Source organism: Daucus carota, chromosome 7, assembly GCF_001625215.2.
Source record: "Daucus carota subsp. sativus chromosome 7, DH1 v3.0, whole genome shotgun sequence".
In the NCBI taxonomy this organism is placed as follows: Eukaryota; Viridiplantae; Streptophyta; class Magnoliopsida; order Apiales; family Apiaceae; genus Daucus; species Daucus carota.
The window spans coordinates 7811659-7955421 of record NC_030387.2 but is presented as its reverse complement, the minus strand read 5'-3'; the positions used below and the strand labels follow the sequence as shown (position 1 = coordinate 7955421).

Genomic DNA, 143763 nt, shown 5'->3' with positions numbered 1-143763 from the left:
TTTGTGTTACCAAAGGCTGGCACTTGCGAATCTGGAGAATTTTGGATATTGATAGGTTATTGTCGGGTTTCAAATTGTGAATTTGAAAATGGAGGAAATGAGAATGGATAAGGAGAATTTTGAGGATACATAAAATGGAAATTGAGAAACTTGAGAATGTGAAAATGGGGGTTGAGAATTTGGGCTTTGAGTAGTAAAATTAAAATTTTGTGGATTTAGAAAATAAGAATTTTGATATGGATATGGAAAATGAGGGTTGGGATTTTGAGAATTCGGAGGAGGGGGATTATTTGGATTCATTTTTTCAGAGAGAAAAATAAAAATCTTTGTGAAGTTAAAAATATGAATAATGAGGTGATTATATATAAGAGTAAAAATATAGGTGTTAAAAATATATACATTACCTTTCTATAAGTAACGTTAGAATAATTAACGTTCATATGACCGTTCATATAGCGCAGGCAGCAGTGAAAAGAAATAAAAAGTAATAATAAATTAATCAAAGTAGAGCAATTGGTCGTGACCAGCTTACAGGGCATGCCCACTTCCTTTATTTTGTTCCAGCGCTTAGTTTTGAATATGGCCACTGGCCAGGCCATCTTTGCTTTCTCGTGGACCGAGCCATTCAAATGGGCAGCGTTGAAGCTGCTCTTAGGCCCATTACTAGTTATCCTGATTTATAGCTACCAGTACGTTAGTTCCTTTCTATATATATTTTATCACTTATTAATGAAAAAGCAGATCTTTTGGAGTGAAAATCTGTGTGTGAGAGTTGTGTTGTATCATGTGAGAAGTAATACAATTTTTGCATTTTCAGTTATCTCTTCTGATATATATGATCTTTATATAAAGTATTGTGTTTGATCTGTTGGAATAATCATAAATTTAGTTATTATTATTATTTGCTTAGTTATTTATTTTGAGGCTTAGTTTTAGATTGAAATATTTGGATGTTTGTTGGACTCCTAGAGAATTTGTAGGAAGTATTGAGTCTATCTTGTTTTAGGAGATTTATTAGAAGTAGTAGAATATTATTAGGAGTCAAGTATGTTTGTATTTAAATATGGCATGTAATCTATTTTTTAGAGGTAAAAAAACAAAAATTAATAAAAATCAATTTTATATTGTACATGATCAAGTTTAATCTAGTTTTTTAAATCCTTCAATAATTGTGGATACATCAAACTGTCCATATTTGAGGTTTAGTTCAACTAGAACCCTGCTACAAGCCGTTGAAAACAGTTCGGATTGCTACAAATAGCTGCAAATCAATGATTAGATGATGTTTAAGGATGACAAACTTGGTGGGTATTCAATATCTTAATTTCCCAGTCCATTAGAAACTCCATTGGACTTGATTTCATACGAGTATGGGGAATATACTCATCGATTTCTCAAGTAAAACGAGGGATCAAAATATTTGAGAGAAACACTTTTTCTACGATGTAGGATGCATCACCTAATTATTTCACCGAAAAACTCAATAAATTCAACTCAAACATATGTTACGCAGCATCAAGTATATTGTTTAACATCAGCTATAAGCCTATATGGACAGTTGAGATGAAGCGACTCTTAATACATTTTTATGGGGTGTTAGATACAATTCTTTCGGAATAATAACATTTCGTTTTCTTATATTGGACTAAATTGTACAAAAATATCTAAAAAGACAAGACAAAGCTATATCTTGCCAAATGTTCACTTGGTTTCAAAATAATTTTTCATTAAAAACGCATATTCTAGAATTTGAATATTTAAAATAATTAAATATATAAGAGCATCTTCAATGGCGTTGCCTATAATCGTTGGCTAAATTGGACATGTAAGACATCATGTAAAATTTGCTGAACCCGTAAGACATTGTGCTTCAATGATATTGGCTATATTGGTTGGCTATAGTTTAAAAATAATATGTTATTAATATTTAGATTGTTATAAATAGAATATATCAGTTTAATATGATAATAAATAATATGTAATCAACGGGAAAGAGGAAAATAAATTGCTGGAGATGACGTGGAATTCGCTACAGATCTGTAGCGGATCGACAAATATAGCCATCCATAGGAGGATGGCTATAATTACACACAAGGGCTTGTTGTGGTTGGAGTTACATTTTTTGTGAACATTGGCTATAAGATTTAATTTTGAAAAGCCACCTAGATTTTTAGCTAAGGGCATGGGGGAGGGTTGGAGATGCTCTAATCGATAAATAAATATTTATAATGTCTAAAAACTAAATAAATGTACGTGGTGTAAGCTAATTTGTGAAATGCAATTAAAAAATATTCCTTAAAATATAAGGGACAGCTATTTTAAAACATTATTTTCTCAAAAACTAAGAAATAGTTTGAAGTAACGGATACGTTAAATAATGAAAGTCAAATGGGTGCATTGAACATGTCTCCCCGTAGACCTCCTAAAAGTCAATAACAGTGAATATAAATTTATAAAAAATTATAGTTGAAAACTTGAAATACAATAAATTTTAGTGGTTATTAGGTAGTAATACTTGTAATACGTTTATGGTTTGGGGAGAAACCGATTGGAGGTGATGAGAGAATCAAACAACCTCAAGGCATATCACAAATTATGCGCACGTAAATATACGAAGTCAGCGGATTGCAGTATATTGCAGACCGTTTGAGTTAAATTAAAAGAAGTTAATGCATCTTCAACCATGAACTCCCCTTAGCTAAAATTTGAGTTTATATCAAAAATAAAAAATTTAGCCAACCTCTCAAAAAACTCACGCTCCAACCATACCTAACTGTTAGTCTATAATTTTATCCAACCTCTTATGGATGATTAAATTTGTCGAACCTCTACAGATATGTAAGAAATCTATAGAAAAATTACACATCATTTATTATTATATTGAACTGATATATTCTATTTTAACAATCTAAAATATTAATAACATACTATTTTTAAATTATAGTCAACCAATATAGCCAATACCATTGAAATACAATGTTTTACAGGTTCAGCAAATTTAACATAATAGGTCCAATTTAGCCAACGATTATAACCAACCTCATTAGAGATGCTCTTACTTCTTCTTTAAAGTAAAAAATTGAGTACAAGTGAGAAATATATTAAAAACTATAAAATATTAAAATATTTGGAAAAGAAGTTGAATGTAAAGAAAATCTAGTATTTTCTATTTCTAACTTCTTTGTCACAACTTCTTAAAAATACTTCTTAATTTTTTACACAAACGAGTCAACAAACGAATCAAGAAAAGCAGAAGTAAAATGTAGCTAGTACTTCCGTTGCCCAAACAGGTGTACATGAGAATTAGTTGATCAAGGTGGCAACTAATAAATTGAATGGAGCGGTAAGGGCAGCATAACCAAAACTAATAAAGCAGGCTAATTGAATGTATTGTAGGCGATTGATAATACACTTTCCAACCAACTTAAACCCTCCTCTCCACAACTGTCATTGTTTATTCACTCACAATTAATATCTAATACAACGTAAAATCTGCTACTATCTCTTTTACTTGTGCTCTCCCCATCTCTCAACCACAAATACATCTCACGTTGACATTCTTACGCCCTTTTTTTCAACCATCTGCACTTACATGCCCACCCTCCACCCCCCTCGTTAATTCCCCCCTTCCTTTTTAAACCCCCTCTCCCCCTCGTTAACCAAATCATAGCATTACATTTCTTTTCTTTTTCTGGAAACAAAACTCTCTCTACTCTTTTTTTCTTATTATGGGTGCTCTTCGGAAATTTGAGCCTATCAAAAAATGTGACACCGCCAATAGGTCGAATCAGACCGTGGCATCGGACCTCGATGGCACGCTGCTCGTGTCGCGAAGCGCGTTCCCGTACTACATGCTGCTAGCTTTAGAAGCTGGCAGCATTTTTCGTGCCTTGTTGTTGCTGATATCGGTTCCTTTGGTATATTCCATCTACTTGTTTGTTTCCGAGGAACTGGCGATCAAGACACTGATATTTATCTCTGTTTCGGGGATTAAAATCCGCGATATAGAGCTGGTGTCACGATCCGTGTTGCCCAAGTTCTATGCGGAGGATGTGCATCCGGATACGTGGAGGGTGTTCAACGCGTGTGGGAAGAGGTATGTGATTACAGCGAGTCCTAGAGTGATGGTCGAGCATTTCGCTAAGAGTTTTCTTGGGGCGGATAAGGTTATTGGCACGGAATTACAAGTTTCTAAATCGGGACGAGCTACTGGATTTGTGAAACAGCCCGGTGTTCTTGTCGGAGATCATAAAAAGGCGGCGGTTGTTAAAGAATTCAGCAACAATTTACCGGATTTGGGACTCGGGGATCGGGAATCGGACCATCAGTTCATGTCCCTCTGCAAGGTGATCAGTCTTTCACTCAGTTTAATCTACTCTTTAAATTATCGGATTTTCTAGTACACACTAACAACCACATTTTAGTTAGGTGGTGCAGATTGTATTCGCTCTCATCACATTAATAATGATTGCTCCGTGCATGCATAAATTTTTTTAGCAATTCAAATCTTCCACCTAACTAAAACGTTGTTGTCATGGGCACATACTAGAAAAACCCTTCATGTATATGATTAATTATAATCTGATGCGATATCTGTGATAAATTATATATGCGTATGTGCAAGAGGAAGGTGTTAAATCAATTGCTTTCTTGTTGCATATATAACATGTATACGTACGAGAAAAACAATTATTTATAAGTGTAAATATATTGTGAACGTTTGGTGAGGGCTTTTATGTTTTGTAATGTACAACCAGTGTTTCTCATGAATGATCCTCTTTTCTCTCTGTTTGTCCACTTTGCATGTGGAGAGGTCCTTGCAAGTTACACATATACTCGATTAAAACTCTTTATTGTTTTCCACCGGTATGTCTTAAATACTCATTTACATAATCTCCTTAATATATAGAAGGACCAATTTATAGCTGGAAGGTGGCTGGGACAAACGGCCAATCTGTCCAGCAAGTCAAGTCAACCATGCATATCTGTTGCTATGCTAACAATCATCATCAAGTCAAACCATGCATATCAAGTCAATTCATTATTTTATTTTTAAGAAAAATCTGATTAAACATGTATGAAATTACTATTTTCCTATGTTCTAAAAGCGGGTGATTAATCACCGATTAATCTCTGTTATGTAACTCGCCAAACTGATTAAAATCTCGGATGAATTCGACAGATGTCCGATCAATTCAATTAATCTCCGATTGATCCGTGTTCAGTAACTTCACCGATTAAGTTCGATTCCCGCTTTTTACACCACTGCTGTTTTCTTGTTATTAAATCATCTCCAAAAATTTGTAATGCAGGAGGGATACATGGTGCCAAAATCAAACTGCGAGCCATTGCCAAGAAACAAGCTTTTAAGTCCAATAATCTTTCATGAGGGGCGTTTGGTTCAAAGACCTACCCCTCTGGTTGCACTACTGACATTTTTGTGGATGCCGATAGGAATTATTTTGTCTATTCTCCGAGTTTATCTCAATATTCCCTTGCCTGAAAAAATCGTCCGATACAACTATAAAATCCTCGGAATCAACCTGATTGTAAAAGGCACCCCTCCTCCGCCTCCCAAACAAGGCCATAGCGGTGTCCTCTTCGTGTGCAACCACCGGACTGTGTTGGACCCCGTGGTCACAGCAGTCGCACTGGGACGCAAAATAAGTTGCGTGACATACAGCATAAGTAAATTCTCGGAAATGATTTCTCCGATCAAAGCAGTTGCATTGTCACGAGAACGCGACAAAGACGCTGCAAACATCAAAAAATTGCTGGAGGAAGGCGATTTAGTTATTTGCCCCGAAGGAACCACCTGCAGAGAACCGTTTTTACTGCGATTCAGTGCCTTATTTGCCGAATTGACAGACCGAATCGTGCCCGTGGCAATCAACACCAAGCAGAGTGTGTTTTATGGCACGACCGCGAGAGGTCACAAGTTTCTGGACCCTTATTTCGCATTCATGAACCCGAGGCCAACGTACGAGATCACGTTCCTGAATCAGCTGCCTCCGGAGCTGACAGTGAAAGCCGGGAAGTCTCCTATCGAAGTTGCAAATTACATTCAGAAAGTGCTGGCCGGGACACTGGGATTCGAATGCACTAATTTGACGAGGAAAGACAAGTATGCCATGATGGCTGGAACTGATGGCATTGTTCGAGCCAACTCCAAGAAAGGAGATTAATTGATTGCGTTGATATTATCATCATAAATTATCTGTATTGTTCTTTACCATAAATTATTTTAATCCGTTTTTTTGTAAAATGAAAATAACAGATTTCATTAAGAATCAAACATGCATGTTCTGATCGAAATACAATTATACAAATAAGAAAATCATTTGTGCAAGTTCATATGTTTGTTGAGGGGAAGTCAATTCAACAAATATGGTGATGGTGATTGATAATAGAAGCTTTGTAGTTTTCTGTCTATATTAAAATTAAAATTTGTGAGTTGGTGTATCTGTTTATTACGCTATTTTTGGGCAGTCCTTTTCGTAGGTCTTGCGTGCTGTGACATAATTGAAAATTGTTATAAATGAATGGTTGGGGGATCGGTGAACTGGTAATTAGTTCCGGTAAAAAGCTGGTCCAGGAGAGTACTAGCATCTATGAGCTGATATATAATGATGGACTATATTGGTCCGTTATATCGATCACGTAAAATATTTGCTAGAAAATCAATAATTATTCTAATGACATTGTCAATATTTATACTTGTATAAAATTATATTTAGGAATTCTCTTGATTCGAAAAAAAATAACAAATAGAATATGATTGGTTATATTTTTTATTAAGCGAGAAGGATTGGACTTGTAAATTATCTTTTCTTTTAATAATATCTAAGAGTGTTAATTGAATGCAAATAAATACCACATTCGTAATTTCAATTAGGGACTTTCGATATACTCTGACCAGTGATATCTCCGTGTAATAGTTAAGGTCGTAAAAATTGGAAATCGGATCGATTTGGTTTTGTTCCCAAGAAAATGAGTGTTTGGAAATCGGTGAGTAATCAGACCAGCTATTCGAATATTAACATTTTTTTCATTTTCTAAATTCATTTTCAATCAAATAAATTACAAGTATTTAAACTTGAAACTTAAGTATAAGAATTTTTTGTTATTAATATATAAGAATATGTTTGATATTAATAATAATTATATATTATTATCCATAATTTATTAATAAATAAATAATATAATTGACAACACATTAATAATAATTGAGTTCGCACTTCAAGTATATATTATCCTCTTGATATTGTCTCACATTATAATGCAAATAATTTTTAATAATTGTTTATCGTCCAAACTTTACGAAAAAAGTCAAACCCAAATTTGACTCAGAGTACTCAAAGTCAAATCGAGTTTTGATTAAATTTTACAAAATCATTTTTAGATTCGAATACTCGCATCTGACGAGGCTGATACCTGATTTTTAGAACACTTCTTATAACTAATGAGCATGTGTAATCGAGCCGAGTCGAACACTATAAACTCAGCACGAACTTGATTAAAAAATTCTGGGCTCGGCTCGAGTTTGACCGAACTTTTAGTTTAAAATTCAAAGCATGGCTCGGAAACAGTTTGATAGGCTCAAATTTGGTTCGAAAGCTCGAATCGAGTCATCAAAAATAGACAAAGACTTAAAATATGATTGGTTCGGCTCGAGTTCAATTCGATTAAATATATAAAATATAAATAAGATATTAAATATCGTTTAAAAAATATATTTATAATAAAAAATCAATCTTCTATTATATTAATAATAGCCCAATATGGGGATGTGAGCAAGTTTATTATGAGACTTTTTATTCGTGTGAAAAGACTAATTTATCCCTCTGTCTAATATTTGTTAAAAAAATTTGTGGTTTCAAGGAATCGAATTTAAGTGCAGTCACTAACATCCACTTCTTTCATACCACTGTGCTAACTTGACATTTATGTTTTACTATCATACATATAATATGTATGCGTCGTGTGAACAAAAGAATATTTAATATTTTATTTTGAGAAACTTAATAAGTTGAAAGAGTTGATAGAACTTAAATAAGTTAATACTTAAAATTATTTCAATTCATAAATTTAAGTTGTCTAGACATCTAAAACGTTTCAACATGATTATTTTTGAGCTAATTATATTGACATCAAAATCATCTAATTTTAAATTATTCATACCTTATGAGACCGATTAAAATTTCAAAATACAAGTATGTCTAATATATTCATATTTAAAATACTCATGAAATACTAAGAAAATTATTCGCGCACGCGCGCACACACTAAATTAAACTAATAATTTAAATCGCGAGACATTTAATTCATTTGAAAAGACTAATTTATTCTTGTAATTTGATAAAATTGAACTTCATGAATCCACTAACCTTTACTTCTTTTTTACCACTATGTCAAATGATATTCGTATTCTAATATAATACATATAATATGTATATGTCATGTGAACAAAACAATATTTGATATTTTATTTAGACAGACTTAACCATCAATTTTCAATAACGATTTTGTTTTTTTATATTTATTAATATATAATATATCATCTAATAATATAAATTTATAATATATGATTTGTAGTCTATTTTTTATTTATAGAGATAATTTCTGTATCATAAAAGTGACTGGATTAAAAATCGTAAATTCTGAAAATATATTATTTAAGAATAATTTGTCTCAGTCCGAGATAACGTTGTCTTTAAAAGAAACAGTTGCGGAAATGCTACATGAATTTAGGGGTGGCAATATTAGACACAACCCGAAACCCGACACGAACCCGACCCAACCCGAAACCCGATTTACTGAGACAGAAACCCGAAAGTGACCCGAAAATCACCCGATTGACCCGAAATGGATCCGAAATAACCCGAAATTAGAATTTCATTTCTAATAACTTCAATTTTCAGTTTTATTTAATTTTGAGTGATTTTAACTTAACTCGAAATCGACCCGATTGCTGACACGAACACGACCCATTACCCGAAATTGCTACCCCTGCATGAATTCGACCCGATATGTGCTAATATATCATTTTATATTTATATGATGGTTACTTTTGAAAAGGATGCGTTCTCGAATGCAGCATATGGCCAATAACGTTACATTCACCCGCATTTCACCTATATAAAGCACTATAATTGAATATTAATTAGTATTTTATCATGTACGTGTACGTAGGTATGATAATATTTATATATTTAGTAATTAAAACTTCAATCATGAATAGATGATTAATCAGATTCATAGACAAATTATGTTTGACTGAAATTTTTCCAATAGGTGAAAAATCAAGTAAAATCATCTATAGAATGGAAAACGAAAATTGGTATTATTGTTATGATTGAAAATACAGAAATGATATATACATACTGAACTAGCTTATAAGATTAAAATAACAAAAATCAATTTTGTGTGTCAAGATTTATGAAAAAAATATATAAAGAAATGGTCATTCTTTCCCCATATCATATAATTAAGTAGTCGTAACTTATCTTTAAATTAGTTTTTATTTAAATTATACATCTTTTTTAGTCTAATAATTTGATTATGTTTCGTTTTAAATATATTATATGATTATTAAAATTAACAAACAAACTAAATGAATTAAAACATGAATTTGTGTTTATACAAGATAAAATTTAAGAATAATGTAGATGATTCGACTGTACATAAATGTATGAGTTGTACAGATCATTTGCACTATTGATCAAATATGTCGAAAGTACAAATCGTCCGTCTTAGATTTGATTAGAATAATGAGCGTATATTTGTTTTTCTAGCTTTTGGTGGTATAATCTTTATAGGAATCATTTTTGTCAAGTTAATTTTCATAATTTAGATGATATACTTAAATATTGTATTTGACATGTAGTAGGTCATTGCGAATACAGTATCTTATATCACTTAAATACATGTAAAACCGTGTAAAACATACTTTTCATACTCTACTTTATAGCGGAATATAATTTGACTATAACTATATATATTATATTGTCGATTACGATATACTAACTTATAACTCGTATGATATATACACGTGTGTATTTAAATTGCTAATAATTTTCTTATATGTGTTAAAATAAATAATTTATTTGGATATGTTGTTGACCGGATTCGAACCCTTAACCTTTAGTGGCATAGATGTAGAAATATAGAAAATTAAATCTAACAATTGTGGTCAATTTAATCAAGTGATTTAACAGTTACAACTCACCATACTGACTACAAACCGACGATCAAATTTTTCATATTTAGCTTTGATAATATACTGGCTAATAACCCGTGAGATGCAGGTGTGTATTACAATAGTTAATAATTTTCTTATATGTGTTTGAATTAATAATTTATTATGATATGTTGTTGACGAGATTCGAAACTTGAAGCTGTTGTAGCATGGATGGAGAAATACGGAAATTTAAGTCAAATAAAATTGTTCAAACAAGTAAAATTCTTAAAATTGATGTAAAAAAGTAGCATACATTTTATGGTTAATCACGATAATATTAGAAAGTTAGAGCGATAGTCAAGACCATAAAATAACTAAATGTTCATAAAATATATATATCAACAATCATCTTAAATTTTAAAATATTAAACTGGTCGCATCAAATTATTCAAAAACAGAAACTAATCTTTATAAAAATCAAATTACTAGATACTGTTCCCGTGCCTTGCACAGGTTTTAGGGCTAGTTAAAAATAATAGAGACTCGCAAACCTTACGAGCCTTTGAAACTCGAGTTCTTCTCGGTAAACTATTCAAATAACTCAAACTCGTGTTTGGGGCAATTAAATCGAGTCAAATCGAATATCTTACGAGCCGAACTCGAGTAACTCATCAATAATTTGACTCATTTACACCGTGCCTGGGACGAATACGGGGTCATTTCATACTTTTGCTGCCGATCTTCAAGTGCTCAGTACTGATATTTTACACCCGGATCCCCGCGTCCTGATGAGAGGGGATATATTTTTTATATTAGAATAACATCAGAAGCTTAGAATATAAATTTCAGAAAATAATTACCATTCCTCTATTACCAGCACAAAATCTCTTGTAAAAAAACAAAAAAACCTACGATCTCTAACAAAAAGACTTTATATATGTATCATACTACATGCGATCTATACTACATTATGCAATGTATTTAATCAATAACTGTATCACAAGTGGTTGCCATATAGTATGCCAAATTAGTTGAAAATTGATGATCGACCCCCTTACAATCATTTAATAGTGATGCTTAACCGAATATTTATTGTATTTTCCCTGTATAAATGCACTAGTAGTAGCCATAGTGATTCTTTACTTTTGTGGTACATTTTTAATTATCTCGACATGCCCACACAAAGTGGCATTTTAAGCACGAGTCGTTGCGTTGCTGGCTCCTTTTAATTCTTATCTCCTACACCTGTATCTTTATTCTTGTAACCACATACAGAAAATCCCAAATAAATTCCACCTCCCGCTTCCGGTGTACATTTTATTGTCGATTTTGTGTGGGCGATCTATCATCTTGTATGTTGGGTTGCGTTAGCCTGTAATAGGCTTGTTAATAAAGATCTGAATTTCCATCTCAACGGGGACTTAATATGTGTGATGAGTATGAGTTATATAAAAATAGTTTTATTTTAGATGAATCGGAGTGCAATATGATAAAAAAAAATTGGAATAAATATATAGAGTCCTACTTCAATACAAACCAAACTAGCCAAAAAACTAAAAATCAGTTTCCGGTCAGTTTTTTATCACAATTTTTAACCATAGAAAACACTAGTTTGTACATAGCATATTGCTAATTTATATATAACATATTTCGCGAATATAAATATACACATACAAATATATGCAACCATTGTCTACCATCACCAATAGTCACATACACTTTCCATCATAACTTATCAACGACTACTTACCACCATTATACAACTTCTTTTGCGGCTTCCTACCGCCAAGAACCTTCCTACGACTGAAATTGATCATCTATAATCGATTATTAATAGTTTAGGTAAATAGATTTTCTCAATTTTGATAATAAAAATCGCTGTTTATATACTGTATAAAAACAGTGATTAGTGCAGTGTAAATTAGTGATACCCGTAGTTATAAATAGTGGTAGGAAAACTAGTTTTTAGTTTGTATTTAAGAGTTAATTTGTATTTGATCACTTGTCCAAATATAGGGGTGGGTTTCGGTACAAACTTACAAACTTTATGCGTTCAACACATATATAATTTGAGTTCAACATTTTTTTTAAACATATTTTTGTTGAACATCGATTAAAATTGTGTTGGAGAAATACATAAACTAATTTTTCAATGTAAGAACTAAGTTAAACGTATTATATAAGTAATATTAATGTTTCTAGATCTTAGCCAAACCCCAGAGGTATAGTATATTCAACAGAATGATAATTAGTGTTCTACACCTGACGTTGAACCCCGGTTATAAATGTGTTGAATGCACTATTTATTTATGTGTTATTTTTTAAAAACTGTGAGGTTTTTTGAAGAATTTTCAACATGGATACTTTCTATAACTAAGGATTAACACGATGAGAGAATAAAAAAAGTTTGTAAGTTTGTGACTTAAAAAAAAATTTATTTGATCCTATCCCTATATATATAAATATATACATAATATATAACTAGCTTAGATTTATAACATTTGTAATTTTATTGTCTATATCTTAAATTTAATTGAAATACAAACTGGTCATACCGACCAAATTTTTAAATATTTCGGCCTAAATGATAATAAAAAAGTTTACCAGAACACATTATTTATTAAGGAAACCTGAAAAATAATACCGACCGACTGATGAAACTCGACCGACCAATAATGGATTTTCAAATGACAAGATTTGAGTTGTTTCGAATTCTCGGATTTATACTAATATTTGAATGTGTGGATTTCAAATGAAATCAAAATCCAAATTCCCAAATAAGTTATTTGATCAAATCCAAAATTTCAAATGAAATCCATGTTCCCGAATAGTCCATTAATGTATTTAGTTGAAACATATTATCGGTTATATATTAGTAATAATTATATTATAATAATATTATATATATATATATATATATATATATATATTAATGTATGTGTTATTTTTTTTTAAAAATCTATTTTTTAGTTAGGAATCTGAAAAAGATTATGTGTTTTAGTTAAAAAAAACATAGTTGCTATGTTATCCAATGTTATTTTTAGAAAATTAAATTTTTTTCCTGTTATAAAAAGATAATTATTTTAATTTAAAATGATAATTGATTATATAAATAGTCCCGTGATAATGCAATGTGATTAGAGGCATCAGAGGGAGACATGACACACACTCATGTGAACTGTAGTTGCAGTTATATAACGGGATAAATATCAAGTAGGTCACTCGTTTCGTCCGAATGTATCAATTGAGTCACTGATTCCCAAATCGACTCAAATTAGACACTCATTAGAAAATTTTGTATCAAAAATATTACTTTATCGCTAGTCGAAATTTTAAAAGTATTATATATTGAGTTTCACACATTTTTTATGAATGGTATTACATCCAAATGAAAGATTCCGAATGCTACTATTTTTCGCTAATATTTTTAGATTTTTAAAAATTTATCTCCTATCTATTTTTATTTAAATCAAATAAAACAATCAAAAAATTAAAAATAAATAGTTGATAAAATTTTAAAAATCTAAAAATATTAGCGAAAATAGTAGAACTCGGAATCTTTCATTTGGATGTAATACCATTCATAAAAAATGTGTGAAACTCAATATATAATACTTTCAAAATTTCGACTAGCGATAGAGTGATATTTTTGATACAAATTTTTCTAACGAGTGTCTAATTTCAGTCAATTTGGGAATCAGTGACCCAATTGATACATTTGGACGAAACGAGTGACCTACTTGATATTTATCCCGTTATATAACATTGTTGTTTGCGAATTTTATTTTCCGTTTAGATATTTTATTTATTTAAAAATATTTGAATTCAGTTTTATATTTTATGTGACGTTAACTTTATAAAACAATATATGTGTTCATTAATTTTTTTATGACGTGTATTTTTGTGATCAATATTTCATAATTAACTTTATTCTTTGTTATATATAATATATATTTTTTTTCTTTATATTTTAGTATGTACTTTTGTTAGTTTACACCAACTAACTAAGATTGATTATAGAAGGAGGGTTGAATACAATCCTAGATTTTTCAAGCTTCTTTGATGATCAAAATAAACAACTTTAAACAATCGTGTAAAAGCACAAGATATTTAAAATTACGGGTGGATTGTTTTTCCATCCAAGATAATTATATTGAAAAAAATATAATTTGTGATATTTTTATAAATACACAACTACAGATTTTTCAACACTTGTGTGTTCAAAAACTCTCAATTGCTAGTGTTTTGTCACACTACAAACTATTGCTACTACTAAGTTATATATCCCAAGTTTACAAGGCAAACTAGAATACAAAAATGACGCTCTATTCTATACGTTGTTTCTTCACTCTTGTCCTATGCAGGTTTTCTAGATAATCTTCATCTTTGAATGGAATGTTTGTCTTAAACCAGTTCACTTACATGAATTTAGAATGTTTCTGTATCTTCTTTAGTTTCCTAAACAAGCTTCCATGTCTAAGTGTGTGTAATCAACCCATGTGATACGTCTGAATACATGATAAGTCATTTTCAACGGATATTAAACTATCTTTTGAAATTTTGTTCATCCGTTGATTGATTTACACTCTTTATCAGTTGAAACTTTATATGCTAGCTCTTCATCCGTTGATCATCCTTCACTTATATAAGATTAAATGGAATAAAATATTTACAAATCCTTCTCTGGGAATTTTATATAGAGGCCAAGTATGGTCACTAGCATTTCTATACACAAAGATTAACTTTTCAAGTAATTTGACAGTTCCTGGTAGAACTCTAACTTCAACTAAATCATTCAAGTATACATTGATATATATTTAAGAGTTGTTGGATGATAACAAGAGGTTATATTTTAGATAAATTTTCAAATAATATCCTATAATTGATAGAAATATCTAAATTATATTTATGTATTATTCATATAGTACGATTCTTTTAAACAATATATCATCACTTCTGAAAATATTAGTCAGACTATCAAAATAAAATTGATTGAAAATACATTTTCTTGTCATTCACACATGTTAATCATTTAAAAATATATTTCAAATTTAACAAATGGCGGGGAATTCTAGACCGTTTGGCTTACTTTAAAGAAGTGCTTATTGATTACAATTAAAAAGTTATGATCAGTGTAAAGCAACATTTTATTTTTTTTTGTTTGGATAAAATTTTTTATATTTACAACTCATCGGTATAAAAATTAATAATAAAATAAATAAATTATTATAAATTATCTTTTAATTTGGTCTTCTGCTTTTTTATAAAATAAAAATTTTAAAAATAAAAAATAAATCACTTAAAAAGTAATAATTTTTTAATTTCTATAACTTATAATCCAAAATCTGACTTAGCAAAAACAAACAGTTGCGGCAAGTTAATTCTAATTTATAAAACTGGAAAACTGAGCTTAAAACCCACTCAAAACGGCCCCCTTCAAATGACGAATAAGCCGAGGCCTCATCGTGTATCTCTCTAGGGATGGCAACGGGTCGGATCGGTTCGGATCCAAACCCGAACCCGATCCAAACCCGAACAGATTTGAAAAACTAAAACCGAACCCGATCCAACGGATTTCGGATCGGGTTCGGGTTTTATCCAAACCCGAAATTTTGCAAATTCGGAGTCGTACGATCTGGTAATGCAGGTGAAGCAGCTGGTGGCGACGCCGTCGGACGCGGCGCTGATGATGCAGATGGGGTGTGACAGCGTGTTTGTGGGGTCGGGGGTTTTTAAGAGCGGCAATCTGGTGAAGAGGCGGCGCACGATTGTGTAGGCGGTAATATACCAGCGACTCGAAACTGATACGGAGTGGATTGGAAGAGGCTATAATGGATCTGAACTTGGATAAGAAAGTGGAGAAGTATGCGAATCGGTGGAAATGAAGGATGGGGGTTGAAGCGGCGACTTGCAGTTGAAGGAGGTGATACGTGAAATTAGGTATTCATGACTTCATCTGAGGCACAGAGGCTAATAATTGAAATGTTTACACCTTGCAAGTTGCGACTAGTACTACTTAATATATTAATATATTATTATAATTATAATTATTATAATATATATTATATTAAATAATATATTAATCATGGCCAAAAATTATAAATAATATATACAATATATAATATATATTATTCGGATTTTTTTTCGGGTTTCGGGTTTGGATCGGGTTCGGATCGGATTTGGATTTCGGGTCGGGTTTCGATACGGAATACCTAATATCCAAATCCAAATCCAAACTCGTTCGGGTTTAAAAATCAAATCCAAATCCAAATCCAAATCCAAAATATCGGGTTCGGTAAAATCCATTTGGGTCGAAACGGTCGGATATCTATTCGGATCGGTCTTTTCTGCCATCCCTATATATCTCTATCCATCAAGTACTTACACGACTATAATTCTACCAAGTGACCCAAGAATCACGTTACTAGTAGGTTTTGAATTATTATTATATCCAACAATGGGCCAAAATCTAGCTCACGGAGGATTTGGGCAGATTGACATCAATAATGTACAAATGTCATAGTAATACAAACCCTGCATAACCCGTTCTAATATAAGTGCCGGTTACAAGTTTAAAAACGGAAAATTGTTATCCGAACGGACTAGTCCTTTGAAAATCCAGGACCGACTCGAGCACGCATGAACCGGCACAACTTGCACGAACCAACGGCAGAAAAACAACGGACGACAACTGATAGTTAGCAAAAAAAAAAAAAAATTCGTTCTCTTTCAAGAAAAGTTCGTCCTCCTTTAAACAAGAAAATTTCGTCCAATATTGAACATAAATAATTCAAAAGGGAAAAGAATTTTAAATAACTAAATTCGTCAAATTTAGATAAAAATAAATCAGAAGAAGTTATTTTAAACGAAAAAGAATAGAAAAAACCCGCCCAAACCGATCGGTCCACCACGTACAAACCCTGTAACGGTGCCAATCCGACCGACACTCATAATCCGGCCCGCCACAATTCGTTTGAATTAAGCGCTTGTTCGGTGCTATACTTTTCAATGCCCAACCGGCCTCGTGCGCCGCACGTATGGCCAGCAGCAGGGGCGGATCTAGCACACAAACATTAGGGGGCACAAAGTAAATTTTTGAAAAACATCTATATGTTTTTAAATTTTATAGGGGCACATTTATAATTTTACAAAATTTAGAATGGTGTCCCGCATGTCTCTTCTTAGATCCGCCCCGGCCAGCAGAGATTAAGGTTTTACATGTTACGTCTTTTGCATGAGTACATGACAGATTGAAGCAGAGGACGCTAAGGACGAGACAAAATGTATATAGACGCTAAGGACGAGACAAAATGTATATATCATTTCTGGCTCATGGAGGCCTCCATACTTGTGACTCTACTCACTCTTATCCTTTTACTACAGGTACGTGCTGCATACTGCTCTCAGCAAAGCATGGATCCTTTACAGAGACCATTAACTCCACCTTATAAAAGAGCTCAAGAAATGAAACGAAGAAAGCTTTGAAACAGCCTAGATCTTATGAAACTTACTCTCAGTCCTTGATTATAACAATTTGAATGTTTCATTTTGACATGCAACTGATTGTGTACTATATTTTGGTGGACCATTAAGTTGTTTAAGCTTTGGTCATGCCTGGCTGAATTGAAATTGTTCAAATACGTGTCTTATACTATATTATATTATCCGAGGCCATTATCATGTGATTGACTTTTCTGGATTAGATGACTGCTTTGCACCTGAAACAGATTTATAGAATGTTCCCCCCGAACTCTTTTCATGAATATCAGAATCGGTTTGATTAAAATGTTGAAAACATGGTATTAATGCTTTCCACTTGTTAGCTGGTGTTCTTTGAAAATTGGTTTCAATGATAGAAAAGCATCTTTTAGGATAGACTTGTTTAATTTGATAACTGTCTCTCCAATATGAAATGGTAAACCTCATACTGTATATGGCTGCAGTCCAAATGTGAGTTTTGTTATCTTCACAAAATAGATGGTGTGCTATTATATCGGTTTAACATCAATAATCTTAGTTTTTGTTCGCTTGTATGGAATGGGACAAGGAGACAAATGAATGAAAAATTTACGAGAAAATAGTTACTTAATATGAGTGAGTCTAAAATTTTCAAATATAATGATTATCGGAAAATATGATGCTTAAGTGGAATGAGCATTCTTTCCAAAAATATGTGATTAGATATCTAGTTCAAATAGTTGGAGTGTAATGATCTAAAAAGTAAAACTATAAACCTAATCACCACCAATTTAGAGCACAAATTTCATTTGATTCTCCTCACGTACCATTCTATCAAAGTGAATGTAGCCTTAATTTCTGACGAGAAGAAATGTCAGATAATGATCACAGTTACTCTTCAAGGTTGGATGAGCTATAAAAGAAACAACACAAACAAGTCACTTAAATCCATTGTTGTATGTTTAATCACCTACCTTGATGTATTACAATCTCTATTTAGATTACACCCGGGGAAAAAAAAGTTTAGCTAAAGAACAAATTTGCTAAACTTGTAAGGTTTAATTATGAACAGAAAATCATTACACACTTTTTTCTTTGCCATGTACATTTAAATTCTTGTGAGTAGCAGCGCTAGCAATAAATATAGAAGGTAGTAGCAGCGAAATAAACAAAGAAGACGACGTTTTATGAAACAGAATTGGATTTCCTCAAACAAGAAGAAGAATTCAAGAACTGAATACAATCTTCAATAGCAGCTGCTCTATGAGAATCCAGAGGCTCCGCATATGATCTTGACCTTGGCAAAGCAGACGAAGAAACTTTGCGTGATGATCTTTTAATTGATACGAAACTTAGAGCTTTAGCCATCTTCTCCCCTATTCTTCTTAGAAATTTCTCAGTGGAAAATGCATTGGAGCTCCTTGAAGGATCAGATGAAACTCTTATGCTCCAAAGACCAATTACGAACCGGTTCTTGTTTCTACGAGCAGCCGCTTGTTTCACAGTTGCTGGCTGCTTATGATCACTGCCATCGGAACCAAAGCTTACCCTTCTACTCATATATTGTGTGTGTGAGAGAGAGGGAGAGAGAGAGAGGTGATTTATAAGAAATGAAAGGTATTTATAATTGCTGAATGATGAGAGAGTGATATAATATATACTGGTACATGTATAGAGAGTGACTGAAATGAAATATTGAGGATGAATGGAGAGTAGGACTAGGCTAAACTGTTTGGCATTGCTCCAGCAGACAACAACTTTTTGCTTAAAAAACAGGTGAAAAACTGTTTGATAAATCTTAAAACAATTTTTTTGAACTACATTTTTTAACTCAAAAGCATCTTTCAAAAAATCACGTCCTCCCATGCTTTTACAAAAAAACTGTTTTTCAGCTTTTGTTGGGGGGAGTCATATATTTCACTATCAAACTTCATAAAATCATTATTTTTCATATGCTATAACTAAAAATATACAAATACTAAAAAAAAAATTATCAAACAGCTGTCTGATTTCTACAACACTTATTTCATTAGCACCTTTTCTGAAAGTACAACAATTTTTAAAAGCATTCCCAAACTGAAGCTAAGTTTTACTGGATGACATCAATTCCTTCCACACTAGTATCTCCCATTGTCACAGTACTCACATATTAATTTGTTCAATATAATCATCTCTACTGATTAATTTCAGTCCTACTCTAAGATAACATAAGTTCCAGATATTGATTTCTAATTTTTTACTGTTATATCTCAGGTCTTACAAGTAAGTACGGTTAGTAGCTGTGCATATGTTTACTGAACGATATTGTAACTTGGTAAGGGCGCATTATATATGAACCAAACAACGTAATGATTTAGTTGTTGGTCTATTGTAATTAGTGCAGTTGATCCTGAGTTCAACTCGATCGGCAATTTACGGGTGTTAGGATCTCATTAATAAAATTTCAAGAATTAATTCTAAGAATATCACGATCCAAAAAAAGGCCTCCAATGTTTAAAGGGAAAAATTCTAGCGTTCTGCTGGGATAAAAAAAGAAGAACGCTACTTCGTGTAACATTTTGCTGGGATTAGACGAGCAAAACGCTACACAATCCGGTGTTTTCGATCCAAAATTGAATGCTAGATTATCCGATGTTAATAAATGCTATTTGGAGACCTCTTCCTCAACTCTGCTGTTTAGGACATTATTTTGATTTATGATATCAGGGGACTTTTTTCACAGTCTACTTGCATCAGCATATGTATTTAAAATGTCTGTTTAGTACAATAGTCATAAGTCGGCTGATAACTGAATAATTACATAACTGAGTATTAGCTGTCGTATCCATAGTTTCACTCGGCCCTTAATTTACTAGTTTTGGCACCAACATGATACATGGTCGCAGTGATTGACATTAGCACACTAATATTGAAAGTGAAGCATTAGTGAGGATTAATCTAGTGAAAAAGTTGGGGCAGGGGAATAATATGATGAATATGAATAATAAGAAACAGTTGGTAGAAGGAGAGTGGTGGTGGAGCCATTGAAAGGCAGTTATATTGGTTTGGTTGAAATTGTTGTTGATCAGGTTTGGAGGGTGGCATAAGAATGAAACAAAGAGACAGGATTTGATTTCGCCATAATACATAGCTTTTCTTATAATGCTAAAGCTAGTTTCACACTTAATTTCTTTTCTCATATGTATGATATACGGTTATTTACGCTATCCTCAAATAGTTCTAGCCTCGAAGTACGCTATCCTCGAATGGTTATGTTTGTATAGCTGTTTAGAGCAACTTCAATAGCTTAACTATTTGAAGTTTTAAACCAAAATATAAAAAAATTATAAGGAAAAAACTCACTCCAACATTGTTCTAATGATCCCTAAGTCACTGTGATATTTTTCTCGGTCTTTGTTTTTAGCTAACCTCTCTCCTCTTCTAACTCTTATTTTATAATAGAGTAGTGCTACATGCACAAAATTGGGTATAGAATTTTGCACAAAATGAGGTTAGACCAACTTCAATAGCTTAACTATTTGAAGTTTTAAACCAAAATAAATAAAAATTATAAGGAAAAAACTCACTCCAACATTGTCCTAATAATCCCTAAATCACTATGATATTTTTGTCGGTCCTTATTTTTAGCTAACCTCTCTCCTCTTCTAACTCTTATTTTATAATAGAGTAGTGCTACATGTACAAAATTGAGTACAGAATTTTGCACAAAATGAGGTGGTAACTGAGGTGGAAATTTTTAATTGGTGCCATTAATGAATATACAGAAGGCCCATTCCAATCAAAAGTTAACACATGCTCGTTATGTGAATGTTTTTTTACCTAATTTTGTGCATCTAGCATTTTTCTTTATAATAAATATAGAAAACAAACACTTTTTCTCTCTTCACTTTTTATAATGATAATATATTTTAACGACAAAATATTATATAAAGAATGAATATAAGATACCTATTGCATATTAGAATAGTTATTGATGTCTTAAATTATTAAATTCTAATATTTTGTATTAAATTTGAGGAATAGACTAAAATATTGTTAAAGTTGCTCTTATACATGTTTCTGGTAGTCTTGGCCCAAGTCCTAGCATTACATACTGCATGCACCTGAATCAACTTGCAATCTGTTGTTTTGCGTGGCTTCTATGTTTTGTAGTTTTAGCAAGACTATGAATCGAATAGGTTGGGTTATCGTTATCCCCATACTCGAAGAGCCGGAAAATCAGCGATGCGTGGACCTGTCATATGTTGGTATCGCTAAGTGGGTGTTTGGCCCCCATTTTAAGTCGGACTTCTCGACTTATAAGTTAGAAGCACTTATTCGTATTGTTTGTGTAAGAAGTCAAGAAGCACTTAAAAAAAGTTAAGAATGCTAGTTTTTGTTTCAGACTTTCTATTTATTTTTCAAACACTTTAATCACTTATAAGTCTTATCTTGTTTCTAACTTTTTCTACTCCACTTATTTATTTTAAGCAAGAAGCATTTATTTTAAATTCACTCAAACGGCCCCTTAAATATGAAAAACTATGAGCAAAATCCTCTTCCATTCTTACCGACCACAACTTCTTGGTGATAGAGTCCATCCAGGATAAGTCAAATAGTCCAAATCCAAATAATACACCCCCGTTCTGCAAAGTCCAACGTGGGAAGGCACAATTGTCATGCCCCAGTTTTGCTCCCAAACCTCTTTCCTACTCTCTCTTCCTCTCTTATGTTCTATTTGGTTGTGATGAATAAAAATTGAGAAAATAGAAAAAAAAATTTAAATTATAATATATTTGAATGTTTAGTAATTTTATTACTTTCCCGTTTCATTTTTATCATCCTCAAGTATAATATAAAACTATACATTTTGTGAAGAAATGCTTCATTCATTATTATTATTATTATTATTATTTTGAATCCGAATCTCATTATAAAAAATTTGCATTCACTCAATTTTCATCAAGTCCTTCTGAATTTAGTAACTTTTGAATATATTTTATTAATTTGTTAACATACAATTTAAGTGTTGTGACCTATAGCAAGAAATTTTTTAAAATACTTACTGATATAATGTTCTTAGAAAAAAATTCAAAAATAATATTTTTAATTATATATTTAAAATATTTTGACATGTATATCAAAAATATTAAATTACAGATATTTAAAAATAATATATATATATATATATATATATATATATTAATTATATCACTAGAAATCCCAACAAACCCCACTAAAATTTACACCCAAAAAAATTACGGCAACTCACAACTCATTAGTTAACATAACTAGCACACATTTAATAAAGTGGACATATCAAATAATTTTTAACATCAAATAAAATAAGATAAGACAAGTAGACAACTACAAAAAGTATATATAACAACCATCCATCAATTTTATCAAAAAATTTGTATGTAGGACCTCTACTTTCATTTGGACATGTATACAAACACCAAAATTTATGTGGTCTCTGTTGATTCTTTAATATATGAAAGTAATTAATTTAGAATTCAAATTTTAAATTATGACATTAATTCCTTCTTATAGAAATTGATGATTGAAAACTTTTAGTTAAAGCTCATTCAAAAAAGATATTCATTAACTATATATATTTATATCACAAAATTGTAACCTACATCATTTATACTCATTAAAAGAAAATTGACTTGTAAGCTTACCAAATCAATCCCTATTTCAAATAAATAAATTCGTATCCAAAATTACAAAGATAAAAAATATTAATATATTAAAATAAAGTAGACAATATCAATTCAAAAGAGTTTGAGTCACGATGCATCCAGTTTGTTACAGGTTGTGAGAGCTATCAGTTAGTCTAAACTTTTTTGCATATTTTTAATTCTTATTTAAATATATTGAGCACAATCAAATGTCAATCTATACTTTATTATAGCGTTTTTAATAATGATAATAGCACTATTTCAAACATACTAAAATAATACACTCTCTTTCTATCATTTAATTCCATACATTCACTATTCCACACGCACTCTAGTATTTCTATAAAATATAATTCAATATAGTATTTCTAAAATCTTCTTTTTTTTAAAAAATTTAATATTAAATTTTTATTCGGAATTTTTTATATATATAAAATTATATTTTAAAGAAGTGCATGTCGGCGCCGAGGGCATGACAATCAAAAAATCATACTTGCTATTTCTACAGATACCACCTTTCCTCCACATATTCTTCACATGCTTCTTTGTACAATGGGACCCAAGTGTGAGCCAATTCTTTGTTTTAAATTGCTTTAGGGAGAAATATTTGTTAGTTTTTGAACATAAAGATTCAAGCTCTCCTGTCTAAAAACAGCCTCCTCTAGTACTCAAGTGTTGGATTAAAGTACAATACTTAGGCACATTTGTCTGAGAAGCACAATGGCCATTTCAGAATTAAGTTGGGAGCAATGCCAAGCTGAGAAGCTTCCTCTGTTTGCCGAAACGCAGATGAGTTCAAAGCCACTGCGCATAGCTCTGTTTATCGAGCCCTCTCCCTTTGCGTGAGTGCAAATATATATATATGGATGATTATATGTTTATATGATTAGTATAATTGCTTAATCTCTAATGCATATAGTGGAGTAGTTTGGTTTAGTTTATGTTTTTGAGATAAACGTCATTATAGCTCACCATGTTTTCGGATATCATGACAATGACGTTTCTGGTTGTTCTAGACCTCTGAAACTTTTGTACTATGATGACATGTGGTAGCTAGGTAGTCAACATTACACAGCTTGTTCTTTTTAACATAACAAAAACATTTTTTTAATTAGTATTCTTATAATGAACAACTCTACTTATTAGTATGCTTATCCTCTACTCTGCTTTGTGGTTTAGATGGCCAGTCAGGTTAAAACAGATTCTATAACTTCTGAGATTTGAATCCTTGGTCATGGGAAGATATAGAAATTTGTTATTAGGCTGTTCCTTAATTCTGGTGTTATTTGGGACTGATGAGCAGAACTTAGATATCTGACTAAAATTGCAAACAATTCAAACAATTACCGTTTTTTCTGTGAAACTACAAATAATCTTATTTGGTTACCAATGTCTTGCAATCGAAAACCAAGATACTCCTGATTTTATATGAGTTAAGTTGAGAGGGTTTGTTATATTATGTCTGACGAAGAACATTCTCTTAAACATCACTTAAATTGCATAAAAATTATCACAACTTTTTGGGAAACATATATTATGACTTTAATCATTCTGTTACTTTCACTGGTTATGTTGCCGTCTTATTGTGTTCACTTGTCTATTGAGACTTTTTAAATGGACTTTTCTTATGTGGCATTTGCAGCTATGTGTCTGGTTATAAAACCAGGTTCCAAAACTTTATCAAATATCTACGCGAAATGGGGGATGAGGTACAACTTTTTAATTTTGAACATATTCAACTCAAGAACAGCTTTTGCTGTACTACTAGTTCCTAGTCGTATTTTCTGGACCAAACCTTTTAATCTGAACAATAATAAACTAGAGCTTGACTGAATTACAAGCTTTCGTAAGTAGTTTTTATAAGGAAGAACGATATTATTTGCTGTTCGCTATTGAGGGGCTGGGGAAGTGGAGATTGGTGATGGAACTCTTTGTTTGTTACACACTTGAGTTGCTGATCATCAAATGGCGTACTTGTTTTTAATTTAGTCACCGATGTTAAATATATAAATTGGTAAAAGTTGAAATCATTAAGTTCTATTTTGCATTAGTTTATTTGATTGAACAATAATCCCAATATGAGATGGTATAGGTGATGGTTGTGACCACTCATGGTGGAATTCCAGACGAATTTCATGGAGCACAACTTGTAGGATCACTCAGGTTATGATGTTAAAACATTTACAGTAATTGTACCCAATCATTAGTTATCTTACTAGGATTAAGATGTGCCAGCTAATGGTTCTCGATTCTACTTTGCAGCTTCCCCTGTCCTCGTTATGAAAAGGTACCACTTTCCCTTGCGCTTAGCCCTAGAATAATTTCAAAGGTTTCAGAATTTAAGCCTGACATAATCCATGCAACATCCCCTGGTTTTATGGTAAGTTTTTAATCACTTTTTTTGCTTTGTGCACTGCCCATCATGATAAATCTTCTTGTTTGGTTTGCATAATGACAACTTAATTTCTGAGTTCTAGGTTTTCGGTGCTCTTACCATTGCAAAACTGTTGTCTGTTCCCATACTGATGTCTTATCATACACATCTTCCAGCGTAAGTTCACTTGTTGGTAATTTTCTTGAAGGCTTTGATTGTAAGCATATTACAAGTACCCTCCTCAGAGATACAGCATAGATTGAACTCTGACTAATTTAGATTGAGCCTAATGCTTATTCTTGTCTCCAGCTACATACCAAGATACACCTTCAGTTGGCTGGTCCCACCAATGTGGTGGATCATAAGTATGCGAATCTTTCTTGTAGTAGAAATGTAATATACCCAAAATGTGCATCTCCAACGATAATATAACAAGGTGGGATTGCTGTACAGGGTTCTTACATAGAGCAGCTGATCTTACATTGGTTCCATCAGCTGCCATTGCCGAGGAGTTGGAAAAAGCTAGGGTGACAGCAGGTAAGGATATGGCATTCTACTATTCTAGTCCGTTTATGTAGTCTGTTAAGCTAGTAAGTCTCTGCAGACTGCAAGTGACATCACTGGGAAGATAGGGTGAACATCAGAGCTCACTCAACAATATGTGCTAGTTAATAGTTATTTCCTTCCATATAAATGTTAATTTAAGAAGTCTGTGATTATGTTTGTTGTAATTTGGTTGTTTTTGTTTCAGCCAACAAGATACGTCTCTGGAACAAGGGTGTTGACTCTATAACCTTCAACCCAAAACATCGTTCTCATAAGATGAGATCACGGTTAAGGTGAAATAATAATAATACCTTGATCAATTCCATCTCTATGATATTGGCGGTTTTATGAAGACCTTAGCCTTTGTTTTTTATCAGCAATGGTGAAGTAGATAGGCCTTTGATTGTTCATGTTGGGCGCCTAGGAGTGGAGAAGAATTTGGAATTCCTCAAAAGGTATTTATCTTCTAAAAAGATAAATAGTTTTTTTTCAGTTTCCAATTGCAAACACAATGAGAAAGAGAAAACATAAACATGTTATATGATTTTATAGGGTAATGGATAGGCTTCCAGAAGCCCGGATCGCTTTTATTGGAGATGGACCGTATAGGTAAGCAGTAAGCTCATATTCATGTCTTTTAGAGCAGACTCATCTTTTTATTTCTCAGTCCACATTTCTCACGTCTGCATCAAATTTATTTGGTCTCTTTACTAGGGCCGAGCTGGAAAAATTATTTTCTGGCATGCCTGCTGTATTTACAGGAATCTTACAAGGAGAGGAACTCTCTCAGGCATACGCTAGTGGAGACGTTTTCATAATGCCTTCAGAATCCGAGACATTGGGGAATGTGGTCCTCGAGGCAATGTCCTCTGGACTCCCTGTCGTGGCTGCTCGGGCAGGAGGTATTCCCGAGATCATTCCCTCTGATCAGCAAGATAAGACTGGCTATCTCTTCAATCCGGGAGACATCGATGACTGCTTAAGCAAATTGGAACCTCTTCTGAAAAACTCAGTGTTAAGACAAACTATTGGAAAAGCTGCACGGGAGGAAATGGAGAAGTGCGACTGGAAGGCAGCCACAGCAAAAATACGAAATGAAGATTATGACGATGCCATTGGATTCTGGAGAAAGAAAAGAGCGCAGCCTTTGAGTACCATGCAGTGGTTTACAAGTATTTTCCGGTCACGCACAGTTGATATATGTAAATATCTCTAGCTATCCAGGATGTCCTGGAAGTGGCCTTAGGTTTGATTTGTCAATTTGTGCGGACTGCAGTAGTTTCTCTGCAGACATTTAGCAGTGTATTCGATTGAGATTTTAAAGATTTTTTTCTTCATGAAATATGAGGGTATTCAATTGGGATGGTTTAAATTCATTCAAATCATGGGGTATTCAATTTGGATTTTAAATTATGCTACAAAATATGGTGATATTCAATCAAGATTTTAAATTGTGCTTTAAAATCCGGTGATATTCAGTTGAGATTGTTTAGATAAAAAACAATCCATTAAAATCTCAACCGAATAGATGATGACACTATGAACTGTTATTTCGTCTCCTGCTGAACAATAGCATGCATATTAATAGAGGGGAAACGAAAACAACTTCACTTCCCGGCTCTTCTTTTCTAAACAACAAAAGTTAGATGTTGTACAAGTGCAAACTGAACAATTTATGAAGCACTACTAAATTTACAAGCAGAACCACTAGGCTGTAAGACGGGCATGAATACACAAAATTTTCCTAGTGTGCCAATTAAAGTCGGAAATTTTTAAAGAAACATGTATACAACAGTAACAAAGTAGATAAATTTCATACTTAACAGACCTTATCATAATTCATGCCATTAAGAAGATATATTTTTTGACAATTAAGTGATCGCGCAACTTCTTCCTCTTGCGCAAAATGTTCCCCCTGTGAAAATGATTGTAACCAGCTTGCTAAATGAGAAATTTGAGTATTACTGTTAGGAAGTTCTGTGGTCAATTCTAGGATCATTCGTATAACGGTACCAAGTCATTTGCCAGTACTGCCTAGATATTTGCTCCTTATTGGAGGCTTGGGGAAGGGGAAACATTAGTCTGGAAAAATACTGTCATTTTGTATTTTCTCTTTTCCAGCAATAGCTACTTTTTCACTTCCTAGTTTACAGGACCTTCAATATATTATCAGCTTCCCTGTCATTTCCATTTTGTTATTATTGTCTTTATGATTTTCAGTCCATTTTATTATTATATTGGTTACGAGTGGTTTCAGCGCCATTCCTCCCTTGGCCTACGCTTGAAGAGTTTGGATGAACGTTAAGGTGTTGTCGAAGGGCGTCTTGCGGAGTTCACATCGGAGTTTGGTAAGGACAAGGGTGATCGTACCAAACAGCTTAATGACATGACGAAGCACATTGAACGTCTGGTATTCAAGTTGAGAAGATGAGGACAAACTTTAATGGGATAAAACTGTAGTTGGAGGGTATTTATAGGAAGGAGAGTGTTTCTCTTAGAGCCACAGATGACTTGACCTCTAAGTCCACCCTCGATTCGAGATCTATCGTTATTGATATTGTCTCGCCTCCTACCTACATCAGGTGAGCTTGTTCATCCATTATCTGGTATTACCTCTGCTGCTGCTACTACTTCTGTGCCACACATACCTGTTTAGACATCTGTACATAGCTCACTGGTTACTCCTCAACACACATTTACGCCGATCTCATTCAATCCTCCTTTCTTTTGTTACAAAGGAAAGATCAGGATCTTGCTAATGCTTTAAGTTTAATTAGTAAAGGTAGCAAAGGAAATGTTACAAATATTTAGAGATGATGGGTGGAATGATTTACTCGCTGATGTTTCTAAGTTCTGTGAAAGGTTCAAGATCGATGTCTTGGATATGGATGCAATCTTTATGCCTCGTGGAAGGTCAAGACGTAAACTTCAAAAAATTTCTAATTAACACTACTTCAAGGTTAGTTTATTGAATATTGTGATTGATTATCAACTACAAGAAATGAATGAGCGTTTTGACAAAGATAATAGGGTTAATTATCTAATTGGGCACTCACTTCACACCAATATATCATCCGGGACACTTTCGAATTTTCGGTCTCATTTGAAACACCGTTTTCAGAAATTGTATCAATCTTAAAAATAAAACGATAAATTTGAAAACAAATCGACAGTATGAGAAGTGTTACTCATGGGGCTTTAACACAATAGGCTATAGAGATTATGTAGGCACGATTAATTGAATTTTCGCGTCCAAAAAATGGCTATATATGGATTATTAGGGTTTTTCATAACCTATCTCTTCCACCATCAATTTTACCCATTTTTTGAACTTCAAAATTCAATTAATCGTACCTACATAATCTCCACAGCCTATTCTGTTAAAGCCCCATGAGTAACACTTCTCAAACTGTCGATTTGTTTTTGAATTTAATGTTTTATTTTAAGACTGATACAATTTCTGAAAACGGTGTTTCAAATGAGATCGAAAATTTGAGAGTGTCCCGGATGATATATTAGTGTGAAGTGAGTGCCCAATTTGATAATTAACCCAAAGATAATATGGAGTTGCTTTCGTGTATATATGCCTTGATCCACGAAAATCTTTCTCAGCTTTTGACAAACAAAAATTGATCCAGCTAGCTTGATTTTATCCTTCAGAATTTGATGATATTCGTCTTATAGTAGTTGAAGATCAACTTTCAAATTATATAATTGAAATGAGAAGCAATGTTGATTTTCAAAATATTAAAGGAATTGCTGATCTTGCTCAGAAGATGGTTAAAAAGCAAAAGGATATTTGATTTCCTTGGGTTTACATGTTGGTAAAATTGGCATTGGTTCTACCGGTCGCCACGGCAACTATTGAGAGGGAATTTTCTGCTTAGAAACTTGTTAAAACTACGCCTCGAAATAGAATGGGAGATACTTGGTTGAATGATTGTTTGATTACATATATTGAGAGAGATGTATTCAAAAAAATTGAAAATGAAGCACTTATGAATAGATTTCAGAATATGAAAGATAGGCTGATGATCTTGTAAAAATGACATTATTATAATATATGGGTATTGTGCTATGTATTTTCTTGCTTGAAATTGTCAAATTAATTAGTATTCGACCACCCTTAACTTTGTAATCAGATCCGCCACTGTATGAATGTGGCACCTAATCCTCACCAACTTGTCATATATCCTCTTGCTTCCTTTGGTTATCAAGGTCAGATGCTCTTCTATACTCACCCCAGCCACAATCCTCTACCTTTTACTACACCACCTTCTCCTAGTCCTCACACGCATTTCAACCTACTACTAAAAATTGAGTTCCCTAAATTTGATGGCACAATCCGAAAGGGTGGGTTGTTCGGGCTGCACAATATTTTGAGTTTATCAATATTGGTGATATAAAGAGGGTGAAATTAGATGGGTTACACTTTAGAGCAAGTATCTGGTATCGGTTGTATCAGAGTGACCGGTCTAATGTTCTTTGCAAGATTCATTTAATAAGCTCAGTCAAGTCGGTAGTGTTAATGATTAATAAGATAAATTCGAAGAGTTGAGAGCTATGGTGCTTGCTCGGAACAAACACCTTACAGAGGACTACTTCGTCTCCAGTTTTATTAGTGGCCTGCAAGAACATATTAAAAGGGGCTGTTAAAATGTTTAGACCACAGTCATCGGGGGATGCGGTATTCTTGGCTAAACAGGAAGAATCAAAGTCAAAGAGACCCTTTGTTTCGGTTGTCGAACCATTTACAAAGCCTGCCTCAACTGTTGGTATTGATGTGAAGAAGATTCCACCCACTCCTTACACTGTTGGCACACAGAAATTTCAACCGAGTCCAAAGAAGATTTTAGAGGAGATCCAAAGAATTGTGCTTCCATTGTGATGAAGCTTATCACCCATGCAAGGATTGCAAGGCAAAGTTGTATTCTATGATGTGAGAAACAGAAGACTCTATGGTCGAATTTTTTTTTTAGATTATAAAAAATCTTTCATCGAAAAAATTTATTCCGATTATATAACAAATTATTTTAAGTTCAAATTAAAATATTATAAGAAGTTATATAAATGTAGTATCATATTATATTATTGTTTATAGTGGTAATTATAATTTATATTAATTTATAATTGTTAATTATATTTATTATATTAATAAAACATATAATATATCGATAAATAATATTAATTATCTTTAGTAACTAGACATTTTGTAGCAACATCACTCTCATCGCCCCTCAAAGGGGCGTTTAGTTTTTTCTTAGGGGCTGGTATTGTATCATAACTTTTAATGACAAATTTTGGGAGGATGACTTTGATGGATTTTATAGACTTTTAATGACTCTCGTTGACTTCTTAAAGATTCCAAAAACAATTCATGACTCCCGAGACAATGACTTTTAAAAACTTTAACAGACTTTTTTTTACAAATTCATGACTTTGAAATACTTTAGTAGACTTTTTTTAAAAAATCATAAATAGCCTATCTGAAACCCTCTCGATCTTCTGCTATACCCTCTCGATCTTCTGCTATACCCAAGTTGGGTGTATGTTCACAAATCTGGCGACTACAAAATCGAGTACAAGGTATTATTGCTGTATTATATATACAATGATATTGTAATACTATTTACTGAATCATATTTATAAACATAAATGTTAATTGTGACCTTGTATCAGATTTTTGTATTCACTTTTGATACCATAAATTTACGGATTTTAGGGTTCGAGAATTATGTGTTTTTCACTCTTCATATTTAATAATGATGCAGAGCTATAAGAGCTATATCAGTAACCACTATTGTTATCATGCTATGTTTACATAATCTCTCTCTGTTTTGCAGCCCTTCCATTACTATAATATCTTATGTGTTTTTTATTTCACTTTGTGTTTTTTGATCTAGCTTTATTAGTTTGTAGAAGATCAGCTACCCTCACCAAAGTTACTTATTAAAATGAACATAAATATGGATATGGAAAACCAAGAAGAGGAAGAAAAAGAGATAGCTGAAGAGGAAGAAAGGAAAGAACAACGACAGGAAATTTTAAAAACTTCGTTGACAGTACATGAAGAAGTGCTTCGTGTGCTCAATAAGCACACGGTAACCTTGTCTAATCAAAGCATCCCACGTTCACTAACTAGGCGACCTGTCAATTCAAGAGGATATGAATATATTCATGGTGTTTTAAATGAGGATCCTGAACACTTTCGAAAACTCAATTTTTAATAAATTAATAAATAAATAAATAACCTTAAAATACTCCTCCCAAACTTCATCTGGAGCAGTAAATTTTTTTGTTATAGGATCTCATCCAAATCCAGAATTAAACAGCATCAATTTTGAATAGTTGGTGTATCTAGCTTTAAACCACTTCAAACGACTAACATATTGGGGATGAGTTCTTTGACAACCAAGCTTTTCATTCAGAACAGGAAGAATCTTTTTCCCCACGGTAACCTTCGTGAATAAACCATTACTATCTCGCCAACCACGTTTTGCGGCATCAACCATGAGATTCAATAACTCATTACTTTCCTCAATTGTCCAAGTCTTATACCCAGCAGTTTTTCCTTTCGGATTGTCGTTCTCTTGACATGCATCGCCCATTTTTCTGTGCATATTGATACATATATGTGTATATGCAGAAAAAATAAAAAACAAATGATAATAGAGAATCATAATAGAGAAGAAAAGGAACCTTTTTCACAGAGGATGAATTGGGGAGACTTTTCGCAGAGGTTGAACCCTAGGTTGGAGCGACCGGTTAATTGAGGGAAGAAAAAGTCATCTCAAATCTTTTCAAGAATGGCCTGACAATTTTCTGAAAAAATATATGCAATTTTCTATAGAAAGTCATTAAAAGTCTATCAATTATATTTTTCCACCGAAGTCATTGATATATTGAATAACAACTGACTTTTAATAACTCTTTAAAAGTTGTAATTCAATACCTCAAACTTTGAAAGACTTTTTAAAAATCCTGATACAATACCTCTTTACTTTTAAGGAGTATTTAAAAGTCTTAATTGAATACACCAAGATTTTAAAAATCAATAAAAGTCATTAAAAATCCTGATACAATACCAGCCCCTTAGTGTCTCAGCCTCTTCCAGGGACGAAGACTATAAAGATTTTACGAATTTCTCTTGAAATCTCCATTTACCATTCTTTCACCAGTTACATGTATTCATCGTCCTTGCATGTGTCGAATTTATAACATGTTTTTGTCTTCGCCCTTAACTGGGACGATAACCCCCTCATATTCATCACAATGTCACCAAACTGTCGCATTTAGGGTTGTCCAAAAAAATTAAGGATATCCACTTTGGTCTAAAACAAGTTGGGACGGGGGTGCTGTTGAGTAGTAAGAACTTAAAGTGTTTATGCACAAGAAAACAGAGACAACTTCATATTGAAACTAGAAAATTACAGAATGAGCTGTGCAGTTAGCTATGAGCTGTTTATATAGAGATTAGAGACCACTAACTCTAACAGAAACGGTTACAGCCATAGAGCAGTGTTTGGTATGCTAGACTAACTTTATGACTTATACTACTAACTTGACATTCCTCATTAGAATGGAAGGAGCCCAACCAAGGTCCTCTTTTCAACCTTCATTCCTAACACCTCTCTCGTTACATCAGAAGCTCTCTTTTCAGCTCTCAGTGACTCTTTTACTAAATCTCCCACTTCGGGCGTACATCCGTGAATTCTTCAAACTTGATTAGGATTCTTGATAGTGACTCTGTACATTGAACCCCTTCCTCCGAATCCTCAAGCGATTGAATTTCAACTGTCTGTCCACTATTAAATCATTAGGTTTAGTTACATCTCGTTATGACATACGTTTGGCCAAATGTGAGTCCCACGACACAAGCTCAAGAGCTCGACCATATGAAGTGTCTACAATCTTAAACCGGTCTGGATGTTCATTACAGAGACGAGACCGAAAATCAACAGGAAGACCAATGTCAGAGGCAAGGTGAACCAGCTTTGCTAAGAGAAGTCGGTGATGCGACGAAAGCATTAAAAGTTTCTGTAATTTCATAGCGAAAGAAACAGTCATATCAGACTTAGTTTCTCTCTTGGCAAGTTTTGTTGCCTCTCAGGTCAAACGTACGAAAAATTGAGTAAGTGGTTTTGTAGCATTAGGTGGCTTCGAAGGCATTGGAATCTAGAAAAGTTCAAAAAATAGTTGGGTACCGATGAATCATGGAAATAATGAATTTCAGCTTAGATTAGGCTAAATAAGATCTACATTTACATGGATTATTGAGACGCATATAGCGCTTACGCCCTGCTCTCGAGTTATAATTAGGGAGGAAAGCAAGTGAAAAAGAAGTCGAGTTATAATTAGGAAGGAAAGCAAGTGAAAAAGAAGTAAGGTTATGTAACTTTCACTCCTGTTTGTGCTCTCGACTCTCGAGTTTTTTAAAAGGAGGAAAACAAGTGAAAGTGGATGCAAATATAGCAAATTTTCACTCCAAAAGTGGGATGAAAGTGGAAGCATATTTGTTTTCACTCGCATTCACTTGCTTTCTCTCCTAAAACAACTCGGGAGCAGGGCCTTAGATTTAGAAAGCAATAGTGTTTTTTAAGTTTTTGTACAAACCTAAGCTTGTTTTGCTTCACTACATTTTTCATTGATGGTGTCTAGCTAATATTCAACTCTTGTCTCTAATTAGAATAAAGAAGTGAGAACCTCCTCAGAGGACCTTTTTCTTACTGTAAACAATTGATGGGTGCAGGGTGCTCTATACCTTTACTTCGTTGAATGGTTTCTTGACAAACATACTGTATTCGGCTCAAGTGAACAAAACATTTGCACTCAGTCATATATGCTATGAAGATTTTAGTCTGCAGCTATGAGCTTAGACACATTTCATGTTGCCTTCAATATTGTAATTTTTTTATAACACAACTCATTCGCATGTAAGGGGTATATAACTTATCTTGGAAGTATATTTGTCATGCTCTGAAAGCTATTCAACTGGTTTGAACTTACGGAAAGATCCCTGTGCTGCTTGCCCTTGATTACCAGGGAAGATGACTTACCACCACCTGATCTTTGAGAGCTGTAATGCCTATATACACCAGGTTCGGTCAATAATTTTTCATTTAGGTTGACCTCTTTTGAAAGCATATCCAGTACTTGCTTCATGGTAGGTCTTTGCTTTGAAGCTGCTTGAGTACAAAAGAGTCCTACCTTAATGAACCGCAACATTTCATTTGCTGGATATTCAGTAAGTTCAGGGTCGACCAAATCTAGAAGCCTTTCTTGTTCTTTAAGCTGCCATGCCTGCAATTAGATAGTATTATTACATGAATCAGCACTTGAACTTCGAACTCATGAAGTTTTGTGTTTTCTTCAGTAATAGATTACCCATTCCACCAGAACCAACAGATCCTCTCCAAATGCAGCCATGCTACTACTTTTCCCACTAATAATCTCAAGTAAAAGCACACCAAAACTATATACATCTGCCTTCTTTGTAAGTTGACCTAACAATGCATATTCAGGAGCCAGGTATCCCCTGGAGAAGCAAAGAAAAAAATGAGTTATAAATTGGTGATTTACAGACCCGTAGCGGTCCTTGGCATATTATTCCCACAGATGACGGATCTGTTAAATAATACACTGGTTCCTGGCAATATCCATTGGCTAGGATTATAACAAAGTTTTAATACATACAACACTTTTTAACCGGGGACTCATCCAGCGCTTAAAAAGCACTATATATATTAAAACTTTGTTATAATCCTAGCTGCTGGATATTCATCAGGAACCGTTACCCTTTACAGAATGGGAAAGAAACAAGAACAAAGTACAAATTGAGAAAAATAAAAATAAAAGGAGAATAACACAAATGATTCTTGCTTACACAGTTCCAGCGACTCTAGTGCTAATATGAGTGACATTGTCGGGAAAAAGTTTTGCCAGCCCAAAATCTCCTATCTTAGGATGAAAATTTTCATCCAGAAGTATATTGCTGGCTTTAATATCTCGGTGAACAATATGTGGTTTAGCTTCTTCATGAAGATATGCTAGACCAGAAGCTGTACCGATACAGATAACAACCCTCTTAGGCCAATCCAGGTGAACTCCTTTACTTTTTGAACCTAAAAATAAACGCAGATTTGTTCTTTATTACTTCCATGATTTTCAATCATGATGTATGCACGGAGAATTCTAAACTTACGTAGTAAAACGCTGGCAAGGCTGTTGTTCTCCAGATATTCATACAACAAGATCCGCTTTCTATCCTCTACACAACAACCAATCAGTTGGACAAGGTTTGAATGTCTGGCGGTTGATATCATATTAATCTCTGTCAAGAATTCTTTGGTGCCTTGTTTTGATTCAGAAGAAAGTAACTTGATAGCAACACGAGTGCCATCTCTCAAAATGCCCTGCACTGAGCAGAGTGTAGCTGGTTAGTACCATACAATTCAAGATATTTGAACTCTTGAGCATGTTTAAGAACATTGATCATACCCTGTAGACAACTCCAAAACCACCCCCGCCTATTTTGTTTGATGGATGGAAGTGACTTGTTGCTGATCTTAACGAATTATGGGAGAAAAGCTTGACACTGTTGGTACCAATTTCTAACCATGACCAAAAAACATAAAGACGAGATCAACTTAGCTTCACAGAAAAGATGCAAAAGCAAGAATTCCTGATGATAACCATACAGTATGAGAGACAACTACAAACAAATTTTAGTCCCAACATCTTGAGGTTTTCGTAGAGTTGCCAACTCAACATGTTAAAATAGCTCTTTTGACCTAGCGGTATGGCCTTTCTAGTGAAGGCATTGACGGATCCAGGGGGGTATGGGGTTGCCTTGGCCTCCCCAAAACCTTCCCCAGGCCTTATATATAATCAATATATTTGATTGAAATTCATAATTTGTAGTATTTAGTCCACCCACAATTCATAACTTTTGTTTAAATATCGATAATATTCACTATTATTATAAAAGTTTCATAATTTAGTCATGTTTCATAAACTTCGTCCTTCAAAATTTTTTAGTAAATTTTCGACCCCTAAAAAAATTTCTGGTTCCGTCCCTGAGTGAAAGGGCACACAAACATATAGCATGATGTTTGCATTTAGGCCAGCTTCTAAGTTTTTTGGAGAGTTAAAACTGAAAAGTGACAAATCGAACATTCGGAATTCAGCATCCAAACAGAAAACAACTTTGGCTATCAACGGCGTGGAAAACTAGCTTGTCATCTAATCAAACCTGTTACTTTGTCAGCAATTACATTGTTTTATCTCAGTAGTATTTAATTGTTGAATAAAGAAAAGATTTAAACCATTCTAACATGCCTAAGAGTGGAAAGATTCCATATGAAAGAATGATAAAACATTAGATAAAATACAAGATTAGAACAGCTTGATACCTTCTTCTTGCTCTCTGCTCTTTGCTTTTTGCGAATAAAATGCACCAAAACAACTGAAACTCATGGTCTGATCCCTCTTTAAATTAGCAAACTCTAAGCACGGTTCGTTACCCCCAACACAAGAAACTAAAACATCGATATTATCATCCAAACTACACAAAAATTCGATGAAAAACTCATATCAGCCTACCCCAGATGAAGTGGGGGGAAAACATAGCTCAATCATAAACAGAGAAGTGGGTGTGTGTGTGTGAGAGAGAGGGAGAGAGAGAGAGAGAGAGAGATGAGAGAGATATAAATTTATTGTTGTGCTGGTGAAGGTGGCCCAACATGTATTGGCTGGATGACAAATAAAGAGAGGGAGCGACAATGAGTTGTACTCCCTCCGTCCCTTTTTACATGTCCCTTTTGAAAAAAAAATTTGTCCCAAATTACTTGTCCACTTCTCTTTTCAAAGCAACTTTTTGTATGTTTTTTCAAAATGTAACAACTTCTAATGTTTGATTAGCATATATATATACACAACTCTATCTAATTCATTACATTTATTAGGGATAGGTATGAAAACAAGATATCCACCTAACATTTTCTTAAGATGCGTTATTTTTTCAAAAGGGACAAGTAAAAAGGGACGGAGGGAGTAGTGTTTTCCCTCTTTCATGGGACTTCTCAACTCTTTCACAATACTTAACAAAAAGTCCTTTAGTCTTTCCTGCCCACAAAAGATTTCATTTTTTTATATATTTTATTATGGCACAGTGTAACAATGGTCTTAATCTGATACGAATTCTATTCATAAACAGATGTAAATAATTAAATATTTAAGCTGGTGTCTTGTCCATATAACCCCTTTTTCAAGTATAGCAGATAGCGACCCTCCCAGTTTGATTGGCTTCTGCTCTTGCTCATTAGGGAAAAATGAAAAATCTTTCTCAGCTACTTTATCTACTCGTATTTGCAACCATAATTGTTTGAATCAATAAGTTAGTTACAGGTTTGGTCCTTTTCTTAACAACACCACACCCACTCTCCAATCTTAATTCTTCAAATACAGACGAGAGTAATCATAAGTTTTTCCTGGGTTTTATATCAAAATGCTGATTCTCGCCAAAAACTATCAGATTGATTATTCCATCTCCACAGGACTTATTTTAACCACTAAAATCACTATGTTTAATCATTATGTCAAATCTTTAAAAATAATTAATAGAAAACTTAACACATTATGTGTTTATTAATATTTTTGTAAGATTTATATATATAGTGATTATAGCAGTTTAAATGAGTTCTAACGAAGGCCCTGCTTCCGGTTTTACTCAGGAATTGTCACTCTTACCTGATTACTGATCAGTTAACTTAATCATTTTGCATATGTATAATGTACTGCATTTTAGTATGTTAGACAAGCCTGTCTGCAGCTCAGAATCATACAAAATTTATTCACATGCAACTCAGTAACATATAACTGTGATTCAACAGACCAAAAGAGTCTTTCCAGCTTACATCAGTCAGATGGCCTCGCCCCTTTGTTCATGTTAAGGTTAATTCGAGTGGTGAAAATGATTCTAAATCTTTAGCAGGTTTTCGTGTTGGCTCTTGGAAGATGAATTTTAATTGCTCACTGTCAGAACCAATGACTTCCACTTCACTACCATCTAACAATGAAAATTGATGTTGAAGCCGAGGATTATCCACCACCATTAAGAGGTAATCCAAAGATCGCTCAATTGAGAGCACATGAAGATTAAAGACTCAAAGAAAGACAATGCGATCACTTGCCCTCATTCAGCATTTGCAGATCGAATTTTCACTAAAATTATGATAGTATTTGCAAACACCAAAACAGTATGGGAGAAGCTCCAAGGTGGATATGAGGGCAGTTGTAGAATCAAAGCTATTAGTAGTAGTGTAGTAGTAGTTAGATAAGATAAAAAGAAATGAACAAATTTAATATGTAAGTTTTTTTACTTGTATAATTTAACATTTTTATAATTAACTTTATACATTTTGTTTAGGATAGCTAAACTCACTTTATTGGATTAATTCATTTTATATGTGTGAATTATTAGGGTTGGACTTGTATACAATAAACTTTTCTTCAAAATATTAAAATATATCATACTGCATTTTACACAAACAAATTCATTTTTTTATATGAAATAAATCAGCCGCCATAACAGAATTATTTTTATACGATTTTTCAACTTGCACAGTGCTATAGCGCCCCGTTTTGTTTGGGCCAATCCCAAATGGACATGAAACAGAACAAGAATTTATCTTTACTTTTTAGTTTAATCTAATACATTTCTTTTTTCTTATCTTTACTTTTTAGTTTAATCTAATACATTTCTTTTTTCTTTTTGATAAAATGCAATACACTTCTTTAAAAAAAAGATGATTTAATGTAATACTCCCTGCTACTAAAAACAAGTAGTAAGATTTCAGTAATCACTTCTGCTCCTTCCGTTATCACTACATTTTTGGTATTCCAAATATACACCTGCATTCTTAGATGTAACAAAAAACTTGAAAGACTTGAAATAGGATTTTTAACCGGAAAATTCTACAATCCTGCAACATTGACTTTTAATTGCAGGTGTGAACAAGAACAAGATATTCGGGAGGATTGACAAATTCACATTTGTGTACAAGACAAGAAATTTAAAGAATTTACAGTTAGGTTTGGTTAATTCATTTACACTAATTTGTCAAACCTAAATGGAGAAGGCAGACCAAGTACCATCATTCATCACCATCGCTTCCAGCAAGTTGAGCATCGGGAACTACTGGATAGCCACTTCCGTCAGGACCCAAGACCTTAAACCTGAGTAACTCAATGTATAACTTCATTCAACATGTATACATTTGAAACAAATGGTCTGAGTCCAAAATCTATAGTTTATTGGTTTTGCATACCTTTCAAGTATATATTTCCCCTCCTTGTACTTTTGGCTCTTCTCATATGCAGACTCCTACAAAAAATTTACAAACAGAAATTATCCTGTAGTAAGTCGGAAGGAAGAACTTGTTCAATTAAATATGAAAATAAAAGGGTATCCAGTGTACATCCAAAAATCAGTTGATTAGGACTTACATATTTCCACCCCACAATTGAGCCACAAGTAACACAGAAAATGTCAACCACAATATGCATTCCAGTCATCATCATCCTTTGTTCTTTTTCTCCCACAGTGACATTCTCTCTGTGGAAAATTAAACATGTGGCATTCATTTTATTATTCACTATTATAAATGTGAAAATACAAGTTTCAAGCTAATTATATATATATAAGCTACGTAAGTGCATCAAGTAAGAGTGATATTTAAGGAGCAGTTGTAGATGGCTGAACCCAACAACACAACATATGTGCAAGCGAATGAAACAAATGAGTTACCCGGTATAGCAAATGCATTTTGTCTTATTAAAACTACCAGGCATTAGTTTACAAAAACAATATGCATATACCATAATATCTAGTTTTAGAATGATCTTACACCTTACAGTAGTAAGTGGTACTAACTTACAACAACAGTGACAGATAACTTACACTTTATCAAAGAGATAAGCTTTCCCATGCCTGCAATGGAAAGACTGCCAAAATGGCAAAAGAAAGGTTAGAAATAGGTATCTCAGGTACAATTAAATGCATGCAATATATATAACCTAGAAAGCCTAATAACAGAGCCACACAACGAAAGTAACTTCAAAAATCACATTTTATTTAATCACATTAAGTAAATCATAAGATATTCATATGATGCCTACAGCCTATCTAAAATTTATATAAAACATGTACTTCTAACATTGAGTTTCAGTTATTTATACTGAAATATTTTCTGGTAACCAACTTTTTCACTGGTACTTTTAACAAACTAACAGTGACTTTTGCATAACATTGTTTGGAATTTTCTCCAGCATTCTCCTATTGTATAAATCCACTTCTTCCACTTTCAAACATGTACAATGCCTCTCCAACACTCATTAATTAATGTGAATTTTTTAATGCCAGATATGCATAGTTGTTATTTTAATTACAACTACAAGAACAGTGATGAGTTAAGGGGGAAGAAAAAGACTATAACAAGATTAATTGACAAAATGGGAAAACATACTTTAAAGCTAGCTTGCAGGAAGTTGAGAGTATAACTACTAGTATATTGTTCTTTACAGTGATGAGTATACATAATAAGGTGCAAAATTCATTGCCTGAATGCAAGACTCCTTCCATCACCTCCCCTGACCAAGGGCTTAGGTTGGAGTCCTTGATCCCGCTCCGCATGTACTTAAAAATTCAAATATTGATAAATATTACATGTGTAATTGTGAATATATAAAAAGGTAGTAAGATTCATATATAATGTCACATATCCAATTTATTAGTGATTTTATATAGAAGGTTCCTATCAGAACTGGAAATTACAATAACGACTTTGCAATCCCTGGATAATCTAACTTTTGATACGTTTTTGTACTGCTATAGTAAGTCAAGAGGACACTTGCCTTGCTTAGACCCTTTTATTTTATGTGTAGCTTTCCTCACCATTGGACTGAAAAAAGTTAAGAACATAATAAGCAAGAACTATTTACATGATTTTACTTTAGTTGGGAACTACATTCTTTCACTTTATTTTGTGCATTGCGTGTCCGGCGGCACATCAGGATGAGGGAGCTTAAATACTACTGTTTATACACTAGTAAATATGAAAACTGTTTAACTTAATCGGCATACTACTAAATTTTAATCAAGAATAGTAAGTTATAAATTTGGGTGATCAACAATCGTTTTTATCCTAACTTCAATGTCAATTACTTGGACTTCTTTTTTACCCTATAATTTCTTATCTAGAGAACAGTTTGATCACTATAATAGATTACATACAGTGCTCAGTAACTTAAAAGTCTTAAAACCTATATTACGTTAAATGAAACATTAAAACCTAATACAAATAAGACACAGGGGGTATGGAAGCCTTGGCCAAATCCCAATTTCTGGAACTATCAAATAGCTAAGCAAATAATTTAATTTGATCAAGCATAAGAAGCGAGAACTACAATAATCTGATTAATATGAAATTCCTAATTGGCATTACCATCAAGGAGCAGATAATGAATTTTCAATAGAAATGTCTCGATATCCATAGGTGTACTTATGATACATGACATGACAAAGCAATAAGTAATCAATAGCATCATCAAGAAACAACTGTAACAGCATTACTCAATCACCCATCTATATCACGACCAATCATATTATGAACATAAAAATGCAAACTCAAAGTACGAAACACAGTAAACTCTTCATAAAATCAAAAATGCCTCCTACATTTGGCAGCAAACAAAGATTATCTCAGACAGCAACATTATCAATGAGATACACACAAATCCACACATACATTCTTACGTAAGTACACGCGAAGAGAAACTAATAGAGACCTTGGAGATGATATCATCACAAACAGCCAAATGGGTCTTGCAATGCTTGCAAGAATAGACATTCCCTTCAAGGGTAACCATAAAAATTCTGCCCATTTTCCCCCCAACAATTTTGTGTTTCGAAAGGCGATCACCTTTGCCAAGAAAAACATACCCCATTTGGGTGTTAGCAAAACTAATTGAGCATGCATTGAACAGAAACAAAATGAATTGAACTTGAGAATCATACACACAAATATAATAATGATACAATGCAAGAAAATGAAAGATAATAAAGAAATGTGAAGGAAAGAACATGGGGGATTGAGATGATACCAGGCTGATTGAATTAAGCGAAAAACAAAACCCCTTTGTTATTATTTAAGCAGCAGCAGCAGGAGCAGGAAGAAAGAAAGAGGAGTTTATAGAAATACGAGAAGACGAAGAAGAAGAAAGTGGAAAAAGCAAACAGAAAATAAAGAAGCGTCATGTCTCTTCTACCTTAACCGACTTTATTTTATAGCTATTCGTAAAAATTATATGGATCATCGATCATTAGTAAAATGACTGCATTGGTACCCTTCGGTTGTCGGTGATTAATCATCGATTAATGACCGATTAATTCCCATTTCATTATTTGTTGGATTAGTTAAATTTCTGATTAATCATCGATCAATCTGATTAATTCCGAACAATTCAATTAATCTTTATTCTATAACTTCACTGATTAAGTCCGTTTTCCCTTCTTTTTTTAACACTATTTGATACTCGATAAAAGGCAACTGCTCCTTCTTCCCAAAAATTGAAACCGAACTAAAAATCATAAAAATAGTACCCCCGGTCTCTAAATACTTTTTCTGTCTGCACTTTTCACGTTTGCCAACACACACTTTTAATTGTTAATATCTTTCATTTGGTAGTAGCATTAAATATAAAAACTTCACTGTATTAAAGTACTCGTGAATACGAATCTAACAAGATCACTCATGACTATATTTAGTTTTATAGATTAGATGTAAATTAGTAATTTGTCTCATGTTATGAACAATACCGACATCCCAAATAGGAAAAGAATAAAGAAACGGAGGGAGTATAAAATCATATTAAATGAAATCGTGTCAAATAAAAAGTGAATCAAATAAAAATCATCATGAAGTTTTCTTAACGTTTTCAATTAAAAGAATCTCGCGTGATATTTTTGATGAAATATTTTCCTTTCGAATCGTCTTTTAATAATATGATATACTTTTGCTCTCAAAAAAAAAAAAAAAATATGATATGATATACTTTCATTACGATACTTCAATTTATCATTTTTTTTTCCAATGGTCTACTTTGGGATGAGATGACATGCAGCGGGGTCTAGAAAAGGTGAGAAATGGGCTACACCACCACCACCAGAGGTGCTCTTAAGGTCAAAGTCAGGGCTACAGATTTGCAAATACTAGTAATCTTTGGCGATGCGGATAAAACCATAAAAGAAACAGAGAAATTTGATTTTCCTCCCAGACAGGGCCGGCCCTAGAGATTCGAGTGCCCTAGACGAAAATTGAAAATGGTGCCCCTATTTTTCAAGATCGTAAAGGAAAATTTTACATACATTCAAATCAATATACAATGACATAATCAAAAACACTGTTTTAAAATTAACACGGTAAATTCAAATACAAATAAATATATAAATGCATAAATTTATTAGTATATACTAGATATGTAAAGATTTTTTGGTGCCCCTGGGACAGTGGTGCCCTAGGCGGCCGCCTTGGTCGCCTTACCCAAGGGCCGGCCCTGCTCCCAGAAGAAATAACTACATTTTCAGAGGTCATGCAGATAGCAATTAGACATTTTAAGAACCGAGCTTCGCATCATCTCTGCATAATAATCAACCTTGCAGTGATGATATATACGAGCCTAATATTCAATTTTTTTTTAATTGTTTTGTCTGAAACCAAGCGGCTCAAAACACGAACTACAAAACAGTGTGATGTAATGTAAGAGTTCAAAGATAGGAGACGCATACTGCACTAAAACAGTAAAATTTCTTTTTTGATAATTAGAGCATCTCCAAGGGCAAAATGTATAATGGTTGGCTATATTGATTGGCTATATGGATTATGTAAATTTTTTGCTAAGGGGACATGTTTATGCATCAACGGGATTATCTATAATTTTGCTTGTGTAAAATTATACCTAAAGGCTTACTTGGTTCGACAAATATAGCCAACCAAATATGGTTGGCTATAATTTTTTGCTAAGGGGTGGAGGGTTGGAGTGGTACAATTTTTACACAATCTCTATAAGTGCCATCTAGATGCCACCTAGATGCCACATATACAATTTTTGCTAAGGGTTTTTGGGGTTGGAGATGCTCTTAAACTTCACTGGTATAAGTAGATTCTCTAAGGTAAACACTTGTAAGAAGAATTGCTATGTGAAACCAAGTCCAAAGCCCAGACAGGATCCCCACAGGCTGAAAAGCAAAATATAGAAATGGAAACATAAAACCTGAAAAGAAAAGCCTCGCTCATTGAAGTTGAAAGCTTTAATGATAACCCATTTAAGGACTAAGCAATATATAATACAAAATTCAGAGTTGAGATGGGAAACGAAGATGACTAATAGAAGCTTAAAACATATATATCTAAATGGGGGAGTCGTTGGATCTTAGATTGTGTTTCTTTCTGTTTCCTTCCACTATTCTTTGAAATTCTTTTTCACTGGCCGCAATCAAACGCTTGACAGTGTCAAATGTAGTCAATCTTATGCTGCAATGAATAGATTAAAAGTTACTAAATTAAGCTATATTAGTTCACATTTTCAACCAATGCACATATGCGCAAAAAGACCATGAGTTATACAAAACAAAAACGAACACCAGCTATGTGATGTAGATGTGTAATGTAACATATCTCATGTCAACTTTTGATATGCCCAGAAACTACATTCAAGTGATATGTCCAACTTAGAGATAAATGAACTATAATATCACAGTCACTGAAGCCTTCAGTAATTAGATACATCTACAGGTTTCTTGCTTATATATGTGTCCGGTAATTTAATTTTAAGATTCAACGTAAAGGAAATTATTGCAATCAGACAAATTAAATTCACATCCAAAATTTAATAGGTTACCCATAACAAATGAGATATAGAATAAAACATCTTGTACCGGATCCTAAGTTGAAGACTAGGATGTGAGTACTAATATAATCACAAAAAGACAACGGATTAAAGAGAAGGCAAAGAGCATGACCTGCTGTTTGGTAAAGTTTTTAATGCATTCGGAACAAACCCCCTGTACAATCCGACCAAGCCATCACGTTCCACAATACCTAGTCCAAGAGATCCAAGAAAAATGAACATTATGACTTCATATATATTAGTTATTAGTTGTTAATATAGTGATACAAACATATATCATCTACTGACCCTTAGATGGCTAATTGAGTTACCTGGAAAGGCATCAAAGATTGTCTCATAAGGTGTACCCTTCATTTGCATCTGTCTTCTCACCGTGTCCAAAGGATAGCATGTGAGTGTAGCTATAGTAGCTGATATCAGAGCTGTTACAAGTGATGCCTCTGTTCTCTTTTGAAGCTTCTCAGGCAAAGATTTTTTAACCCTAAATTTTTTTAAAATTATAATAAACAATCGATGTTGAAGTTCAACAAGAGAAAGAAAAGCCAATTAGGTTTGACCTATAAGTGTAAAGGGAATCATAGATTACTTACAAGTCAAAAACACAAAAGTTCACAGCAATATACGGAGCTATGCTAATAAGAGAAGGACCAAGACCCTTGTAGAAGGAAGCAAATCCTTCTTCTCTTAGCATGTTTACAGCAACCTGATACCAATTAAAAAATCTTATAGTTTGGCAGCACAAATCCTTTCATTCAAATAAGAGAAAACTCCATTTTGTGTACTTACACTTTAACTTTAAGGGTAACTGCACTTGTAATATTAAAGTTCATAAACTTATACATGCAATACTGTTTTATTATTTTTTTAATAATTTATGTACTTCCGTCAAATACAATTAACGGTGTAGGGGCAATTTTGTCCGGTCACTATATTAACATCTATTTTATCATTAAAATGGGAAGACCCAACATAGTTATCTCACCTCTTCTTTCCCAAAATTAGGATTCACAAATTCATGTCCCTCGTTTCGTCAATTGGATAGGATAGGAGCAATCTACTTAAAAAAAAAAAAAAGGAGCCCTGAAATTTTAAAGTGTACGCCATTGCATCTGTATCGTCCTTTACCATCTATTCATTCATACTACTCCCTCTGTTTTCAAATATTTGACGTTTGACTTTTGTGCACACATCTTTAGGTGCATTGACCACATAGCTAAAATTAATATTTTTAAAATTTTCTTTTTGTGAATTAAAGTATAAGATTAATATTGTTATTCAGGAAAAAAAAATTTAAAAAATAATAATTTTAAGTATGCAGTCAAAACTCTTAGAATTGTGTGCCAAAAAGTCAAACGTCAATTATTTGAAAACAGAGGGAGTAACTAACAAGCACTTGTTCCAGATTAAATCCCAAAACTCGTCTTCTAGTCACTTAATTGAGTCAACTCGGCCGGCTATGAGGATTTTCAGTGTTCAGAGCTAGGAAGACGTTGCAAGTTATGTGCAAACGTGTTTATGTGTTTCATAGTATGTATGCTTGGTTGTGTTAGCATGTTTGTTGGACGAAAACCAGTGAAGGGGTATGAACTCTGTAGAATTAAAAAAATGTGTGTGTGGTCATTCAGAATCAGAGGAGGTGCCGTTGAACAACTCGCATTTGTGTGTTTATGCTGTTGTGAGTGACTTTGTATAAGATTGCATTTGTGATAGTATTCAAAACTACTGCCATGAGTTCTGACAAACTGGTGTTTGCGTGTGTGTAGAGATATTGTTGTGTGTATATTTTTAAGATCTCGTGCCTATAATAGTGAGATTGTTTTTGTAGTAGGGAAGAGGGAAAGGCAGAGATGAACGCAAAGTATTCATTTGATGAATGTTGTGTATATATTATTGTGTGTATCTGTCTAAGATTGATTCTATTTCACAACAGCAGTGAGAGTCTGAAAGCAACCTGGCAGCAGTGAGAGGGTGTATCATAAATTAGAGTGAAAAGTGTACAAGACAAATTTGCCCCTCTCATTTTTAACTGTTCATTCACGACGTTAGTTAAATTTAACAGAAGTACACAAACTGCAAAATTTTACCTAGACTAATATTGCAAGTATAGGTTTTTGAAATGTAATATTGAAAGTGAATGGAACCTAATAATACAGGTACACAAAGTGCACTTTTCTCTTCAAATAGTTATGTAACTACACTGACCTCTGTCATTGTTCGATAACCTGGCTCAACTGCTAACCGTAACCTGAGCACATCTAGCGGGTAGGTAACCTTCAAAGAAAGAGTGAAACAAAAAGTTCAAATACTGACACAAAAAAAAAAAAGATTAAAAGAAAGTCAGAGGTTCAAGCGGCTTTATAAGACTTTTCTGCACATATACTGACATACATTCATCCACAAGAAATACTTGATGACAGTTGAATTAAAGATCCTTAGTTTAGATAAATTAATTCATACTTTTAGCGTGCTCGTCTGCTATATAACTTACAAAAGTCGAAGTCATGCCAGCACAAGCACCAGCTGCCAGTCTTCCAATGACAGAGAGCTCTCCATCTTTTCCTTTGAAAATTTTCTGGAATTTATAGTAAGATTGTAAACATCATCAACGGTAAATTATTAAGCCTAGATGCAATTTCATACAATTGATAAAGAAGTTCTCCATGAGGAGTTCGGCAGTACCTTGTATGTTTCATAAGCAAACAATTGGACAGCACTGTAAGGAATGATGCGTATCACCTAAAAAAAAAAATTTAAAAATCAGACCAAGCAAAAAGTAATGTTCACTGACCACAAGTTTTGCACGTACAACAATTAAATTACACAAATAAAAAATGTGCTGCATCTGATCACAAATTAAATAATGATGCTTTTGACCTGAGGAAGATTGCCTTTCCAGTATCCTTTCAATCCTTCTTCCTTCCCTATCAATGTAACAGCCTGCAATTTATATTATAGGAGATAAATTACTAAACATGACAGAATTATACCAAGGGATGTAATCTAATATATAGCACAGAGTCAGGAAAACCATATAAAGAGTGTGAAAGGCACAAACTTTTGTCATAATTACTGCAAAAAATATATACAAAAACAACGAGTTCATGATTATACTCCTACAATTTTAACTGTGAAGAGAGGATAACAAGGCACTTCACAAAACAAAGAGAAGTAAAAGGTTTACTCCTAATCAAAGTGGTAAAACAAAGTAACTCCCAGTAAGATCTCATAAGGAGAACAAACTTATTTTCTGTTATATTACAATGAGTCTCCTCAAAATCATGATCCTTGCCATCTTTGAACTTTAGATAACAATAGAATAATACAAAACCCATTTTTCCTAAGCAGCTAGTCAAATTTCTTATCAAAATTGAATGTAATGCAGAGTGAACTTAATATAACTATGCACTAGTCGGCACCAAATAACTGTGCAATAATTACGAGTGATTGGAATTAAGAAAAGGTACCTCGACGAATCCAATTGCCTTCTTAGCACTCTCTTGCCCAGCTCGCAGTCCATGGGTCTAGAGAAAATAATGAATACACACAATCACAAATGAATAATTTAGGAATTGAAAACATAAGTAAAAAAGAGAGCAATAAGAACAAGAAAAACAAAATGTACCTGCATAAGAAGCTTGACACGATCGAGAGGCGCCGTAAAGGACTTAGCAACAGCACCGGCAACAGCACCGGCAGCGAAGAGCGAGACAGATTTAGGTATCAATGCCACAATTGCAAGTGGATACTTGAGCAACTGAGCAGTAGTTGGTGCGAAATCAATGTCATCTCCCCCTTGTTTATCCCCCGCCGCCATTGATACACAACCGAAATTGCTACTACCTGCATTAACACTCACACTCAGAGTCACACCTTTGATTTTGTTGTTGTTCCTCCTCCATTGAAGCTGAATTTGATGCTCCAATTTTGAAGTGAGGAGATTGGTGGGTGAGGGGTTGAGATCGGGGATTTCGCGCCAAATGAGTACGGCTCGGTCGTCGTCTTTACTCACACTCGCAGCCTTCATCGGAACGGACGGGAGAAATCACGAGTGTTTCGGGGTTTGGTAATTGGCATTCGACCATATAATATACTTCCTCCCCTCCGTCCCGAACTACTTCAAAAGAGTTAGGTGACTTTCGAGAGGTAGCTAACTTTGGACAAATCGCTTACATGATTTATTGTTTTAATTTTTTTACAAATAGAAATTATGTAAGAAATTCTTATTTTAAAAATTAAAAGTTTATAAATTATGAAAATAGGTAATCAATATACTATGAATTATGTGTTGAAAGTCGATTAGTTCATTTAATTTGAAACGGAGAGAATATGAGTCATTTATTTGGTGTTAAACCACGTACCTTGCTCCGAAACTATTGCAGTGATAAGCGGGGTTTACTGGTACAATAAAGCACGTTTTCTATTTTGATAATAATTATTTCATATTTCATACTATTTGTATTTTATTACAATATTTGATATATAGGTGAAGGATATCTCCGATTGTTGATAGCAATGATGATACGAAGGTGAAGGATAATTTGAATGTATGCAAGAATAAGTATAACAATATTTATCACTATCATGAAGTACTAAATGATATCATAACATCAGCGAGCATCGAAGTTATTCATTATCATGGTTGGTTAGTCAATATCAAATTTGATATGGGAGATTGTAAGTACAAGCATGTCTCCACTGATTTACTTTAAAAACTTGCACTTAATGAACTCTTCGTGATCAAGAACAAGATCATCTCAACTAGAAAGCTAGAAAATGAAACCTTCATAGACATGGTGGTTGAATGAATCAAAGACATAGGCCTGAAAGTGCATAATATACCTCATGTCATTAAGTACTTCAAAGATGAAATAATTCACTGAAGGATCAAAGTTTGTCAACTTGCAAAATCAAGACAATAAAGTACATGGAAGGTCAGCTAAGCATGAAGTGTGCTCATACCATATAGGGAATAAATGATGTTGACTTCTTTTATGCTTAAAGATTAAATTTTGAGGTATTGTGAAACTAGAGCCTACTGAATATCAACAAAGAACCACTATATATCCACGACCCCAACCCCACCCCCACCCCCACCCAAAAAAAAAAAAAAATCCTACTCAACCTATAAAAGATAAAGTTTCTGTTGTCACTTTCATTAATCCTGCCAAGGTTACATTCTGGAAATCTAAGGCAAATGAAGCATGCACTCTATCACTTGAGGATATCGAAACTCTATCATCTAAAGACATCCACAAGACGATAATAAGAGTTAAGATTTCATGTTTCAGGAAAGGAAAATTAGTTCTCAAGATCCTAATGGATATGTACAAGCTGAAGAAATCTAAGGAAACTATGCACGACACTTTAAGAATATGTGATCATCCATCCCGAATAATCATTACAATTGAAGGCATGCACCTTAAACTACCATTTAGAAGGGTAAAGGAGATGAAACATCTAACATCACTAGAGAAGCTCAGAGACAAATTCCAGAATCCACCTACGCTAAATGCTTTAAAACAAGTTGCCTTTATACCATCACGTCCAGAATAGAATACTTGGAGGAAAAGTGTGAAGAAATTCTTGAAGATAGAGCAACAAAGAAGAGAGCTGATGAAGCATCTATAAATGCAAAAGGTAAAAAGTCAATGAAGACCGGCTCAGACTAAAGGAGCACTCAAATGTAAATTGTGTTGACTTTTAATGAAATCAGTTAATTGTAATATGATCTAGAATGTACTTATCATTGTTTCCGGTCTTTAAGTAGTATGCTTTTTCTTGTGTTAGTTGAGTTATCTTCTTAAAAAATTTGCTTGTCGAACTCTAACAATCAAATAGGGGGATTGCAGCATAATGTAACCTAATATGTATTAGTGATAACTCAACACGATAACTAAAACAAGAAACGATTAAAAAGTATGACACGAGAATCTACAGAATGAATATCAGGTGATACATGATCAGATAGTCAAGAAATCTGAAACACTCATGAGTCACTGGAAGAAGTTCATTAAAATATTCATGCCTCGGTGATTAATAAAGTTCAAGAGTTTCAGTTATCAAAGTAGTCTACGGATACAGTATTCGTGCTAGTGGACTTCAGTGTCATCTCAATGATTATTAGTAATCAATATTCGAAGCATGTTTGACCAGGAATGACATGATCAAGTGATTTATCAAAGACAGTACAAACTTCAGAATCAGGGTTAGTCGTTTATGAACCAGACTAATGCACTAAACATCAACATGTACGAAGTTGTTCGTCGTACTTAACAAAAGAAGAAATTGATCAAACTAGAGGATATATGTCAAGTCAAAAAGTAACAGCTACCATAATAGAAGATATGAGAAAATGGTGATTAAAATAAAGTTGTGTATATATATGTGTGTTTTTGTGTGTGTGTATATTCACACACACACACACACACACACACATATATATATATATATATGGAACGAAGTGCATTACTTAGTAAAATTCACTAAGTACATGCACCTGGCGCCATACAGGAGTGCACATATAGATGTATATAATGGCGCCAGGTGGTTAACAGTGTGATTTCTGGCTAAGTCATGCACATGGAGCCATACACTCCAATCTTTTGTATAATGCGTCAGGTGATGCTCACTTTGAATGCTGCTAAGTAAAAAGTTGGCACTCCATATAGTGTGTATATTGTAAGAGGTGTCAGGTGACCATTCTCCCATAGACTACTTAGGACCTGGCGCTCTCTATACTATACTCTATGTATAGGCGCCAGGTGTTACAGGAATGAAGAAAATGCTAAGTAAGGGGAGACATGGAAACGCCCTCATGTGTTTAGATGTAACAAGTGCCAATAAGTGAAGCTAAGAAAAGAATTATTGAAGTAAATGGGCACATACAGCCAATACCATGTAAAAGGAGCCAGGTGACATTCATACAACCATATACATGTGATTAGATTTGAAGACATTGGTCCTCACTAACCATGATTAAACATAGAAGCCTATGAATAGAGAAGCCAACTTCATTTTTGAAGTTAAGCAACTACACACATTGTATTAAGCACACATTATACACAAATATTCTCCGAGAGCTTAAAAAAATTATTGATAGATTAGACAAGAGTATTTTGTAAAGTGTGAGACGTAGTCTTGTAGCTTACTTATGAGTCAGATTTATATCACCCTTCGAGGTTAATATATTGAACGATAATTACTCTGAACTTGATGGATTATTTATTTTGATTAAAGACGAACTAGAACAAACATTTCACAAATTGATTTTAATTGGACGAAACAGATAAATTGGTATACACGTATTCAACCCCACCTTATACATCTATTTGGACCTAACAATGCCAATAGGTAAGTTCAGCAGCCACTTCAACATCTTCTTTTAGAAACTTGATCTTTTTTTGACTTGGAATTTGAAACTTGATCTTTTAGAAACTTGATCTTCTTTGTTTCAGACTACTGTTGTTTTCTCTCTTTTAGGCTCTTAGCAGGCATGAGAAAGTTGTGGGGACATAAGCTATGACATAGGCCATGTTAGAAGGGGATGCATATGCAAGGCTCCCATGATAGCTCTCAATGCTAGGTTTGTTTTAATTTGGAATGAATTTCAGGAGTCTATCAGCTTTTTGAGACCTTGTTGCTGAACAGCAGAGTTGGCTTCTAGCTGATTAATGAAGAACTCCATTGTCGAGTGAGTGTTCTTGAGAGCTTAGATGTCAGTAACAAGTGGTAGGATATGAGCATTTGAAAGATTAGAAGTGGATGTGGTTGGAGCAAAAGAGTTAGGAGATGAAAGAGGTGTAGGTGCAGCAACTTGATCTCAACTGCAAGGTTATCAAGTTAAATCTTCGCAACATTGTTGTGTGTGATTTGTTTAAGTTGAGAAATCTCCAATTTTAGGGCCTCAATATTGATCTTTGCCACCTTATCGGTAACTTCACTCATTGTATGCTTTATATTAAACATAACAACCCTCTCTTATCATGAAGTTCTACCCATAAAATGAAAGGCTTTCATTTGAGCCTTGGAAACGTCATTCTTAAATTGTAAGTAACCATTTAATTTCTTTATTTTGATTTATTTATTCTTGAATTCTTTAAAACTTTTTCATTTTTCAAGCTGATGCCCACTTCCATGCCTCCCTTCACCACTACAAGGGCGAATCTAAAAAAGCACCAAGACAAATACACAAAGGAGGAGCTTTTCAAGAAGACTCAAGCGAAGCTGGTCGAGATTCGAGATTCTAAGAGGTTTCCGGAGATGACAAGGCTTCATCTTATACTAGGATTTTACTTTGTCCGTGCATGGCTTTGTTTATTTATTTAGACTTTTCTTTCGACTTGTAACTTAACTTTATTTATGTTAAGCATAAGTTATTTGCTTTTCACATTCATGTTTCAAGTTGAGTCGTATACCATAGATAATCAAACACTTAAAAATAAGCATTAAAAACACTATAGATAAAAGAATCTTTCGAAATTTTATTGAAATTGTAGTAAAAGATATATCATTGATAAAAACAACTAAATTCAAAATGACTTTAACAATTTGACAGTGGTCTGTTGGACCTTATTTGACGATCATCTGCTTACTAAAACTATCAAACATAATAAATTTTCAAGTTGGTGGCATGCCATATGAACCTCAACTCCCCCTCCAAGATCTGAAACTTATATAACTCGCGACCCGTAAAATTCTTTACTTGATAAAATCCTTTCTAATTAGGAGCCATATTGCCTTGGAACCAGCTCCCAAATTTTAAACTTCTAATCACAAACGTACGTAACAAACAGATCTTAGACTGGTCTTTTCATAACTTTTGTGGACTTTATCAAAAATGATAAATTGAACTTTTAAAATATCATAGATTTATATTGGATTATGCACCCCTCCATCTATACTAGTTTGAACTTATCATTATCATGAGATGACCAATTATATTAGTATTAAAATTATTATTATTATTATTATAAATGTTTTATTATTATAATTGTTGTTGTTGTTGTTATTATTATTATTATTATTATTATTATTATGAATCATAAAACTGTTCATAATGTGTAACCTACATATGTGCTACTTCTGCCTTCATCTTCAGGTTTTAGGCTGGAAGACCGTTGAGTTAACTGATAAAAAACTAAACATGTGAGTGTCTAATGTCACCGGCCTAAAAAATTATAGCACAATAAAGAAAAATATATATAAGAAAATAGTTTGAATAGTTTCTAAAAAAAGAAAGAAAAATAGATATCAGATATGTTGAAAACATATTAAATACATCGTAACTACAAGTGGATGATTCTTTCGCTATCTTTATATCAACAAAATTAGCAAGATTATAGACAAGAAATTGACACTAAATAGAGAAAATATATCTGGGACTCTTGTCTATTGGTGTGATGTTTCAAGAAAAGATAAAGAGCAAATGATATTGAAAATCAAGGGCCAACATAAATACTTTCTTAGTAGCCTGTATAAGAAAAAAGCAGCCGCCTCCATCTTCCTCTAACCCTAACCGTCTCCATCTCCTTCTCCACCTTTTCTACCTATCTATATCCCAATCTCTTATCATCCCATCTCAATTCTCTAGCCGCCCCTTCTCCATCCACACAACATTTTCTTTTCTTTTCAATTTTCTATCAATAATCCTCTTTGTTTCTTCTTAAATAAAATCGAGTTTTGTTCCAAAAAATTCGGGAAACCCATTTGGGTTTTTTCATTGTCTTCTGTCTGAGTTATATTTGTGTGTTTGAGTGTCTCACTTTGTGCGACGTGTCTCGCTTTATGCGATGTGTTTGTGTTGAAAATGAATTTTACGGTGTATGAGAGATTCGGAGAACTCGCATCAACAACAGTTTCGGAAGGTCTATAGCTGGTATCCGGCAGGTAAATAGCTGGGGTGCGTTTCTAACGGTATTGAAAATCACATGTGCACACCTCTCACAAAATATATCTGTTCATAACATGAGGACTCTAAACTCAGTTTTTGCAACTGAGTCCTCTGAACATTGCACTATCCATGAAATTACTGTGAGGGTCAATTGTGAAAATACTGTTTTCGAGGGAGATGCAGGTTGGATTGCTCAAGAAACCATCATCTTCATTTTTAAATTTCAGAATATTTGTATTCAGTTAGTTAAGCAATCTGGAAATAAAACGGTTAATTATTTAACTCATTTATTTGGTTTTCCAAGCTGGTTGCATGATCAGTTGGGGGTTTGTCGAGTCTCTTTCGTATTAATGAAATATGTATTAAATTTTGGGGAAAAAAAAGTAACCTGTAGAAAAATGATTTATAAATTCACCATTTTCTTATAGGAGTATGTAACTTATTATGAAACAATGACAGCCTAATTGTTTTGCTAATCCTATCTCAGAAATAAAAATTTATCTTAAATTTTTTATAAAATTCTATTTTTTGTTGAAACAAGTCCTTACCTATTTTTTCCTTAAAAAAAAGTCCTTACCTATTTTTAAAGTCATTGTCGAAGGCTTTCATAACGAAATATGATGCACACATATCAACGACGTATCTTAATTTTGAAGCGTCCGATTAAAACACAAGACATGAATCCAACGGTGCATGTAGAGTGTGTATGAACCCCGTATATAAATGTTACACTTATCTCCTCGCCTTCGCCACCCTTTTCTCTCCGCGAACAAGATAAACAGACAATCAATAATTCTTTCTAGGGTTTCGAAATGGCCGGCACGGGAGTAGTCGCCGTTTACGGGAACGGTGCCATCACCGAGACAAAGCAATCCCCTTTCTCCGTCAAGGTCGGTCTGGCTCAGATGCTCCGCGGCGGCGTCATCATGGACGTCGTCAACGCGGAGCAAGCGCGTGTGGCGGAAGAAGCCGGCGCGTGCGCCGTCATGGCTCTGGAGCGCGTCCCCGCCGACATCCGCGCCCAAGGCGGCGTCGCCAGGATGTCGGATCCGCAGCTGATTAAGGAGATAAAGCAGGCCGTGACGATTCCGGTGATGGCGAAAGCGAGGATTGGGCATTTCGTGGAGGCGCAGATATTAGAGGCGATTGGGGTTGATTATGTGGATGAGAGTGAGGTTCTGACCTTAGCTGATGATGAAAATCATATAAATAAGCATAATTTTAGGATCCCTTTTGTCTGCGGGTGTCGAAATTTGGGGGAAGCCTTGAGGAGGATTCGAGAAGGTGCTGCGATGATTCGAACCAAGGGTGAAGCTGGCACTGGTAATATAATTGAGGCTGTTAGGCATGTGAGGTCTGTTATGGGTGATATCAGGGTTTTACGGAACATGGATGATGATGAGGTTTTCACTTTTGCCAAAAAAATTGCGGCGCCTTATGATTTGGTTATGCAGACTAAGCAATTGGGGAGGTTGCCTGTTGTTCAGTTTGCGGCGGGTGGCGTGGCGACTCCTGCTGATGCTGCGCTCATGATGCAAATGGGCTGTGATGGCGTTTTTGTTGGCTCGGGTGTGTTTAAGAGTGGGGATCCTGTTAGGAGAGCCAAGGCCATTGTGCAGGCGGTTACTCATTATAGTGATCCCGAGATGTTGGCGGAGATTAGCTGTGGATTGGGAGAGGCTATGGTGGGATTGAATTTGGATAAGAATGTCGAGAGGTATGCCAATCGGTCTGAATGAAATGCTTACCGTTTTGTCTCGACTGTGTCTTTGATTAATAGTTTTTTCTTTTATGGTTATTGTAGAAGAACAAGTTGATGGTCTAGAACCTTTACTAGTTTTATGTTATGTTTGATGACGTTCGAACATATATACTTTGGTTTTATCTATTAAGTTTGGTTCGTTTGTCGTACTCTTGAAGCTTTCAAATTATATGGAAGTATTACTTTTTATGTTTTAGTTGATAAATTGATATGCGAAGAAAATCTGTGACTTGCTTTTTTTTAATTGTATTCTCAATTTCACTGCCTCTTTAATTCTTGCCTTCTTTGGCAGGATGGTATGACATATGTTTAGTTGTATAGTATATAGAAAGTTACAAACACCTGCTTAATTTAGAACTATAAAGCATGTTCCTGTTTTGTTCTCCGTTTGTTTGGTTTTTAATTTTTGAGAAATAGATATCTTTGTTGTGACGGATTTATCATTAAAGAGACTTACCACTCCTTCACCTTAATCTTATTCGAACATCTCGGCCTATTTCCTTATTCACTGTAAATTTTCTGGTCAGAGTAAGTATTATAAACCCTCGGAAACAAACTGAAAATATGATTGCAAAATAGTCTAGGCCTCTAGGGAATGTAGTCCCTTTGAATAAACATTGGCTATATGCTGCTCAATATCCCAAGTATTCTAGTAGTGCAACACAATTGACTTGTTGGGAACTGGGGAAGACATGATGTAATGAAATGAAAGAAAACAAGTTGTGGTGCTAAATATGCAGTAGGTGTAAGTAGCCTTCACTTAATTTGGTGATTGCAGTCGGCACCATTCTTTACTTTGATACACCTTTAGCTTGAAGCGTACCCTGTTGCAGAATTCACTACTTGTTAGTTTCAAGTTTAAGTTTGTCTCTTTGTAGCATGTCTATGTGTAATCTTGGTTGTGTAATCTTGGTCTTGAGTTTGTGGTGGTATGATGGAAATCAGAAAATCAGAATGGCCCATGAATGTTCTCAGTTTATCAACAAAGATGGTCTTCATTTCTCACAGGCTTATTCTCACTTCAGCCATCGAAGTACACATAAACCATCAAAGTACGAAAATGGATGTTTCAACCATTCTTCTTAGCACCATTATTTTTTTCTAAATAAAAAGAGTGGGACACTCCCTTTTCCTCTTTGAGAGTGGTCAAGATATATGACTTCTTAACAATTTTAAGCACTTCACCTTCGCACAACCTTGTCATCCTAAGTAGGGCTGAGCAAACAACCGAAAAGAAACCGAAACCGATAAAAACCGGTAAAAAACCGAGCCGAAAAAACCGGGCCGAAACCGAAACCGGAAATAAAAAACCGAACCTATGTTATGAGTTCGGTTCCGGTTATTGGTTAAAACCGAACCGAACCGATTATTTAAATAAATAAATATAATATATATTTATATATTATATGAATTCACTTGGGCTAATGTTAACTTGACTAGGCAGTTGGCTTGTTAATTTGCATCCAAAAAATCTCCTTGTCTGTTGATTCTTCCACAGTTATTTTGTGTACAACCTGAATAAATTGTATAGGCCGAGCCACCAGAACCTCTGATAACCATTTAATCTATCAGTTCATATTCTTTTTTTTATGTGTCATGCTTCTCTAAGTTGTGGCCAAACCATTATATAGACTGCCTTTGGTAAATGTTAAGAAACCTCTGCATAAGAATAGGGTAACTAGAAAGTGCAGATAAGTTTTGAAAGTTATAAATCTCTTTCAAAACATACTAATTTATTCCTTTAAAATGTTTAAGACTATAGTATACTAAGTTATAATTCTACAACTCAATTTGTGTAGATCATGCACATGAATTTTTTCGCGTTCGTATATTATTTTTCATTCTTATATTTGTCGGTTTTGTAACCGAAACCGAACCTATTATAACCGAACCGGGATTTTGTAAACCGAATCCGAACCGGCGGTTGCGGTTTCTGATTTTAAAAACCGAAGATATATGGTTGCGGTTCCGGTTTTATCCGAAAACCGAGCCGAACCGGCCCACGCTCTCCCCTAATCCTAAGTGCAATATTGAAATCAAATGTGTTGGGACACTGCATCTCCTTTTCATCTTCCAAATGACTGATGACACAAAACACCTTTAGATTATCTCCTTTTCATCTTCCACATGACACAAAACACCTTTAGATTTTTGTTCCTCTGCAGGAGCAGTACACCCGGTGGCTGCATGGAATCTTCAACCCTCATATCAACTTGCCTCTAGGAAAGCCAATTATTCACAAGAGTTTCACTTTGTAATGCTCTTTCGTACTTCTTGGCCAAAGCCAAATGTACACGAATCCGACAATAATCACAACCTAGCAAAAGACTCTAATGATAATTAAATTGCTGGAATAAGTGTTATCTTTTATTGAAGAACGTATTCAATTACATGTGTTTTCCTTGCATGCATCTTTACTTCCACATAAAATGTATGAATGCAGTACTAGCTAGTGATGTACTTGCTTGAATATCACTGAATGTGGAAGAGATGTATACTTTTGGTATGTATATTAGGCAGTCTACATGTCCATCATAAACGCCAAAGAAGAGATGGATAAAACTTAATTGAAAGTAAGGGTTAGCACTGGAGTTGGTACTTTTAGCAACATCTTACGACCCAGACCCGGACCTTCCTCCTCGAGATGCGCTTCCCCCACTAGGAACAAAACTAAACAGATTATGCTTTCACTTGATTTGGTGATTGACAATTGCACCATTATATACTTTGATACACTTGGAGCTTAAGGCATACCCTGTTGTAAAATCAACTTGTTCTTAGTTTTGAGTTTAAGTTTGTGTTCTTATAGCATTTGTATGTGTAGTCTTTGAGTTTGTGTTTGTGTGATGGAAATCAGAATGGCTTATGAATGTTCTCAGTTTATCAGCAAACAAAAGTAGTGTTGTCATTCTCAAAGGCTGATTATCACTTCAGCCATCGAAAGACAAAACTGGATGCTTCAACCATTCCATTGGTTTGTTTGTTTATAATTTCTATATTATAAATACAGATAGCGGGACTCTCCCTCTCTCTTTGAGAGTGGTCAAATATACAAGTTCTTGATAACTCTCAGCACCTGACCTTCACACAGCCTTGACATCCTTATCGCAATATTGAATTTTTAACTGTGTTTGGACGCTGCATCTCCCTATCATTTTCCACATGATGCAAAACACCTTTAGATCTATGTTCTCCTGCAGGAGCATTTCACCCGGGGTGACTGCATGGTATCGTTAACTCACGTATCAACTGACCGTAAAAAAGGTATCTCCAATTGTTCCTGCCAATTACTCGCAGGACTTTCACTGTGTAAATGCTCTTTTGTACTTCTCAGCCTAAACGCCTAAGCCAAATGTATACTATCCCGACAGTAATTCACAACCGAGCAAAAAAGTCCAGTGATAATTAATTTGTCTTGAATAAGTGTTAGTCCCTCTGGTCCTTATTATAAGGCACCAAGACTTTTTCACACAATTTTAGGTGCTTTGACCACACACTTAAAATTATTTTTTTAAAATTTTCTTTTTCTGAATTAAAATATATATATAACATATTTTAATTTAGAAAAAGAAAAATTTTAAAAAAATAATTTTAAGTAGGTGGTCAAAGCCTCTAAAATTGTGTGCAAAAAGTCTTGGTGCCTTATAATAAGGACCAGAGGGAGTATCTTTTACTCCTTCCGTTCCTAAATAATAGTCGCTTTGACTTTGTGCACGTAATTTGAGGTGTACAAAAAATATACTTCTAGGTATTATTTTTTACATTTTTTTCTAAATAAAAGTTTGACATCTATATTTTTATTCAAAAAAAAAAATTTTAAAAATAACGTGTAGAAATACATTTTTATTGCAGCTCAAAATACGTGCAACAAATCAAAGCGACTATCATTCAGGAACGGAGGGAGTATTAAGAAATGTATGTCATTAAATGTGTTCTCCTTGCATGCATTTTTTCTTCCACATAAAATGTATGGTTTTTCTATGGTGTGCTTATGAGCACACAATAAGCATAAAATTTGATAGTTTTTCTTTATTTTGATTGGCTTACACTCTTTTAATAATGATGGCCCCCCTACATTCACACCAACCACACCAATGAAAACACACCAAATTTATGAGTTTCTGTATTTAACATGTGCCCATGTGCACAAACTACACAAACCCTAAAATATAACAATATAATACTAGCTAGTGACGTACTTGAATATCCATGAGAGAGAGAAGATATGAACTTTATAAATTCAAACTAGGTGAACAAACCGCGCTTCGCGCGGTATTCGAATATTGCTTTGTTCGATTCTGAGGAACAACATGAGTGGCCAGGTTACTTTATCCAAACTTCAACCACCCATTCACTTTGCCGCCATAATGGAATAATACAATTGTAAAATTGAGCGGAAGAAACTGAAGCAAAAGATTTAAGTCCAAACATGTTATGCAGTTGCAAGATAGATAAATAAAACAGAAACTGGTAATGGCAAATTATTGGGATTTGCCTTCTGAATTGTACAACTGCACCTCCACTATATAGCCTCGCACCAAAGATTTGAAAAGGTAAAAAGCAAATGTCAGTGACTTGAATGGGGTTGATGCCATGGGATTTTTTTGAGCAGTTGTCCGAAACGTCAAAGTGTAAAGTGTGGTGACCTGTTTTAGAACAACATCTAGCCTGCTGTGCCTCCCACCTCAAGCCCAGGCATGCCAATGTGGTCGTCTGAGTATTAAATATTGGCTGAATAAGTTACTTGAAATTTATGCAGAGGATAAAGATGAACATATGAGCTGCGTTACAGGGTTTGATATCATACCTGTGCCGCGCGCGGGAGTCCGAATGTTGCTGAAGACCTCTTTGTAAACAATGTTTTTGATAAGAGATCTGTCCCCCACCTCACTATCGGCATTGACTATGACCAGCCCCTCTATTTCGGTGACTCTTGACAGGGCCACATACGCTTGGCCATGCGTGAAGACCTGGTTTGGAAGGTACAAGCCAACACGTTTTAAAGACTGGCCTTGGCTTTTATTGATCGTCATTGCGAAACACGGCGCTACTGGCAGTTGACGCCTATTAAGTTTGAATGGCCATTTCGATTCTTTTGGTGACATAATGATACGTGGGATTGTAACATTTTGGCCGACCTTTGTTCCAGAAATGATGTCCCCTCGAATTGACCACTTGCCTAGGCGCGTGACTATCAACCGCGTCCCATTACAAAGGCCTCCCGACTGATTAAATTTCTGAGGAGCATGACAGGAGATCCTTCTTTAAGGCATATATCATGGTTTGGGACGCCGCTAAATCTTAATCTGTTTAAAAATTCTGCCGGGTATAACAAATCATTATCATCAGCCTTAATGCTGGCTTTGCACACAGTATCTGAGCTTAGATATGTCCTTGCTTCTCCTGGCAGCATGTTCATTAGGAAGTCATTTAACTCATGGACTTCTTCATTTTTTGGTGCTAATATAGCACGCTCTTTTAGGTATGCAGGATCCCTATAACTTTCCAACAATGAAGGGTAGACCTCGCTAACAATGTCTTCCATTGGACTATCGGATGCTGGTCTGCATAACTCTGGTGGAATTCTTATCATTTCCTTGTCTGGAATTTCATATAGAGAACCATCTCCAATCTGTAGCAGCCACCTGTCAAATGATGCTATTTTTTCTGCTTCTATTTCATCGATCCCTATTTTATGGAGCCTCATATTTTGGCTGAGCTCATAAATTTCGAAGTGAGGCCAAAGATAGGATGAGTTAAGAGAGGCCTGAATAATATCACCGCGATCACCCTGCGGGATCACCGGTAGAATCTGGCGAAAGTCACCGCCACAAACCACGGTGAGGCCTCCAAATGGCTTTGACCGACTGTCTACATAACGCGGGCTTAGTATATCTCTCAAGGTCTTGTCGAGAGCTTCGAAACAATACTTGTTTGTCATCGGTGCCTCATCCCAAATAATAAGAGAAGTTTTCTGGAGCAGCCGGGCTAACTGCGTACGATGCTTAATCTCACATGTGGATTCTGCCGTGACATCCAATGGTATGCAAAATCTGGAGTGTGCTGTACGACCATTGGGTAGTAATAATGCTGCTATCCCTGAAGTTGCAACTGGGAGGACTATCAACGACTCTGATCTTAACCTCGAAGCGATTGTATTCCATAAGAATGTTTTCCCGGTGCCACCATGACCACTGATGAAGAACAGTTTGCCTTCATCATGATGAACAGAGTGAACAATTGCATCATACGCGGTTTTTTGGCAATTGTTCAAAGCATTTAGTGATTTTTCATGCAAGATCTTCAAGGCAGCTCGATCATAATCCATTTCCTCATTCAATAGTCTATTTCCCGAATCTCTTGTGAGTGATGAATCTGGCCGCGGCATTCCATCTATGTCCTGCAGGCTTTTTCCCAATTTCTGCATCAGGCTTTCAATTTCAACCAGCGCATATGATTCAAGTTGTTCCTTTGTTAGTTGCAGGTCAGGAGCGTGGAACCTTTTCCGTTGCAAGTAAAGCATATCTTCCGAGAGTATTTCTGAATGAGTCCTCCAGAGTTCGGGCACATTGGAAACTTGACAAAAGATGAGGATTGTGACAAATAGATTACGCAATTCATTGCCTGTCGCCCAAATCGCAGCCTCGGATAGGCAATCTATCCACTCTTTGTCATCATCCAGTAATCCTAAAGCGTAGCATGCGGACTTGAAAGTTGGATATGTAACCCCATTCACCGTTCTTATGCACTCATATGAGGTGCTACCTTTCACAAAATTAAGTAGCATGCGCATATAGAATCGCTCGCCGCTCGCTGGATGTGCGTAGTAGATCCTCCCAACCGCCTTTCCCTTTTTACGTCTGGTCCATAGTTTATCCTTTGAATGCCAAACCCAGTGCCTGGGGAATTCCACATAAGTTAGATTGCGGGCGTCTGGATTCGTCCTGTTTGTCTCCAACCATTCTGTGAACTTTGTTTTTTCTATTCCGGGCATATTAAGCACATTCTCAATGCACTTGTCTTCCTCGAATATGACAGTGTGTTCACCAGGCAGGTGAAACGGGAGTCTTTCAACTGGCGGGTACCTGTAGTTGATGCTAAACTGAAAGATTCTCCAGCAAGCCTCACATGCTGATATGTACCTGCAGTTAAAACACGCGGCTTTCTTTATTTCTCGGTGTCAAAGAAGTATGCCTAAAATGGTTAACAAATCTTACAATAAAAATAAGCCTAGAATAACTTCGAAATCCAAATGAGTTTTTTCATACAAATATTTAAATTAAAAAGGCAATTTGGACATACCTACAGTCAAGATACGCTTTAATTTCATCCCTCTCATCGGTGGTTTCAATCACCGCGGTCGCTCTATCTGGCCCCTTATTAATGTATTTAAATAAATATTTAATTGATCTCGCACTGTTGCAGAGTTCCACATTAATATGAGCATCAAATTTGACCAACAAATCCCTGTTGTAAGGGATGACGTAACGATTGTCGAGGTGGGTGCCCTTTTTGTCGACGAATATACCTGTATTCCTGCGCCTATAAACCGGGAAACCATCTTCTCCAATTGTGGTTTTGTCATTATATTTCTTTGGGAAAAATTTAGTGCATTTTCCCTGTCGCATACAAGGAGAGGATGTATTGCCATGACCGCAGGGGCCATGAAGCATTGATTTCCTCACCGCGTTATAGCCATCAGGGTCGATATTGATGTCTGGTATCTCAGCACTTATTATGGTGTCAATATATTCTGGTGAAGGATTCTTCATTGATGGGTGCAAGAAAAGCAGGATGTGTGCATGCGGCAAACCCCTTTTTTGAAACTCTATGGTGTATAAGCCTGCATAAACATTGTGGGGCTATTAATCAGAAGGCTGGGAGTGGAGCTTAGCTCACCGGAATTAAAATATGAAGGTGAATTGCAAGTAAAATATTGATTTTCATATAAATGGAGGCGAGGCATAAAGGCAGGGAACTTACATGCCATGACCTCGCCAAATGGCCGATCCTTTTTGATGTAGTGCATGAGCTGCCGCAACTTGATCTCAAACACCCGGCACTCTACATCAACTCTGTTAGAGTCATCTTTTTCCCCGATCAGGGCAAGCATGTCATTTATTTCGGGCCACTTTGGGTTACATGTGAACGTGATGAACAAATCTGGATAGCCTGCCCATCGACAAATTGCCATCGCGTCTTGGTAGTTCTGAGCTCTGTAACGTGGACCACCAGTGTGTGACGATGGCAAGATGACTGATTTCCCCACAGTGGAGCTGTGCGAGTCTCCACGATGGACCGCATCCATCAAGCCTGAGTATAGTTCTGTCCTGAGCTCACTTTGATGGGTCCGAATCCACCTAAACCTTTCCTGTTCAACTGCCATGTAAGCGTCCACTATATACTGTTGTAAGAGCCTTCCCGCTAAAAGCAAGGTATGTCCCTCGTTTGTTCTTTGCTGGAGCCTGAAACAATAATATTGGCACATTGAAAGTGCCTGTCTTTTAAAACTCTGGGAGCCCCTGTCTGCTAAGGTTATACCTAGCCTGTAGCCATCTTCAGCATAAGGGTGAATTAAAGGATATGCCATGGCCATATAACTTGGATGTAACTCATCAATGTGTGTAATTCCTTTAGTACGATGGTGCACAATAACGTCACGCTCAAATTTCTCTTCAGTGAGGTCACCTACTATCAACCCGCCAACTTCAGATTCTGTTGGAATGTTGTACTGTCTACCATCCCTGGCTCGGGCTTCAGGTAGCCGCAAGCGAAAATTGGCCTGTGGCTGTGTTTTAAACATGTCCCTCGCTTTTCTGTAAGTGCGAACCAAATTGTTATGCTCGTCTAACATTTGTGTCAGACCTTGGACAATACTACTGTCAATAGCTGGATCTCTTTCTGGGGCCTGTAGTGTGTTAATTCTGTTGCTAATCTCATGATCGGTGTCATATATGTAGAGTTGTGCGAACCGGGGTTTTTTACCTGTTGGTGGGAGCAATGAGCTCGTGTTGTGGTAAATCTGTCCACCCGCACGAAACACAAAAGGCCCCCTGGACTTGTTAATCAATTTATCAACCTGGACTCCCATTGACGCGAGAGCAAACATGGAGTTGTAGGGCCGTATATTGTGTCTGAAATCCCTACCGCGCTTTCCAGAGTGAGGCCCAAGTAGATGCTTGAGGAAAGGGGGTGGGTCTTTCAAGAGTGGCAGTTTGACACGGCCTTCCATACAACAAAATGTGAACTGTGGGTTGGCGGTGTGTCTGTTCTTTTTAATCCGCTCCTCATACCATAGTGATGCGCCACAATATTTGCATTTGTGCAAGGGGGGCCCAAAGTATGACGGAAGTGTCCTCTCAACTGTAACAATACAAGAATGAAAGAACACATGAGTAATAAGAATTTCACTTTAGATGCTTGAAACACGTGTGGTGAGGCAAGCCTGATGAAATTTACAAAGTTGCCTCAGCCGACACCTGCAGGCCAAATTTGTACTGCGTTGCTTGTCCCTGCGTCACTGGACAATAGTGGTGCAGTAAGGGCATATTTGGTTGCTTGTGCGAGGCATTGTACCCTTGACTGCTTGCTATCTTGCCCTGTAAATGATGATTTGGACATCCTTAGCTAGAAGGTTGGTCAAAGGTCGGGCCTTTTTGCTAAAATCTTGGATGAATCTACGATAAAATCCCGCATGTCCAAGGAAAGAACGAATTTCCTTAACGGACTTGGGAGGAGGGATATTAGCTATTAGGTCGACCTTAGCCTTGTCTACTTCGATTCCTATTTCAGAAATTTTGTGTCCTAAAACGATTCCCTCCTTAACCATGAAATGACATTTCTCCCAATTTAACACTAGATCCGTTTCCTCACATCTTTTCAACACTCGATCTAGATTGTTAAGGCATTGGTGAAAAGATGGTCCAAAGATGGAAAAGTCATCTATGAAGACTTCTAGAAAGTCACCTATCATTTCCGAGAAGATGCTAGTCATGCACCTTTGGAACGTGGACGGGCCCGTGGTTAGGCCGAAAGCTAGACGTCTATACGCGAAGGTTCCAAAAGGGCAAGTGAAGGTGGTCTTTTCTTGGTCTTCGGGTGCAATCGGGATTTGAAAATATCCCGAATAACCATCTAAGAAGCAATAGAACGCGTGACCCGCTAATCTCTCTAGCATTTGATCGATGAAGGGCAAAGGAAAATGGTCTTTCCTAGTGACGGCGTTGAGCTTCCTAAAGTCTATACACATTCTCCAACCGGATGGACACGTGTTGGAACTTGCTCATTGTTCTCATTGGTTACCAAAGTAATGCCCGACTTCTTAGGCACTACATGGACGGGACTCACCCACTTGCTATCGGAAATGGGATAAATGATCCCATTGTCTAAGCACTTAAGAATCTCTTTCTTAACTACCTCCATCATGGGAGGATTCAACCTCCTTTGAGGTTCTCTCACGGGCTTTGCATCTTCTACCAAATGAATCCTATGTTGGACAATCGCCGGGCTAATTCCTTTAATGTCCGAGATGCTCCACCCTATCGCTCCCTTATGCTTTCTAAGGATTCCAAAAAGTTCTTCCTCTTGTGACGTAGTCAAATTAGAGGCAATGATAACGGGATATGACTCGTTAGGGCCTAGAAAAGCATACTTAAGAGTGTCGGGAAGAGGTTTGAGTTCTAATTCCGGCGGTTGTGACTCAACGGTTTTCTTAGGTAAAGGCAAATGCTCGGGTTCAACATCACGCTCTTGACTTGTTGTAGGAATGGTGGATTCTAACATTTGGTTGACCTCATGTGTGTAGTTGGAAACATCCCAATCCTCTCCAAAATGTTTTAAGCAAAATTCAAGGGCATCTTTGGGATTCATGAGATCTTGATCAACTATTTCATCAATTAGATTAACGTCCATAGGTTGATCATAGAAATCATCGGATTGTTTCCCTACATGAAAGATGTTGAGGTCGATTGTCATGTTGCCAAATGTTAGCTTCATTAAGCCATTCCTACAATTAATCAACGCGTTGGATGTAGCCAAAAAGGGTCGTCCTAGGATGATGGGAATTTGATTCTTTGGGTTCCTAACCGGCTCGGTCTCTAGGACGACAAAATCTACGGGAAAAACAAAGTCACCTACTTTAATTAGCACATCTTCGATCATTCCCTTAGGAATTTTCACGGATCGGTCGGCTAATTGAAGTGTGACATTGGTTTGTCGGAGCTCCCCTAAACCTAAGGCTTGGTAGACAGAATATGGAAGGAGATTAACACTAGCCCCTAAATCTAGTAACGCCTTATCCACAAAAGTTTCTCCTATGACACATGAAATTGTAGGACAACCGGGGTCCTTGTATTTCACGGGAATTTGGTTTGAGAGAATCGAACTAATGTGAGAGGTAAGGAAAGCTTTCTTAGGAACATGGTTAGTTCTCTTATGGGTACATAACTCCTTAAGACACTTAGCATATGAAGGAATTTGTTGAATTGCATCTAGAAGGGGTATGTTGACTTTGACTTGCTTAAACACTTCCAAAATCTTCTCCATTTGAGCCGATTGCTTAGGTGAAATAAGTCTTTGAGGGTAAGGGACTCTTGGTTTATAGACTACTTCACTTTGCAACTCGGGTTCCGGGTTTGGGTCACTCGACTCCTCACGGGCTTTTGAACACTCGGGTTTGTCATGATTAATGGTAGTGCGGGGTGGACTTGGGTTAGAAGTCGAATCCCCATTCTTACCGAGGTTCTCACCAACTTGGGTATCAATTTGTTTACCCGACCTAAGAGAAATGACCGAATGCACATTATCCGGGGGTCTTTGATTAAGTGGAAATTTTGGGTTTACCTCGGGTTGGCTCGGGAACTTGTTCTTTTCTCGCTCACACAACGTGCTTGCTAATTGACTCAATTGGGACTCTAACTTAGAGACGGCTTGCACATTAGAATGCAAAAGTTGCCTATCTTGAGTTAAAGTTTGCATGAAAGTTTGTTGGGATTGGGTCAAGTTAGTTTGCGATTTCACTAAGGCTTCGATGCTCTTTTCTAGGGAATTGAGTCTCTTATCCGAATCATTAAAACCGGGAGGATTTAACGGAGCTTGACTCGGGTTTTGATAATTCGGAAAAGAGTTAGGATTGGGCCTTTGGAAATTGGGTTGTGGAGTTTGAAAGTTTTGACCTTGGTTCCATGAGAAATTCGGGTGATTCTTCCACCCGGGGTTGTAAGTAGGTGCAAAAGGGTCATTTCTAGGCTTGGGTTGGAACATAGCGTTCACTTGCTCAAAATCATGAGATTGTTGAATCTCGGGATGGGAAGCATTATAGTTCGGGAACATAGGCAAAGATGCAGGGCTACTATGAGACTCTAAAACTTCTAGTCTCTTTGTAAGGGTTGCTAATTTGGCATCGGTTGCCACATTGTTTCCTATCGAGTGTAAACCCCTAGAGCTAGACGCCTCGATCGACTTTTTAGGTTCCCTAGTAGACTCCCATAACATTGTTTTCTCGGCTAAGTCCTCGAAAAATTCTCACCCTTGGTCCTCATCTTTCTCCATGAATTTGCCTTGGCACATAGATTCTAACAAAGCAGTTGTTTGACTATCTAAGGCCTCGTACACAATCTTACAAAGTCTCCATTTCTCTATTCCATGGTGGGGGCATTGTGATAAAAGATTTTTGAAACGATCAAAGAATTTCCAAAAAGACTCATTTTCCCTTTGATGAAATTGATTTATTTCATTTGTAATACGAGTCGTTTTGTGGTTTGGAAAATACTTTTTAAGAAACATTACCACAAACCCCTCCCAAGTGGAAATAGAATTGACGGGTAGACTATACAACCATTTTTTAGCATTTTCTTTTAAAGCAAAGTTGATTAGTCTAAGCCGAATGGAGTCTTCACTCAATTGTTGGAGTTTTTGCAAACCGCAAACCTCCTCAAATTCTTGAATAAAAAGATAGGGATCCTCACCTTCACTCCCTAAAAATTTAGGCAACATGCTAATGTGATGTGCCTTAATCTCGAAATTGTTCCCATTAACGGGAGGAAGGGTGATGCACGATGGTTGAGCGGAACGGGACGGGTAACATCGGTCTTTAAGAGACAACGCCATGTTTACTATCGGTTCGCTAGCTTCTATGGGTTCGGAGTCCGAAGAGGATGAAGAAGGAATTTCGATGATCGGTCTAACTAATCTAGACGATTCGCTCCTAACCCAAGTAGTTCGCATAAACTAGATAGTAAACACGTAGCAAATAAGTGCGAAGAAATAAAACAAACAAAAGAAAGGGTGTAAAAGTGAAAGAAAAACTTAATTCTAGGGTTCCCTAATAAAAGTGAACTAGACCTTGCTCCTAACGTTAAGGACCACCAAAAACTCGATAAATCCAAAATTATTCGGACCGGTCTGGCCAGTTTGGAGCAGGCATTGCCAAGAGGCCAATCTCCGCGCTTAGACACCAAACCTTAATCGGCCAGGTAAGCTTTCGCTTGCCTTAGACACCGAAAAGTCGGAATAATTAAAGATTACCTCGTCTTTTAGGTACCTTCCTAGTTGAGCGCGAAATCCTAGGGGCTAACGTCTAATTCAATTTTATAAAAAGGCTAGGGAAATGCAAAATGAAGTAATTAAATTGTTGTGGGCCAAGGAAAGAGTGATGAAATCCCTCCCCTTATCTTATAAGTGGTTTTGCCCTTAAGATTTATTTAAAATGATGCACCACACAATGATATAATAAAAGCTATAAACATTTATGGATGCTCTAAACTACGTGTCCTAATCTAGAGAAAGAAAGAAATTAACGTACCTTGGGGTCCTCCAGCGATCACCACAAATATAGGTACGAAAATTTAAAAACAAAAATTAAAATCTAAATGATGTGCCCTAAGTGTAAAAATGCATGATGCAACACATATGTAGTTCTAACTAATATTTTTGGATTTTAATTTTTTAATTTGTTTGTGATTTTTTAATTTTCAATTTTGTTTGTGGTTTTCTAAATAAAAAAAAAATGAAATAGGAGAGAGATACAAGTTACCCAAGCAAGCTTCCAATACTCCAAGAATATTCTCCACTTATTCCAAGCTAGCTCATATTCCTCCAATTTCCTAAAATTCAACCAAAAAAAAAAGAAGTGAGAGAATATAAAAAAAAACTAATCCGAAAAATTAAAAATTAAGGCGCGAAAATTAATTTTAGTCCCCGGCAGCGGCGCCAAAAACTTGATGTGCTCAAAATATGATTTTAATCGCAAGTGCACGATCCCGTTTTAGTAATATAAGATTCGTTCCAAGGACTAAATTTATTTTCGCAAAAACCTTAATTTTTAACTTAATCGAATTAGACGAAAAGATTTTGAGATGATTTTTTTTTAATATAATAAGTGACAAAATAAAAGCAAGAAAATGAGTACGTGAACGTGCTGCGGCTTAGAAATATAAACAAATAATAAAACTAACAGCAAAACCGAAGTCCGAAACATGTAAAAGCATATGGTGGCTCACGTTTAGTGTATAAAGGAAAAGTTTTAAAACAATAATAATAATAAAAAAAAAAAAGGGGAAAACAGTCGCGCGTTAGAAACAGTTGACAGCCAGCAATCAAATCTAACTAAAAATGAAAAGTAGCAGCTTGATTATCTAATTATTACAATGATTATATACTAAGCAATTCAAAAGAAATAAACAAACTGGTCGTGGAAACCAAACTCGCCGAATAAGCGCCGAATATAATGGACCCAACCGGAATCTATGGAGGTGCCCGGAATAGCTTAAATCTCGCCGGAAAATTGATTTTGCCGGAAAATCTAGCTATTCCAAGTTTAACAAATAAAACCCCACTAACCTCTAAACCAAATTTAACACTAAATTCTACACTAAATAGCCCCTAAACTACCCATTTTTTTATCAAAACAAGATCCAAACCAAGCCAAAACAACTCCAAATTATACCAAACTTCAAATCTAACCTAAACAAAATATTTCTAACATAAACCCACTAACCTCAATTCAAAATCACAAACTAAAATTTACACCAAAAAGCCCCTAAAAATACTAAAAACCAAGAACAAGAACAATACCAAATCCTACCAAACTAACTCCAAATCAAACAAAACTTCAAAACTAGCTTATCTACCATGTATCTAACAAAACCCCATCAAACTACAAGCTAAAATCAAAATCTAGAATACTAAACCATTGAACCCACTAATAATATTGAGAATTAAAAGGGGCTCAATCTAAATACTAAAAAAATGCAATCTTAAAACATATAATTAGGCTCCTTTCAATCCACAAGTAATTTTGAGTCTCATGTGGTTAGAGAAAGATTTCATAGCCTAGAAGTAAAAGTAAAGAGCAAGATTTAAGAACAAAAATGAATACTTGTATTGATATAATAAAAGTGTTTACAAATTTAGAGTGCTACTACTAGATCTACTACATAAAAGAGAGGCTACTAAAAATATGAAATCCTAGGTTGGTTGAAACATGATGGGGAGGTGTGTATTTATAGGGGAAATTAGGGTAGAGGGGGGTGTAGGTGTCCCATCTAGATGCTTCCCATGAGAATATTCCCCTATGATCCTTTTCTTCCATCTTTTTCTTCTTTTTGCTTTATTCTTTTATTTCTTCAAGCTTTTGCAATTTTCCTAAAAAAAAGACAAATAAACAAATAAATAAGTGAGAACAAGCAATAATTAGGCATTTAAAATATATAAAAATATGCACTCATCAGACTGCTTGCTATCTTGCCCTGTAAATGATGATTTGGACAGTAGTCTTAGCATCTCACAATTTCAGTCACACATAATGAAATACATATTTTCACAAGAATGATATAAAATGTACTGAAGGAGCCCGTAGGGCCAAAACTGGCACCAAAATACCTGGGGCAGGCTGTGAAGTCTCTGCCGCTGCTCGCTTGGCTGGGGTGTGGAACCCTGCCGAAGAAGTGCAAGGCCCGGATCCTGAAACAGGCGTAGACAGAAGCAGAGGAACATGAATATGATTTAACAGAAATGCTTGCAGGGCCAGGTTTATTAGTAGGTACTATTTTCTGCTGGGCTTGTGATTGGTTATTATCTTTTTATCCTCTTCCAACCCCCTGATTTGATTATATGTTATTATATTCTTTAGTTTTTATAGAATGGCTTATAGAATGGCTTTTTTATCTGTACTTTTCCGAACCTGTGGGAGGTTACTATCTGCAGAGACGGGAAAATAGGAGAAGGGAAAGCTCCATGATTGTCATGTATACCGGCATGTGCTAAAGAAATATGAATTGTACATAACACCTAAAGAGTCACAAACATAAGGACCCTGACATGCACAATGAGTCAGTTTTTTCTTTTGTGCTGTTTAAAAACCATGGTGCCTTGTTTGGCGTCCCTAAATTGTCTGTGCGCATGAAAGATCAAGAGCGGGCATTTTCACTGCATAGCTGCCTCACGTAGAAGCGCGCTAACAAATTATTCAAACATAATATATGCCCAGAAATTAAAGTAAGGAGCATACCAGTTGATTGTGCAAGGTCAGTCCGAGCCCGAGGAGACAGAACGTGTGAGGGAGGCTGCGAGCAAACTCGCATAATGTGTAGCGACGATAAGGGATGCAAACCTTGGTCTGTCCGGAGCTTTCTACTCAGCATTACAATCCTTCTCCTGGTCCTTGCCTGTTTGGCGATTTTCTTTTTGAGTAAAGCAGTGTGAACGCTCTCAGTGTGGTGTGCAGCTATCATGTGCCGCTTAAGTTGGATTTTCAGAGTCCTTTCATGCCGCGCAAGTGAACATAACCAGCGCTGAAAATATATATCTGGTCCGGAGGGGGCTTCCAAAGGACTGTAACTTCTATCAGCCAGAGGCCGCTCCATTAGCTCCATTTACTTTGCTTAGTGTGAGAAGGCGTGGATGCACTGTGAACAGATTCTGCGGCAACATAGATCGGGGGAAGCTAAAAGGCCCTAATTTATGTATGCCACTCATTTAAGAAGCTGCTTTGTAACAGCATGTACCATCTTTCATATCCATGGCAATATTTTAAAGTAAGTATTATGAAATAAAATAACCATTCGAACAAAAACAAATTTCATTTAATCATATTTTTTATAGGCATAGTTAACAATAAATAAATATTCCAACACTCAATAATATTATATAACATTATAATTCATAATTTTAAAAAATAAACAATATATATTTATGTTAAGTTATATATTGATCATTAGAGTTTTATAAATTTAATGAATAATAAAATTTCATTTAATCATATTTTTTTTAGGCATAGTTAACAATAAATAAATATTCCAACACTCAATAATATTATATAACATTATAGTTCATAATTTAAAAAAATAAATAATATATATTCATATTAAGTTATATATTGATCATTAGAGTTTTATAAATTTAATGAATAATAAAATAATATTTTACATTTAATAATATTAAATAACATCCTAAATTTTTAAATTTGAAATATAAATAATACACTCATAAATATAATAATTGCGGAATTATGTGAAGGTAGATACTGATTATAAGAGTTTTATAAATGTAATTAACAATAAAACAATTTTTTTACATCTAATAACATAAATAAGATCCTAATTTTATAAATTTGACATATAAATAATAAACTTATACATATAATATTGTAATAGCATGTATTTCAAACATAATAAATATTTTAAGTCAAAATTATTAGAACGATAAGTTAATGTGTCATGTACTATAAATTAAAAATGATAAAAAAGAAAGGATTGGAATAAGTTTAAGGGGAACCAAGATCTCCTAAAAAGATTTTTCAAAAGATTTTTCTTATTTGACATATTCTTATATTTTCCTCCCAAGGACAAATAGGTTCCTGGCTAGGTTTTTTTGTTAGCAGGTCCCTAACCATTTTCAGCAGCTTTCACAAACTCAAGCTGTATTCTATTTTGGTTACATAGCTAGTTTAGATTCAAAATTCAGCTAACATGCAGAACGGAAGAGCGCAAAACAACAAATAGAAGATATGCAGTGAAAGGTGAAATGTAGTGTCAAGCTAAAACAGCACGCATGCAGGAGATAGTAGGTTCAAGTTACATGATTTATTTAGTGCCTGGGACCGTAGTTCAATCTATTACAGGCCAATATTCGCAACTTGACCAAAAGAGAGAATCTGAAATATAGTAGCAGCTAAGATGGCAGCACTGCTAAAAGAGGCCTATTTTCGCTAAGAAGTCCCACTGCCATCCTCGGCAGCATCTTTGACAACATGCGTCAGCTTCCTCTTTCGCTTCTTATCGCCTTCTGCAACATTGGCATCATCGGTCGGAGACCCCGCCACATCATTGCCAGCCTGAAAAAGGAAAACAACAAATATGTGAAGGCCGATACCCATACTTTGAAAATATGTGTGTGCCTGGGGGGGGTAAATTTCACTTACAGCTTCCAGTGTTTTCTTGGCATGAGCAGATTCCAACTCCGCCAAGGGGGTGTAAACTGCTGACACCCCATAGTCTTGCAATCCATCGACCAAATTATACTTGTTCAACTTTAGCTTGAAGACAAACTCCCTGCCCAACAGCGGTTGCAGCTCAGCGGGAACAGAAGTATCTCCTGGAGCCATGGCGTTAACAATTTTTCTTGCTGAGACGTCCAGCAAGCGTTCGACGGCAGCATTGAACAAAACCACAGTTGTAGATCCAGTAGGGTCCTCCACTTGAACATTAACACGAAACCTAGTGATCAAAGACGAAACATTAAATATAAGATCAATGGGAAAGCAGGTATGGCTTGAGATGCAGGGGAACACCACAGAAGATGTTGGCTTACAATGTTAAAGGGTAGTCCACCGTCTTGTCACAAGCATTGCAGACATAAACACCTTCTTTTAGAACGGCCTTCCTGACGCACGACTTGCATGAGACATAATACCAGCCATAGTTATTGTTTATAGCAGTTATTGTGGCCTTCAAGGTCACAGCATCAACCTGCAAGAGGGTGTGGCTCGTAATTCGATGAGAATGCAAATACAGATTTATAAAAGAGAAGCACCATACAAACAACCAACACTCAAAAGAAGGCTATAATCTAAAAATATGTTTATTATAAACTTATAATCAGGGGGATATGCACAATCCAAAAGTATGTCAATAATGATGGGGGGGGGGGGATATGCACTGCTAGTGAGCATTAATCATGTTATTCTTATGGCAGAGGGCAAAGCTTACCAATGCTAGCATGCCATGAAAGCTTATACATTTATTTACCAAATATAAACAACAATTTGCAGAACAGAATAAAGCAGGCCTTCAATTTATCTAACCTTACGAAAAGACAACGTCAACCATTGAAAGATGCATTCCAAAGCCACAGAAATGCAAATACAGATTTATAAAAGAGAAGCACCATACAAAAAATCCACACTCAAAAGAAGGCTATAATCTAAAAATATGTTTATTATAAATTTATAATCAGGGAGATATGCACAATCTAAAAGTATGTCAATAATAATGGGGGGGGGGGGAGGATATGTACTGTTAGAGAGTATGAATCCTTTTATTCTTATGGCAGAGGGCAAAGTTTACCATTGCTAGCATGTCATGCAAGCTCATACATTTATTTATCAAATATAAAGTGCAATTTGCAGAACAGAATAAAGCAGGCCTTCAATTTATCTAACCTTACAAGAAGACAATGTCAACCATTGAAAGATGCATTCCAAAGCTACAGAAAATTTATAATGCCCAACATATAAAGGAGTGAGAAACCACAACTGTGGAACATACCTTGAGTTCACCAGCACAGGTAGCATTAACCAGAGATTCGACAGTCATCCGATTAACGAACATTGCCTCCTCGGGGGGTAGCTTTGCAACCGAGGGACCCTCAATCGCCACCACTCTAGGGGACAGGGCTGAAAACCTCTCCTTTATAGAGGAGATGTGATCAATGTCCGGGTTAACATAGATTCTGCTGCCGCTAGTTGTTGCGAAATTCAGCGCACCTGTAAAACATAAAGAAGAGTCTATTATAACATCACCTCAAAAGAAATTGAGCCAAAGGACCTTAAAAGCCACTTTTTTTCAGGTAATTCAGCACATCCTTCTTACACGACCCTGGCCCGGAGTTTATACCTTGGAAGGTCTTGACCGTAACAGAAGAGACAACAATGACATAGGGGCCACCATCCCCTGCATACAGCGCAGGATCGAACAGCTCACCCAGCTTTCCCCACAGAGTAACTGTGCTGGTGACAGAGCTAATACAACAGCAAGGCCAAACAAAACATTACCATGGATAATCCTGAACTAATACAGCTACCAAGTAAGTTAAGTATTAGCCGGGAATTCTCTTAAATGCTAATAAGCCATATGCATTCTCTAAAGACAGTGTGAATAAATGAAGGCTGAGTAAATTTCCACACCTAATAATCATTTTTGTGACAGTGAAAAATGCAGCAGCAATAACCAAGCTAAGATTCTGTTCATTGAGTTATGTTTTCTTTGCCGCAGGATTAAAATTTCTTAGATCAGCAGGGGTGAAACAAATGACCTAATGTGCCAAGCATGCCAATTTATTTACCAAATAATCTAAGGACTTACTAATCAGTGAAAATTCTAATATCCCATTTGCGGTAGCCTGCCCCAACAACCTCAACCTCACCAAAACCACAGTAGCAACCCACAATGTCTGCAACACAAAAGATCATAACCGCTTTACTTTCAACCCTGGAGGTTTTAATTTAATTTTTACCACATATGTTTTGATCAAGCCCGGAGAAAATACCTGAGAGAGTAGTCACGTCATCGGCACGGCCCCGAAGTGTGGCGTGATCCACAAACTGGAAGCCATACCTTGGAATAGCTGCACCTTCCTCACCCAGCGGCCTAACCTCAGTAGTTGCCAGGAAAAGCAGCCTCGAACTGCTTGCAAGAGGTCGGTATGGGTAGGTGTTTGTTGAAACCTTAACATTCCTGAGCTCATAGACGTGGCCCTCAGTCAACCGGTGCTTGAACCGAGGCACCAAATGCTTCCGCAGAGCAGCATGCATAAGGTTCTCCTGATACAAACATGAATTTGCACAAATAAATCTAAAAATTGATTGATACTGAAGCCGGGGGCTGGAATCCTGCATACCTTCTCATCGGCCAGTATCATATCCATGCTTAGCAAACTGCCATCCTTCGTACTGATAGACTCCCACATCCTGCAAACGCGCACGCGGATAACCCAGTCTTCCTCATCGCCCCTCAAGTCGGGAAGATAAACAAATGCCATATCTGCACGAATTAAGGCAGCAGATGGCTCAAAATCTCTGAGATAATACGAAAATCACCAACAAATCATAGTAAATGGACCGAATAGAACACACAAAGAAAATGGACCGAATAGAAGCATAAATCTATAGACAAAAATAATCTATAGACAAAAATAAAACGGACTGTGAACACATAATAGAAGTATAAGATGGACCTTTTTCAGCGCGCTCTCCTGCAGAAGTATTCCGTGATCCCGAGTCATTGGCAAGCAGCCTAATACTTATAGGCCGAGGCGCGAACAGGCGATGGGATGCCGGTTACAAAAACCCAGCAAAACCCCCGAGCTTGTAGCGTATAATTGCTCCGAGGAAGCTGGGAAGGCGCATGTCGCACATAGACAGATATATATATAATGCAATAAATTAAAAGGATAAAACGAAAAAAATGGGGAGTAGGGAAATTGCAGAATGGAAGGCTGGGAAGCGCCACGTCAGCCGACCAAGTTTTTCCTTTATATAGATATAAGATTGCACAAAATAAAGGGGCATTGAATATGTAAGAGTAACTTGCTGGGCAGCCGCTAAGTCAACCTAACTCCACCACGATAATGAGATATTGTTTGTTTTAAACTGAGCATTCACGATTTTATTTTTGGACACCTCCTAAAATACTTTTTTTATTGGAGTTGTTCTGACTGTATATATATTTTAAATTTCTGCCTCTCTCATAATCAATATGGGACAATTCCTACCATCTCCCCCTACACATATCGGGTTCGACATCTGTCGACTTCCACCTCTTGTTGTGTGATCGGGCTCTTCTTTAAGATCATACTGGAAGGTTGTCCGGTCATCTAGCTCCTCCCAAACTCGATCAGCTAAGTGCACAATAGTACGATATTGTCCACTTTGATTGAGCTCGCACAGCTTGATTTTTGGGCGCCTCCCAAAAAGTCTTTTTCTATTAGAGTTGTTTTGGTTGTGCTTATATTCTAGTTTTCTACTCCTCCAACAATTGGTGTGGCACACCTCTTGACAATCCCCCGCCACACATCGGGCTCAACACCTGTTAAATTTACCTAACAATCTCTCCCTTCACACATCGGGCTGGACACCTGTTAAATTCCACCTTTTGCTGTGTGATCGGACTCCCCTTAAGCCCATATTGGAAGTCCGTTCCTGTAAGCTCATATTGGAAGTCCGTCTGGCCATATGGCTCCCCTAGGCCCAAACTGGGCACATCGGGCTGGACACCTATTAAATTCCACCTCTTGTTGTGTGATTGGGCTCCCCCCTAAGTCCATATTGGAAGTCCGACTGGTCATGTGGCTCCCCTAGACGTAAACTGGGTCAGCTAAGCGAGCCTCTAATTTGGCTCCCCCAGATTGAAATTGGCTAGCTAAGCACATACTAGAAGTATGTCTAGCCATCTGGCTCCCTTTAGGTCAAAACTAGGCCAGCTAAGCAAGCCTGACTTCATAATAATACAATTTTGTCTGCTTTGGAATTAGCCTGCAGAATTTTGTATTTAAATACTTCTAAAAAAATCTCGTTCTATTGGAGTTGTTCTTGTTGTGCTTATATTCTAATTTTCTGCATCTAACAAAATTGAGGATAAATTTTGACAATCTGAGGACACGAATGATCATAGAATTCAACAAATGATCTCAAATTATGCCCAGTTTCTACTCTTTTCCGTTCAATAATAATTTGATTTCCTAATCGTGGATTAAGCTAGTTTTATACTATACATCAGTAAATCTAAAACATTCATCTCATTAAATATTGAACGATAAGTGCTCAAGATTTTGCTTCAAAAATTTTACATAATTTATTAAATATTAAAAAATATCAAATATTTTGCTTAAATATAAATACATAATTTATTCTACACATTTTTATAAATTTACAATAAAAACATATATGTCAATAAATAATATATCTTACATGATACTATAAAAATTTGAGTTATGATTCAAAAAATTTGGACTTTTGAAAAAAGAATAATAAATATAAATTGACTAGATTAAACTTGATAGTTATTGGGGGTGTTTGGAATTTAGAGGTTTGTGGTAAAATTAGAGGTTTGGGGTGTTTTAGAGGTTTGACCATTTCAATCCGCTAATGTTAGTGTTTGGTAGTTAGCGGATTGAAATAGAGGTTTGAGCTCAAAAAGCTAATTTTCAAAAAGCTAGTTTGAGAAGCTTTTTGGGTTAGTGGTTTGGGTATGTCTCACAAAAAGCTCATCATACAGCTATTTACCAAACAGTTTTACAAGAAACCGCTAATTCAATCTGCTAGTCAAAAAATCTATTTAAATCAGCTAGTCAAAACATCTAATTCAATCCGCTAACCGCTAACCGCTAACCGCTAATTCCCAAACAGGGCCATTATCTTACACGTATTATCTTTAATAATAATAATACTCCCTCCGTCCTCCTCAATTGTTTACATTGGAGGACACTGAGACCAAGACAATGTATGGAAAATGAGTAAGGTTAGATGAAAAGTGGGTAAGTAGTGGGACCTATCAATATTTAATAATAGATTTGAGATAGTGGAGGAAAGTAGTGGGTGTAATAGTAGTTTTTATTGTTAAATATGAGATAGTATAGGAAGATAGTGGGTGTAATGATGGGAAAAACTTACTCCCTCCATCCCATATTGAGTGAGCTGGTTTGACTTTCACGGAGATTAAGAAAAAGATAGTAAGTTTAGTTGAAAAGTGGGTAAAGTGGTGGGACCTATCAATATTTAATACTCCCTCCGTCCCTAAATACTTTTCCCGTTTGCCTTTATCACGTTTGCCAACACATACTTTCTATCATTAATATCTTTAATTTCGTATTAGTATTAAATATAAAAATTTCACCGTATTAAAGTACTCGTAAATACGAATCCAACAAGATCACTCATGACTATATTTCGTCTTATAGATTAGACGTAAATAAGTAATTTGTCTCATGTCATAAACAGTCCCGACATATGAAAGGGGAAACGTTTAAAGAAACAGAGGGAGTAATAGATTTGAGATAGTGAAGGAAGATAATGGGTGTAATAGTGTTTATATTATTATAGAATGGAGATAGTTGAAGAAAGTAGTGCGTGTAATAGTGAAAAGTAGTGTTCAAAAATAGTAAGTATGATAGGTTCATTATTTTTGGTACGTCCCAAAAAGTAATAAGGGTCATATAAAATGGGACGGAGGGAGTGCTATTTATAGTAATGTAAAGAAATGAGAGAGACATCCCAAAATAGTAACTGTAAAGAAATGAAAGGGACAGAGGGAGTAATACATAATACATTTGATTAATACAACATAAGCTTAGGTTCTGTTTGAGAGTACCGTTAAAAATTACTATGCTGTTGTAGAAATCAGATAACTCTTTGGTAATTTTTTGATATTTGCTTATTTTGAGTTATGATATAAAAAAAATAATGTTTTTGGTGAGACTTGATAATGAAATCAGTAACAGCTTTTTGAAAAAGCTGAAAAGCAGCTTTTTCTAAAAACATGGGAGAACCTGCTTTTTCTAAAAGGAGTTTTTCAGCTAAAAGCTACTGTTCAGAAAAGTTGTATTTAATTTCGGTTTTTCTGTGGTGTGCCCATCTGCACACACTAAGCGCTAACTTTCATGAGTATGGTGCATTTTTATTGGTCCTCCAATCATAAATATGAATGACCCCTTTCATTTACATCAAGTCCACCAATAAAAAACCATCAAACTCATCAAATTTAGTGTTTATTGTGTGCTATCCATTTAATTTTACCAAACATTTTTTCACGGAAAAAAGTTCCTATTGCTGTTTGCAATCCGTGCATTACTCACTTGACTCACTTGACTCGGCACATGTCGTGTAATCGCCCTTTCAATTTCAATCATGTCATAACTCACAAATAACAGTTGATTTAATTACTCGGCCGATGAGTCATCTTCATATTCCAGTTTTTTTCTCCGGTTTACCCCACATAACATACACAACGTGTGTATATATAACATGCATTACAATACAACACATTATAAAGTCATAAACTTTCACAAGAGAAAAAAAACACACACAAACACACTATTTCCCTCTCATTTATAATAAGATGTCGAAGGAAAGTTACGGAGTCTGCTGGTGTTTCCGGCGGAAGTTCAAGCTTGGCACCGCGGAACCACCGCAAGAGATCAAAGAGTTGTTTGAAGTTTACTCGGAAAACGGAATCATGAGTACTGATAATTTAGTGAAGTTCATGACGGAAGTTCAGGGAGAAGACGAGATCACCGGCGAACACGTCGAATCCATAATGGAGGAAGCAAATCACAAACACCGCCACCTTCATCTCCACCACCGGAAAACTATGACTCTGGAAACTTTCTTCCGCTATCTAATCAGCGACACCAACTCTCCGCTCCTTCCTCCCAGGGTACGTTACATTTTATATATCGTATATATATATTTGTTTCGATATAATTTCAGTATTTGTTAAAATCGATTTTCCCTTTTCATGAACAAAGTAACAACTAGTGAAGATCTAAGGAATATTGGCCCTGACTTATTTTATTTGTAAGGAATAAGTTACTTGAATAAAATTTTGCTTGACTTTTTTTTTTTTTTTGAAACAAAATTTTGCTTGACTTATTCCTGTCTATACAAAATTAAACACCTGTTAAATATTTAATATAGAAAATATTAGATGATTGTATAAAATATAGTTTCATGATTTATTTTTAAAATTCTTTTTTTTTAACGTCCCGGTATTACTTTGGGGATGGGGCTAAAATTTCTATAAAATATAACTTTACAAATTCATAATTAAAAAAATGCTCCACTTTGCATAGGCCGACTGCACATAACACTACTCTTAATTAATACTCCCTCCGTCCCTCCCATTTCTTATCGAATGGGTTGGACACGGAGGTTAAGAAATATTAATAAAGTAGTGGAAAAGAGAAAGAAAAGTGGGTGAAGTAAAAGTAGTGGAGTAAAAATAGTGTGAAAAGGAAAGAAAAGTGGAAAAGTGGTGGGATGCATTGACTATTTTTGGTAAGTTTTGAAATGTAAAGAATTGGATGGGACATCCCAAAAAGGAAAGTGTAAAGAAATGGAAGGGACGGAGGGAGGGAGTATATATTAATATTAATTAGTAGGGTTTGTATAGTGTGTGCCCATGGGCACATGCTAAGCACTAACATTTATAAAATTGGAGTGATTTGATTGGTGTGGTTGTTGTAAATGCAAGGGGGCCATCATTATTAAAGAGTGTAAACCAATCAAAATCTCCCAAATTTATACTCCCTCCATCCCAAATTAGATGACCCTTTTGAGAAAAAAATATATCCCAAAATAGTTGAGCCTCTCTCTTTTCAATGCACTTTTATCAACAATCTTTCATATCTACCCTCTCTTATTTATCATTTCCAATGCACCATCTAACTACTCCCTCTGTTTTCAAATATTTGACGTTTGACTTTTTGGCACACGATTCTAAGAGCTTTGACTACATACTTAAAATTATTATTTTTTAAATTTTCCTTTTCTGAATAAAAATATTAATCTTATACTTTAATTCACAAAAAGAAAATTTTAAAAATATTAATTTTAGCTATGTGGTCAATGCACCTAAAGATGTGTGCACAAAAGTCAAACGTCAAATATTTGAAAACAGAGGGAGTAATATTATAGAAAGTCAAAACAATTAATATGGGCAGAGATGGAAAAATGAACAATCATTTAATACTTCTTAATATGTGTGAAATGAGCAAAAGGTTCATCTAATTTGGGATGGAGGGAGTAAGTTTTAGTGCTTAGTGTGTGCCCACACCATAGAAAAACCGTAATTAGTATCGGGAAAAAGAAGTCAAAAGTAATTATACTGATCATAACTCATTTAACCTGGAGGCTCCATCCACCCAACATAATTCATAAGTAGGACAAATTGGGGGTGATATTTCCCCCCTCTTATTTGTCGTTGTCGGTTTTGTTTTATAACGGCATGGTTTTGTCTTTGTTGACTTTTGGTACCTGTTCTTTATATTTAACCCCAGTGATTGATAAACAAGGCGCTTTACAGATGTTCGTCATTTCTGGTTATTTTAATTTAACAAACCCGAACCTTTATTTCACTTCAACGTCACATAAGTGTTTGGCTAAGAGGTTTTCATAATTCGAATAAGCAAGTTATTTAACCGATCTTTGAACGAGTTAAATATAAAAAAATTTGAATTAAATTAGTTGGGTTAGAATTTTGATAAATTTTAATCTAATCCAACCCAACATATATTATGTATTAATGAGCTATACTACTAGTCTACTACTTGAATTAACGTTAAGATTTTTTTGATATTATTATGTTACACACTGAAATTGTGAATCATATTTAATATCACGATGTTTTACTTGTGTAACGTAATTTAGTTTTGTAGATTATAGTGTATTGGATTTTACAAATATGATGATCAACTATACAATTACATACTATATTAAGTTGTCAGTGATTTTGATTCTCGGACTCCTAGAGTCATTTTATCACTTACGAACAACTCCAAATATGTGTTATACTAAGGGGTGATATTGTATCATGATTTTTAATGACTTTTATTGATTTTTAAATTCTGTGTATATTTAATTAAGATTTTTAAATACTCTTTAAAAGTAAAGAGGTATTGTATCAGGATTTTTAAAAAGTTTTTCAAAATTTGAGATATTGAATTACAACTTTTAAAGAGTTATTAAAAATCGTTGTTATTCAATATATCAATGACTTGGGTGGAAATATATAATTGATAGACTTTTAATGACTTTCTATGGAAAATTGTATATATTTTTTCAGAAAATTGTCAGGACATTATTGTCAAGATTTGACATGACTTTATCTTCCCATAATTAACCAGTCGCTCCAAGCTAGGGTTCATCCTTTGTGAAAACAGTAGTGTAATTGAGTTGCTTTAATAACATTCTTCGGGCCGTTGCATAAAGAAAACGAAAATCTTGAACTCACGTTTGGATATCTGGTGAAACCAGGCATTGAACATAAGTAGCTGCTTCATAACATAACACCCAATACAGTTGATCCGTTACACCTGGGGCTGGTAATTTCGGGTTTCGGGTCAGGTAGACAGTCGCGGGTCGAAAATTTTACTCGACCCGAAATTTTAATGGGTCAGAATACCCAACAGGAACAGGACCCGCACTACCCGTGGGTAACCCGAACCCGACCCGAAATATAATATTTATTAATAAATATATTTTTAAATAATAAATAAATATTAGTTTGATTCAAATAAATTAATTTATATTAAATTAAATAAATAATTTTTATTAAATTTAATTAATAAATATTAAAAAAATAATATAAATATATGTATTTTATATAAATATATAATATTTATATTATATATTAATTTTCAGGTAATTTCGGATCAATTTCGGGTCAATTTTGGGTAACCCGATATATATTTATATTATATATTAATTTTTCGGGTAACTTTATTTAAATTAATAAAGTTAGATAAAAAACACAAAGTGAAATAAATAATACATAAGATATTATAGTCGAAGGGCTGCAAAACAGAGATAGATTATGTAAACATAGTATGATAACAATATTGGTGGTTACTGATATAGCTCTTATAGTTAAATATGATGAGTGAAAAACACATAGCTCTTATAGTTAAATATGATGAGTGAAAAACACATAATCCTCGAATCCTAAAATCCGTAAAATTATGGTATCAAAAGTGAATACAAAAATCCGATACAAGGTCGCAATTAACATTATGTTTATAAATATGATTTAATAAACAGTATTATAATATATATATATATATATATATATATATATATATATATATATATATATATAATATTACAGTAATAATACCTTGTACTCGATTTTGTAGTCGCCAGATTTGAGAACATACGCCCAACTTGGGTTATAAGAGAAGATCCAGAGGGTATAACAAAAAGTTCATAGGGTAGAGGGCTTCAGAGAGACTATTTATAATTTAAATAAAAGTCTATTAAAGTATTTGAAAGTCATAAATTTGTAAAAAAAAAGTCTGTTAAAGTTTTTAAAAGTCATTGTTGTCAAGGAACCAGTTACTCTAAAACCTCAAGGTGTTAGAGAATGACCCTTTCCAGGATCTTATATTCTCACATTCCCCCTCACTAGAGAATGATCCTGGAAGGTGTTAGAGAATGGCCCTTTCCAAGATCTTATATTTTAAGTCCTCTGCCAACTTAGCTCTGATACAATGTCAAGGAACCAGTTACTCTAAAACCTCAAGGTGTTAGAGAATGGCTCTTTCCAGGATCTTATATTCTAACAATTGTCTTAGGAGTCATGATTTGTTTTTTGAAATCTTAAGAAGTCAACAAGACTCATTAAAAGTTCATAAAATCCGTTAAAATCATCCTCACAAAATTTGTCATTAAAAGTCATGATACAATACCAGCCCCTAAATCTTATTTTATATTTGACATGACCAACTCGATCAAATTGAATCAACGCGACCCGACTTTAATAAAGTTTACATTGGATTTAATTTTTATAAAACCGACCTAATTGTATGTGGGTTACTGAATTGTTTGTAATCCGCCCAACTCGAAACCGACCTAATTAGATTGGGGTGGTAATGATTGTATAAATTTAAATTTTATCCACACCCTCTAAATTTAATATCTTTATATCGGTTTAATTTGTTTGAACATTTATACGGCAAGAATAGTAATGGTTTATTGTCAAATCAATTCATTACGATGGACCATCTATTAAAGACCGATTTGGGCGTCAAATCAAATATAAGTGATTACTGCCCGTAGCTCTTTATTGGTATATTTTGAGGATGACACCGACACACACTTAAATATTTATTTCTTAATAGATTTTAATTTATTTTCAAGAATTTTTATGAATAAGATATTTAAATTTTTATTTAGGAAAAAAATTAACAATTATAATTTACAAAAGTATTAAAGCGTATGTTGAGCAGTAAAAAAAGTATAAAATGAGCGGGAAATGTGCGGAACCTCTAACAATACTACCATATATAGCAATTGTTTGACTTGACGTATAAAATATTTACTTCTTATAAGTGATAAGTTATTCATGAAGTCAAAATTTTAATATTTTTGAAGTTTACAATTTATTAGATATAAATTAATATATAACAAGAATCAAGTTCTATAGAGACCATGTAAATATCATAAATAATTTTTATACATTTTTGTAAAGACAAATTTCGAGAAAAAAAATAACCAAATAAATTAATATTTTTAAATTATCTTATTCTGACTTATAAGCTAGCTTATAACTTCTTTGCGATTCTAATTTATAAATGGGAATATTTGACATAATCCTTGTAATTGTTATTTATAGTAAGTATTTAATTTTTTTTTAGGTGAGGATTCCGGGTGTTGGAGATACCCTAATGTGAGCATCCGGTTTAGTAACCGAAAAATAAAAATAATATTGATTCAGTTAGTCGATATTTATATTTCAGTTCGATGGTTTTTCTAATCGTGATTTACCGGATTTTTATATACTCTATAAACAAATTATTATTTTAGTTGATAATATAAATATTACTTGCCTATAAGAATAAGACATAACAAAAACATGTTATGCACCAACTGGTAGGGGCGAGCAGGAAAAACCGAAACCGCAAAAAAAACCTAAAAAAACCGAAAAACCACACCGAAAAAAACCAAACCGCAAATAAAACCGAAAATAACCGAGATAAAAAACCGAAATTAGTGGTGCGGTTTTATTTTCGGTTTTATGCTAAAACCGCACCGAAATTAACCGAACCGAAATATATATATATATATATATATATATTTAATATATATATATATATATATTAATAATAGTAATAAAACACCTTAGTCATTTTTAAACTTCACATCTAATTTTGTATGGAGGTTCTTCTTCCATACTTGCATACTTGCTTAGTCACTTAAATAACCGGGCACCCAAATATTTGGAGGAGCGCTTGATCGAAAATTAGGGCTATTGTGATTTGCCACAAAGCAGAAATATTTCTGTTGTTAATCTGCTAATCAAATTTTATTATGAAACCTATTCTACTTTTTTTATTTATGTATTTTTTGAAAACTTTTTATTTGAATTTCATGATTAGTTGATTTTGGGTAATTTTATTGACTTGACATCATCTAATTTCTTGTCAAAATACATATCTTTTAGTTTTTATTGTGTATTAAGGTTTTTAGATGAAAGTATGTAATGTTTCCTATATCCTCATATAGAAACAATAGTAAATAGTAACCGAACATATTGTACATGTTCATGAAAATTTTACATTTTTTTAAAAATATCATTATGCACAAGAGTAGCAAATAATAGTGGAAAAAATATCATTATGACCTTAGATGTTTGAAAGCTTGGCTTGGTTTCTCTAGAGTAGAGTTTGTTGTATCAGTATCAGTCGTCGTCATGACCTATTCTACATCTTCGTTTATGCTCATCTATATCTCTTCAACTGCACCAAAATTGACCTCATATGTCATTTACAAATTGAAAAAACCCGGCAAAGCTTTGATGTGTATGTTTTTTTAAGAACTTCAGTTTATTAATTACACAGGTACATCATGACATGACAGCCCCCGTGTCACACTATTACATATATACCGGCCACAATTCATATCTAACAGGAAATCAACTGAGCAGCAATTGCAGCGATGCCCCAATCATAGATGCTCTGCACAGAGGTGTGAGAGTGATTGAACTGGATATGTGGCCTAATTCTACCAAAGATAATGTCCACATTCTGCATGGAGGGTGAGTAGTAGTACTAATATGCACTCACTTCTTTTCATTGGTTTCTCTTCACATTCTCTATTTCTCATTTTATACATGCAGGACACTGACGACGCCTGTGGAACTACTGAAATGTCTGAAATCTATCAAAGAACATGCTTTTGTGGCATCCGAATATCCTGTCGTACTAACCCTAGAAGATCATCTTACTCCTAAACTTCAAGCTGTAGTTGCCAAGGTTAGTTCATGCATCACAGAAATTTATGAGAAATCACTCAATGATGTTGAGCAGGACAACATCTTTCTTTTTTTGGGCTTGTAACCCCATATCTGCGATTTCAGATGGTCACTGAGACATTTGGAGATTTACTGTTTACATCCAAGTCAGAAAGCTTTCCAGAGTTTCCTTCCCCCGAATCATTGAAGAAAAAAATTATTATTTCAACCAAACCTCCAAAGGAGTATCTTGCGAGTGATAGTGTGAAAGTTGCACAAAGTGATATTCAGAAGGGTGATAATTCTTTCGAGGAAAAGGGCTGGGGAACAGAAGTTTCGGATATGAAATCAGAATTTGAAGGCTTTGATAGGGTATACTATATTCTTTTAGGTATATAGTTGCATTTCGGTAACTAGTCATTTCCATTTCCTGCTATCATATGAATTTCAAATTTGACAGCAGAAGTATGAAGTAGAGGATGCAGAAAGTCCCTTGGAGGATGATCCCAAAGATAGGAATGCCAACACGAAGCAAAATGCTGATCCTGAGTATAAACATTTGATTGCAATCCGTGCAAGGAAGCGAAAAGGAGGAATCAAGGATTGGTTTCATGACGATCCTTCTTCAGCCACAAGGATCAGTTTGAGGGAACACAATTTGGAACATGCTGTTATAAATCATGGAGCAGATGTTATCCGGTAAGTCGGTTACTAGACATTTGCAAGTGAAACATTTTTACCTGCTTGATACTGGTTGTTCATGCTTCTTCGGAAAAAATACTACTCTCTGCTTTTAATGACTTTCTTTTTGAGTTTTCTTCAGGTTTACTCGAAGAAATCTGCTTAGAATATTTCCAAAAGGTTCACGGGTTGATTCATCGAATTACAATCCACTAATCGGATGGATGCATGGAACACAAATGGTTGCATTCAACATGCAGGTTTTCGCATGCTCTTAACTAATCAAAGCAAACTTATGAAGATACTATTCTATATAATAAATAATCAGTACTTGTCTATAATTATTCCTAATATCTAGCGTTATCTGTCAAACACATGATGATCTGACCTTGTGCCAAGTGAGTGGTACTGAACACTAGTGTACTCTGCAACAGGGGCACGGGAGACCACTTTGGCTGATGCAGGGCTTGTTTCGAGCCAATGGCGGGTGTGGTTATGTGAAAAAACCAGAAATTCTACTGAAGGATGGTCCAGACAATGAGGTTTTTGACCCCAAGAAGAAATTACAAGTAAAACAAACTCTGAAGGTGGGTAAATATTTTCAGAAAAATACATTTATATCATTATTCTGTTGCTTTTACCCGACACTTGGCAGCACTATTATTCCGACTGATATTCCTATAACCTTCAATCAAATTTCAGGTTAAGATATTCATGGGAGAAGGCTGGCATTTAGACTTCAAGCGCACTCACTTTGACCTATATTCACCACCAGATTTCTATGTGAAGGTATCAACAATGCACACTTCCTAGCAATATTTTGGTCTGTTTAATACAAGGTTTTAATTTTAGAAATTGATACAAACAGATAGGAATTGCCGGGGTTCCTGCTGATTCAGTTATGAAGAAAACAAAGATAATAGAAGACAATTGGATACCAACATGGAATGAGGAGTTTGAGTTTCCCTTAACAGTTCCGGAATTGGCACTGCTTCGAATAGAAGTACATGAGTATGACATGTCAGAGAAGGATGATTTTGGAGGGCAGACATGTCTACCTATGTCAGAGTTGAAAACAGGAATTCGAGCCGTTGCTCTTCATGACGAGAAAGGGGACAAATACAAATCTGTGAAGCTACTCGCCCGTTTTGAATACGTTTGATATGAATCCTCCATTAACATTATTTGTGTTTCTTGTGATAAGTCTTCCGCAACATTTTTTGTGTGTTCTTGAGTGCATTTTTATGGTTTCTATATTCTTCTGATTCTCAATAGCACTGTGAATCGGAACTACAATGCATATACTCTATGAACTGTGAGTGATAAATAAACTGAATGAGCATACTCTGGCTTGCTCACTCTTAATGGCTCAGAATGCCGATTTTTTTTTAATACTAATATTTAATGTACAAAGTGGGTGTAGTTGGAGAAAGTAGTGAGTGTAGTTAAATTTCTATAATATAAAATTTACTATTTTTGGAATGTATACAATTGAGCAGGACGTCTCAAAAAAAAAATTGTATAGAAATGAATGGGACATAGAGAGAATATGTTATAAGAATAATAGAGGTATTTGAAGATAAGTTGTGATGAAAAGGATATGGATATGGACATGGACAGGCCAGCCAAAGAGTATTCTACAGTGTTCTAATTTCTTTCTGGGATGCCGGACTGATCTATATAAACAAGAATGCAAAGAATAAAATCTCAACCTGGAAGTAGTAAAATGAAGGAAGGAGCTTAACAAGTTTATTGTGAACAAAATCAATTGTCTTTGCCAACAGCTTGTAGTAGAATAAGAATTTGAAGGAAGTAGTAAGAGACACCGCCTATGGTAGCATACTGCAATTTCTCAGTCCCTTGAATGTCTGCGAAATCTCCATCCACTGAACGGTTGAATCCTCCAACTAACCATCCTAGATTCTTGTATCCTGCCCCATAAAGCTTCGAAACAGCCATCAGTGACCTGCACATATCACCAAGAACATAAGTAGTTTCATCTCAGCTCAGTGGCTAAGTGCTCATCTTCATCAAGCTAATCATAGATAATTAGTGGCTAAGTGGTGAGTTTATCCTCTGTTGTTTCGGGATACCCGGGTTCGACTCTGACTCGTATTAGAAAAGATACTTATTTGTAAGACATACAAGCCTAAATTGTCAAAAAGAAAAAGAAAAAAAGATGATTACCTCAAGCCTTCTCCACAGGACACAAGAAGCTTAGTATCCTTATCACTGACCAAGCCCTCAACTTGAGCAAGAAAGCCAGGATTAATCATAGTAAAATACTGACCAGTCCAAAGACCAATGTAGCCAAAATGAACCCACTTCTTCAGCAGAGTCACAATGCTATTATCCATGTCCTGAACAAAAAGGGGGGCATGCAATGAGCCAGTAACACGAGCCTTCTCTCTCTCCCACTCGGGTCTTATATCCAACATCATGTACTCTTCAGTTTTCATCAACTTAGCCGCTTCTTTGGCCTCCACTGCCCTGACCTTGCCGGACTGGATCAGTTCCTTGCCGGAAACGGCTTCTACTCTGAAACCTGATGCCCGCAGATGAGTTGGGGGACCACTGCTTCTCAGTTGATGGAGTGTAAATGGATGAAGATGTTTTAGTTGAATTGCCATTATCTTTTCCTTTCTTATCTTTTCTGCAAACTTTTATACTGTACTACTATATTTCTCTCTTTTTCCCTTTTTTTCTGGATTTTCTTCATTTTCTTTAGATAAAATTAAAAAATAAAATAAAATTTGTTAAATCGGCGTTCGAGCTAGCTTGCGCTCACTTCGACTAATCCTGTTAGGCTAATAGCACACTCATACCCAAGCATGGTAGCCTACTTACTTCTGGAGTGCACAGGAAATCGAATTCGTGACCTCAAGGGAGTAATTCTTAAGCCTTAAAAAAATAATTTTTTTTAGATTTGTCTTGACACACATAAACAACTACCTAAATATTTTCTTTAAAGGCAAACTAATAAATTCTTTTTAGTTAAGTAACAAATATTAATACATTAGAATATCATTATTTGTAAAATTAGAGCTAAAAAATAATCCCTAATTATTACTTCGTTTGTCCCTCTCATTTCCTTTACAGTTTTTTAGCGGTAATCGGCACGTATTTTAAGTCGCATATAAAATGTAATTTCATTACTTATTTTTTTATATAAAAATCTAAACCCTTATTCAAAAGAAAAAAGTTCAAAATAATTTGTCAAATTATATTTTATTTATTTTTTATAAGAATATTAAAATACGTGATAAGCTCTCGTTCATAAATGTAACCAATTGAGACGGAGCGACAGAGTAACTAAAAATGATTGCTAATATAACTCATGGGCACATATTAAAAAATCTTAATAATTACTGATTTTAGTACACCTATGTCATATTTTACGTGAAATTATCCTTTTTTGTTGTTTCTATGATAAGAATAAACAAAACTTGATAATCTGGGATTCTGGGTATTTGCAGGAGGACGACCAGCGCTAATAATAATAATATACTCTCAAGGAAGTGAACAGTCGGCGATTTAAAATTTAAATTTCAAATTTCACAACGGGCAATCGGAGCCGGCACGACGGTGTCTTTACCGGATGGACAAGGGAGGAAAGAGATCTCACAAACTTCTTCTGGGCACATACAGGATGGAAAAAAGATATTGGAGAGACTTAATGTAGGCGATACGAAAGCAATCATTAAGGCATTGGAACAAATCCATTGGAGTAGTATTGAAGAAGCAAGACAAAACGTCCAGGGTAATACTGATACTCGAAAGACATTCAAAGAAGTCTTGAGAAATTCCGAGCATATAAAGGATAGGAAAGGACCTAAGGAAGCATCGGCAAAAGAAAATCAAGGAGATTGGATAAGGGTAACACAAAAAAAGAAACGAAGCCAAAAGCAAATGGGCAGGGATAGAGAAGCCACTATTATATTCCTTCACGTCATTCCAGAGATGACTACGGGAAAGGAAATATGAAGTCTATTTCAGGCATGTGGAAAGATACTAGACATTATATTGCCAAAGAAAAGGGACAAAAATGGCAAGAGAATTGGTTTTGTTCGCACAACTTGCGAAAGAGAAGCGGAGTAGTCATGAGTAACGCGAAAATGGACAGGAAACTAGGTTGCAAGATTAAGATGTTAGTGAATGCCAAAAAAGATGACTCAAGGATACCTGATGCATACAAGAGAAATGAGTTCCTATCGCGTACAGGTGGTTCATGGCAAAAAAAAACTCCGAAAGCAGAAGGTGTTGATTTTGGGAAGAAACTTATCGAGTTCACCGAAATGGAAGTAGACGAGGATGTGGAAAAAGCACTCAATAAGTGCAAGATAGGATTTACTTGGTTTGTTGAAAATGCAGAGAACTTACAATATAAACTGCGGGACATTGGGCTAGTTAAATACAAGGTCACCTCCCTTTCAGACAGAAAGTTCCTCATAAGAAAGGATAAAGCAGATAGCTGGGATGATTTGAAAAATACGGATCTATCAGTGTAGTTCTGCAAAATAAAGACATTCGAAGACTCAGATAACATCATAACTAGAGTTGCGTGGTTGGAGTGAAGAGGCCTCCCTATGCCAGCATGGCTCGAGGAAAATTTGAAGGCATTTACAACCAGGTTAGGCTCCTGGTTAAGCTGGTCGTATCAGGACGACAAGCTAACGGGATTCTTCAATCCATGATATGTATTGACACCGCAAGAACAAATCTCATAGAGGAACTGCTAACCGTGCTCTATAAAGGCAAACAAATTCAAATAGAGTTCATAGAAATTGAAGATCTCAGTTACCTTGCTGGGAAAATTTTGCCAATGGAATTCTCAAATGGAGCACCTAATGAGAATAGTCAGGACGAGTCTCTCAGTAAAAGAGAATCTTTGAAGGAAGGGTCTCATAGGGTGCACAAAGACTCAAATGATCAAGAAAATGAATCCTGTGTCAATAATGAGAATCATTCATCGCCCATCAACAAGAGAGATGTTAATAGCCCAAACTCAAAAAAAAATCAACTTGTAGTCCTTGCAGAATTTCAAACCAACTAGAAAATCATCAATTACTCTCCCGCGGATAGGCTCACAAATCAGGTCCTAAGGCCTCATCTAGTTTAGAGACTGATTCCATTGATGTGCAGGACGACGATACTTTAACAAAATCGGAAATCTGCCAATTGACTCGTGATACGAGCTCACACTCAACTTTATGCTTAGAAATCAACAATAAACTTAAAGTCAAGAGCAAAAGGGGAAGACCATGTAAGGCTAAGTAGAGGATCAGGAACCCATTCGAAATTGGAGGAAAATTCAAATATAGAATGGGTAGAGGAAGAGGGAAGAAAGGCGTATCTGAACCGGGATTAAATTAGAATGCATCCCAAGATATGCGGATGATACCAGCAAATGTAGTGGGGAACTCTGTCAAAGAAGCATTGGTACTCAGCAGTGTAGAATAATGGTATTGGAGATAAATGGAAGCAGGGAAGACGCAATGAAAGCAATTGTGCAACAGATAGACTCCGGAGAGCTATAAATTAGTACGTAAAATTACTCAGTTATTAGATAGATATAACAAATAATGGATAAGATCAAGATATTGTCATGGAATATCAGAGGTATAAATAATAGCATAGCTCAAAGGAATCTGAGAAAGTTTGTTGGGCTTCATGAAATTGAATTTGTCTGCATTCAAGAGACTAAATGTGAAGATTAGTGCAACAAGTTAGGCAACCCAGTGTTAGATAAACATTTTTTTGGTTGTGTGCATCAGCCTTCCACATGATTATCAGGGGGCTAGTCACCTTTTGGGATATTAACCAATTCAACTGCCTAGCTATAGGACAGTCAAAAATTGGATATGGACAACCTTCAACCATCCGGATAGTAGCTGCAGGATACATATCGTGAATGTGTATAGCCCCCTAGATTGGATCAAAAAAGACAGTTATGGAAAGACCTCAAAGATATTCTTGCTTGTATAGACACAGAGGCAATTTGCGTTCTGGGTGATTTCAACTGCATAAGGTCTGCTAGTGAAAAGCAGAACTGTGAGTACAGGAGAATTGACATGGCGGAATTTAATGAATTACTGTCAGATTGTAATCTGCTAGACATAGTTCCTTGCAACACAAATTTACATGGATTGGTCCTGATGGGAAGAAGAGTAGATTGGACAGAATATTGATCAATGACATTTGATCAAGGGACAATATTTGGAAAGCAAAAGCATTATGCAGAAAACATTCAGACCACAAACCACTAATGCTATATAGTGAGGAGGACAATTGGGGGTCCTAAGCCCTTTAAAGTTTTCAACTTCCATTTGAACGAGGATCTAAATGGGTGAAGGCAAATATCCGTCAATCTCTGAAGACGATAAAAACCTTAATCAAGTCCTCAGCTCAGAAGGAAAACTCTCACTTAAAGTCGAAAATAAATGAACTGGAATGCAAAAAAGCATCATTGGAAGATTGCATGGTATAATTTTATTAACTCAAGTATCAAACTTTTGTTAAAAATATCGGCGTCAAGGTTGGCTAGTCAAATGGAAGTACTCATTAGCGATACTCAGTCCGGATTCATCAAAGGGAGACAACCTTCAGAAAGTATTCCAACAGCAAAGGAGGTAATACATTCAATTCGGGTCAAAAATTTCAAAGGCATGGTCTTGAAATTAGATTTTGAAAAGGCTTTCGACTCAGTAAGGTGGGAATTTTTGAGGGAAGTGTTAAAGGCGATGAACTTTGATCTCAAATGGATTTCTTGGATTCACGCAATCCTCTCAACAACAAGGATATCTGTTCTAGTCAACGGCTCTCCCGCGAAAGAATTCTCGCCTTCAAGAGGGCTAAGGCAGGGGGACCCTATTTCTCCGTTGCTGTACAACTTGGTTGGTAAAGCATTACACTCCATGTTTAACACAGCAGCAGACGAAGGCGTCTTGAAAGGTCTTCTCTTAGGCAAGCGATCCAAACAAATTACTCACCTCCAATATGCCGATGATACCGTCATTTTTATAGACAACAACACTGACTCAATTGAAGGAGTCAAATCAGTTCTTTAAACCTTTCAGCTCATCTCAGGGTTAAAAATAAATTATGATAAGAGTGTTCTTTACTCCTCAAAGAATACGAAGCACATTCTCGCTGAAGGAGCTAAGATTCTTAACTGTAAAGCAGGCACCTGGCCGATGAAGTATTTAGGAATTCCACTTGGCTCCTCCTCAAAAAGAAAGTTATTTTGGACCCCCCCTGATTAGCAGGATCCATCAAAAGCTCTCAAGCTGGAAATCTAAAATCTAAACCAGGCTGGCAGACTAGTAATGGTCAAGTTTGTTATAGACAGTATTCCTACTCATTGGCTGAATTTACATCTACTCCCATCTTCAGTCCTCGCCCAAATTAGAAAAAATCAGAAGAAATTTCATTTGGGGTCACTTGAATAATCCAAATTGCAAGGGCAAGAAAATGCACTTGATTTCTTGGAGAAAAGTGTGCAGGCCTAAACCGTAAGGAGGACTGAGACTAGTTCCCTTCAAGGTCAAAAATTTAGCTCTCTTAGGTAGGTGGTTCTACAAATGGACAAGGGATCGGCACAAAAGTTGGAATGTGTGGCTAAGAGACAAATACGACAGTTCCAAGCATGCACACTTAAAAGAGATATCAAAAAATAGGAATCTGTCTGATAGTATGAGGGATATTTGCAAAGTTTTTGAAGAACCTCTCTTCAAAAATCATCTGGGAAGTGGCAATTCAATGTGGAAAATCAGAAATGGGGAGAAGGCATTATTTTGGGAAGACTGTTGGGTGGAGAAAATCCCTCTCAAGTTTAAGTTCAGGAAACTCTATCAGATTTTAACCCTTAAAGAAAATTCAGTGCATGATTTTGTTCAGAAATGGACAAAACACCCTTTTGCAGGAAAAATGTTTTGGTCGAGGAATCTGCGATCATGGGAGCTGGATGAGTTGCAACAAATAGATAAGATCCTCAAAGAAGTCTCATTATGCACAGGTAACGATCAACTTTTCTGGTCAGATTCTAAATCAGGTTACTCAGTAAAACAGACGATTAAGTTGCTGACACCACACAATGTAAAGGTACACTGGTATTTTATTTGGAAACTCAAAATTCCGCAAAAAATAAAATTTTCCTATAAAAGGTTTATTTGTGCAATCTCCCTACAAAAGACTTTCTAAATGCTAGGGGTGTGCCTTCAACAAATGGGTCTCTGTGTCCTCTCTGCAACACAGAGGTAGAAATGACACAACATTTGCTAGTAGAATGTGTTTTCTCCAGAACCACTTGGGAACATGTACTAAATTGGTGGCTTACTCCAAGATCAGGCACTCAGATTCTCACTTTAAAGAATATTTGGGATCGCTTCAAGAAATCAAAATCCAAGCCAGTGAAGTCTGCTTGGAAGGTAGTGGTAAGTGCCACTCTGTGGAGTATATGGTTAGTTCGCAACAACATAATTTTCAGGTCAGATTCAGTTAGCAAGGAAGCCGTGTTGTGCTTAATAAAACAATTCTCTAGAGAATGGTGCCAATCTTTCAAAATTCTTTTGAAGCCCTCCAGCAAATGGTGGAATGTAAATCCAATAGGCTCTATTACAAACACTGAACTCTTTCAATATCAAGGGTTATTTCATGTAGAGTCCGACTTCATCAGCTTCATAGACGGCTCCTGCAAAACAATAGGTGGGAAAATCATAGTTGGGATTGGAGGTCTAATTATGACAAAGACAGAGGAACAATGTTATTCTTTCTCAGATCCGGTCAGTTCCACAAACCCTTTTGACACAGAGTAAATGGTGTTGGAGCATGTTATTGTTGTTTTCTCACAATCCAAGTGGAGCTCCAAAAAAATTCAAATATATACAGATTACGCTGATGTCGTCCACAAATTCTTAGAAACTGTTACTACCGAAGGCACGCATGTGAAGTCTCAGGAAATGTTCAAATTAACTTGTGTCAAGGTAAAGTTAATATCTAGAGATTTCAACTCCCATGCAGACAAGTTAGCGAAATATGGTGCTCTCAGTCCCAGCCTCATGCAGTTTTGGGCCTCCTAAATCATATTCAAAAAGGCCGTAGCTTTTAGTTTACCGGGCCCAATATTTTCCAGAATAAATTTCAAATATACAATAAAAGCTTGGAGGGAGTTGAAGAGTATTCTGTAGTGGTTCACACTCCTGCCCTCGTTATACGTAAACCCTATCTCCAGCAGCATAAATACCACAGCTCAGTCACTGTTCTCTACTACTCAACTTCGCTTCTTTTTTTAAATTAATGGATCTTGTTGAGAACGTTGGTGTTAATCCAAGGTGGTGCATGCCTCGCAAAGGTCTGGTCAAGATAAATGTACACGGATTTTTTTTCGAGAACCCCCTCCCCAATGGTAACGTGTCTGGAATTGGGGCGGTGATCAGAAATAGTAGAGGAAAAATTCTGAGAATGCTGGCAGGCTCCTTGGAGATCCAACATCGGAGGATTAACGAGTATCAAGTATTGTTAGATATGGGAGCATTTCATTTTGGAATGTGATCACCTGGATTCATCCTCGGAATGGCGGAATTCGTTGCTGGAAGGGGTGCATCCGGACCATGCGGAAATCATGCAGCAGCTCAATCAACAACAAGCGGATAGGAACTTTGTGATGGAGGTTACCTTGTGTGACCTAGAGGCTAACTCACTAGCGCCATATCTCGCACATTATGGAGCTGTGCATTACAAAACCATGGTGATTATGGCCCAGCCTTTTGGCCGTGTTTTCGAACTATGGAGTCTAGATATGAGACTAGGTTCAGTGGAACCTCGTTTCATGGCAGTTCATGAGCATGACATAAACCCAGTTGTGGAAAATGAAAGTGTTAGGTCCAGATACGATTGTAGAAGGGGGGATTGAATACAATCGTCACAAAATAATCGCGGCGGAATAATCTGATTGGAGTTAAACTTGTTAATCAGATTTAAATTAATTAATATAACAATTTTTAAGTCGTTATATAATTAATATGGTTCGTTTTAAAGTCCACTAGTTCGTAGAATAAATTTGATAGGAAGTATTCTAACTTAGCGGAATAAAACAACCGAATGATCAAAGCACAGAAAACTGTGGATTAAACAATAGCAAGTTTAGCACAACTTGAAAGCTTTACAATGCAATGAACATTTACAAATGAAGGAGGTGAGGCCATATTTATAGGCAACACCTTGAACTTGTATGACAAAGCTAGGCATGACAACTCTTAGGAAGCTCTATGACAATTACACAAGTGCTATGACAAAAGGTATGACAATTAGAAGCATTGTCATGGCACAAGTGAGAAGGTATGACAATCTAAGGGAAGGTATGACAATCAGAATGACAAACCAAGGGAAGGTATGACAATTACAAGCATTGTCATGCTCTCTTTGAATAGGTATGACATCCGTATGACAAACGGTATGACAATCAGTGGGAAGGTATGACAATCGAAACTTGGAGGCTAAGGCTTGAAGTGGTATGACAAACGGTATGACAAACCAAGGCATTGTCATACCTTGTGACTTCGGTATGACAATGACCCATTGTCATGCCTAAGTCATTCGGTATGACAAACCAAAGGTTTGTCATGCCTCCTGACTATGGCAGGTGACATAGTGCGGTATGACAATCAATTAGATTGTCATACCGTGCTCAAAAACCATATAACAATTGATTTTTCTTATATAATTAATTCAATAATTATCCACTTAATTATATTAATTATATAAATTCATAAATTAAATTAATTCGAGTGTGAATTAATTTAATAAATAAATTACATAACTTATATAATTATTTTGAGATGTGAATTAATTAAAAGAATAATTATATTGAGCACTTCTTCAGCAGCAGGTCTTCTGACTTCCTTTTAAAAGATCTGATTCTTTGTCCTGATTGAATGACCACCTATTGTTGATGCAGAATATTTAATCTGAGTAGCTGACACACAAATGTACTGTCTGGTTCATCTGTATCTAGCTGAATCAAATATTCTTTATCAATTAAACATTTGTGAAGTGGCTTGTTCATCGAGTCTTTGTCTTCGTAGTTCTTCTTCATAAGTAGAAATAGTTTGGAATCTTCTGAATAAATAAAGTATTAAAACTTTATACCTTCTGGACTTCTGGACGTGCTACAAAATATTATTTGTACACTGAGGCTTGAACATATTAATGAACTTCTTTCAGTGGTGTGCAGCAACATCCTGAAATTCTTCAGACATATGATTTTAATAAATCACTTGACGTTCTTCGTACGGATTCCTTCAATAGTGCTTGCTAATTTACTTTCTTTCTTATCAGAGTTGAGTTGATACTCTTAAATACAAATAGGCTAAACATATGCCTTTCAGAAAGCGAAAATGAAGCTCCTGTAGTTGTGGATGTTCAGGCTGATGAAGAAGGTGAAGCGGCAGAGGGTTTTGAGATTTTGGCATGATAAGCTGCATGCATGTGTCCCCCGATAATTAATTTTCCCTCCTGCCTATTAGTAGCACTCGATATCTAGTATTCAATTGAGTAGTTCTAGGTTATTGGTGGTGGTTTATTGATTAATATATATGAATGGAGTAAGTGGCAGGAACAGTAGTTAATATGCCTGGTATTTTGTCTAGCTGATAGCTTTTAGGCGGGATCAATTTTGTTGGGTTTTCTCCCAGGCTACCTTTTGTATCCCAATCTTATTAATGAATTTTGCCTTTCTAAAAAAAATAATAATGATAAAAATAAAAGATAATAATGATAATAATATTTTTAAACGGTATAATAATAATAATAATATTGATTTGAAAATAAAATATCAAATAATAATATTTTTACAATTTAGGCTTATCGTTATATGTAAATTTCTAATACTCCATCCACCCCTTTTAGTCGTCATTTCAATTTTTTGCACGTAATTTAAGGTGATAAAAAGACAAACTTCCACTTCTTATTTTTAAATTTTTCTTTTTTGTGAATAAAAATATAAAGGGTTTTTTTCATAAGTAACCAAGTTTGAAAATTTTTATCAAAAATACTGTAAATTTTTAAAATAAATTGTAGAAATACTATGTTCCAAAAAATATTTTCAGAAATACGGCAGTTGCATATGCAACCATATCTGCCACTGCCAGCAACCATATATGCAACTTTGAAAAAATCTTTTGAAAATTACATTTAGTTGCATAATAAGTTGCAACTGTTTGCAAAGGCAGAAAAATGAATACCCTTACGGGGCCAATACTAATATCAAAATTACAACCTAAAAAGCAACTAAAACAATAAATTAGAAATCAACTCAAAAGCAACCAACTATTAAGCAAACTTGAAAGTCAAATTTAATGAATCTCTACTACAACATGAAATGGCTCAACATAAGCATCCTCTTCTTATCACTCTCGACGCCGTCACGCTCATGCTCTCCGCCGGCTGGCGATACAATCGCCGTCGATGATGAAGCTCTGATCCCGATTATCGGTGAACTCTTTCGCTTTTTTCAAGACAACAACATCTGTCTCTTATGATATTATCTCAGTTTCTTTTATTTTGATTGTGTAAACTTATATTTGTTTCTAGAAAGATAAAGAGAGTAAGAGGAGGGGGAAGTTGAAAGTCTGGAGAGAGAGGGCAGGAGAGAACACGAGAAAGAAAGAAGGAGAAGAAAGCAATGAGAGAGAGAAAGGAGGGTGATGAGATGGAGATAGAAAGGAGAGCGAGGAGATGGAGTTAGAGGAGAGAGAGAAAAAAGGATACATGGAGAGTGAGGGATAAGAGAGAGACATAGAGTAAACAAAGGAGAGAGAGAGGGAGTTTATGCAATATAATGTACTAATGCTGTAATTCGATCCAGGCAGCTCGCGAGTTCGCCCGGCTCAAACTCGTTTTGATGGGCTCGGCTCGTTTAGTTAAACGAGCTCGAGTCTGGGCAGAGGTTTTGGCTCGTTTCGTTAAACGAATTGGCTCGACTCGACTCGTAAAAACTAACTAGTCGGATTCAGGTAGCGTTTTAGGCTCGATTTAGTGTTAAATATAACGAGCCGACTCGTCCGACTCGTTAAAATCGGCTCGTTTAGCTAAACGAGCCAGCTCGACTCGGCTCGTGAAAATAAACGAGTCGAGTTCGGGCAAAGATTTAGACTCGATTTCTGAAACGAGCCGGCTCGGCTCGACTAAGTAAAACTCGGCTTGAATTATGCCCGGCTCGAAACTCGGCTCGTCCGGACCGAATAACAACCCTAGAATGTACCTATCGTATTTATGTAATTTAATTTCTTTTTTCCTCCCAAGAACGTAAATATGCAATTAGTTTAATGAAGTGGTAATTTTGTAATAAAAAGCTTAAAAAACAGTATATTGGATTATTTCCCGAATATAAATTATAGTGTTTTATTTTGGAAAAATTTTAAAAATAATATAGAGGTACGTCGTTTAATTACGTCATTTTACATGTAAAAACTCTAAATTACAACTAAAAAGGAACGGATGAAGTAAAGTATGAGTGAGAGTGGCGTGCATGGACATCGGACATCGGAGGATAAACCACGTCTATCCATCCAGGTGATAATAATACTACTTTAAAAATTAAAAATAATAATAATAAAAACAACAACAATAATATCTTCAAAGAAAGATACAGAAACAAAAATAAAGATAGATAGATACAGTCGTCCTCTTAACTGACATTTAGCAAGAAGAAGAAAAATCGATTGAAGATGGGCGTTGATTACTACAAGATTCTTCAAGTGGATCGGAGTGCCAAAGATGATGATCTCAAGAAAGCTTATCGAAAGCTTGCTATGAAGTGGCATCCTGATAAGAACCCCAACAACAAGAAAGATGCTGAAGCTAAATTCAAAACCATTTCTGAAGCTTATGATGTATGTATGCTACTTCTTTATTCATTTCTCAATTGCTTCCATTAGTATATCTATTCAACAAACAAACCCACTTGTTATTTCCTCTTTAATTCAAAGATTGATTCTTTCTCTTCCAGGTTTTGAGTGATCCCCAAAAAAGAGCTGTATATGACCAGTATGGTGAAGAAGGTTTGAAGGGTCAGGTGCCTCCACCGGGTGCTGGGGGCTTTTCAAGTGCTAGTTCTGATGGGGCTAATGGCTATCGCTTTAATCCTCGTAGTGCTGATGATATCTTCTCTGAGTTTTTCGGGTTTGCCAGCCCGTTTGGTGGAATGGGAGATATGGGAGGGGCTCGAGGCGGTGGTCCGGGGTTTCAGAGGAGTATGTTTGGGGATGATATATTTGCTTCTTTTAGGAATAGTGCTGGAGAGGGTTCTGCCAGTATGCCACCGCGGAAAGGGGTGGCTATAGAGCGCACGTTACCTTGTAGTCTAGAGGATTTGTACAAGGGTACTACTAAGAAGATGAAAATTTCAAGGGATGCTACCGATGCTGCTGGGTAAGATTACAATGATTGTTGGTAATCTGTTTCTTTTTTTTTTTTTTTTTTTTCCTTTTTCTTGTATGGATGTCTCTTATCATAGCAAGGTCGATCTTTTATAATTGTTTGTGCTTGCACGAAGCACGATGCCGTGAATATGTTTGTGGGAATTATTTTGGCATTGCCTTACAAAGTGTGCTTATTGATGCAATTGTAAATTTTACTGTAGATCAAATCTGCTCTTGCTTGGCGTGTTTTACATTTGAATATGTAGCTAGATATTTAAGTTAAGCTGTCGGAACAAAAACGTAACCCAAATGTGGCTTTATTTATTACCTGCCTTTAAGAGATCCAACTGACCACTTGTTTTTATATTCAAATATTTACTTGGTGGACTTAGAGCATGTCGTAATGACTGCCTAAGTGGTGATTAGTTCTGTTACTGTAACCGCTTTTATATTTGAATTTTTATCCAAATATTTGGCTGCTATGCTCTACATCCTGACTCAGCTATATGTCTTTTTCTTCCCTTGTTGGTTTAGTTATTAGTTCTAAGTATTTTTGTTTATAGTAAACTAACTAATTTTAGTATTGTGATGGCTATGAACTCTTTATATATTCCCCTTCTCCCTGTTATGTGCTAATTATTATTCCTTTCATCAGTTTTATCTTATAAATAGTAAATGTGCATATAAATGGTTACCTTAGAAATGCATGCACCTCTCAGAATTAGGAATTTTACATGGAATGATATGACTTTAGGCAATTGTGGGGATCTAGGAAAGTATTTGTAATCCAAGGTTTATCTTATTATTTTGGAATATTTTATGCTATATGTGGTTTTACTTTCCAATCTAGGTTAGATTATTTTTCTATGTAAGTATTTATTTCCCCTCATGAATAAACACATATTTAATTGATAATTGATATTTTTTAACCTTGATGAGTTCCGACTTTCGATCCATCTTATTTTATCGCTTCTGCTGTTGGGGAACCCTACAGGCTGTGGTTCTTATCTTGAATTTGTGGCTTTTACGCAGTTTTTCCCTTTTAATTTTCTTTTTTGTTTTCTAATTTTATTTACCATTGAAGATCCCCAGGAAGGACATTAGTTTGTAATTTCTTCTTAGTTCATGTCCTACATCAATCACGGTACCAACTACAACTCTTGATGATTTTCTGTGCGTTTCCGCCTAAAAAAGTGGTTCACTTTTCTCTGACCCCCAACGCTTAATTAGAATTTCTGTTTCCTTTCTAATGCCAATTCAACCTTTTGTGTGTCTGGCCCTGTGATCGTGAGTCTTCCCATGTGTGTGCTCATGCACAGTGGCAAATCCAGCAGGTTAAGAAGGTGGAGGGGAGCTTTTATTAAACTGTGAGTTGTCTGGACTCCGAGGGAGGTTATAAATCATGTAGGCACGCAGGGGTTTGAAAGCCATCCTTTTATTTTCTTTCTAAATTTTTCCAAGTTTAAGAAAATAATGAATATATGCAAGCTTGAGCCTGTGACCTTTAATCAAACTTGTATATAGCAGTAGAGCTGGTGAGGCAAACAACAAAATGAGTATATGCTATCAGTATCAGCACATACAAACTTGGATCGTGGACCCTGATAAACCCCTTTGGCTTCATCACTGATCGTCTATGCAAATCTTGGTATTATTGAAGAATGTGGTTTGACAATGTATGTTTGTATCACGCTGAGGCTGGTGTCTCCTTTTGTCAACACACCTTCTATCTGTAGAGGCCATATTAAACTCGAGCAACATAGCAAGATTGACTATATTGACAAAAGAGAGGAAAATATTGATCAAAATCAACTAGGAAAAAACAATCTTATTTTTGGTACAGTGGTCGTCGTTTACACGGGGGAGGGAAATAGGCTTTGATTTTTTAAGGGAAGTGGTTTAGTTATCTAAATAGGAGTTTAGTCATTTTAATTTTTAGATTTTATTATTTTGAGGATCTATATATCGTGTAGCACTGCTGCCCTATTTCTGACTGCCCCCACTCCATAAACTAGCTCTAACTGGTTAATTAGAATATACATGAAGACATGGCATAGGAACAACCGAGTCTCTATATTATAGAGTGAATTGTGGAGTGGTGGATGGACAACCCACCTATGTTACCCGGACTCGGCTAAAAGTGTCCAACATGGGTACGTGTCCGAGTGTCTGACTCGGCGATAATTTGAAAATTTTACATGTTTTTGGCCTAAAGTGTCAGAGTGTCCATACCCATGTCCGAGTGTCGAGTGTCCGACATGGGCGCTCGAGGCAAAATGAAGAGTCTGGGTAACATAGCAACCCTCTTTGACAATTTGGTGGTTTTTTTTGACTATGTTTGGACTCAGGTATGGGTGTTGGAGGTACGGACCCAATAGTAAGATTCGTAGTTTTAGAATAGTTAGGACTCGTGGACATTGATTCGAAATTAGACATGGGTACGGGACTTGGCATTTAACATCCGCACAATTAAAACTTTAAACTTTATATAGACTGATTAAGTATACATAAATCACATACACTAATTATGTATGTTAAATTGTAGCATAAAATCAATAGGAAACATAAAAGAAGTTACCATGGACCTTGATCTCTATAAACAAGTTCAAACAAGACCTAAATTTTCACTTTGAAAGTGTCCGGTTGTAATAAGAAGGATCCGACTCAGATCCCGTAACCACACCCATGTCATGTTTGGTGGACACAAGTATAGGCACAAAGATGGATGGTCCGGGTAACATAGGTTTTTGAATTCGCAACATGGTGGATAAACTTAAACTCCGGTTTCTATTTAATTAGATGCCATCAAGCTTTCATCAATATTAACTGATCAGAAATAATTATACAAATATACTAAAAATTACAAATATAATTACATTTAAAAGTCTGACCCACTCTACACATAACTCATTACCCACAATGAACTGACCTGGTGCCACCTAGCTTCCCATATTTTCCTTCACGGTTTTTAATTGTCTGCTACCTGTGGGCAAGCAGCCACAATTGACTATCGGTGGCACATAATAGATTATCCAATTTCTCCTTCAACACTTTTAACAGCTTTGTTACCAACTGTAATAGTTAAAACCAATCAAGAGGAATCTGTCAGATTGTCAGATCTTACAAGATAGGTAGCTATTCAAGAGTTGGTCAGTTCTTATGAATGATTTTTAGTGGTGAAATTGTTTAGTCCACAAGCACCTAAGCAGCAGGCGTCGCTGTTTGGACAGATGGAGTTGGTATCTTATGAGGGATTCCCTACAGCCCAGCAAGGCAGTAACTAACACACCCTTCAAATTGTTTAGTGGTGGGATAATCAATAATGGTAATATGAAAGTCAGTTATTCTTATAGTTGAACTGAATATGGGAATCAAAGATAATAAGAAAGTCATTTATAATCCATATCAAACTAAATATGTCAACCAAAGAACCCTGGTGATTTAATCTTGTTAGCTCAACACTTCATATATTACTTAGGCAGGCTATATCACTACTCCAGTTTTCGCTTATTGCGGGCTCTTATCATTCTTCAGTGGTCAGCTCTCTACCAGAAACATCAATAAAACTTCAAGCACGGAATAAAAGTTTGAAGAAGAGAAATTGTTGAGATCTTTATTGCCCTGCATAGGAGAACTCATCTGTTTGAAAGAAGTGAAGAAAGTAACAGTGAATCAGGTGAGGGTGCTGTCGGCGACTAATTGGCCACTGCTTCTGATCAAGTGAGGAATTAGGGTTGATTTTCAATATTCGTCTGTGAAACCGGTTTATTGGTCAAATTTGATGGTTGAATATGAATATGATTGATGATTTACGAAGAGTGAATGTGTATAAATATTACTATTATTGTTAAGTTGGATGGTATATTTGGCCACCATGTTGCAAGTTCAAATTAAAGCCATTAATATGCTAGAGCAGGTTGAGTTTTGCAAGTGTACGACAATTCCATCTATTATATACTTTTTCAACAGTAATATTGTTATTTAGATATTTGGTCTGTGTACGTGATATAGTAGTTTTTTGGTTAAGAATATAAAAGAATAGTTATAATTATATTTTGTACTAGTATAAATTTCACGTATATCCAGAGATTTTTAAATAGCAAAACTAAGTTTTTAATCTATCAGGTGCAGTGTAAGGTTAAAAGTTAAAACTATATTTTTAATGAGAATTACAAATATTTAGTTGATAAGGATATTATTACATAATTTGTTTCTAGGTTATGTAATTTGTTAATGTTTTCTTTCTGATGCATATCACAGGAACACTAACTAACTAGATTTTGTAGAAACTTCTTTGTATCAGGAAAAATTGTGGGCATTGTTTTTGTGCAGGATTTCAAACTAAAAACTTAATACTTGATGTTAATAAATTGAAGATTAACTGATACAGGTTTGATGACCTGTAATGGACTATTAGAGAAGAAACAGAGATAGAGAGGTTTGGAGAGAGAGATGAGAATAGAAAGAGTAAACATATATTTCATAAATCTGAAATGAAGACATAGGTTCGTATTTATACAGCTGTTAACATCTCTTAACACCAATTCTAACAGAAATTCCCGCCAAAAGTCCACTACTTGACAGTCCACTACTTGACAGCTGGCTATGCTAGAATTAGAAATAAAACTGAATTCTATTATTCCCATATCATTGCTTCCCCCTTAGAAGACTTGACCTCAAGTCTTTTGTGGAATGGGAAATGTTGGAAATTTCTCAGTAAACACAGAAGCAACTTCCCAAGTAGCCTCAGAAACTGGTTGACCCTCCCACTGCACCAAATACTGGATCTGAGGGGCATTCTGAAACTTGATCATTCTGGTATCCAGAATTGCAGCAGGCAACAATGAAGCACTACCAGATGACTTTGAAAATCCCAACCAATCTGGCAATACTGCTGTGAATGGACTTGGACCTGCATAAGCCTTAAGCTGTGAAACATGGAATACATCATGGACTTGAGCTTCTGCAGGTAACTGCAATTTGTAAGCTGCTTTGCCTATAGACTCCTTAATCATGAAGGGTCCATAATACTTGTGAGCCAGCTTCTGATTGCTCCTGGTCCTGAGTGACAGTTGCCTATAAGGTTGAAGCTTCAACCACACCCAGTCACCTACAGAGAAAACCCTCTCAGACCTATGTTTGTCAGCCTGGTTCTTCATTCTAACTTGAGCCTTCAACAAATGTTCCTTTAATGCAGAAATCATCATCTCCCTTCTCTGCATACTCCTGTCCACAGCATCTACTGAACACTCTCCTGGTAGATAAGGCAAGTGAAGAGGAGGAACCTGATTATACACAATCTCATAAGGTGTGGTCTGTGTAGCTGAGTGGTAATGAGTATTAAACCACCACTCTGCTAGAGGTAGCCAAGCAGCCCACTCCTTAGGGATTTCAGCACACATACACCTCAAGTATCCTTCCAAACACCTATTCACCACTTCAGTCTGACCATCTGTTTGAGGATGGTAAGAGGAAGATAATAGAAAATCTGTACCATGAAGAGCAAATAAAGCCTTCCAGAACTTGCTCAAAAATATGGGGTCCCTATCACTCACAATGGATCTAGGCCACCCATGTAGTTTAAAAATCTGGTCTAAATAGGCTTGTGCCAGTAAAGGTGCAGTAAAATTGTGAGGTAAAGCAACAAAGTGAGAGTATTTGCTTAGTCTGTCAACCACCACCAAAATCACTTCCTTACCATTAGAACTTGGCAGACCAGTAATAAAGTCCATGGATATATCAATCCAGACTTCACTAGGAACTGGCAATGGTTGTAAAAGACCAGGGTAGGCACTAGTATCATATTTAGAAGCTTGACAGATAAGACATTGTTTCACAAACTGTCTCACATCTCTGGACATGCCAGACCAGTAAAAGAGTTGCTGAAGCCTGTGTAATGTGACATCTCTGCCAGCATGCCCTCCTTCAGGTGATGAATGTTGCCAATCCATAAGAGATTTTCTTAACTCATTGTCCATGCCTATTACAATTCTGCCTTTTCTTCTCAGCAAACTATCCAATATTTGAAATTTAGGATGCTGTATTCCTTGATGGATCTGTTGTATTGCAGTCTTTAAATGATCATCAATATCATAAGAAGCAATGATTTTCTGCCTCAAATCAGAATCCACCACAGATATTGCTAAACACAGAATTTCTGAACCCTGAACCCTAGATAGTGCATCTGCCACAACATTTTCAGTACCTCCTTTGTACTGAATTTCATAATCAAAGCCCATCAATTTTGATAGCCAAAAGTGCTGAAATGGTGTGGAAATTCTCTGCTGTAAGAGCCATTTCAAACTCTTTTGATCAGTCTTTATAATAAAATGAGCTCCACAAAGATACTGTTCCCATTTCTGCACTGCACATACAATAGCTAATAACTCTTTTTCATATACTGATAAATTCTGCCACCTTGGCCCCAGTGTCTTGCTGATGAAGGCCAAAGGGTGATGATTATCTTGCATCAACACTGCTCCAATCCCTTCTTTAGAAGCATCAGTTTCTACCACAAAGACTTTATCAAAGTCTGGCAGTGCTAGCACAGGGGCTGTTACCAAAGCTGATTTCAAATTGTCAAAAGCTTGCTGAGTTAAATCATTCCACTGAAAAGCTCCCTTCTTCAACTGACTTGTTAATTCTTTACTGATTGTAGCAAAATTTCTGATAAACTTTCTGTAATATCCAGCTAAGCCCAGAAAGCTTCTCAAATCCTTAACAGATGTAGGAACAGGCCACTGAGCTACAGCTTCTACTTTCCTAGGATCAGTTTCTACCCCATCAGCAGAGATAAAGTGACCTAAATACTCCACTTTTCTCATAAGAAATGAGCACTTGCTGTCCTTTGCATAGAGAGAATGTTCTCTCATTAACTCAAATACCAGTTTTAAATGTTGCCAATGCTCCTCCTGTGAACTGCTGTATATGTTGTCAAGTAGTGGACTGTCAAGTAGTGGACTTTTGGCGGGAATTTCTGTTAGAATTGGTGTTAAGAGATGTTAACAGCTGTATAAATACGAACCTATGTCTTCATTTCAGATTTATGAAATATATGTTTACTCTTTCTATTCTCATCTCTCTCTCCAAACCTCTCTATCTCTGTTTCTTCTCTAATAGTCCATTACAGGTCATCAAACCTGTATCAGTGGTATCAGAGCCTTTTCGGTCATCTCTATTCACTTGTAGGATTAAACCTGTAGGATTCTGGCGCCTGCTACTCGGAAGACTTCTGCTACAGCACTAAACATGGAGGAACAGCTCAAAGAGCATTCGCGAACCCTAGATCGCAAAATTGAGGAACAATCACGTTCCTTTGCGAAGAAATTTGATGAAAATGACAAGAAGATTGATGAATTGATGAAGATGATGCGAGAGGTCATTGCGACACGATCACCTTCTGCGGCGAGAGACGATGCAAATCGTACTGATGGTGCTGTAGTTACAGGTAATCAAAATCCTCGACCTCTTAGCTATACTCCAAAAGTTGAATTTCCAAAATTCACTGGTAGTAATGTCAGGATTTGGATTAAGAAGTGTGTGAAGTATTTTACCTTATGTAAAATTCCTGATGATCAGAAAGTAGACCTTGCATCCTTGTATATGATTGATAAGGCTGAAGTGTGGATCTCTAATTACTTATCAATCAAAAAGAATGTAGACTGGTCTGAGTTTGTGATTGATTTGAGTGCAAGGTTTAAGGATGAATCAGGATTGAATGTAGTAGAGCAATTTAATAGGCTGCAACAGACAGGAACTATTGAAGATTTTATTGATGAATTTGATAATGTGAGATCTCTCATGGAACAAAATCATCATGTTCTTCCTGATTCTTATTTCCTAGAGAGTTTCATTGGTGGACTGAAACCTACAGTCAAGCCTTTTGTAAAGGCATTTAAGCCTGTAAGTGTGGCTGAAGCTATCATGTATGCTAGGCTACAAGAAGAGGCTATTACAGCTAATTCACATAAGTTTGGGAAAAGTACTAATTCTGGACTCACATCCAAGCCGTATGCTTCTACTGTTTTTAGTGCTACTACTTCTCCCAACACTAATAAGCCACCTCTCTTACCAACACCACAAACAAAACCTTTACAAGCAGTTCCTAATAAGCCTGTACAGAAGCCTTTCAAGTTTATACCAGCTGAGATTAGGGCAGAGAAAATAGCAAAAGGTCTATGTTACTATTGTGATCAGAAGTTTGAAAAAGGCCATAAATGTCAGTTCAAAGAATCACAACTGTTCACTGTAGAGGTGCCTAGTTGGAATGAAGAGGTCAGTGATAGTGATGCTGATTCACTAGATTCTGAGAAATTTGAGGTATCAATAGTTGATCCTTGCATATCAGTTAGTGCTTTGGCAGGCAATAAATCTTTCAGCACTATGAGAGTTAAAGGAATGTGCAATGGTAAGGCTTTACATGTGCTGATAGACTCTGGCAGCACTCATAATTTCTTGGACTTACAGACTGCTAGCAATCTGAAATGTGATGTGCATCCTATTGCCACACAAACCATCACAGTTGCTGATGGCAATCAAATTAAGTGCCAAGGGATGGTTAAAAATTTTCTGTGGAAATTTAATGGCCAAGAATTTTGTGCTGATGTGTTACTCATTCCTTTGGGGAGTTGTGATATGGTTTTAGGAGTTCAATGGCTCAGCACATTAGGGACTATTAAGTGGGATTTTCAACAACTTTTGATGGAATTTATGAGGAATGATCAAATCTGCAAATTGAAGGGTATGCCTCCTAAGAAGCTTAAGTTGGTCAAGTCTCCATGCTCTGAGAAATTAATAAGCAGTGCTGCTCAGCTGTGTTTACTTCAAGTAAGAGAGATATCTGCAGAAAATACTATTGCAGATACTTCTATTGACTCTCCATTGGAGGTGGAAGAATTGAGACAGCTCAAGGAGCAGTATGCCGATATCTTTAAGGAGCCAGATACATTACCCCCATCTAGAGGGATCTTTGACCATAGAATTCCTCTGCAAGCAGGAACCAACCCTGTTAATATAAGGCCTTATAGATACCCCCTTAAATAGAGGGATATCATTGAAGAAATTATAGAAGAAACAGAGATAGAGAGGTTTGGAGAGAGAGATGAGAATAGAAAGAGTAAACATATATTTCATAAATCTGAAATGAAGACATAGGTTCGTATTTATACAGCTGTTAACATCTCTTAACACCAATTCTAACAGAAATTCCCGCCAAAAGTCCACTACTTGACAGCTGGCTATGCTAGAATTAGAAATAAAACTGAATACTATTATTCCCATATCATTAACTTCTAATCAATGTGGCACCTAGATAAACAATTTACATCAAATTTTTCCATGTAACATAACAAACATGTTAAATGTACATTATTACACTATTCTTATATGCTTTCCGTTCCCATCCTGACAAGGAACACTAAAGATATCACATACGTTTGAGTCCCTTCAATAGACCCGCTATGGTTTTCAGGTTCTATATAAGTGCTCCTTGCACCAGAAGTAGCTGATAGAACTATAAAAATTACTATGAAGATGTTCTCTCTTTAATGGGTTATGGGGCGCTAGCCACAGAATTTCCTCCTTTCAACTGAAGAAAAACTGTAGTAGTCAGTTTCTGTGCTCAATTTACCTAAGTTGCACTTTCTACGTTTCTCTTCCACACCTAAATCATTGTTTCAAATATCTGTCCTACATGGCTCATATTCTGATGTGCATCCCATCTCTCTTTACTGTATTTTGATGTAGGATTTCCCCTGGTGAGATTTGCCTTTCTATTTAGATATCATGGTTGGCAAAATGTCATTAGTTTTTTTCGGGTGTTTTGTGCATAAATTTGAGCTTGGGTTGTTTATTGTTAGTATTAACTCATATTTTATTTTCCATTAAGAAGCATTAGTTGTTCTCTACTAAGGATTACATAGTGGATCGATTGTGTTGCACATGTTGGGGTTTCTCTGTTGGCTAATTACGTATAATGTCATGCAATACTTGTATTTCTTTGTATGACTCAGCTAGCGATGTACTGAGGCAGTGGAGGATGAACCCTTTCCATGAAAAGGGTTCACTGTCAAGTGTTATCATTGTCTTTTACTTAAATGGCATAACTTCGACATTGCACCAAACACTTTATTACTTCTCCCCTAGATTTATTAGTAGATCTTATGTAGTTTATTACGAGTCTTTCATATTTAAGATTTGTTGATTATTACTAGTCTAGAAAGCAGGGATACTCCATTTAGGAGAAGAACTGCGTATGGGATATCATGCAGTGTGGGGGTGCACGGCGGAGTGCGTACAGGATACGCCACATGGCGTATTGGAGAATTCAGAGACGGGGATAGGGGGGATGCGGGAATGGCATTTTTTGTAATTTTTCAGTATATATATATTTTTTAAACTCTACACTGCTTTGCTCATTCACTGAACCCAAGTTTTATATTTTCTTACTCTGCAGTTCTCTTTAAGTTGCCTGCATTTTCTTATTTTCTGCTCTGTTCACTTTAAACTCTGCACTTTGCATTTTCAGATTTTCTGCTCTTATTTATGCATTTTCTGGACACTTGATATATGCAATTTTGCATTCTTATTGCTTTACACGTTTACAGAAATTAAAAGTATGGAAACTTGGAAATATCTATGTCTTGAATTGCAACCCAGGGTCATAGGGTCATGTTCCAGAGGGAACCATTAGGGAGAGAACCCTTAGAACCATTACCTTTTTCTAGTATAAGTTAGGGTTCTGCAGCAGAACTGCACATGAAAAAAAATGTTTTATTTATGTATTATATTTTGAAATTATTTTTGAACACACACAACGATGCAAAAAAAAACATGTACTTAGATTTAGATCCTGAAAATCTATGAAAAATATAGGGTTCTGCAGCAGAACCCTAATGGTTCTATGGTTCTATTTTAAGCATTGGCTCTCTCTTGAGCGCGACCCTTGCAACCTATATTCATAACTTCAAACTAATATATAACAGTATAAAGTACAACATACAAAAACAAGAAATTGCAGCCTATAAAACAGCTTAGATAAACAGTTTCTACGTGTGTGATTCTTCCATTAACTTTTAGTAATGGGTATTTGTAGGTATTACAGAAATACTTTTATTGATCCTACATTTCTGCTTTATTATATATTCTATCTATATCTATATCTACATATATATATTATTTCATAGAGAACCAACTTATGTAGAGTCTCGTCGAGAACCATTTGGTTTTACTTTAAAATCTCAAATATAATTTTAAAATTAATCATAGTTATGTATAAAATTTAATTCTAATGTAGAATACTAATTATACATAATAGCACAAACAATTTAACACTTTGAATTTGAGTAAATATTTTGATACTTAATTTGGGTTCTCCTACAAAACCATTCCGGACAAATATGGTTTTATAGTAGGATCAGTTGGGATATAATTTTCAACAATTTTTCTGGAGAAAAATGATTGAACTTTATTTTTTTATTTGCTAATTAAATACTTTATGAATAATACAATTGATATATGTATTTTGTGTGTATATAGAAGTGTTCTGTACAAGACTATATAAGTTGGTTCTCCGAGTGATGCATGTGTGTGTGCATATATATATAATACTTTTTATATTTTAATATTTGCCGTATCCCCGGCACCCATATCCTCATATTTTGGAATTTGCCGAATTCCCGTATCCCAGTCGCACCCGCACCCGCACTCGCACCCGCACTCGCACTCGCACCCGCACTCGCACCCATGCTTCCTGTTGATATGAAATGAATATTGAGATTTGCCATGTGCAGTATTGATTTTTTATTAACTCATGATTATATGTAAGATCATATTAATTTATCATTATGTTTATGTAGGAGACCAACTACAATGGAGGAAATCCTGACAATTGAGATCAAGCCTGGTTGGAAGAAAGGAACAAAAATCACTTTTCCAGAAAAAGGGAATGAGCAACGCGGTGTTATACCTTCCGACCTTGTCTTCATCATTGATGAAAAGCCCCACAACGTCTTCAAGAGGGATGGCAATGATCTCATTGTCACCCAAAAGATCTCTCTGGCAGAAGCATTGACAGGTTACACTGCACAGGTTACCACCCTTGATGGCCGTATCCTAACGACACCCATTAGTTCTGTCATTAGTCCAACCCATGAAGAAGTTATCAAAGGGGAAGGGATGCCCATCCCCAAAGAACCTACGAGAAAAGGGAACATGCGAATCAAGTTCAACATCAAGTTCCCTACAAGGCTGACAGCGGAGCAGAAAACTGGAATCAAGCGGTTATTGACTTCTTGATGACTCATGTAAAGCTCCCAGAAAACTCATGTATGCTAGAGTTTATCTCTTTTTTTTTTTAATTTATTTTTTTCTTTATTTTTATATTTTGGGCACCTTCTGCAGAGGAAGTTACTGTGCTGGTACATCTTGAATTCCTTATCTAGGTTCTTGACATTAACTTTTCAGTTTTATACGTTGTTGTGCTTGCATTGTTGTTTGAGCTTTTATTTTTATTTTAGAGTGAGATTTTGAACGACCAGGTTTGAGATCCAAATTTCTTGTGTTTTGAAAGACAATTCTCTTCCTCTGTTTGAGTTATAGTGCCTCTTGTGGTGCATTATGTTTTTATTCTCAAATCTGTGATGGGATTCCGTTCTCCAATGTCAAAAGACAGTTTATTCAAGTTAACACAGAGTAATTTTGAGAGTTGTGGCAAGTTTATATAGAGTAACAAATTGGCCAAACTTTTAAATTTTCAAAAATTTAGCCCAATTTTGACTCAGCTTTTTAAAAGTACCAACTCCAGTAGACTCTAGCTCACAAGACTAAAAGTTAATACAGCAATGTAAACTGATTTCCATGAATTACAACAATACTTTTAAGGGGACTAACATGGGAGGGCCGAATAGCGGTAAAAATGGTTTTTCATTTTAGCTAAAAAAGAGAGATGGTTTTTCGTAAATGGATAGGTTAGGTGGTAGTCGGATGAATATCCGGAGGTTAGGATTATAATAGAATATTAATACGTCCGGTTTAAAAAGTGTTTGATGGGGTCATTTTATCCCATCCAGCACTTTTTAAGCGCTCGAAGAGCTCCGTCCGACGCTTAAAAAAACGTTGGACGTATGTTATAATCTTGCCGGTTAGATATTAATCAAAACAGTCATAAAATCATTGGCTGCATAACCTGTCCACAGACATTGATGATTTTGCACTAGGATCCTTCATAAATCATTACGGTCATATTGTATATATACGATGATGACCGTAGACGAGGATCCTTCACAAATTGTTATGCTAATATTTTATATACGTATATATATGTGAACATTTGTACATGTACATATATATGTACATATATATGTATATGATAAAATTATATATCATGCTCTTTTTGTATTATGTCGTTGTTAATGTTATACATATACATATATATATGTGAACATTTGTACATGTACATATATATGTACATATATATATATATGTATATGATAAAATTATATATCATGCTCTTTTTGTATTATGTCGCTGTTAATGTTATACATATACATATATATATATACATATACATATATATATATATATATATATATATATATATATATATATATATATAAAATATAACTAAAAATTTAAATTAAAATTTGGAAATAAAATTATCCAATTTTTTGTTTCAAAAATCATTGAAAATTATGTAATATTTGGTTACTACTCTTTAAAACAGCTCCGAAAAGCTACTTGTAATGGCTTTTCATCGCGCTAAAAGTAGTCGGGCTCTCCTCATCAAATCTGACTTGTTTGTGATTAATGAAGAACACTAATATCACTGCTATCTTCATTGTTATGAATTAACTCCGGTCATGCATCATGCATGTTGTTAGCTAACTTGGTAGCTAGAGTCCTGCATTGGCATTGCACATGTTGAGTGTATAGAAGAGTCTAGAATCATAGGATATCCTGTTCATTGTTCTGGTTGTAGCAGATGGACAAAGAGGGGTGGTTGTGCTCCTCAAATTATGAGCTTGTTTGGCAACGGTGGAAGGTAGTGGCTTAAAACTGTTTCCGACTTTACCCAAACAGACATGTTAAGTCAAGTCACAATTTTAATCTTACCAAACGGATCTATGTGATGCTGTTTTATTCAGTTGGTCATTGCAAGCACTTTATCTCTCACAGTTATCTTCTTTATCACAGCTATTATATGCATTTCAAATAATATTTAGTGATCATAATGTACAATGCATATGCTGCATGTTCAAGATACCCCGAGCGGTTCGATTGAATTACATTACAACAAACTGGCCTATTTACGACGAAAATTAAGGCTCATATTCGTCGTAATCATCCTGCTTAGATACTGTTAACGGAGGAATCTGGTGATAACAAGATTCGGGGAGGGTTGCTGGAACTTGTGGTGGACGATGACGGCGGACGACGGAATATGGGTGGTGATTTTGGGTTTGGCTGAGATCATTCGGGGAATCAGGGTTTCTCACTAGATCGAAGGATTATTCGCTCTTGCAAGGGTTGTGACTTATCCCCAAATGATGTGCCTACGTACCCTATTTATAGGGATCAAGCCAGACGTAGTTCTTGGGGAACAAATAACCTAATCAGAATAGGTTTGTCATTCCTTGGTTCCAGCGATGGGCCACTGCCTTAGATCAGACGGATATGGGCTTCTGGAGCCCAGCTTTCTCCCAGGAGCATGGAACTAGGTGGGCTGACCAACACTAGCCCACGTGGACCTCCCCGGACTCAGCTGTATGGGTTAGCCCTCCGTCCTCTCTTAGGGTGAGGCTGATGGTGGGCCTGAGCCCGAGATAAAAAAATAATAATTAGGCCTGAGAACCAGGCGTATTTGGTCTTTTCCGCATTGGGCGAGGACCTTTAACAATGGGCGAGGACTGCTTGAAGACTCGGGCCGCCAGTCATTGGGCCGCGAGGTCTGACACATGCCTAGGATGAGGGTCTATATCGGGCGAGGACCCTTACTGGGCGAGGATATTTATTTATAATATGTAAATAGTAAAGAATGAACATGACATGTATTTGAAGGACAACCGAAAGCGAGTGGCGGTAAGGGCAAGGAGAAAAAGTGACGAGGAAGCCGGAAGGAAAGTTCAATGGAATGTTTTCGTGACGAGGGTGCTAATAGTTATCTTTGTATTTGTTGATTACGTTTCTTGTTTCGTACTGATATATTAGATAGAATAATTGTGGATGAACTTTTGGAGCGAGAGGTTGTATTGTAAAACAACATGTCAAAAACCTAGATCCACGCGATGTGAGTCTAGGGACATCTTATTAAATATTTAATTAATCATTTTACTTGTGATAATCGAGGTGTTCTTAATATAGTTTAACCTCAATATATTAATAAAGTCAGGATTTTTATATTTCAGATAATTGAGATTATTAAGTAATTGAAATTATATATGTAATGTTCATATATTGTTAGAACCAAGAATCCATTATTTATACAATAATTTATCGTTGATGTTAATTAATCGATATTTTACCAAACATATATCAACACTATACTATATTATTATTGTCAAAATTTTAAGAATTTGGATGGTTGACCGATAGATCGTAAAAGTGTAGACGGTCATAAGACCTTCTTAATTTATAAAATATTTTAATGGGTATTTTTAATTAAAATATATTTAAATATTCTCAGTTAAACATATTTATTCGAGTCAATTTATAATTTGTTATTTTGACACATTTAAGTCTTAAAAGCTTATTCAAAATATTAAATAAAAAATTTAATTGGCACCCCAATAAAAATATATTAGCATAAACACTTTTATGATTACATAAAAATCTTTTTTAATTACAAAATATAAAACATAATTTTATTTATATTATAAAATTGAATATTAAAATACATTAAATAAATTAACAAATATAATAAATCATCCGGTCGCCGACTATCTTGTTACATATAAGTTCTCCTTGTAAAGTTTTTTTTTTCCCCCTAATTGATGACACACGCCCACGGGTAGTCGAACTCCCGACCTCCCGTAAGGGGTACAAGAGCTCTACCACCACACCAACCGCTTGTAAAGTTGTAATGATCAGACAATTATTATAAATATATAATAAAATAGTACTGTATATAAGCATAGAAAAATAGGGTAGGACAAAATGAGAAACTGAAAGGCTTGTATAACAAGTTCGAATTTTCTATGGTGTGCCCATGGGCACACAATAGTCACAAACTCCCATGAGAATACTAGCTTTTGATTGGTGGATAGATAATAAATGTTAATGGCCCCCCTGCATTTACACCAAGTCCACCAATCAAATGAAGCCATTTTTATGAGAGTTGGTGCTTATTGTGTGCCCTTGGGCACACATTAGGAAAACCGTAACAAGTTTACACAACTGTTCACTCGGAGTATTGACCCTACCACCACTGGTTGCTTCTCGTTGCTAACTTGTTTCATTTGTAAGCCTGACGCCACTGAGTCGCAATGTGAACAAATGAAAATGAACAAAACCTCACCATCATAAAAAATACACACCCATATGTTACAGAGACAGAAGTCGATAAGGAGTAGAGGGAAGTAGTGATTGAGTTTCCGCGTACAAGGACGAGTAAAAGAGCTGCCTAGCTGTTGATATCATTCTTTCATTCATCTTTCCCATTAATTCACACCTTGTTTCACACCATCTTCACATAAATCTCTCTTTCCTTGTCTTTCTTTCGAATCCGATCAGATCAACCCTTTTTATAATTTTATATAAGATAGTTTATAGCGTAAAAATATTTGAAGAGACTTGATTGTTATGGATTCGGGGCAACATCAGTACCACCATCTTCATCATCAGCTCCAGCACCAACAGATCAGTGATGCGGGCGGGGATAGGTTTCCGCAATGGAGTATTCAGGAAACCGGAGATTTCTTGATGATTCGAGCCGAGCTGGACCCGAATTTCATGGAAACTAAACGGAATAAGGCTTTGTGGGAAGTGGTGGCAACCAAGATGAAGGATAAGGGTTACAATCGCAGTGCTGAGCAGTGCAAGTGCAAGTGGAAGAATCTTGTCACTCGATACAAGGTACGATATTATTTTTTTTAATACTTTTTACGCGTTTTGTGCTTGATTAATTAGCAACATGCATTTATAAATTTTTATGAATTTAATTATTGTTCATTTCTTATCAAACATGAATACTCGAACTGTCTATCAATCTATTCTTTCATTATTGGACCGTCTTGGAGACTAGGATTCATTTATAACTGACCCAAACCCGAACTCCGGGCCAGCTTGCGCGCATATGGACTAATCCGGAGGGCATACTAGTATAGTCATACCTGTTTTTGGACAACCTTATTGCTCGAATGATTGTTTCTTAAATAGAAATTGAAATTCTAAGCTGGGCATTAGTTATGATTTTCCTTGATCTTGGAGATTTAAATAATTACTCGTGTGTAGGGATGTGAAACCATGGAGCCGGAAGGAGTGAAGCAACAGTTTCCATTTTACAACGAACTACAAACAATTTTTGCAGCAAGGATGCAAAGAATGGTGTGGAATGAGGCAGAAGGAGGCGGCTTAGGAGGTTCCAAGAAGAAAGCACTTGCTCAATTATCATCAGATGATGAGGATGACAACATTGAAGAAAGCGACGGAGATCAAAAAGGAACCACAGCGGGGAAGAAGAAGAAGAGGAAGGCAAACAGGAACACTCCTGGAACTAGTAATACTGGTGGCGGAAATGTGAATAACAGTGTTGACAGCATCAAGGAGACGTTGCAAGAATTCTTGAAACAGCAAGCTGAGATGGAGATGCGGTGGATGAATGGGTACGAGGCGAGGGAAGAGGAGAGGAGAATACGGGAGATAGAATGGAGACAGAGAATGGAAGCGTTAGAGAACGAGAGGATAATGACGGAGAGGAGCTGGAGGGAGAGAGAGGAACAAAGAAGGGTGAGGGAAGAAGGTCGAGCTGAGAAGCGAGATGCTTTGATAACTGCACTTCTCAACAAGCTTAGAAGGGAAGATAATACTAGATAGGGAGTTTAATTAGGTGCTTTATATTATGGAGGAGCAATGTTTTTCATTTTAATCTTGTTATGTTAGTAGAGTAGAACCAAGGATTCATCGATCATCTTTCAACTCGATATCTTCTCTGGAATTTCTAGACTCTAGCTGGGAACAAAGGAGAATTTGTTTATTTCTATGCATGGTCTTAAAATCGACACTTACATATCTTAGCATGAGATTTTATACAAGTTTATATGTAGCTCAAATTAGCTATTATGTCGACTAAATTCTCCAAAAACAAGGATAAATGCAGGCTAGTTACATCTCAGCATATGCGTGCGACGACGTATAATGATATCTGTATCTTCGCATGTGTTTCGCTTCAAAAGTCTGTAATATATGTACAGTTCTCAACGTCCTGCACTCGTGCTTCCTCATATTGCTTTTATGTATCAAACCAGGTCGGTCATGTTGACACACCCAACTAGGCAACTATACTCCCTGGGTCGTACTCCCGGTTGTGTATATACTATATAGCGAGATGGGGAAGCAAGTAGGGCTGTAATTCGAGTCGGGCGGCTCGCGAGCTCGCCCGGCTCGAACTCGTTTAAGTGGGCTCGGCTCGGCTCGACTCGTTAAACGAGCCGAATTCGGGTAAAGGTTTCGGCTCGTTTAATTAAACGAGCCGGCTCGACTCGACTCGTGAAATTAAACGAGTCGAGTTCGGGTAGAGGTTTGGGCTCGATTAAGTGTAAAATTATACGAGCTGGCTCGCTCGGCTCGTTAAAACCGGCTCGTTTAGCTAAACGAGCCGGCTCGACTCGACTCGTGAAATTAACCGAGTCGAGTTCGGGCAAAGATTTAGGCTCGATTAGTTAATCGAGCCGGCTCGGCTCGGCTCGATTAAAGTTGGCTCGAATTAGGCTCGGCTCGAAACTCGCCCGGCTCGGCTCGAATTACAGCCCTAGAAGCAAGTATAGGTGTGTAACTTCTTTTTAAGATTTCTTTTTTCTGAATACAAATTTAGATGTTAAATTTTTATGCAGAAGAAGAAAATCTTAAAAATAAATTACACAACTTCTCTTCATGAGTGTTGAACAATCTGCGTCAAAATCAAACAATAAAACTATTGTGTCTGTGTGTGTAATGCAAATCGAGACAAATCAAAAGACAAGGATAAGAGAACAAGTATAATGATAAATCTCAGTTATATTGCCAGTACATAGAATATATTAGCATAAACTAAGTGCAGTAAAGTAAACTCAAGAAAGCTACAATGGAGGTTCCATTCATTTCTAGAGAGAGAATAAAGCAAAGTGTATATTCTGTATTGTAAAACTTAAGCTACAAGAAATGAACTAAGCTGTCTTTATATACAGAATAGAATCCTAACAAACACAGCTGTAACTTGTAACTAACTCTCATTATTAGCCACTACTAGTATGCTGAGGTGGACGAGCTGAAGCTGTTACTTCAATATCCCCCCTCAAGTTGGGATGGGAAACCATTCCTAACTTGTCTAACAAAGAGTTAAACTGAGCTGAAGGTGCAACTTTAGTAAGAATGTCAGCAAGTTGAGATTTGGTAGGTAGATAAGTGAGCTGCAGAAGACCTTCTAAGACTTTGTCTCGAGTAAAATGGCAATCTAATTCTATGTGTTTCGTACGTTCGTGAAACACAGGATTCTTGGCAATGTGCAGAGCAGATTGATTATCACAATGTAATGTAACAGGTTGAAGATCATGCACTCCTAATTCTTCAAGTAAACGAACAACCCATGTGACTTCTGCAGCAGCTGAAGCCATTGCTCGATATTCTGCTTCTGCAGAAGATTTCGAAATTGTATGTTGCTTCTTTGACTTCCAAGTGACAGGGGACTGACCCAAAAGTAAGATATAGCCGGTCACAGAACGCCGTGAATCAAGGCAAGATGCCCAATCAGCATCTGAGAAGGCCTGCAATGTCAATTTGTCTGTTGCTTTTAACAAAATGCCCTGATGAATTGTGCCAGCCAGGTAACGTATGGTATGATAAAGCGCAGCCAGATGTGTATCTCTTGGGGCATGCATATACTGACTTAAGGTTTGTACAGTGTATGACAGATCAGGCCTTGAATTGGTTAAGTAATTCAACTTCCCAACCAATGACCTGTAACTCTCAGGATTAGTAATCAGTGTGCCATCACTATGAGATAGCTTCAAATGAACTGGTAAAGGGGTACAGGTGGTTCGAGTACAATCGATACCAGCTTCTGCAATGATCTCTTTTGTAAATTTTTGTTGGTTGAGAATAATGCCATCTGCAGTATGTGTGACCTGAATTCCTAAGAAATAATGCAATTCACCCAGATCTTTGATACCAAATCTGCTGTCAAGATGTGACTTTAGGCTGGTAACTGCATCAACATCATCTCCAGTAAGGACTACATCATCAACGTATACTGCAGCTATACACATTTTCCCATTGTGTCGTCTAATAAACAGACTATAATCGTTCTTAGACTGTTGAAAACCTTGACACAATAATTCCTCGACTAACTTCCCATGCCATTCACGAGACGCCTGTTTTAGACCATATATTGACTTTCGAAGTAAACACACCAAATTGTTTGGGTTAGGCAGACCTTCTGGAACACACATATAGACTTCTTGTTTCAAAGTTCCATGCAAAAACGCATTATTGACGTCCAGTTGGTGAAGTTTCCAATTCTTTGAAGCAGCAACTGAAAGTAAGATTCTTACAGTGCTCATCTTGATGACAGGAGAGAAAGTGTCCTCATAATCGACACCCAATTTTTGATTATAACCTTTAGCTACTAAGCGAGCTTTACATCGCTCTAGACTCCCATCTGATTTTAATTTCACCTTAAACACCCATCGAGATCCTATGGCTTTCTTATTAGGTGGTAATTGAACAAGATCCCACGTATGGTTAGCATGTAAAGCATCTAATTCCTTTTGCATTGCTTCAACCCAAATGGGACTAGTAGCAGCCTCTTTATATGTTTTGGGTTCAATTATAGGACACTTGGGAGCAAGGTGATCAGAGGATGATAAGGTGACAATGTTACACCAATGTTGAACATCAGAGTCCTTAGAAGCAGTATTACACTTATAAGAAGACAAATAAGATGGAGGCTTAGAAATTCGAGTAGATTTTCGAACATGTTCTGGAACAACAGTGGTGTTCAAGCTTAAATCATGAACATTCTCAGAATCAAATGCGAATGCAGAAGCAGAATTAGATGCAGTGCCAGAATTATGCTCAAAAGAATTATGTAAACAGGAAGGATCATTTGCAGCAAACTCAGAAACATTTTCTGATGGGACAGTGTTAACTGGTGGGAAATCATAAGTCTGAGCAATATTGGACAGTGTGGTTATAGCAGGAAGATAGATATGACTAGGAAAACCATCATATTATTTAATAGAATGGTAAGGAAAATGCTTCTCATGAAAAATAACATCCCGAGAGACAAAAACATGATTGGACTTGAGACTTAATAATTTGTAACCCTTCTGAGAATTTGAATATCCAATGAAAGCACAAGCAACAGAACGTGGGTCAAATTTACTTCTATCTGTAGCAATTGTAGAAGCAAAACATAGACAGCCAAAGGTCCTAAAAAGTTCATAGGAAGGAACCATACCAGTAAGCCTGTGATATGGGGTATCATTGTCAATGCTCTGTAATGGTAGCCTGTTTATCAGATAAGTGGCACATAAGACACACTCATTCCAAAAATTAGCAGGAATTTTTGACTGGAATTGCAACGATCTAGCAGTCTCGAGTAGATGACGATGTTTACGCTCCACAACACCGTTTTGTTGTGGAGTATGACTACAAGATGTTTCTTGACAAATACCTTTTGAAAGGAGAAAGACCTTCATTGCTCCTTGACAAAGTTCTGGGGCATTGTCAGACCTAATTCTCAGCACTTTTCCTTTAAACTGAGTATGAACATAAGCTAAAAAATCAGCCATAATCTGCACACAATCTGTTCTTGATTTCAACATATGTACCCATGTGAAGCGGGTAAAATCAACTACAATTGTTAAAAACTGATTGTAGCCATTGTGAGAACAGACTTTGTAAGGCCCCCATACATCAATATGAATTAATTGAAACGCAGCAGTAGTTTTGATAGAACTACTAGTAAAACTCAATCTAGTTTGTTTAGCCAATGGACAAACTTGACATATAAGATCAGCAGAATTGTTCTGTAAATGAGACAATGCTGTTATTTTCTTTAGTCTATCAAATGGGACATGTCCAAGACGCAAGTGCCAAGTATTCAAATCTTCCTTTGCACCAAGTAATGCTGAGGGTGTGCTGTGTAAAACAGAAGAAGAAGTAGTGTATAAGCCATCAAGCATCCTACCAAGAAGACCTGGACTCTCTTTCGTCAAATGGTTCTGTAGTAAACAATCAGTACCATTAAAAATCATGGAACATTTTAAATCTGTGTAGAGTTTTCGTACAGAAATAAGATTGTATTTGAACATAGGAATGTGCAACATATTGTGCAGGGTAAAATCGAACACTTGAACAGTACCAGTGTGAAGAATGGGTACTTTTGTCCCATCTGGTATGACAATAAAATCAGAATTTCCAGAAACTGGTTGATAAGAAGTGAATAGACCAAGATTAGAACAAATATGGTCACTAGCACCACTATCTATCACCCAAGAAGAATTATGGATATTGTCTGAAGCTAGACATATCTTACCAGCCAACATAGCATGATGATTTGTTGATGGCTGTTCAGAAACATGTTGCTTATTAAGAAGATCCAGAAGTTGTTGATATTGTTCTGCACTGAAAGTGTTGCTAGCAGTAGTAGGACCAGACTCTCCAAACTGTGCCACAGCAGCCACTTTCCTGTTGTCCTTGAAGCCCTTAGGATATCCATGAATCTTAAAGCATCTTTCTATGCTGTGTCCTGCCACTTGACAATGTGAACAGAAATAGTTGTTTGGCTTCTTGGAATTATTACCAGCAGTAGAAGGAGGAAAATTCTTCTTAGGGAAGGAGCCTGTTCTGGCAACATTGTTATTAGAATTTCTGCGTGAATCAGCCACAAACGCCAAAGATTCAGATTGAGAATTAGTACTAGACAAATCTTGATGTTTTTCTTCTTGCACAAACATCCGAAAAACACTAGAAATACTAGGCACAGGTTGTTGCATCAAAATAGCACCACGAACAGTAGCAAACTTATCACTCAATTTCATCATAAATTGAAGCATACGATGATCCTTTTCCTTCTGAAGAATTCGTTGATTGACATTACATGTGCATTTGTTGCAAATACAAGCTGCTGGAGGACTAGCATCATTCAAGGCTTCCCAGAGGGCTTTGATTTCAGTAAAAAATATAGATACTGACTTAGTTCCTTGAGTAATATCAGCCAGCTGTTGTTCAACAGCATATGTTTGTGCCATAGATGGACATCCATACCTCTCCTCAAGATCGATCCAAATTTCTCTAGCAGTTTTAAAGTAAAGAACACTGCTAGAAATAGACTCATCAAGATTACACAAGAGCCATGAGCACACAAGGTCATTACACCTCTCCCAAACTTTCAACTCATCAGGATTAGTAGGCTTAATTGCAGATCCATCAATGAAAAGAAGTTTGTTTTTACCAGACAAACTAAGAAGCATAGATCGTTTCCAAGTGGCATAACCAGTACCGTTAAACTTGACAGTGACTAATTGAGAAGTATGTGCATCAGAAGGATGAATATAGTATATACTAGAAGGATCAGAGTTATTAGTAACAAGATGACTCCATGGAGCGGAGTTATTAGCAGAATTAGCCATGAATTCACAGAATTAGGGCACAAAACTGAAAATGAAGATGTAATCACACAAGAACAGAGCAACCGCACAAGAACAACAAGTAAAAAGCTCAAGATATTAGAGATTGTACACCTGAAACATCAATCGATGAAACGAAGAACAGATCGCAAATCACACAAGCAAAGCGGAAGAAATCGAGATGCAAACGAACACAAATCAGCCGTGAATCGTGTAGAAGGCTCTGATACCATGATAAATCTCAGTTATATTGCCAGTACATAGAATATATCAGCATAAACTAAGTGCAGTAAAGTAAACTCAAGAAAGCTACAATGGAGGTTCCATTCATTTCTAGAGAGAGAATAAAGCAAAGTGTATATTCTGTATTGTAAAACTTAAGCTACAAGAAATGAACTAAGCTGTCTTTATATACAGAATAGAATCCTAACAAACACAGCTGTAACTTGTAACTAACTCTCATTATTAGCCACTACTAGTATGCTGAGGTGGACGAGCTGAAGCTGTTACTTCAATATATTAAAAAACCTGAGTCCAGTGCGTGATTGTCTTCTTAAAGCGTATTCGCCCCCTCACCGTATGTGTAGAATGATAGCTTCCCAGGATGAAACGGGTTACGATGTCGTTGCAGAAGAACGACACCACCAGCGAGCTAGAAATCGAGCAAGAGAACTATCATCAAAGAAGAGAGGCAGGGTTGTGGTATTGAGAGAGAGAAGATGTTGTGTTTAGATGATTCAAAACCCTACAACCTATAGAGGTATTTATAGGTGCAGAGAGACTTGTGTGCTACTCTTTTTCATAATTAAATAATCTGTAACAGAATTAGATTAAAACTTTCAAGCTACTATATTCCATAAATAATCTGAAACAGAATCTCATTAATTTATGCCAAGATATATACCATATCAATTAATCTAAAACAAAATCAAATTGATTTATGCAATAATATTTGAGCCAAATTCCATGGAAAAATAATTTTTATTATTAAGAGAATATCATCATGTCTCACACATCCCTTAGTCATAATGCTCAAAATATGACTTACCAATATGGGATTTATAACCATATTTTCCAACAATCCCCAGATGGGTGAGATTGGTGATCTTAGTAGTAGCACACACCAGACAAATAGACAGACTGACAGACACAAGATTTGACTTGGTTAGTTTAACTTGGTGATAGTTTTTCTTCGATCAGATATAGCATACGACAGGTAGAGAATGCACCTTGAACCTTCGGTTGAGTAAGTATACCGACTTTACTGGTAGAAAGTAGACGTGCTTGTCCTGGAACTGTTCGACCATTTGTGTAAATGATGATATACTTATCACTATATCCTTGCTGACTTGTTCAGCTCTCTTGAGTACGTATGTCCATTTTGGCCATGAAATGATTAATTTAGTGTTCGGAATGTCTCCATGTTTATAATACATGTATCTATACACTATTAATTCACATAGACATTTCGGGTTTATGTTTGCTATTGATTTTGCTCTATACAGGAGTTATAAAATTGACCATGATTCTCAACGTCCATCCATCCTTATGTGCTTTATCGTATGCTTACAGTATTTCTGTCTTACATGAATTTGGATTAGATTTTAAAGGCACTACCCATAATCCGACACATTCTACCAGTTTGCACCTTGGTTGAAGGTCTTTGCTAAGCATAAATTTGTGTGATGTCATTATTGACAACTACGATTTCTCCGAAATTTTATTCCGTGCCTTTTAACAGTTACACCTTAACTTTTGTTTAATTTTTGGTTGCAAGCCCACGCAGGTTGTTCAGGCAATGGAAGCAAACCACACTACTTCGTCAAGCGCCATAGGACCAGGTGATGGTGACATTATAATGATGTATAATACAAGTTATGAACCAAATACACTTGCCTACACAGCTATATTTAATCAATATACTTATATAAAGGAGAAGCGAGGGGCGTGTAGGTGGCGCCTCTCACATCGCTCCGTTCTATTTTTCTAATTCTCTGGAATTTTCGGATGAAAAATATCAAAAATTAGAACTACCTTTTTTAGTTTCGGGTATATTAGAGGCAAGTTTCAGAATCTGATTTTGTTTCAAATTATTTATGGAATATAGTAGCTTGAAAGTTTTAATCTGATTTTGTTTCAGATTATTTAATTATGGGAAAAACAAATTATTTACGGAATATAGTAGCTTGAAAGTTTTAATCTGATTTTGTTTCAGATTATTTAATTATGGGAAAGAATAGCACACAAGTCTCTCTGCACCTATAAATACCCCATGTAGGGTTTTAGATCATTTAAACACAACCTCCTTTCTCTCAATACCACAACCCTACCTCTCTTTGTTGATAGTTCTCTTGCTCCATTTCTAACTCGGAGGTGCCGTTCTTCTGCAACGATAAGTGAAGGCTGTTTATACAGTATTAAAAAAAATAAAGGTTGTTGCAAGCAAAGGTAGTTATAGACCGTTATATTGGAGTCGACAAATCCAAACAAGGGTCTGGTGATAGTTCTCTTGCTTGATTTCTAACTCATAGGTGCCGTTCTTCTGCAACGATAAGTGAAGGCATAATGTAACGTAAATGTAATTACGATAACTCAACACAACAAAAGAAAGGAAACAATACATAAGTATTATACAGGAATCTACAGGTTGGAGATTCGATACGAACAGACAAAGACAATCAAGATATCTGAGACGAGCATCCGTCCACTGGAAGAAGTTCATTAACATGTTCAAGTGATAGAGCATATATTTATATATGTTTTTATATGATTTTATTCCCATAATTTTTAGTATTTTGTAAATAATCGGGATGTTACTAATTGATTTTAAGTGTTTAATTTCAGGAAAATAAATATTCCTAAAGTTGGATTAAATCAAGCTTATTTGGGCTTAATCAGATGAAAATTCGGACTTTATGGTTAGCCAGCGAATCAAATCTTGTTTGGGCCGTAACTTGAGTCCTGGACGTCAGAATTGGGCGATTCAACAGCCCACGCGAAGATATTGAAATTATCTACAAGTTTAAGGTGGTCCAGATGTCAAAATCCAACTGGATCAACCCAGAATCAGGCCTGAACAGAAGCCTACGAATTTCAGCATCAGAATCCAACTAGTTTTAGGATATTATTTTATTTTCTTGTAAATTAAGAAAACTCATATATATATTAGGGTTTGATAGATATTAGAGACAACTAACTTTGTATCATATAGAATAATATAGAGATAGCCTTTTAGAGAGAAAAGGGAGAGAAACACTTGTGAGAGAGAGATTGGAAGAAGGAGTGAAGGGATTCATCCGGACTTCAAGTATTTTCATCAAGTTGTATTCTTTGTACTTAAATTCTTACTCTCATGGTTTGTGGTATAAATATATATTTGTTTCACCTATTCATGAGTAGCTAATCCTTTGATCCAAGAGTTAGGTAGTATTTTTTGGCTTAATATGTTTGTTTAGTTGGATTGTGTTTTCTCTTGATTTGTTAATCTGTCATTGAGCGCTTTATACAATTACAGGAGTAGCTAACTTGTGATTGAATCTCTAGGAGTTATAACGAATCGGGAGAGGAGTTATAATTCTAGTACATGATATGATGGACACAATTTGAGTATTAGATCGGGAGATTGATATGAGAATTGTGAGACATAAAATCCTTGGTTCTTAATAGTTTACAAGTGTTCTTTAATTGACCATGGGAGTGGCTTTCATATTACCCTCCATACCCACCTAACATTGATTGTTTTTATGCATCTGAAAATCAATGTTATGATCCTTACCCATGTTATGATGTTGATAAAAACTTAGTTCAGTATAATTCTTCTTTAATGTCTATGGGACTTTTTGCACATATTGATCAACCAAAATTTGAGGTTGCTAATAAGGCTGATATAATATGTCAAGATTCGATAAGTTGGTACGAGGAGAATGCTAAAAGAAATACGTTTATTATGGATGTTCAACTTGTGATGCATGATGGTTGTTTTAGGATTCCTCCTTGTGTCGATTTTCCACTTTGTCATGATACTTATTTAGCAACTGATGAAAATTTAGTGTCTGATAAATCTACTTGTCTAGATGACAATTGTCCCTTGCTTGAAAGTGATATATTGGATGTAGCTGAAGTTCTACCAAATTTAGAAGATAATGTTGTGCTCAACGAATTGGTAGATGAGATAAAAATTGATGAGTTTCCAATTATACTTGAGAAGAATGTGATACTTGATAATTTTGCTTTGGAGTATAAGGATCCAGTTTGGGAAGAGTTTATGAGTCGTACTTATGATGATTATTCTGACGACTTTTCTAGCTACTTTGATTGTTGGAAGTCTCTTGAGCAAGTGTGGTCCATTTTAATTTTATTATATGTTTTTGGACCATATATATATTTGCACATCATAATTATATTATTGATTCGTAGATATGTGCACTTATTTGCTTTTTCACCTCATTAGTTTTGTTACTTGTATGTGAATAAGTCGAGCTAATGACAATAAACAAGCGCTTCTTGGGAGGCAACCCATGATTATAATATTAGGTAGATTTTGATTTGTTTTTACTCCCATAAGTTACCTTGATGTGTTTGTTTGAAGTGGTTGTTACAGGTGCAGAAATAAAAAAATTCGCAGCAATTTTTCTGGTTGCATCAGCTGCATTGTTTTTGCGTTTCCCGGAGTTCCAACGGTCGGATCGTCCTCAAATTTGGACAGCATCTTCCTGACTCGATTATCTAAATTCTGAACGGTGGAGATCGGATTTTGAGGACCAGAAGGTCAATTTATGAAGTCCGGGCAGAATGATTGGCACCATGGGCATGGTTAAGGTGCCCGCGGTGCATCGACTTAGAGGCAACACACTTCGCTTATTTTTCAAACGGCACTTCATGCGTTTGCATAGGGGAGTATTCTTACTTTTCTTTTATTTATAGGAGGAGTATTAGTGTGTCATTGAGGACATTGACTCATTTAAGTGTGGGGATGTGTTCTCAATAGTATGTTATAATATTAAAAAAAAGACAAACAAAATTATAAATTTATAAATCAAAAATAATTCTAGCCTTGTAAAATAGTTAGATGATCATATCATGCTAGGATAAACACTCATACATTGCATACATTAGTTCATATAGTTGCATAACATGTTTCATTGCATAGCATAACATAGCATGATCCCATGTAATAGTCCAAGTTAGTAACCTATGATGATACTATGTGTAGCTTGTTTTTGATTAATTCTTGCTATGATCACATATTAGCGATGTTACATGCGTGGTGTCACTAGTACAGAGCTTATTTATTGACACAAGCTTATTATGCTCTTAAATATCGAATTGAGACTTAGATATACTTGCTTCTTGAGGGGTAGCCGCTTGTTGATGATTAGAATTTTGACTATTCTCTTTTGAGCTTAGTACGTAAATGCTTGAGTTCGAGGTGATTGTGGAGTGTAAATGTTTTCTCCAAAAAAAAAAAAAAGAGGTAGAAAATAAAGTATCAAGTACTCCTTTGAGATCAATGGGTGTCGAAAATGAAAGGGACCTCAGTGAAGAATAAAGCACAATGTGTTTCTGCTATCAAGATTGCTTGAAGATCAAGTATCAAAGACCAGAAGATTCCAGTATATTTATTTTGATTATTCATAATCAAATTTAACGAAGCAACATCTAACCCGGAATGACTGATCAAGTATATTATCAAGCAAAAGAATTCAAGGGATTATTTCAGTTCGAGTCGTTCGTGAACCAGACCAGTGCACAGGACGTCAGGACGTACGAAAGTATTCAGTGGATTCGATCAACGAATTAATTGATCAAGTCAATCGAGCTGTTCCAGAATATACTGCCAACGAATTTAATTAATATGTATATATATATATATATATATATATATATATTAATTAATTGTGAATTACTTGAACTTTAATAATTCAAGTAATTAATTAAACACAATTAATTATATATATGTATGTATATATATAAGTCTTAGTGCAAGTATGGAACAATTGAATTTGTTCTAAGTGATGGACAGGGCAACACAGGTGAACATGGGCGCCATCTTTGACTAAGTCAAAGATTGAAGGTTTTTCGTCAAGAATATTTTCTAAGTGAAGCTACAGTACAGTGGAGTATCAAAGGCGCAACCTTTGACCAAAGTCAAAGGCGCAACCTTTGACTTGTCAACAGTGGCGCCAACACAACAACTCTCATGTCTGGATTAAATTCCAAGTGCTATACAGTGGAGTCAGTGCAAGCACAGCATTGGAGCGCAACCTTTGACCAAGTCAAAGGTTGCGACTCCAATTCACATCACTAGCTCAAGTTCAAGGATTTGTCTAAGTAAGACACTGAATTATCTGGCGCCATGTTTGACTCCCCCTGGAGGCGCAAGCGTTGACCTCATACATATATATACATATATACATTCTCAAGCGCAAGGTTGTGATATATATATGTGTATATATACAACTGGCGCCACTTCAAGTATTCATTGAATTATTTTGATAAATCAAATCCGTCCCGAACGAACTCAAGTCGTCCAGGACGAACTCGTTAACCATGGTTAGATTTTGAAAGCCTATAAATAGAGCTTTGTAGTTTCATTTGAAACTAACTACACACTTTGTAAGTGCACACACTATACACATTCTCGAGAGTTAAATTAGAATATCGATTTTATCGAGAGTTTGTATTAGAGTGATTGTAGTCTCTGCAGCCGACACTTGTGTTGGAATTTGTAGCACCCGAGGATTATTTCTAATACAAAGAATATTCCCCGACTTGCTGGAGTTGTTTATTTACGATTGATTTAACATGGACTGAAACAGAATTATCCGCAATTAAATTAAATCGAAGAAATTGGATCAGACGTATTCAACCCCCCCTTCTACGTCTGATTGGACCTAACAATTGGTATCAGAGCGACGCTGATCGATATACAGATCTGAGATCCGTTACCAATCTGAAAAGCTAGCTGTCCGTACAATCATAATTTTATCTGATAACAATGTCGACACACAAGTTAGGAATCAAAGTACCTCCATTTGACAAGGATGACTACAACAACTGGAAGATGAAGATGTTGCTGTACATCAGAGTTGCTAATCCCATGTACATTGGGATTCTGGAAAATGGTCCGTTTATGCCTATGAAGATTATTCCTGAATCTGTTGAAAATGGTGTTCGTATTCCACAGAAGTCTGTTCCCAAAGAGAAAAGCGAATACACTGAGAGTGATAAGGAATATATTGCACATGACCATAATTTGCAACTCATAATTGTTTAATCAATGACCAAGACTATGACACATCTGATACTAAGTCTGAAAACTTCAAAGCAGATGTGGGATACAATAGAGGCATTGATGGAGGGATCTGAAGAAGTCAGGGAAAATAGATACGATATGCTAATTGCCAGATATGAAGCATTTCAGGCAATACCTAGAGAGAACATTTCTCAAATCTATGAAAGGTTCATGTTGTTGTTGAATGAACTCACCCTGCATGGAAAGACTTATCCACAGAAAGAGATTAACAGGAAGTTCTCATTTGTGATGCCACCCCATCTAGTTGTGAAGACTGAGACCATCCGGGAAAGAAGCGACTTCAGAACTATGACTTTGGAAAAGCTGTTTGGAAAACTGAAGACGTTTGAGATGGAACTCGAACAAAGAAAGATCATATATGGTGGTGGATTATCTGAAGCCAAGAGTATGGCCTTACAAAAGACCACTGCACTTATTGCTGATCAACCGTACTTTGGTTATCAGCAACTAGTTGAATATGGTATCAATGATCACACTGTTGCTCAGAGTGATTGTTCATCTATCAAAGCTGATTATCCTTCTACCAATACTGAGATTGTAGAAGCTGAAATTGATGAAGTGTCTGGTGAACTGGAGGATGAGTTTTATACTCAGGAAGAGCTGGAGCAGCTGGAAGATAAGTCTATGGCTTATATGGCTGCAAGGTTCAAGCATATCAAGTTCAGAAAGAACCCCCGGTACAAGAAAACTTCAGGGAACAAGTTTCAGGGTAAAGGAGGATACTCAGGGTCAGGGTCTAAGAGTACTGGCAGTTACAAATCAAACATGTACGACAAGAGCAAGGTCAGATGCTACAACTGCAATGACTTAGGGCACTTTGCAACAGAGTGCAGGAAACCCAAAGCGGCTCCTGTCAAAGAAAGAAGCAACTCATATGATAAGAAGAATTCTTATGAGGATCTGAAGAAAGAGAATGAAAAGCTGAAAGCTAAGTTGGAAGCAATGGTGGCCAAGCATAAAGGTAGGGCTTACATTGCTGAGAGAAAAAGCTGGGATGACACAGATTCTAATGATGAACCTGTCCAGAGCAATTATGCTTTTGCATTAATGGCTGACACTGTCGAGGAATCTCCATCTCATGTATCTCCTGAAATTTCTGTTGATGACATGACTACTGCTGATTATAAAAAGACTATAAATGAACTAGGTCAAGAAATGTACAACTTGCACACTAGTTTATTAGCTTCAGAATCAGATAACTGTAGTCTTTCTCTAAAGATAGCTAAACTTGAAGAACGAGTAGACGAATTAGCTTTAGAGAAACTCATGAACACTAACCTTAAAGATAGAATTGAATATCTAGAGAATAAGGAGAAGTGTAGTGCAGAAATTGAGGAATCCCCTAAGTCTCAGATAGCTGACCTAGAAACTAAGCTTAGGGCCTATCAGAATTCTGCTTTTCTACAGAAAGAGATCTTGGATAGTCAAAGGGTTGATAAGAAGGTTGCTATTGGCCTTGACTATAGTTCTTTGGAAAGTTCTAAAAGAAAGAAGAGAAAAGAAAATGAAGGCATATTTGTTTCAGCAGGAACTGAGAATGCTCCTGAAGAAACAAATGTACCTAAAATTCTAAAGAACACCAAGACCCCTCCCCTATCTTTAGAAAGGCACAAACATAACCTCTGATAGAAGAAGACCTTATCATCAAGGAAGAGTTGAAAAATGAGGAAGTTGTTAAGCCTCAAGTAAAACAGGAAACACAAGATGTACCTTCTAATCCCCAAGTTAGAGAAGATTCTGATAAAACTGGATTAGGAAGTACTAGTTCCAACAAAAAGAAGAACAACAGAAATGGTAAGCTAGATGCTAAGAAAACCAACTCTAAGACTCCCAGTGCTAGAAAGGTTTGTAACAATTGCAATTCTACTAATCATCTTACTCATGCATGTAAAATGATTAAAGTAGATACTCCTGTCACAAGCATGCCTCATTCTGTTAACATGAATGCTGTTCATTTGCCATGTGGTGGAGTAGGTTGCATGCAATGTGCTGTGAATATGATGTCTGCATGTTTTACCATGTTAAATGCATCTTTTTCTGCATCACCTACTATGAATATGAATATGCCTGCACCTTCTGTTGCCTCTGTGGCAAAGACTGCTAGTCCTTCTGAGAAGAAGGAAACTCCAAACTCCAAGTCTAAAAGCACTTCTGCTAAGACTAAAAAGGAGAAGAGTCCAGTCACTCCTGAACAAGCACATGTTAAAACAGATTTTGTTGATACTCCTGTTACTACTAAACCACCTGGACCCAAGAGTGTCTGGGTACCAAAGAAAGTTTAATCCATTTGTGAATGCAGGGCACAGGAAAGAAAAGTAAAGTTGTGTGGGTTCTTGATAGTGGTTGTTCAAGACACATGACTGGAGAAAATTCCCTGCTCACAGATGTGGTGATGAGAACCGGCCCAATTGTAATCTTTGGAGATGACAGCAAAGGATTTACAACGGGATATAGTAAGCTGAAAGTTGGAAATGTCATCATTGAAGATATCTCTCTGGTGGAAGGACTCAATCACAATTTACTGAGTATCAGTCAGTTCTGTGACAAAGTATACGACGTAATCTTTCAGAAGGAAGTTTGCTTGATCCAGAACCGGAAGAACAAGGATCTTACACTCCGTGGTGTAAGAAAATCAAGTTTGTTTATAGCCGACATAGATTCAGCAAGTAAGGGGGAGGTCAAGTGTTTCTACAGCAAGGCCTCTGCTGATGATAGTTGGTTATGGCATCGGAAGCTCTCACACTTGAACTTTAAGACTATGAACTCTTTAGTCAAAAGAGAACTTGTGAGAGGACTGCCACAGAAAGAATTCTGTCAAGAAGGACTCTGTGATGCATGTGAAAAAGGGAAGTCAAAGAAAGCATCACACAGGAGCAAAGGCATGACTGACATTGGTTCACCCACTTCAACTGATTCATATGGATCTGTTTGGACCAGTCAACATTCCTTCTATATCAAGGAAAAGATATGCTCTTGTGATCATCGATGACTACTCAAAATACACATGGGTATTATTCTTACATTCAAAGGTGAAGCAGCACAAGTCATCATTGATCATATTAAGAAGATTGAAAAGGAAGCAGATTTGCCAGTAAGGGCAATCAGATCAGATAATGGAACAGAATTTCGTAATGCTGTTCTTAATGAGTTCTGTACTGATAAGGGCATCTCTCGTCAGTATTCAGCTCCAAGGACTCCTCAACAAAATGGTGTCGTAGAAAGGAAGAACAAAACCTTGATTGAAGCAGCAAGGACAATGATTAGTCAATCAAGACTTCCAATCTATTTCTGGGCTGAAGCTGTGAGTACTGCTTGCTACACTCAAAATCGTACCCTGATTAACAAGGATTTGGATATGACTCCTTATGAAGTAATGGCCAACAGAAAACCATCACTAAGTTACTTTCATGTGTTTGGTGCAAAATGCTTTGTGTTAAAAGAAGAGCATCTAGGAAAGTTTGATGCCAAAGCTGAAGAAGGCATCTTTCTAGGTTATTCTTTAGAGTCTAAGGCCTACAAGGTTTATCTGATCAATGACGACAAGCTGATTGAAAGCATCAATGTAAGATTTGATGATACCAAGCTCCCAAGTCTTCAAAAGGAAAATGAATCTGATTCTCTGGAATTTGAGAATTTAGAAGACATCTATATAGGAGAAGATGAACCTGAAGCCGATACAAGGGAACCTAATGCAAATGAAGAAAATGCTGATCCTGAACCATCTGGAGGAAGTATTGGCAACAATACAAATGATCATCATGATCACAGTGGTCAAAGTGGAGGATTATCAAATAGAATTAGCATCAGCTCAGGGGGAGCAAGTCAAAGTGGATCTACTAGTCATCACACTCAACACAACTATGATTATGGTGAATCATCAAGATTGAATCTGCCAAGACAAAGGGTATGGAGTAGAGCTCATCCTGTTGAACAAATCATTGGTGATCCAGACACTGGAGTGCAGACTAGAAGAGCAACTCAGAATGAATGCAACTTTGCTGGATTCTTGTCTCAGACAGAACCAAAGAAAGTTGAAGAGGCTCTAAGTGATCCAGATTGGGTATCTGCAATGCAGGAAGAACTCAATCAATTCGAAAGGCAGAAAGTTTGGAAGCTGGTGCCAAGACCTAAAGGAAAGTCTATAATTGGCACTAGATGGGTTTTTAGAAACAAACTGGATGAAGATGGTATTGTTACGAGGAATAAGGCAAGACTGGTTGCAAAGGGTTATTCACAAGAAGAAGGAATAGATTACGATGAAACCTATGTTCCAGTTGCTAGGCTTGAAGCAATCAGGATGTTCCTATGTTAGGCCGAATAAACTCACTATATAAGATAATATAGTGAACACAATCAAGAATAAAACACCAGTATAAGAGAATAATTCAACTAAACTCTTATTCACAATTCACAGTAGCTTACAAATAATCTCTTAGTGATTTATAATTTATCACTAAGAGCTGCTAGGTTACACGAATGATACTCAATTGATAACTCATCTAGAGTAAACCCTAAGCTGTGTTTATATACACAGTTACATGATATCTACTGATTGATTTATAAATATCTTCTTCCTAAAATAATCTAATCAGTAGCTATCCTTCTGTTGTCCTGATCTGCACAATCTCTCTTGATCTTTATCTTCCTTACTTAGTCAGATATGCTCCTGAAAATCAGCCGCCTGCAAACTCTGATCATCGCTTAAACTCTGATCCAGCTAAACTCTGATATTTGCTTCTGCACACTAAACAAGTTAGATACCTGTGACATCATCAAATATGTAACAATCTCCCCCAACTTGTACATTAGACATAATGAACAAGTTCTATATATTTACTGATGATGTCAAAAACAATCAAGGACAAATGCAAGAAATAATTAATCTGCATAAATGAATCATAACTTACAGATTGAGCAGAACTAATTACAACTTACAGTACATATCAGAACTTAGTCAGCCAATCAGTCTATACCCATAGCTCTCCTTAACAAACTTGGTAATCAGATCTTCTTCAATTTGTTTCAGAGTTTGTATCATTTGAGCTTTGACAGTCTTCAATTCTTCATCTTCATCTCCTGTCTGGTATATGGCTGATCTCAAAGCATTAGCTTTGCTTCTCTTCATTGCTTCTCCAAGCTGAATGACTCTAGGCCTGTCTGCTTCATTATTATAACCCAAGATTCTGGTGTTTGCAATAGTCTCCATCACAGAGCTATTCTTCTCCATGCTGATCTCAGAACCATCATCTTGAGCTATTTGTGGAATGTATTCTTCATCAGACTTTATTCCATAGAATCTTCTCTTTTCACTAATTGTTTTCTTCATCAGATCTGACCATCTCTGAGTTGCTTCATTCTTGATCTCTAACATATAGTGAAAATGTTCCAGCTCTCTCAGAGATTTCAGCAATAAATCAGCTTCTGATATTCTATACACTCTGCCAGATTCTAGAAATATAGCAATCTTTTCTTTATCTTCTGGCCCATCATGAGTGTCCATCAGAATCTGTACTGACTCAACTTTGTCAAGATCCTTCTGTGTAACAGCTTCTCCTACTTTTTCAGTCAGAGGATAAGGATCTCTGAAAGTAGTTGCTGAGCCTGTTTGAATCTTTTCTTTTCTATGACCAAGGCCAGTTGTGTCATAAGCTTCTTTGACTTTCTCTTCTTCAACTGGAACTTTAACTTGAGCATTGTCAGAGGTTAAAGCTATATCAGATATTGGCTTGCTTTCACCTCTTCTTCTTCTCATTAATCCAGCTTCTCTTTTTATAACTTGATCAGATACATCAGTAATTATATTTGCATTTCTGCTCAGCTCTAACATCCTCTTAGAAGGAATCTCTGATGCTATCTTGATCATTGACTTCTTTATTACAGGAGTAGCTGAAGGAACTCCATCAACAGGTTTCTTTCCTTTGTCTGCTATATCAGATTCAGATTGAGTCTGAGATCTAGTTCTTGGTCTGTTGATATCAGTGTAGTTTACTTCACTGATTACTATTCCCTTTTTCTTTGGAATTTCCTGCTTTTGAGAGGAATCAGTAATCTGTCTTTGCTCATCAGATTTTGTCTTGCTGATCTTCTTCTTCTCAGCAGCCAATCTTTCTTCTTCCAGTCTGATGGCCTCAATATCCACTCCTGGATTTTCTTTTTCAAAGATTTTTCTTGCCATAGCTTCATCAATTGCTTGCAAGGAAGGAGATTTATAAAAGAGAGTAGTTTCTTTGCCTCTGAACTTCAGAGTTTGACAAAATCTCTGAGACTCAGGGTCTCCAGCTTCAATCAGCTTTTCAGCTTCAGCAACCAAGTTTTCTTTCTTCTTTTCCACTTCAGAGTTCACAAGATCAATTTCTTTGGATAATGCATCTGAATCTCTGACTGCTTTGGTTATGTTCTGAGCTTGAGTTACAACAGTCAGTTCCATTGATCTGTGTTTTTGAGATTCTCTGGGTGGTCTCTCAGAGCTTGCTGCTTCTCTACTGTTCTTCTTTGTTTCTTTACTTTGCAGCAGCTTCAGCTTCTGCTGTTTGTTTATTTCCCCTTTTTCTGCCTCATCATCATCTGGCTTTTTCCTTTTTAATTGCTGATCAGGTTTGCATTTGTCTTTGGATGTTTTCTCCCCCTTTTTGACATCAGCAGAGGTGAGAACCTGTACCAGCTGTGCCACAGAAGCACTCAAATCTGCCAGAGTATAATTCATTGAAGCCTGAGTGGCTTCAATAGAGGTAAGCCTATCTTCCACAGAAGGTGATGTGGTTCTGCACATCCTGTGATTATATGACAAGTGACAAATTTTCCTTCTAGCAGGCTCAGAAAATGGAATTGGAGAGCTTGGAACTGCAGGTGCTGTAAATGGAGTGGAGTCCCTAATTGGTGACAGTATCTTAACTGGGGAATCAACCCTTTCTGGTGAATTTTCTCTGACTGGCTCAGAGATTATAGGAGTTGATGTGACTTCTGTTCCTTCATCATCATCAATGTCTGCAAGACAAATACTCAGAGTATGTGACTCTAGAGCTTCAGTAGCTGCATCAGAGTTTGCAGCTTCAGTAATCTCCTGAGCAGGAGCTGCAACAAGAACTTCAGGTTGAAGCAGAGAATCCTGAATCATTTGCAAAACCAACTCTATCTGTGCATCTTCTGATTGATTGGGGACAGCAGGAACTGTTTCTGACACAAGAATATCAGCTGCTAATTTCTCTTCAACAGATTTTGCCCCTTCAGATTGATCATTGTGATCAGGGGTTGACTCTGACATTTGTTGGTTAGCTGCAGCAATATCAAGTGGCACTGCAGAGATAGGTTCTATCAACAATGGTTCTGCAGATTGATCAGAGAATGGAATCAAAGGTTGTTTAGGATCGTCTGATTGTGGTGGTTCCACAGTCAGATCAGTAACAGAGGTTGCCTTTATTTTCTTTCTCAGTTTCTTTGCTGGTGGAGGAGGAGGAATATCTTCTTCTGATTCAGAATCT

General features: G+C 35.8%; 14 protein-coding genes and 1 pseudogene across 17 annotated transcripts in view; 6 read left to right on the top strand and 9 right to left on the bottom strand.

The window, feature by feature from the left end:
• LOC108194577 (glutathione S-transferase T3-like) overlaps nt 1-599 on the bottom strand; it is a 1017-nt gene extending 418 nt beyond the window's left edge. Inside the window, exons 1-2 of the mRNA XM_017361536.1 lie at nt 533-599; nt 1-31 (exon numbers count right to left, since the gene is read on the bottom strand). The exon at nt 1-31 is cut by the window's left edge and continues 418 nt beyond it. Of these exons, the coding sequence (XP_017217025.1) occupies nt 1-31; nt 533-599 (98 nt within the window). The remainder of the gene's footprint in view (nt 32-532) is intronic.
• A 3002-nt stretch (nt 600-3601) lies between these two features.
• On the top strand, nt 3602-6295 carry LOC108193780 (glycerol-3-phosphate 2-O-acyltransferase 6). Its single transcript, XM_017360601.2, has 2 exons — nt 3602-4346; nt 5313-6295. Exons 1-2 carry the CDS (start codon nt 3729-3731, stop codon nt 6183-6185), a joined length of 1491 nt encoding a protein of 496 aa, XP_017216090.1. The 5' UTR covers nt 3602-3728; the 3' UTR covers nt 6186-6295.
• Nucleotides 6296-18823: 12528 nt separating this feature from the next.
• LOC108194576 (uncharacterized) lies at nt 18824-19198 on the bottom strand. Its single transcript, XM_017361534.1, has one exon. It carries the CDS (start codon nt 19196-19198, stop codon nt 18824-18826), a length of 375 nt encoding a protein of 124 aa, XP_017217023.1.
• A 4701-nt stretch (nt 19199-23899) lies between these two features.
• LOC108194130 (sulfoquinovosyl transferase SQD2) lies at nt 23900-27593 on the top strand. The gene is made up of 11 exons (XM_017361032.2): nt 23900-24143; nt 24944-25010; nt 25394-25464; nt 25564-25681; nt 25779-25852; nt 25985-26040; nt 26129-26212; nt 26427-26514; nt 26599-26676; nt 26774-26830; nt 26936-27593. The coding sequence occupies exons 1-11, from the start codon at nt 24022-24024 to the stop codon at nt 27435-27437; spliced, it is 1317 nt and encodes a 438-aa protein (XP_017216521.1). The 5' UTR covers nt 23900-24021; the 3' UTR covers nt 27438-27593.
• A 3937-nt stretch (nt 27594-31530) lies between these two features.
• LOC108193382 (protein WHAT'S THIS FACTOR 1 homolog, chloroplastic-like) lies at nt 31531-34833 on the bottom strand (annotated as a pseudogene).
• Nucleotides 34834-35032: 199 nt separating this feature from the next.
• On the bottom strand, nt 35033-37998 carry LOC108193381 (cold-responsive protein kinase 1). 3 transcript variants are annotated; one of them, XM_017360002.2, is made up of 7 exons: nt 37633-37996; nt 36719-36831; nt 36423-36633; nt 36105-36342; nt 35606-35756; nt 35429-35521; nt 35033-35306 (listed from the first exon to the last, which is right to left on the bottom strand). In XM_017360002.2, the coding sequence occupies exons 1-7, from the start codon at nt 37694-37696 to the stop codon at nt 35274-35276; spliced, it is 903 nt and encodes a 300-aa protein (XP_017215491.1). In that variant the 5' UTR covers nt 37697-37996; the 3' UTR covers nt 35033-35273. The 3 variants fall into 3 exon arrangements, with proteins under 3 accessions (XP_017215491.1, XP_017215489.1, XP_017215490.1); XM_017360000.2 differs by having other exon boundaries at nt 35033-35521; nt 37633-37995; XM_017360001.2 differs by lacking the exon at nt 36719-36831 and having other exon boundaries at nt 35033-35521; nt 36423-36638; nt 37633-37998.
• Nucleotides 37999-40145: 2147 nt separating this feature from the next.
• Nucleotides 40146-43560, bottom strand: LOC108195431 (protein yippee-like). Its single transcript, XM_017362394.2, has 6 exons — nt 43382-43560; nt 43067-43200; nt 41181-41224; nt 40727-40835; nt 40549-40604; nt 40146-40456 (listed from the first exon to the last, which is right to left on the bottom strand). Exons 2-6 carry the CDS (start codon nt 43160-43162, stop codon nt 40375-40377), a joined length of 387 nt encoding a protein of 128 aa, XP_017217883.1. The 5' UTR covers nt 43163-43200; nt 43382-43560; the 3' UTR covers nt 40146-40374.
• Nucleotides 43561-45551: 1991 nt separating this feature from the next.
• Nucleotides 45552-50335, bottom strand: LOC108193600 (probable envelope ADP,ATP carrier protein, chloroplastic). The gene is made up of 10 exons (XM_017360320.2): nt 49809-50335; nt 49651-49707; nt 49061-49123; nt 48866-48922; nt 48675-48758; nt 48389-48457; nt 46777-46889; nt 46498-46667; nt 46299-46377; nt 45552-45810 (listed from the first exon to the last, which is right to left on the bottom strand). Exons 1-10 carry the CDS (start codon nt 50208-50210, stop codon nt 45687-45689), a joined length of 1218 nt encoding a protein of 405 aa, XP_017215809.1. The 5' UTR covers nt 50211-50335; the 3' UTR covers nt 45552-45686.
• A 6479-nt stretch (nt 50336-56814) lies between these two features.
• On the top strand, nt 56815-58033 carry LOC108193339 (probable pyridoxal 5'-phosphate synthase subunit PDX1). Its single transcript, XM_017359944.2, has one exon. The coding sequence runs from the start codon at nt 56888-56890 to the stop codon at nt 57812-57814; it is 927 nt and encodes a 308-aa protein (XP_017215433.1). The 5' UTR covers nt 56815-56887; the 3' UTR covers nt 57815-58033.
• Nucleotides 58034-63031: 4998 nt separating this feature from the next.
• LOC108194574 (uncharacterized) lies at nt 63032-74708 on the bottom strand. The gene is made up of 5 exons (XM_064081910.1): nt 74447-74708; nt 73717-73797; nt 65821-67200; nt 65140-65680; nt 63032-64979 (listed from the first exon to the last, which is right to left on the bottom strand). Exons 1-5 carry the CDS (start codon nt 74706-74708, stop codon nt 63032-63034), a joined length of 4212 nt encoding a protein of 1403 aa, XP_063937980.1.
• Nucleotides 74709-75859: 1151 nt separating this feature from the next.
• LOC108194572 (replication protein A 70 kDa DNA-binding subunit C) lies at nt 75860-79446 on the bottom strand. The gene is made up of 9 exons (XM_017361531.2): nt 79288-79446; nt 78952-79094; nt 78601-78874; nt 78417-78504; nt 77949-78073; nt 77601-77818; nt 76645-76802; nt 76256-76550; nt 75860-76168 (listed from the first exon to the last, which is right to left on the bottom strand). Exons 2-9 carry the CDS (start codon nt 79090-79092, stop codon nt 76043-76045), a joined length of 1425 nt encoding a protein of 474 aa, XP_017217020.2. The 5' UTR covers nt 79093-79094; nt 79288-79446; the 3' UTR covers nt 75860-76042.
• A 3643-nt stretch (nt 79447-83089) lies between these two features.
• LOC108193210 (phosphoinositide phospholipase C 2) lies at nt 83090-92126 on the top strand. 2 transcript variants are annotated; one of them, XM_017359776.2, is made up of 9 exons: nt 83090-83483; nt 89662-89858; nt 89940-90075; nt 90180-90425; nt 90514-90752; nt 90877-90994; nt 91169-91321; nt 91437-91523; nt 91603-92126. In XM_017359776.2, the coding sequence occupies exons 1-9, from the start codon at nt 83166-83168 to the stop codon at nt 91894-91896; spliced, it is 1788 nt and encodes a 595-aa protein (XP_017215265.1). In that variant the 5' UTR covers nt 83090-83165; the 3' UTR covers nt 91897-92126. The 2 variants fall into 2 exon arrangements, with proteins under 2 accessions (XP_017215265.1, XP_017215267.1); XM_017359778.2 differs by having other exon boundaries at nt 83091-83483; nt 90517-90752.
• A 335-nt stretch (nt 92127-92461) lies between these two features.
• LOC108195285 (rhodanese-like domain-containing protein 10) lies at nt 92462-93401 on the bottom strand. Its single transcript, XM_017362243.2, has 2 exons — nt 92922-93401; nt 92462-92700 (listed from the first exon to the last, which is right to left on the bottom strand). Exons 1-2 carry the CDS (start codon nt 93362-93364, stop codon nt 92499-92501), a joined length of 645 nt encoding a protein of 214 aa, XP_017217732.1. The 5' UTR covers nt 93365-93401; the 3' UTR covers nt 92462-92498.
• Nucleotides 93402-104338: 10937 nt separating this feature from the next.
• LOC108196599 (uncharacterized) lies at nt 104339-117680 on the top strand. Its single transcript, XM_017363951.2, has 3 exons — nt 104339-104623; nt 104740-105161; nt 117007-117680. Exons 1-3 carry the CDS (start codon nt 104459-104461, stop codon nt 117443-117445), a joined length of 1026 nt encoding a protein of 341 aa, XP_017219440.1. The 5' UTR covers nt 104339-104458; the 3' UTR covers nt 117446-117680.
• A 3932-nt stretch (nt 117681-121612) lies between these two features.
• On the top strand, nt 121613-123344 carry LOC108194304 (trihelix transcription factor GT-3b). Its single transcript, XM_017361254.2, has 2 exons — nt 121613-122218; nt 122597-123344. The coding sequence occupies exons 1-2, from the start codon at nt 121946-121948 to the stop codon at nt 123176-123178; spliced, it is 855 nt and encodes a 284-aa protein (XP_017216743.1). The 5' UTR covers nt 121613-121945; the 3' UTR covers nt 123179-123344.
• Nucleotides 123345-143763: the final 20419 nt, after the last annotated feature.

Coding starts and splice junctions, on each gene's coding strand:
- LOC108193780 (XM_017360601.2), top strand. CDS start 3,729: ATGGGTGCTCTTCGGAAATTTGAGCCTATCAAAAAATGTGACACCGCC. Junction 4,347..5,312: donor AGTTCATGTCCCTCTGCAAG/GTGATCAGTCTT, acceptor TTTGTAATGCAG/GAGGGATACATGGTGCCAAA.
- LOC108194576 (XM_017361534.1), bottom strand. CDS start 19,198: ATGAGTAGAAGGGTAAGCTTTGGTTCCGATGGCAGTGATCATAAGCAG.
- LOC108194130 (XM_017361032.2), top strand. CDS start 24,022: ATGGCCATTTCAGAATTAAGTTGGGAGCAATGCCAAGCTGAGAAGCTT. Junction 25,011..25,393: donor TACGCGAAATGGGGGATGAG/GTACAACTTTTT, acceptor GAGATGGTATAG/GTGATGGTTGTGACCACTCA. Junction 26,515..26,598: donor AAGATGAGATCACGGTTAAG/GTGAAATAATAA, acceptor GTTTTTTATCAG/CAATGGTGAAGTAGATAGGC.
- LOC108193381 (XM_017360000.2), bottom strand. CDS start 37,696: ATGAGTTTCAGTTGTTTTGGTGCATTTTATTCGCAAAAAGCAAAGAGC. Junction 36,634..36,718: donor GTTTTGGAGTTGTCTACAGG/GTATGATCAATG, acceptor TGCTCAGTGCAG/GGCATTTTGAGAGATGGCAC. Junction 36,343..36,422: donor CCTTGCCAGCGTTTTACTAC/GTAAGTTTAGAA, acceptor GTTTATTTTTAG/GTTCAAAAAGTAAAGGAGTT.
- LOC108195431 (XM_017362394.2), bottom strand. CDS start 43,162: ATGGGCAGAATTTTTATGGTTACCCTTGAAGGGAATGTCTATTCTTGC. Junction 41,225..43,066: donor GTGATGATATCATCTCCAAG/GTCTCTATTAGT, acceptor CCATTTTGGCAG/TCTTTCCATTGCAGGCATGG. Junction 40,457..40,548: donor GGGAAATATATACTTGAAAG/GTATGCAAAACC, acceptor TGAGTTACTCAG/GTTTAAGGTCTTGGGTCCTG.
- LOC108193600 (XM_017360320.2), bottom strand. CDS start 50,210: ATGAAGGCTGCGAGTGTGAGTAAAGACGACGACCGAGCCGTACTCATT. Junction 49,124..49,650: donor AGGCAATTGGATTCGTCGAG/GTACCTTTTCTT, acceptor TATAAATTGCAG/GCTGTTACATTGATAGGGAA. Junction 46,378..46,497: donor AATCTTTGATGCCTTTCCAG/GTAACTCAATTA, acceptor CTCTTGGACTAG/GTATTGTGGAACGTGATGGC.
- LOC108193339 (XM_017359944.2), top strand. CDS start 56,888: ATGGCCGGCACGGGAGTAGTCGCCGTTTACGGGAACGGTGCCATCACC.
- LOC108194574 (XM_064081910.1), bottom strand. CDS start 74,708: ATGGAGCTAATGGAGCGGCCTCTGGCTGATAGAAGTTACAGTCCTTTG. Junction 73,798..74,446: donor AAAGCTCCGGACAGACCAAG/GTTTGCATCCCT, acceptor CGCCTGTTTCAG/GATCCGGGCCTTGCACTTCT. Junction 64,980..65,139: donor AAAGCGTATCTTGACTGTAG/GTATGTCCAAAT, acceptor TTTTAACTGCAG/GTACATATCAGCATGTGAGG.
- LOC108194572 (XM_017361531.2), bottom strand. CDS start 79,092: ATGGCATTTGTTTATCTTCCCGACTTGAGGGGCGATGAGGAAGACTGG. Junction 78,875..78,951: donor TGATACTGGCCGATGAGAAG/GTATGCAGGATT, acceptor TGTTTGTATCAG/GAGAACCTTATGCATGCTGC. Junction 76,169..76,255: donor CCAAGAAAACACTGGAAGCT/GTAAGTGAAATT, acceptor TTCCTTTTTCAG/GCTGGCAATGATGTGGCGGG.
- LOC108193210 (XM_017359776.2), top strand. CDS start 83,166: ATGTCGAAGGAAAGTTACGGAGTCTGCTGGTGTTTCCGGCGGAAGTTC. Junction 90,076..90,179: donor TTCAAGCTGTAGTTGCCAAG/GTTAGTTCATGC, acceptor CTGCGATTTCAG/ATGGTCACTGAGACATTTGG. Junction 90,426..90,513: donor AATTTGAAGGCTTTGATAGG/GTATACTATATT, acceptor CAAATTTGACAG/CAGAAGTATGAAGTAGAGGA.
- LOC108195285 (XM_017362243.2), bottom strand. CDS start 93,364: ATGGCAATTCAACTAAAACATCTTCATCCATTTACACTCCATCAACTG. Junction 92,701..92,921: donor TCCTGTGGAGAAGGCTTGAG/GTAATCATCTTT, acceptor TGATATGTGCAG/GTCACTGATGGCTGTTTCGA.
- LOC108196599 (XM_017363951.2), top strand. CDS start 104,459: ATGGGCGTTGATTACTACAAGATTCTTCAAGTGGATCGGAGTGCCAAA. Junction 104,624..104,739: donor CCATTTCTGAAGCTTATGAT/GTATGTATGCTA, acceptor TTTCTCTTCCAG/GTTTTGAGTGATCCCCAAAA. Junction 105,162..117,006: donor GATGCTACCGATGCTGCTGG/GTAAGATTACAA, acceptor ATGTTTATGTAG/GAGACCAACTACAATGGAGG.
- LOC108194304 (XM_017361254.2), top strand. CDS start 121,946: ATGGATTCGGGGCAACATCAGTACCACCATCTTCATCATCAGCTCCAG. Junction 122,219..122,596: donor ATCTTGTCACTCGATACAAG/GTACGATATTAT, acceptor ACTCGTGTGTAG/GGATGTGAAACCATGGAGCC.